The 122,767-nt window shown below is 46.6% G+C and overlaps 1 protein-coding gene across 5 annotated transcripts; it reads right to left on the bottom strand.

The window, feature by feature from the left end:
• Positions 1–10,847: 10,847 nt before the first annotated feature.
• On the bottom strand, positions 10,848–109,541 carry MBNL3 (muscleblind like splicing regulator 3). 5 transcript variants are annotated; one of them, XM_082770685.1, is made up of 9 exons: positions 109,422–109,541; positions 74,694–75,669; positions 46,647–46,811; positions 37,206–37,406; positions 35,421–35,657; positions 27,196–27,346; positions 22,521–22,615; positions 20,947–21,020; positions 10,848–18,816 (listed from the first exon to the last, which is right to left on the bottom strand). In XM_082770685.1, exons 2-8 carry the CDS (start codon positions 74,865–74,867, stop codon positions 20,964–20,966), a joined length of 1,080 nt encoding a protein of 359 aa, XP_082626811.1. In that variant the 5' UTR covers positions 74,868–75,669; positions 109,422–109,541; the 3' UTR covers positions 10,848–18,816; positions 20,947–20,963. The 5 variants fall into 5 exon arrangements, 4 of the variants coding, with proteins under 4 accessions (XP_082626811.1, XP_082626810.1, XP_082626813.1 ...); XM_082770684.1 differs by lacking the exon at positions 109,422–109,541 and adding an exon at positions 108,101–108,210; XR_014318396.1 differs by lacking the exons at positions 22,521–22,615; positions 109,422–109,541 and adding an exon at positions 108,101–108,211.
• Between the last annotated feature and the right edge of the window lie 13,226 nt (positions 109,542–122,767).

The raw sequence follows: 122,767 nt of genomic DNA, 5'->3' as shown, positions 1-122,767 counted from the left end.
AAAAAAGGCCGAGCGCAAAGTGCACACTATTGCTCATCATCCTTAAAGCAAGTAATTCCTTCATCAGTTCGCTGGGTTATCTCACTGGGCTGTATGCTACCATGCACTGGAGCCATGAAAATTGCTGGTGATGTAAAAGCTTTGAAACTCCAGATGGGAATAGCTGCTGTTCCTGTAAATGGCCAAGCCCTGCGTGAGCCACACGGCCACCTCCAGCCAGTGATGCCTTTCTGCTGCTCCCTCACTGGCACTGTCTCGCCACACCTGTGGAGGTGCAGCACTCCCTGGGTCAAAGACCTGATTTAATCTCTGCTGCTGTACTTTCCCCAGCTCCTGCCAAGGAGAAAAATGCAGAGCTCAGTTCTTGGGAGGGCTTGTGCTCCCTCAGCAAAACAAACCTCCCAAATGAGCATCTGGGCAGGATTTGATTCCTGCCCGAGCTGCTCTGCGCTGTTGATGGACTCAGCTGCTCTGTGCCATGCCCGCAGCCAGCAACAATAAAGCAGGCTCTTATTAAATTAACCTGCTAAGACACAGATCCTGCAGGGATGTTCGGGGAATGGACAGATGGCACAAGCAAGGGCCAGAAATAATTGCAATCCCCATCTCACGAACGTGAGAGACAGCTCCTGCACAGTGCTGTGTCCTGCAGCGAGGCAGGTATGGACGGAGGGCAGCATCCTGCCCTGCCCTGAAGTCCAGAGAGCAGCATCCCGGCCTCTGGAAGGAGGGAGAGGGTGTGGAGCCTTTTTCTCGCGGGGGTACTGCATCCTCCTCCTCACCAGACAAAGCGTGAACGCTGCCTGGCTGCTGCTGGAGCCTGTTGCAGGCGGTAATTACTGCCCAGCCGGCTGCTGTGACTCACCGCCGCTGCCCGAGCTCTGCACCAAGCTCTGCCAGCAGGCATACAGCAGGCGGCTGGGTGAAGGCAGCAGGGCAGACACCAGGATTTCACCTGTTACCCTCTAGCTGAGCACGTAATTTGCATGAATACACACAAAAACAGCTTAAGACCCTGTGTCATTTTTTTTTTCCACCTCTTTTCAGCGGTTTTGCTAATCCACTTGTGCCTTATGGTGGTCATGCAGTGCAGGGACTGGATCCTCAGGGCCAGAGGGCTGCTGGGGTGTTGGGTTTGATTTCATATAAGGCTTTTTCAAGGTGTTCCCTTTGTACCGATCACAGAACCACAAGGACGGTTTTCTATTCCAGCTCCTTTGGAGTACAGTGAGATATGTCTTGGGGGCTGGATGTATTCACCTGGCCGAGCCTCCTAATCCAGGGCCACTGCAGTCAGTATTACCTGCAGAGATACTTTCTTCTTTGCCAGCTTCTCCTGCCAACATAGAGATGACTCAGAGGCAAATTCTGAGGACTTTTCTCTGAAATTTCATATTTCTGCCATGCAGCTTTCAGCCATTATTTTAGTAGCACCTAAAGGCATGCTGGCAAGTAAAAAAAAAGTTATGGATTTTTTCCAAAGCAATTAGTGATTTGGGGAATGCACTGAATTATGGTTGATACAAGGAGGTGACCGTGATTTCAGGGCAGGAGAAGCATTGCTCTCTGTTCCCCAGGCATGGTACCAGACCACAAGCAATTTAGAAAAGCTTGGCCCAGGCACTGGTTATTGCTGACTTGAGGTTGAAGCTGGCTCCTGGGGGCAGCCACAGACACACCCCCACTCTTCCTGCTGCTGCCCTGGCCAGGTCTAGGGGAGCCCAAAGGACACCCCAGCCTGCTCCCAGCTCCCCAGCTCTGCAGGGCTGTCCCCAGCAATGGGCTTTATTGCTCTTTCTGGTTTTAAACACGTGCTCATCCTCAGCCCTGCGCCCAGCCACAGAGATCTGCTGTCTCTTTATAGCCCTTCATGGTCCACGCTGAAATAATCCACACCGCTCGCCTTCCTACATCCCACACACCATGCGATGCCCTCACAGGGATGGCCTCAAACTTTACCTTGGCAGGTTACCGATGTGTGTGACAGCCTCCCTCCATACAAATACACAAAAAGGTTTCCAGACAATGCTGTCCTGGAGTGAAGCTGAAAATGTCTCCATAAGGCTCAAAAGCCAGAAGGCAGCAGTGAACAAATAAACCAAACCTGTTGCTTTAAACCTGAACTGAAAGGAAAAGTGGGGGAAGCTTAACATACCATCAGGATGTATTTAGGATTTGTGGAAATAAAGCAATTTTAAACTAACACCAAACAGAAGAGTTCTTTTTAAATTCCATGGATTTCCATTTTTTTTAATCATATTCCTGCAGCACTTACAATTCAAATGCTAAAGAAATGTGCAAACTTGTGCATGAAATGGAATAAAAGACTCAAGCAGCTAACAATTAATTAAAGTGAAATGCTCTGCTTTATTCCCATTGAAGGGAGAGATAAAATGTAAAATTCAACCCAAATGGGGTTTTGTGAAAACACGTTAATATTATGTTGATCTTAATTGGCAAAACCATTTCTATATTCTTTATAATAAGTTACTTTTCACTTGACAGTTTCCTTGTAGCACGGTGACAAGTGCTTCTCCTAGATGCTGATTCCTCCATTAGGACTCCGTTAACACATGCTGGGTGCAAGGCTGTGCTCCTGTGCAGCGCACGCTGACCAAGGCTGTTAAGATCTCTGTGCAGCCCTGGGTGGGAGATGTGGCCAGGGCTGGCTCTAGGTCTGAGGAAAGCTGTGCACTGTGCCCCATCCCTGTGCACTCTCCTTCATGCCCATCACTTTTTTCCTGTGGCAGCTGAGGGTGCACACACACATCAAAGCCAGAGGAGAACTCGTGTGCATGTCCCCAGGTCATGGCGCTGCATGCAGCTGTTGCTGGAGGGAGGAGGCAGGTAACAGGCTGAGATGCTTCTGGAGAGGATCAACCTGAGGCCAGAGGAAAAGACTTCCCAGACAAGTGTATTGGCAGAGCTGTGAGTAGTGTCCAGACAGCCAGAGATTCTCCCCAGACTGCATTTGTGAAAGCTAACAAAGCTGTCTGCGAAGCGAGAACACAGCAATCTCATTAGGAGACACTTTATCAGCTTTCCTGGCAAGGGAGGACGATGGCGCCGAGCTGCGCCTCCTCCTTGCCAGAACCTGTCAGCTCCCCTGGAAACAGCACCTGGCTGCTTGGAGGAAATCCAGGTGACAGCGAGAAGCTCCATGGCACCCCCGAAAGCTACGGCCTGGAGAACACGTGGCATCCAGCACCAGGGGAGCTGGAGCAGCAGAGCTCAGAGCCCCACCACTCTGGGAGCCCGGCACAGGAGCAGAGGACTTGAAGCACTTGGATGGAGAAACTCCTCGAGGCCTCATTAGAGCATTCAGATTGGACAGGGTTGCAAAACGGTTTCTTTCTTGACTCGAAAAACAGAGATAATATTTGCCAGGCAGGAGCAGGAGCAGCAGGGGCCATCAACAGGCTCAACGGGGCTCTCCGTGCTGCTGAGGACTCACCAGGTGTCTGCAGTAGTTGCCCGCAGTCGTTAGTGTTTTGTTCTGCAGTTTATGAACTTGCTTGAGTTCATTTCGTGGGCAAAAGCTAGCAATCCAAACCCCAGCTGTCTCCCTGCCCTCAGCAGTGAGGGGCTGCTGGCTCTTCCAGTTTTGCAGAGCAGCACTTCGGCGTTTCAAAGAATTTCCTAATTCGCTCAGTCTGGAGAGGATCAAACCGCGGGCTGATGAAAGTGAGGGTGGCTCTGGCAGGGCCAGCACTCCCTCCCGGCCTCCAGCTGCCTCACCGGCCCTGCAGATGGACAAACAGACAGAGCCCTGCACAAAAAAAACCCTGCAGCCAGGGGCCCACGGGCACCTCAGTATCAGCAGCCTCTGGGTAAGCCCAGCTGCCCCAGCAGCAGGGGGAGGATGCTCTCACCTCTGCCTTGTACCACAGCAGACCCAGAGGCTGGTGTAAATATTAAAATTCTGTCCCTGTCCCTGCCTGGGCTGAGCCCTGCTCCCACCCCAGCCCACCTGCAATTCCTTTGTTCCAGTGGTGGAGGACAGGGGACGCATCTGCCAGCCTGGCTCAGTGTCCCAGGGAGTTGGGGGATGCGGATTTGGGATGCTGGGGGGCTCATCTGTGGTCTCACCCTCATCCATGGGCTGGCAGCTCTCCTTGATCTGGTGTCACTGCCTCATCCCCAGGGCTTTTCTCATCTCCTCATTCTCACTTTTCTAATATTTTCCCCAATAAGTAATCCCATGCCAAATTCTTCCTCATCCTCTTAAAATTCTGCAAGTCTCTTACTTCTTTTTTTTTTTTTTTTCCCCACTGTGAAGTGTTTCGAATCCGTCTGCATTTAGACTTCATACCTTACACCACCACTATGTTCTGATCATTTAAACATGAGCTCTTTGCATATTATGCCTGCTTGACACAAATTCTTGCATGTTCCCTAGAAAGAAAATTATCCTCCATTATCCAGTGCTTTACAATGAATAGGAACGGACATCACACCAAGAAGAGCCGCAGCAGCTCAGTTAAGGATTAGAGGTGGATAAAAGGCAATTAGCAGCCTTTTAAGTTCTGTTCCAGTATCTGCTGACGCCTTGTGGCCCGGCTTGTGCAGCCCAGATGAAACTGACAGTCTCTGGGATGGGGTGAAGGGAATTTGTCCCTGCATGCCCCATAGGTGGATGGAAAACAGAAGCTTCCTCCACCAGGCAGATGCCTGCCCTAGGTTAGTTCCACCCCCTTGGAGTTTGGGGAAGTTTGGGGAGGGAATATGTGCTGAGGCTGCTTTTGCTGCTGGGGCTGGCCCAGACACAGGTGCCAGAAGCATTGGATCTGTGAGGATCCATCTCACCTTGGATTTCCTGGCTTGGTGCTGCAGGGCTGGATGGGAAGCACACACTTGTGCCAAGCTCACCCAGGGGACATTGCTCAAACGACAGCCACAATTTGTCTCCTATCTTCTTTGTGAAAACCACAGCCGTGTGCATACCCAAAATGGGAGTCGGGAGGATTCTCCTGCTCCTGCCTGCACACCCCAGCCCCTTGCAGGCCGGAGGACACACACGGTCCCGTCCTTGCCCAGCTGTTCATCAGCAGCAGGCAAAGCTGTGGAGGTTCCAGGCACCTGCGGGAGGGGACACGAGGGTACCGCTGCATCCCCATGCTGCCATCCCAGCCCCAGGTCAGCACTACCAGAAACCTTACAGCAGGACTGGGCAGGAAAGATGCTCCCTCATTTTGTGTCCTGTGAAAGACACAGGTCAATAATGTCACAAACGGGACAATCCCTCCCTGATAGCCCCAGCACAAAGGCAGGGGAGGAGAGCAGCGGTGTGGGCTGGAGCATCCCTGCTCTCTGCTCCTGCCCTGCAGCCCTGTGCCAGGACCAGGCTGGCTGGCGGTGGGCGTCTGTGACTCATTATCCCTGCTCGCATCCTGATGACACATTTATTGCCAGCAGGACCGGCCTCCTGCCAGCCCAGCAGCCTCACGGGAGCGAGGCAGGGAAGAGGGCTGGCTCTGCCAGGGCCAGGCGTGGCTGATGAGGAGCCCTCCAGCACCGCCAGCACCCTCCCCTCCTGCAGCACCCGTCATGCCCCAGCCAGTGGGCTGGCAGTGCTGGGGCCATGGCAACAAATGCCTTTAAAATGTTCTTTATTAAGTGAGAAATCTGACTCCGCTTCCCGTGCCAAGTCCTAATACAGCGCAGACCTAAATACAGCACTAATGCAAAAGCTTAAAGGATTTCCCATAATTGAGCAAAGCTGGCAGAGGGGTGAGAGCCTGGGAGGGGGAACTGCAGCCCACCTCCCCACCCGGCATGGGCCATGCTCTGCCTGTCCCTGCTGGTCCAAATCCAGCCACAGCCCCACCCTCAGACTAGGAATTAAGAAGACTTCCAAGGCCTCATCCTGCCCAGTCCTAAACCTCAGGCTCCCACCGTCACCCTGCATCAGGGGCAGTGCCTGGCAGCTCTCTCTCTGGCTCCCTGAACTGAGGGGCCACATCTGCTCTAAAACTCTGGCTGGGCTCCCCAAGACCTGCCCCATGCCTGCCCTAGCACAGCATTTCACCCCCAGGGCTCCACAGAACCCAGCGGTGTCTCCAGGGCAGTGTCCCCACGGGGAGGGACAGCCCAGGGCATGGCGAGGTGGGTGCTGCCTCCTCTTGTTCTGCTCAGCAGCACTGCAGTGAGGGACACAGAGTAATGTGCCCAGGGCCAGCGAGGACAACTACTTTATGAGGGGTCACCCCTTGCAATTAGCTGCCCTGCTCTAGGCAGTGCTGGGCTCTTAAATTCCTCGCTCCAGGCTTTAGCATAAGCCAGACGACCCTGTTTGAACGATGCAATCAATTAAATACAGCAGCCTCTGTAGCTGCATGGAGTGGGAGTGCCCTTTGCAGCCGGGATGTGCTAACATAGCCTGGGCAGAGCTGGCCCATCCTGCCCCAAGGCTCCTGGGCATGAGCCCCAGGTCCCAAGTCTGTCATCCCTTCGCCCCTCCAAGTCCCCCAGACTGCCCCACTGAGAGCTGAAGGGAGCTGTGTCCCTTTGGCATTTGGCACAGAGGGCAGGGGATTGTTTCAGCCTGAGGTCACCAAATTCCCATTGCTGCTTCCCCTGCCCCAGTGGGGGACAAACACCGAGCCCAGCGTGGGGCTCACTGGGGCACGGTCTGGGCCTCTCGTGTCGTAACCTGCCTGACAGTTCAGCAGTGCCCTCGAGCGCTGGCGGTACGTCCCACATCTCCTCACACATCTCCTCACCACCACGTCCCTCGGGCAGGGTCACACTGCAGGGACAGAAGGACGGCGGCTGTTGTTCAGGCCTGGGTTTCTGCAGTGGAAGTCAAACAGTATTTTTCTTTGACAGGCATTTTCCAGAAGCCTCACAGAGTAGCTGTGAGTACTGTTACTGTGGCACACACACACGCATGCACCTCAAAACACCTCTCCACATCCCGGGCACCGTGGAGCTTCTGCCAGGAGCTGCTCACAAGCCAGGGCCCTTCCAGACAGCAGCCACACTGCAGGTGGGGGGGCAGAAATGGGGCTGTCAGCAGGGACACAGTGCATGCTGGAGAGCCCACACTGTCTGGAGCCGCTGCTTGTGCACAGAAGCTGCAGCAGAAACCACACCGAGATCAGCTGAATTATGGTGGCAGCCTGTTAAAGCAGAAGCTGCATCGATTATAAACACAGGCTTTGGGAACGTGATGGCCACAGAGGGGAAGAAGGCAGAAGCAGCTCCTTTGGGATGGTGCAGATAACATTTACAAGCAAATAATTTGCATGCACTGCGGAGGGAAGCAGAAATACCTCTGTGTGACCCAGGTGCAGCTCCAAAGAAATCCATGGTGCAGCATCACACCGCAGCCTCCTGCCTGGCTGTGTTGCTCCTTGCTGTGGCAGCTGCTGCACACATCCCATCGCCCTGGGCTGGATTTACACCTCCAGATCCAAGGCAAGGACAGCAGGAACAGGATAACACGCTGCTGCTGCACTGACTGGCAGAAACACCCTGAAAAAGGCAAAATGGGGAGGAAAGGGCAAAGGCATTTGCAGCAAAGGTCTTGTAGCCCAGCCAAACCAAACCCGGAGGAGTGTCTGCTCCTCCAAGCGCCTCTGCATGGCCTTTAAGCTGTGATTTTCCCCCTCCAGGCAGGTCCCTCTACCCACAGACACCACAAGACCTTTCTGGGCCCTTCACAGGTGTTGCTTTTTGGGTAGATGGGCTGCAGCTTGCTCTGAGCATGCTCCCTCCACCAGGAAGGGTTAACTGGCTGCTTTTGTTGGTGAAAATATTTTAAATCCACAACTCATAGGGGATTAGCCAAACATTTCTTTCTCCATCCTCCTTTTCCTTATAATAAATAGATCAAAGTGATCTATTTATCCAGTACTAAGTCCAGATTGGGTAAAAACTGTCTGGCTTTGGACCACAGAGGCCCATCTTAATAAGGAGCAAGCCTTGAAAAATAGATATCTTCCCTGGGTTTCCCACTGAAGTTTCAATAGCCAAAGAGCTAAATGGAGATTTTTATTAAACTTGGCTTTCCTGCACAAACATGCCCCAGCAGAGAGGAAGATAGATAGGCCAGGTGCTGCAATATTTCCAGATGACACTTGCCATAAATACAGCATCATGTACGGTGTGCTTGGGTTCTTTAATCCAACTTCATCTATAAAGCACTAGTCCTGGCTCAAGACAAGTAATTGCACCTGAGCAGTCAGGAGCACTTGGCTTGCTGGCAAAAAACACTGGCAGCTCTTCTTCTGGCCTCATTTTCCCTCACGCCCAACCTCAATCTCAGCATGGTCATACCTGAGCTGGCAGCGGTGGACAGGCTGCCTTGGGCTCGTGTCAGCTGAGAGGTGGATTCTGCCTTTCCTGAGCAGGCTTCAGCTTTGCAGCAGCGTTGCTCCATCCTGCGGGGCTGGGAGCCTGCCTGCAGCCCAGCGCTGCCCGCTGCCAGCCCAGTAAAACCCTTCCTGCTACTGCTGGTCAACAGATGAGCTTGGTACGAACTCAATTAAGAGCCATGGGTGCATCACCCTCTCTGATACACAGGGCCATAAAATTAAACCCATTAACATTTCTCAGCTCCAAAGCTTTGGGTTTCTCCAACTGACCCATGGCACAGTGTTTGCAGCAGTAAAAGTGAAGCAGAGGAAAGCAGGTAATGAAAACTGAGTAACCATTCGGGAATGGTCCCACACCATTAGTAGAACACCAAAGCATCCATTGCTTAGAAAAGTTTCAGTTTTCCCTGTTCTTTTTTGGTTTCAGAAACAATACAGACACTTAATTACGCCATCAGACTAGGCAGGAGTCATTTATAGAAAAAAAAAAAATCTAAGTGGCCTTGACACATAAATAGAGTCAATTAACCTGCAAGGAGAAGACAGGGAAACAGGCTGATGAAAAAGAAACAGTTATATAATTTTGTCCTAGACTTGGTCTGTCTTTTCTCAAAGTCAACAGCGTGTCCTACTAAAGCTGATGGGGAACAACAGTGCGTGCCTGGGAGCATTGCTCCTGCTTCTGCTCTGCACACCACCAGGCAGCTGTAGTAAACCAGGAGCCTGACATATTTATTTTAAAACTCCTATTTTTCCCTGGTATCAGATTCTTGAACACATTTAGGAACCAAGATCCTTACTATCCATGTGGCTTGCACCTTGGATGTGAAATGCAGAACAGTTCACCTGGTCTCCCACCCTGCTTTTCTGGGCTATGAGGCAGGACTCCAGGTCAGATGCTGGCTAGGCATGCACACATGTAGGCTGCCCAGGAGCTGCAAAGAACCTGCCTCGGATCTAGTTAAATCAACAAAGGAACCTGTAGCGAAAATGGCCAACAATGCCCATGCTGCAGTCCCTTTCCTCGTGTTGGCATTAAACACCTTCTGTTGCACAGGTCTTGACCTGCTTGTCATCTTGCATCACCTGTGTTGCAGCAGCCTGGGTGCCAAGGCCAAAATGCGACTCAAGACTTAAACAAAGATGAGAGCCTTCCACATCTTCAGGGGCTTCCAGGTGTCCTTTCCTGCTGCTGAGAGCCTTTCCTGCCAAAGCCATGCCGCAGGGCTTGGTGCCTCCAGCTGGACCCAACACGTGAGCGCGAAAGCAACTGGTACCACAGAAGAGCTCGCAGTGAACATCAGGAGCCCCTGCATGTCCCATCCCCTCCCTTGTGCCATCACAGACAACCCTGGCCGTTCCTTGGCCAAGGCAGATTCTGCATTGCGGTGTGGTTGAGGAAGAGGCACCTCCAATTTTTCCCATGCAGCTCCCTCTGATCGCTGTAGGAGGACGTGGCCCTGATGCTGTCATCAAGCTCACAGCGGGGACCCCAGGCACATCAGGATCAGCATCACAAGGAAAGATGATTTCTGCTTCACTTTCAGACCTGAATCCCCTGGGGCTCAGGAAAATGGAGGCTAATGCTTTTAGGGAGTAAGTGGTGACCTCAAGAGAGTTTAGGGGCAAAAGTCCCCTTACAGCAATGCTGCTGGCACACGGGTGGCAACCAAGGAGGGAAGACGCTGCTGAACGATGTTCTTATCTCTACATCTACTCAGTGCTACAGAAGGAACAAAACCTCTGTGTCTCAGCAAGAAGCACGTTTCCCATGAGGAAGATCAGACCAAGCGTCGCTGCAGTCGCCCCAGGTGCAGCGAGAGGCACATCAGCCCCGCTGGCTGCGTGCAGCCGGGGGTGCGGAGCTTGGCCAGGCAGCCCAGGGAAAGAGCCGGGCACTTGGAGGAGAATCTGGGAATCCAGGACTCTGCCAAAGGGAGATTACTGTTGTATTACTGCACTGGGACGTTCAAAACAGTATCTGACACAAATGCTGAAAGAGAAAAATTAATACACACATCACTGTGCTACAAAAGCTGCAGGCCTTTGAATTATATTCAATTTATTCTTCATGGTTATCTTCAAATGCACAGCTCTGATCTCCTCTCTAATCACATCATAGATAGGGTCAGAAAGGAAGCATGGAAAAATACAAAACAAACATAACACATCACATGTGTCTCAGAAGGTCTAAGGCACAAGAGAAACCAAAAGGCAGCATCTGGAAAGTTTTACTTTTATTTTTCTAAAATACAAATTTCTTTCTTGTGTTAGTAACTTTAATATGATAGGCCTAATGCATCCAATAAAGAGGAGGCACTGGCTACAGAATTCAAAATACTGAAAGTATTTTCTGGAAAGAAATTTATTCTGTTCTTCTACACTTTAGATATAACATTGAATCAAATTCATTAGTTATTATTTTTACATCAGAACCTTTAAAGATTGGGACTAATAAACTGGAACTTGAAAAGTTCTTAAAGTAAACTCCTATTAATGTGTAGATATGGATCCATAAAAAACATAACCAAGAATTTTATACACTTTATTAAAAGATCAAAAAATAAACAATAACAATATAGAAGTAACATACTAAAATGAGTAGCATTATGCACATTTCTAAAGCACGTACAAGCACTACAGCAATATAACGTGGCAAAAAGAAAAATAAATTCAAAGCGTACACCCTGTTGGTAGCAGTTGAGGGAATGAACTATTGTGTTATGGAACTGAAATATTGCATTAGCCTATGCCTGTCTGAATCTGATGATGTTTTAATTTCTTACAATTCCACAGGGCTAACTGTAATTGTTTGTATATATTCTAAACTATACCATTAAATTGATTCCTAATGTTTCCCTTACTTTGTTTTACCAGAAATGCCTATGAAAAGAAGAATGTGCTTCAAATATCTACTTTACACAGTACAGTATAAGTGTTTTTATATATTTAAATTAAAAAATCGACAATTTAGAACATTCTCTGTTTGATTTGATTGCCTAAAATACAATTCTCTATTAAAAAAAGAAGTGATCTGTTGTCAGGTGATATAATAAGGAGCATGGGGAGTTTAGTTTCATTTTCATGATTTAAAATATAAATATAATTGAAAGAAAGCTAATTGTAAAGAAAAAAAATCCCATAATCCAATCTAAGAATGGTCTTATCATCCCCTCATCTGCTAGGATACAAAAGCCATGGCAACAAAATCATTTGGCTTCCACCACTATCAAATAGCATCTGTGTACAGTAATAAAGAACTGGAACCTTGTAATTCGGTGTCAGGTAATTCTCTCTGTTGTGTGTTTGGAAAGAATAACTTCATTTTATTTAATAGTTGTGTTATTTTGCATGTTTAAATATCCCATTTGAGAGGCATATAGAGTTATTTTTGATGATAGAGATGTCAGTAAAGATCACTAGCAAAGATTTTAGCAGTGTTGTCATGATCATACTCATATCCCAAGGAAGTTTTACCAGCTACGATTCATTTCGCATAGTGCAAAATATGTTTCTCTCAATCTTAGAAATGAGTAAGAGCTTGATTATAAAATTGATTACAGCAAAGGGAAGCCTTAATAGCACAGTGACTAGAATTTGCTGATTATTTCATACTAAAATCTAGGTTATTGTAACGCCCACAAAGAGACATCTGATTTTTTTTTCCCACTGTTTTAAAGACACTGGGACCACATGATGCTCAGGTTCTGATTCATCAAACCACCTGTTTAAACAAACCACATGGTGAAATACAGTCTGGGTAGGGGACATTTTGTCAACGATGTCAAGAGAGCAATCTCTAAGACAGCCACCAGCAGCGGTGGCTGAAGAGCAGTTACCTGGCAGCAACACAACAGCCCCCAGCCCTGGGATGGGCAGGAAAGGCAGCCAGAGACACCGGGTGCCACCACCCACTGGCACTGTTCTGGGTGTTCAGCTCAGCAGGCTGAGCTGGGACCAGCCTTGTGGCAAAACCAGCAACCTTACCAAAGCAAATCTGAGGTTTGCATTTTGAAAATCAATCAAACAAACAAAACCCACAACTGTTTCCAACCAAAAACTAAGTGGGTCAGTACAGGCCCTCTAGCTTTTCCAAAAAACACTCAGTACTGCAGAGAGTTGCCAGTACAACCAATAGAGCTGGAGTGGGAAGGGAATCAAGAGAGCCCAGGGACCCAGGGCTGCTGGGAATTAGGAATCTGCTGGAGGGGAAGGATATTTTACACCATTCATCTTCTGTTTTCTCTGTTACGACTAACGTTTCATTAGGCAAAGCAACATGCTTAGCAGTAAACAAAAGGACAACCAGCTCCGCATATGAGAGCATCTCCTGGCTAGTAAGGGCACAGGTCTTTGCTTGGGATTCCTGACACTTGGCTGTGGGCTGCTTCGTGCTGTACAGAGGGCAGCCTGACAGCTCCAGAGAACCAGGGGCAGCCTTGTCTGGACAGGGAATGCACAGCCAGGTCCTTCTGGAAGTGCCAGTTCTCTCTGTTAAACTGTGACCGACTACAGGGAGATAAGAACCAGAGCCATGCAGCCCTCAGCCACCGGGCAGCCCCTTTCTACCCAGAAGATGCTTGAGGAGCACTGTGTTGCTGCTCAGCAGGCTGGGCGGGATGGTTGCACTCCCTTTTGATGGCAAGACAATAGGGCCTGTTAACCCCAGCCAGAAGAACCAAGCTGGCCACAGTGCCACGATTAGCATTCACTTCCCTGCCCAGCATCCATCTAACAGCTTCCTCATGGCAGGCAGCACTGTGCAGCACTGCTGTCTGACCAGGACCTTTGGCTCTCTCAGATGAACACTAAGGAAGGGGCACAGCAGGAGAAAACTATCCCAGGACAATACGAAACAGCTCCTCCACTGCTCACTGGTCACTTCAATTTGGTTAGCTTGCCCCAAAAGGTTTAGAAAAAGGAAAAAAATAAATCAGCAAAAACAAAACAACCAAAACAAACAACAAACCAGCATGTTGCACCAGTTCAAACTCCCTCTGGGATTTAAAACACTTGCTGCAATGACAGCCACCTATAAGAGATAAACACTTCCAGCTAGAAATAGGATTAGGTGCTAGGAAAAACGTGTGTATGCTGTCACTGACTTATCAGTCCTAATAGGATTCACCGAGAATACAAAGCATCAGAAACATGACCTAGGGTGTGTTTGAAAATGTAGGCTGATTAAAAAAATCTTTGCTAGTGACCTTACTAATTAATTAAGCACTGTTTCCCATTTCTCTGTGCTGCAGGTTGGAGCTGACCTGTTATCAGTCTGCTGTATAATAAGCTATGGCAAACTACAAAGCTTTTACAACAGCAAAGCAACATCATGCTTTCAGATAAGTTTTATAGCAAAAAACTCCTCCTTTTCAAAGCCTTAGTAATACCTATCTCTTTTACAAACTTTTCCTGTATTATTACAGACTTTTTATATTCAAAATAAGTTCCAAGGATTTCTTTCGTGGACTATGTACATAAGTGCAAAAAAGGTGTGTCTCACACATTCGTACACTAACTGAATCAGTTTAACTGCAGCATATTTGTATCTTCAACACTGTTACAGGGTCATTCCACAATATTTTTTCTTATGTACAGTTTTTGCTAATATAAATTAGTATTAAAATAGTTACACGTTTAATTATTTAGCCCTGATCGTAACATAATCATGTGAGTGTTCAATTTTAGGAAAACAAAACAAACCAAAATTGCAAGCAGAGCTACAGTACTGAAACGGATTAATTCTGAATTCCCACAATGCAGGTGAACGTGAAATGAAAGAAAGACCAGTCACTATGTCGTAAATACAGGCTGTCGTGTTTTCAAAGTTAAAATACTGTGGAATAACCCTTGCCACACAACAATTTCTACAAGCTATAAAACCTGACTCTAAATCCATGTGTTGTAAACTTCTTGACTGAAAAAGTGACATAAAGACACAAATTCAGCGTTCACATGGGACTTTGGGATTTTAAAAATATTCAATCATATCTTTATCTGACAGTATCGAACTGTACCTTTAACAAGCTCATACTGTTACACATCACTTTTAATTTACATGTGAAAATTTCACAAATAATGTATACAAAGGTAGCCATGTTGTAGTTTTGTTGCCATAGCAACAACAACTTAATATAATTAGTTAACAATGAATCTATCATTGTAGGAGTTACATACAAAGTTAATTTTGTTCTTAAACTGTAAACTATACAAACTAGTTATGGACTGTATTCTATACCTTACCATGCTTCAGTGTTGGTTTAGAATATAACTAAATGGGTTGAATACATGTAGTAAAAATTTTAAACTTTCTCTAACTCTCCTTCAAAATTAAATTCATTAGTTACTAAAGATATCAAAAAAGCAATAATGAAAACCTTAAAAACTAATGGTAAAGAAATGAAAATATATGACATGAATTAATGCGTTGTAGCCTAGTAACAATGTGTTGTAGCTATATTTACATTTGGATTAGGCTATCAACTATTTTTTTTTAATGTTATTACAGTCTTTAACATACAGTATATACTCTAAGGCCTTCAACAGGCACATGGTAAAATCAGGTCAATATCAAACTAAATCCATTCAACAGGAATGGGAAATTAGATTTTCCTCATAAATTTCACCTTTTTCAATTTTCATGTATGTGAAATGTACAAGGGATAAAAAAAAAAAGAGGACTCCAGTTTCTCAATCATTGTGTACTAGCATGTCCTAGAGCTACTCTACTGCGTTAGCAAGGAGTCTGCAAGGTGGAGAAGACATCTCATCAGACACACACGTCTCCTTATCCGACCCGATGCACCTTACAAGAGACACATACCCATCTCCATCGCTGCCTGTACGGTTTGCACAGCTCCAGCCGCTCGGGCGGGACTTTCGCCGTGGTCTGCAGCCGACTGCACGCTGGGAGGACCCCGCCGCAGGAATCTGGAGCTCCGCAGCCGCTGCTGGAGCCGTGGCAGGAGCACGGCGCTTGTGGTTTGCAGAGCGCGCGGCCAGCCCGCCCGCGCCACTGTTCATGAACACTCCGAGTGCAGTGCGAAATGACACGTATGGCAGAGAGGAAAAGTGCTTCAGAGTGTTCAGGAACGGGGCCGGCGCGGGCTGGCCAGGGAGGTAATGGTTTCTAGAACATCACGATGCAAAAATACAAAGTCAAAAATCATCAGCTAGAAACTTCCAACTAAAAAACACGGCTGATTGTGAAATCATGTTCCAAACTACTAAAAACACTGTATTTAACAAAAATAATCTTAATAGTTTTATGAATCCATTTTATTTTAAATCCCTCTTTTATTGTCTGCTTATGTTACAGTTTAGTAGTAGTACTTATTATTGAAACTACTAACAACCTTTTCGTGAAAATGATCAATCTCAGCTTTCATTTTCCCTCTGCATGACCCGTTTTATCCAAGTTTCAGCATTTCTTGCATATTGTTTGCATAAGGCTGAGAGAAATGGACAAAGAGAAATAACTTTGGATAAATAAAAAATATAGGTTCATGGAAAGTGGGAAGCTTATAAAAATGTCACTAAAATTATATTGATTTAAACAAACTTACATACATCTCTTGTCAAATAAAGGATGATATTCATGCTTTTATGACATTTGTTTAGAGTCACTAACTAGCTTGGTGACTTTGTAATAGTCTATTTAGGAAATTTATAGTCTGTCGACTGTTTTTTTTTTCTTTCTTGAACAAAGAAAATTAGAGCAAGTCATTGCACAACTAGTTTAAATAGTGCTACCTCAAAATGGCATTTTTTGCCGAGATTGTTTTGAATTTGGTGAAGTTTAGTGCTTCAAGCTTTTCTTTCCTTAAACTCATTTACAAATTAACTCTAAATTTGCCAGCAATATAAAAACTGTTGTGGCACCTAATATAACTACCCTGAACATCCCTCATTGGACCTCTTTAATAAAAAATAATCCTTAAACGTTTTTTTTTCAGTGCTTTAAATGTGACGTGAAAACAGCTGTATTCTAGGTTTACATTCTATGCACATCTATGCCAGATGTTTAAGTAGATAAATAAAATAGGAGGTTACATCAAAGTGTCAAGATATACAAAAATCCATTTAGCACTGAAAAAGTTCCAACCTCCTTTAACTCATAAAGCCATACAAGCTTGAATGCATCCTTTCTGGCTTAAGAAGATCAGCTCTGTTCTTTGTTGAGGCACTGGCACAGGTTGTGCAAAACCCATTTTGATACACAAATAATTTCAAACAGGAAGTACTCAAATCCACTTTTTCCACTAACAATGTTATGGTTTTGGGAAACAGAAACTCAGTGGTTAAAAGAACAGGTATGTGGTAGCCAATATAAATGAGAGTCACTAATTTCAGGCAACACCATCTTGCTTTTGAATGGTGATGACTGGGAAACATCTACAGACACAAGTGACTGTCAAAACACGAGGTTCATGATTAAGGGTTAGGGGTGTATGTTTTTTTCCCCTCTTTCAGGGTTTGGTTCAAAGCCTGCTGAAATGAATAGAAAGATCCCTTCTGGCTCAAGGCCTTTTTGAGCTGGACTCTTCAAAGATTCTTGCCATGAATAAATTGCCACAAGCAGCTGATCAGAGCCTCATCAGGGACAAACCTGTTGTGCTCCACACGGCCCTTTATCACTTGTGGTCCATGTAGGTACGTGTCTATCAATGTATCTGTGCCCCTACTGGAGGAGAGGGGGGCAAGGAAATTCTCTAACCAAGGCCAAGGAACTTGGAAAAGAAAATATAACCTGTTTGTCAGAGTTTGGCACTCTACAAGACCACGGTGAATCCAGGGAGGCAGGACACTAGGAACTTGTCTCTTGCTTGTATTTAATAATGACTGTCTTTCTCCTAGCACTTGATACGTTTATGGAGTTCGTGGATTTACAGGAGCAAATCCATTTCTTCCATAATGCCAGTGATACTACACAGCTATGACAGGGATGAATTTAGCTGCATTGTTGAACTAAAATGCATTCTGTGTAGCCAGATTGTTCAGCAAGGCAGCACGACACCAGGCTGTGCTGCCCAGCATGCTCAGCTGGAAGCTGTTTTATTCATGCGCTTGATGAGGAGGTATTGAAAACTAGCCCTTGGTTGTGACAAACGTTGGTCTTGATCAAGTTGAAGGTGCCAAAATACATCCACTGACCTGCAAGAACCCCATTAAAAAGAATGTTTATGCTTTGATTTTTTCTTCTGGTTTGTTACTGCTGTGTTTGCTTTAAAGGGCCAGAAATCTTGGGAAAAGTCACCGAATCATGAACAATGGTGATTAAAGAATTGGTGCATGCTGACAAAATTTCAAAGAGCCACAGAGGATTTCAGGTGGAAATGTTTCAGCATGCCTAGAGAAAACAAGCCCAGTCTTCATGGTATTACCCAGCTTGGGCTATGTCATGATTATGGGCCTGCTCCAGCTACATGTTTTATAGCTAACAGTTGGCATTTGTTTCTCTCCAATGCAAATGCATCTTTGCCCAACTGAAGCCATCTTACCTATCCACATGTTTCTTTTTCACTGCACCATGAAAACAGCAAGAAAGATTGTGCGCCGTTTGCAGCTGAGAATGCACTTCAACGTACAACAGAACTGCAGAAATTCCTTGATGCTTACCATAATCTGAGCAAATCTTTCTTATCCCCTTACTGAGATTGGGTTTTTGTGTTTTTCTTTTTTCTTCAGTTTCCAAAATGAGCTCACTGTATTTAAAGAAATACCCTGAACTGGACTAAAATGACAGCTGTCCTTTTATATTGTTTGTACTAAAAATTTGGAGACTCTGCTTGAAGGCAAATTTTCCATGATAAAAGGAGCATTTAACACAAGCAACTCTAGCTGACATTAACTGCAAAATCCAGAAAAGGGCAGAACATTCCTGCGTCGTGTTTTTCAAGCACATAATTCCTGTTTCCCACAATAACATTTTTAGTAAAAAACAAACAAAACCCCATAAAACCTACAGTATATGAAAACTTAAGACATAACAATAATGAAAAAATGGTATTGAGTATACTTGATAATGATGTACACTTTAAAACAAATCAATAGACTATGATGTAAACAAAACAGTAAGATAACACTTTAAAAACAAGACAAACATTTATCCATCGATAGTATACAGTAAACCAACAGTCCGCTGTGCAGATGCACTTATCAGGATGGTAGTCATAAAATGATTAAGTGTGTTAAAGTAATGTGTTATAAAAGTCTATTATAATTTTCTACTTGTATATCTCATATAACAGAGCGCTGTTTGTTAATTGTTTCTATAGTGCTTTTTTTTTCTTTTTTTTTCTTTTTTTCCTTTTTTTTTTTTTTGACATTCCCATTGATCAGTTTTTGGTTAACATGTAGGCTGCAACAGGCTTACTGTAGAGGTGGTAGAGAACGATAGAAGGGAAGAGGGAATATATACAGAAAGGCCATGCGCAGCTTCCCACCAAGAAGTCCTGGTGCTCCATAATTTTACGGTTCAGAATTTCAACATGGTCTGCTGCAGGAGAAAGAAAAAAAGAACAAAGAAAGAATGTGAAGCTAGCTATATATTTTCATCAATAAAGTCATTCTACTAAGATACATCTACACCCCCACTGCATTGCCCAACAGGTTGCTATTTGTATGTTGTGGAGAGACAATGTTTTATTCTCTCAATTTTGATGTAGGATGAAACTACTAATAACACACTTGGCATCCTCTTTAGTCTGCACTTAAGGCTTTCCATTTCCAGTGTGCTTCACACATGCTGAAAAAACAATTTATGAAATAGGGAGGTGGGAGAATAACAGCTCCATTTGTGAGACAAGAAGGCAGGTGGAGAGTGACTAATGAGAGGACCGGAGGAATCCCTGACCACTGTTGGCTCCTATGTCCTTTGAAGGCAGCCACATATATTCACATGAAAATCTAATCCTAGGGAGCCAAATATGAATCAGGCTCAGAGACAAAATATGAACATACACACCCTGTGCCCAGGTTACCCTCTTCTGTGAGCAAATCTTCTCTCCTTGGATATACTTGTGAAAATCCTCCCTGTAAAGAGCTAGGCTAGTCAGCCTGGCTACCAGGACCTTGTCAACCATGAAGAAAAAGAACAACATCTGCCAGAGCAGCAAGTATTTCTATAACAAAACTCCTACTCACAGCAGCTTTGGGAATTCACCCCTTGGCACTGAGAAATGTCAGTGAAGATCCTTATCTGGCAAAAAAAAAACTTGAGCACATGCACAACTTCACATGCTTGGGTGGCAGCATGAAACGACGTGTGCTTGGGAGATTTGCTGGCCTTTAGTTTACACATGGATATGGTAGGAAACAACACAGATATGGGATCAAAATACAAGGGCTCCTGACAGTGGGAGAAATAGCCCTTTTCTACCAGTCTATGAAGGGGGTTTACACCCTGCAGCTGTGAGGTGTTGAGAGGCCTAGAGCTTCTGGCAGACTGGTGGGTCATACACACGGTCATACACATCTGTCTGTCATTTAGGAGAGCAGTACATTGCATAATGCAGAACATTTTCAACTGACAGGGGTACCTCAGTGTTCACCCCTAGACTAACAGGGGTTGACGGCCACAGTTAGCTGGCCATTTATCCATACAACAGCTTATTTCGGTCACCAGAGGTAAGGGCCACCACCAACATGAGTAACTTCTGTCATTTGCTAAAGATATAATTAGAGAATTGCTTGCCAAATTAATTTCCAGCATTTAAGTACTTGCCTGTAAATGTGACCTATGGAAGAAATAGGTTGCCTATCTGTGCACGCTAAATGGCCTGCATTGGGAAAATCTGGTGATTTCCTGTTGAAGTGGCTGAACTACTCTTTTGCATCTTGGGGTGAAAAACACAGCAATGAACTAAAAGCCCCAAGGGATTTTCTCTTACGAACATTAGCTAATGTTTACAAATAAAAGCAATGGAAAAATGACTGCTGCTAAGGCCTTAAATCACTCAAAGTCAAAGAAAAGGACAAACAACTTTGTTATTCACATTCAGAGAAACCCAGCAGCCTAGGGAAGCCCAAGATTTCCATATAGTGTGAAAGATACTGCTTGTGGCATTCATCTTAAAAATGTACGAGGACCTCTAAAGCAAATTGTCATGGGCCAGGCCCCTACTGCAGTTAACAGTAGATCTGTGCCCATCCGGAGCCAGTCCTGCTGATGCACAGCAGCTGCTGATGACCCAGTCCTGCTTACCCCAGGAAAAGGAATATGCCACTAACAGCAAAACAGAAGTTTCCCCTTTTCAGCTGACTCATTACCAGAGCAGTCTTTACCATCCATAGCACAACCCCCTGAGGCACCTACAGGCAGCTGGGAGCTGTGCAGAGCAAGAGTAACGTGTAAACACAACTGCCAGGATCAGGGGGATGCAAGACAGGAGGCTATGAATACCATGAAACAGGTATTTTAGACACAACAAAACATGGCTTGTTGTAAACTACAAGGCTGGTCCATATCTGTGCTTCAGCTGCTGAATTTCTTGTCGACTTGGCAGAGAGCAAAGCCAGCGGGGTCCTGCAGGCTCAGTCCCTCTGCCCAAACCAGCCCCTTTTGGGGGATGCAGTGCCCTTGTACAAAGTACTCCACTGTAAAGAGAAATACCAAAAAGCAACTTACTGTTCTATCGGGAACTTCTACATCTGTGAAACAAACATGCTGCTACTCAGTTCATCTACTGATAACTGGGATATCTACAGCAAAACAAACAAAGAACACAACACATTAAAACATTGCCTTGAGAAAAGTCTCTTCATTCTGTCTTCAGTTTCACATTAGTAAGTACATCAGTGTCTTATAAAACATGATCCATTCCCAAGCTGTCTTTATTTTGCCACACATTAAGTACAACACAGTTGCATCACTATGGATGCCTCGTGGAGTGGAGGTAATTGTACTGGGATTTTAACTCCATGGACTACAAGTAAGACAAAATGCCCTGAAGCTAGCTGGCTGAAACATAAGGAGCGTAACTTTGTCCAGACTCATATAGCCACAGAGCAACACTGCACAGAAATCTCTGCTTTCTTCTCATGACTGATACAAGTATGAGTAAGACCTTCTCTGCCTGAAAATTACAACAAAGCACACAAAAAGAATAGCAATACCTACTGCAAGCAGTAAAAAACTGCTGAGGACTTATGCAGGCAAAACTTCTTCTGAAAGCTTTATGACCTTGCACTAGCAAAAGACTACAGGATACCCCCTGAGATAACGCTGGCGTTCAGCATGCCCAATAGCATCCTATTGAATAAAGTGATACCCCATTTTCTTTGCTACAGCTCTAAACCTGAGAGCAGGACAAAGAACTAAAAAAATGCTACAAGTGGTATTGGGGAGTGGTGGGGAAAGCACTTGAAATTTCTCTGGTCTAACTGGGAAAAGTTGTGGCACACCAAATTATCAGGAAGCATCACTAGGACAGATTGTGCATATACAGTTCAGGACTGGTGCGGAAGCAGCCATCACAACTCAGTATCTTCAGAGGAAAGTTTTGGAGAGAATTATGGCTTGGCAGACATGCATGAAGTCCTGTACACTTATGGCAGTGCTACAATGGCACGTACTGCACATCCAGAGTAATTTCTGTAGGGATGGGTGACATGTTACTGATGGAAATAAGCTTCAGACTTCATTGCCTCACTCCCATTTTTCATTTTTTTGGGGGGAGTGGGGAGATTGTTTTCAGAGCCCAATCTTGCACTGGGGCAGACCTCCTTGTGTTCCCACTTCCACTTTCCAGCCAGGAGAGGACATGCCAAAATACCACAGGGTAGGATGCTCGGGGTGGTATTTCTGCTTGAGACTGAAAGCAGAAGTGCTGCAGGTCTAGTGCGACAGCATCGTCGGGAGTTTTACAGCCTGTTTTTTTTTTCAGGACCCGGGGGTTTTGGAGAAGCCGGACACGCTGCCAGAGAAGCGCCCAGACCTCCGGGAGCCCACATACCCCTGAGGATCGCCCATCCCTACTCTCCGGCTGGGCTAGACACTGCAGCAGGACCAGCACCGGTGCCCCCTCACCGATCCCCAGACACACACACACGCACACACACACACGCACACGCTGCCTCTGCGCGCCCGAGCCTGCGCCGAGCCGAGCGGGACCCGGAGGCGCTCGGCACCGCGCAGGATCCGGCCCTCGCCCGGTCCTCGAGATCTGAACACGTGAAAGAAAGCCATTGAAAGGGCCAAACCTGATTGGCGGTAGCTGTTGCAGCGAAGGGGACGCTGGTGGCAGGAGTTGTTGCTGCAGACACAGTGGTGGGCGTAGCACCGTGCATCATGGGCACTTTCGGAAGGGAACCATGGAAGCGACATACGGGAGGGTGGAGCGTTTTTTTTTTTTTTTTTTATATGTAACCATGGCAACATGTGGTGGATTTGGGGGCGTGGCAGGAATCACAGCAACAAGCCATGTGACATCGTCATGAAGGACACATCGGGGCGCAGCATGCAATCACAGTGCAAAGCAAGACAGCGTTGGGAAAAAAAATAAACAAGAGAGAAGGGGAAAAGCCAATTACAATTATAATTAAGGAAAAAACCAAAACATTCTCAACACTTAGTACATTTATAAGCAGAACAATGATGTATTAGACTCCGAGGGCCAAATTTCCAAAGGGGGGGAGGGCGGGTGTGCTAGCAAAAGCCCACGTCAGCTCGCACCCGTGGGGAGTTAGACACAGCCAGTGCACGTTCCTTTGGGTGGGGACATTTTGGCAAGCGCACCCTCCCACCCGCCTTGGAAAGCTCATCCCCTTCCCTCCCCTCCCCGTCCCCGCCAGGAACCAGAGGTACATGATGCACTTTGCAGCGAGCCGCTGGCAGGGCCCATTTCACGGCTACGATCTCGCCGGGCCAGCAGCCGCAGAGCGGCTCTTCAACCGGGTTTTCTTGCCTCTCTCTAGCGGGGACGTTTCGGCACAGTACAGGGGTGAAGGCACTGCAGACGAGCGGCTAGCAGCCCGAGCTCTCTCCGCACAAATCCAGCGTGCTTCCTTTCCGCTCTAATTCTAGAGGATTTGGCAAAATTCCCTCCTTGCGAGGTAGGAGGGAATAGAAAGGGGAGGAGGCCGAGTGGGAGAAATTCACGAATGCATTCAAACGGTCACAACTCGCAGGAAGAGCATCTGAAAGGACAACGCAGCAGCAGGGAGCTCGGCAGCCTTTCGAAGCTGCACTTCCCATGGAGCGCGGAGCTGGAGGGGATGCTCTTGGGGTGCACAGAGCCACCCCCCAAACCCACGGGAGGATGGGGAGGATGCTGCCCTGGATCACTCCAACCTGCAGCCACTGATTTCTCCTCCTGGCCAGGAAAGAGCTGGGTGCAGAGCAGCAGATAGCAGTGAACTTTTTGGCACCAAAACCCTGGAGACACACCTGGCCTTCCACGGGGACACTTCAGAGGCTACTGTGGTCACCCAGGTATATCCACAGCCATAGCTTGTCTGTGTGTGCTCCCACCCAGCCCATCTCAGCACAGACATAGGATTCAGCAAAGTTCATCGGGACTGTGAGCTGGGGCCTGCAGGAGCGATGGTAGGGTTCAGCAGCGGGATAACCCTGTGCCCACAGGGCCTCCTGCCCCGCGGGATCACCCTCAGGTGGATAAAGCAGCCTGGAAGGATGGGGAGGTTCAAGAGCAGAGTGCTCAGCCATTGCTGCCAAAGCTGCTGGCTTTCAGGCTACCCCAAATGGTTCCCTGGAGGCCCTGCTCTATTCTCTTCCCAAAGCTCCTGCTCCCCTCTTTCTCACTCTGGCTGAAGCAGCTACGCTCCTGGATGGTTGCAGTCTTGCATAACCTTGACTGGAGGATGAAACCTCAGCTTTCACCCATCCTGCTGTACCCAGCAGCCGTAGAGAGAGGGGAGGGTCCCTCAAAGACCCACACAGGTTCCGAGCATATGCCGGATCCTGAGACTGTATGTTAGCAGCAGAGAGCATGTTCTCAGCCTCACTGCATCCCTGGTACCTCCTCACAGCAACTTGTACCTACACAGCTGACAATTTACTAAAGAGATGAATCTTCAGCTGGTCCACAGTTTAAGCTCTTCTTCACTCACTGTACAAGCAGCACCCTGCTCTGGTAAAGGGGCTGACCTTGGATACATTCCTTCTTAAAGCCTTTATTAAAACAGTCTCTTAAAATGTCCTCAGAAGGACGACCAAAAATCTGAATGCTAATACACCTGATACAAAAATAATAAACCAAGAGTAACCTCCCATTGATATTTCTTTTGTTGGATGACTTAAATGGGTTATAAAGACATTTAGGTTGACAGATTTTTGTCTCTGCAGCAGAACTAAATAGGGGTGGGAATGCATTGCCTTGGATTCTCATATTAGTCACACAAAACACTGCACTGCACAGAAATTAAAAGGGATACAACCATTTAAGCCTCAAAGAAGACAGCGGATAGACAGTCACACCACTCAGCCACCCAGGTTCTCACTGATGCATACTAATTTGCTGTCTCTTTCAGATTAGGAAAAGTTGAGAAGTTTGTGTAGAAAAACCTACCAACGCTTGCAGTGGGTGTCATGCACAGAACTGACCCTGCACACCATGCATTGAAGCGTGGAAAGATGAACAAAAGGGATATTTCATTAGTGAAGCTTCAGTGTTAGAAATCACTTTAACTAAAAAGCAGGTATTCTCTTTGCAGCATTCAATATTTAAGCACATGCAAAACAGATTCTGCATGTTGATACATAGATAGTTTAAACTCAGTTTTAAGAGAACATAGCAAACCAAATTAATTCTTGAATTCTTGGGTAGTAGAAAAAGTATTTCTTCTCCAACCCTGGTATTAGGTGATGTGATCTATCCGACAAATCAGGGCTGTTTGGTGGTTTTTGTTCTTTTGATATTAAGTGTGTTGATTTTTTTCTGATGATGTCAACAGACAAGTTTGCTTTATAGGAAAAACACACTCATGTTAAAACCAATTTTCTAAAAACAATTTACTCCTGAAAGCAAGGATTGGGATTCAAAGTCTCTAGTTTAAACTGAAAGAGGCAGTTGCTTTTAGATTTGAAACAGTTGCAGTTCTGACACCACCCTGAATATTCACTCTGACTGCCCCTGGCTCGATGGGAAACCATGATGCTGACCTCTCAATAACTGAAAAGGTGAAATTAACAAAAACAACCACTCACTTCCACTCCTAGCCATGTGAGTTGTTACATGCCACCTCTCTGCTTTGCTTTCAAGAGTGCTGCAAAGGCTTAGACCAGATTTTCAGCCTGATGCATCAGGAAGGGAAAATGTGGATGTGTAAATTCATCAGAGATTCACTCTGTGACTGGAAATTTACTCCTCTGACCAGTGTTAATATCGTCAGATGAGAGCAGATGCCAGTAAATAGACCTGTTACACATCTGCCTGTGTGTAATTCTGTTCCCATGAGACAGGGCACAACAGCACTACAAGAGTTCTGGGTAAAAGCTAATTTATAGTGCTTGCATCAGAAATGTAGGTCTTTATATCAGCTTTGAAGACTGCGACCTCAAGGGAGGGAAGCATGTAGCCAGCTCACAGATTTCACTTTCTAAAAAGTGTCTGTTTTCTGAGGTTGTATTTTAGTTGGAATCTGAAAAAGTTGTGGTAAGGTTGGTATAGCCAATCCACTCCAAGAGCACTTTGCAGAGCATAAGGCTCCGGCTTAGTCCCTCCATCCATCTCTTCATACAAGACCCAATTCCTCAGGACAAACATTCCGGCATCTACTGAATTCTGAATATTTCCAAGTACTCTCATAACATACAGGCCACATGAACCCAGTGTTTAGGTCTCAGCTCTCTGAATCCATGCTCACACCTGAAATGCAGTTTGGTGTCAATATTGGGATATCTCAAAACTTTTCCCCTGACCTCAGGGAATGGCAAGGCCAAGGTCCAGGGCCACTGCATGTTCACTGCATGGACAGCCCAGAGAAAGACTTTGTATGTTTTTGTAAATATAAAATTTGGCATATGAATACAGCATTAGACATTAAAAACTTCAGGCATTCATTTTCATATGATGCTCTGCAATGAAAATAATTATACTAAAAATGAGCTATCAACTCTGGAATATTTCCTTTTTCAGCCACTTTCAGTACTTACTAAGTACTAAGCAGGTTTTGGTTTTAATTTGGTTGCAGCGAAGAGGTTAATTGGCTAGTCAGCTATCACATCTGCCATGCCAATATTTCAGTTTCTATATGAATTACTGAACTGCATCTTTCAATTTTACTCTGAGACCTTAAAGGTACAATAAAAGCTGGGAGTTAAATTGCTTTTAAAAATCTTAGGTTATCATACTGGTCAAAAGACACGCAAGAGGAAAATATATGACTTTAAAGAGGATTATATAATTTGTATTTACTAAAGATGAGCCATTCCCTCCATAAACATCACAGCTGCTGGAATATGTAGGTCACTGAGACAGAAGGTTAGAAAGATACCTGCAGCTTGAAGTGAGTGGACAGCTCTACACAGAGGTCCACCAAACATTTTAACATGAGTCCATAATATAGCTACACAAGAGTCAAAGAATTAATTTGGGATTAACTAGTTGAACCATAAGGAGGAGAAACAGGAAGTGTGAATTCAGAAACATGCAGACATTTTTCTTAGTTTGCTTTAAAAAAAAAAAAAAAGAAAAAAAGAGAAGGCTAAGAAGGGATCTTTACAAGTGAAAAGCTCTAAATTATATTAGGTGAAGGAAAAAAGTCAAACATACATTAACTTTCCACTGATTTTTTAACATGAAACTTTATAAACTAATACTCTTTTGTGAAGGACTCTTATAAATCTGCTTATTAGCTCAATGTCTAGGCCATAAAAAGAAAGCAATGATGATGGGGAAAGCAAGGAAACTCTTACCTGTAGGGATGAACGTAGGCTGTTGCAACTGCATGTTGGCTAGAGCCTGTTGGTAGTGGAAAACGCTTGGGTTAAAGACTGTGGTGGCACCATTGTTTTTTTCAAGTGCTGGCCTCTTTGGTAAAGGTTGAAGTGCACCAGGCGGCAGGGCCTGTGGATAAGGGAGTCATTAAAGACAAGTGGAATATAAAAGAGACCCAAGAGCAGACAGAGCATGCAATAAATAATAGGGGGTCTCGGCTGCAAATCACCTGCAACTGTATCAACTTAGCAGACAGGAAATAGAAGAGCAGCTAAATCACAGTAAAAGTTGGAGGTGTAACCACAGCTTCACTAGGTGAGCAGTTAGTAAATGCACCAGGAGACAGGGGCAAAGTCCAGAATGAGGAAACACTAAGGAAGATTTTCAGCAGGACTGACTTGGAAAAAAAGCATGAGGGGGAAGAAGGGAAGAGGTGATCATCTGGACAGGATACCACAAAGCACAATTGCAGGCAACAAGCATTTAAAAAACATACCAGCTAAGAGAAACACAGTAGATGACTATTTAAAAACAAAAAGATTAGCGTAAGTAATAAGTGCCATGGAAAAATTAGGGATGCTTGCCTCTGCTTATTCCAATACCTGCCTACATGGATGTGTACATTTGTGGGAGTGTGCACTCTTGTATGCAGCTGACCCATGTGTTCAGGTGGTCAAGTGAAAGCTGTTGCCAATTACACATATAATGTCACATTCATAGTAAAATGCATTTCCACTTGTTATTAGTGAGGCTGAGCAACACAGCCAAGAATAGGCCTGATTCTCTGCTGCCTGCAACAGCTGCAAAGCTCACAAACAGTAGATTTGGACTTGCTCCCAATTTCTAGTAGCACAGTACTAGAAGAAGGCCTCCAACAGTTAAATACCGCTTGCTCATTATTAACAGTGGAAAAAGCCATTGACAAATCTGCTGTTCGAACAAGATTTGGGTGGGTCTTGCTATCAGGCAAATCCTTTCTTTTTGTTCTATCACACCACAGTGCTTCTTCCAGCCCGTCAAACCTGTTTCATGATCAGACTTGGTAAAAAGCATTAACCCAACTCAGGAACTTCTCTCAGTAAGGTACTCATCATTCAAAAAGCATGTCTCAACAGCGAAGTAGTATGTCAGGTTCTTAGGAGACAGAAATGTGTCTAATGATTTACAGCTTCTCATTGTACCCAAGCAAAAAACACAATTTTTTCCACATTGTGATAGAAAAGGGTCCTTTTTAATTATGCCCTGCAGTCCTTTTGCACATAACACTCCCATTGACGTCAATGAGATTTACGCACGTGGAAGTCATGCAGAATCAGGTCATTTCTGCCTAGTTGTGTTTTATATCATGTAGCAAAGCAATGGCTGAACCATAGGGTTATCACTCCTCTTTTTTTTTTTTTTTTTTTTTTTTTAAATAAATGACAGTGAAGGGTGGGTATTAGGGGAGGTTTAGCTAATGAAGAGCTAAGGCTACAAACACATAGTACTTGTAAGAAAGGACACAAGGAAAGAGAGGTTTTAAAATGTCATGAAGACTAACACACAACAAGGGAAGAGGTATTTTAAAATATCATGAAGTTCAACACGCAACAGAATATAACCAAAAGCTTGCAACAGTTTGTCACCATCTAGAAACAGGTTTCACTTTAAAGTTAATTTGCTATAGGAGACTGCTCATCTGAGAAACGTTAAGTAAGACACTTCCAGGCAAAACATTACTCCAACCTATTGCTATTCACGTGGTGGTTTGGGGTACCTTTAATATTAAAAAACTAAATAAGTAGAAGAAATTGCATTTGCAAAACTGCCCTCAGACATGCACACATCCTCTGCTAATGCTAGCAGACATCCAGTGCCAGCATTATGACTTAATGATATCTTTCTAGATTTCTTCTGGCTAGTATCAAGAGAGAGCAGTCAAACATGAGCAAACATTCTCAGACAGAAACCAAAGTCTCTTGCTTAAGATCTATATTTTAGGATGAGGTTTTCTATGTAAAGATCTAAGCGTTTCCATTTTTAGGGGAGCCCCCACTGATATCTACACTAAATCTGTCTTTATATACATCATGTCTATTTAATGATGGTTCCATGAATGTTCCTTCAGGCACAAAACAGATTTGCAGCTTGTAAGAGACTGTAGTAACTCCACTGACATCAGAGGTGCTTTACAGATTTACAGGAACTGAAGAACTTGCTGCTTAAATCTATATTCCTTACTGCGCCTGATTGCAAAGCATGCTTTTTCCAAAATCTGCCTGAGAAAAAAGAAATTACTAATTATAGCAAAGCAACTGTGCCAGGCACGTAATGGACTTTTGACTCCTTGCTTCTTGGCCAAAGGCTGTCACCACCCCAAAAAGTTCATTATCCCTACTGTCAGTGCCAAAAGCTTTGAGATCTCACTGTGCTGTCTCTTTACACATGGGACAATTCCTGAGCCCAGCACTGCAGTCAGAGGTGGCATATAAACACGAACAAGCCACAGGGATGTCAAGGCACAACAGTCTGCCCTACTGTCTCTCTAACATTGTGCTTCCACCTACCCAGCTTCATCCCCTTGGGGGCATGGGAGAGAATGCAGCTACAGCAATTCCATTTCTGTTGCCTGAACAGCACCTTTGGGAAATGCCTACACAGCAGCTGGGGTGAAGAAGCCCAAATAAACGTAACATTTCTACAGTCTCCTAAAGAAGGAAGCACACTGCAGTGGCTGCTGTGCAGCCCAGAGGCCAGCTCTGCCACTTGAGCACCCTGGGCACAAGAGTCGGAGCCCATCTTGGTCTGCTCCTGTTCTGACAGCCTTCTGGGTGTCCTGCTCCCACGCCAGCTCTTGGGGAAGCATCCGTACTGGAGCATGTCCTGCAGAACTCCTATTTTTGCCAACCTATCTAACTCTTGAGTTAATCACCACTGCAGCTACTGAGAGTGGGGCAAGTGGACAGTTTGCCCTGCTGTTTGGTACACAGTGCTGCTTGTCATTGCCCTCTGGACAAACTTCAGTCAAAACAGATGTAGCAGTAACCTTTGATAGCTGACAGTAACCTTTTCTGATTCTTATTGTCTCCACGTGCACACAGATATGCAACTTTTGTAACATGATCAGGCCATTTGCACTCATGAAGGGGTTAATTTTTTTTTTCTGTTCAGTATCTATTTGATAGCCCGAACTGATCCTAGTGAACAATTCCCACTACAAAAATGCCAGGCAGTCTCCCATGTTGGGGCTGGGAAAGCCACATTCCTGCTGGAATATGAGTATCTGAACAAAAAGATTTGTCACTTCTCTGCATGGCATAGAAATAAATCAGCCTGAATGACAGACAAAAATGCAATGCATGCCTAAGTCAAGATTTCCCACGTGCAGGTTAACAACTCTCTCTTGTTATTTTTTTGCAAGACAGGAACTGGATTAAATCTTTGCAACAAACAATTTAATTGCGCCTCAAAGTTCCCCTCAGATCCGTATCTCCTGGGAGCAGATCGCACTTTCACTCCTTTGCACTTAGCTTAGAGGGGTTGGCTCCGTATCTGACTTGCTGCTTCAGTCCAAGTCACAACAGATAGAATGATTTGAAAGAGGGCAGAGGTTGCACCCATTCCCTGGCAAGCAGGGGAACCAATCTGAGCAGTTTCCTCTGAAGATGATGTGTGTTCTTATCGGCACTGTAAATCATTCTCTGGTGCAGCCTTCACAAAGGGTTCAGAGGAGGTGACATATTCCAACATTATAGCTGAAAACGTTCAGATATTCCAAGGCAGGAAGACTATTAAAAGTCCCTTATCTGATCAGGTTTTGTTCAGCGGGGAAGGTCGGAAGGGTAGGGGAGTTACTGGGCTTTCCCATTCTCAGCCAGACTGTCTCCTAAGCGAGGTGGCTCTCAGCAAGGGCAGCGAGGCACTACGTAGGTCACTGCCTAAGCTGGCTTTGGGGCTGTGCCTGTGCCAGCAGTGAGCACTGAGAGGCTGTTGTGTCAGTCACAGTGTAATTCCAGCCTGCTGGCGGAAGCTGGCCCCTAACAAGATTTCCTCATGCTGCTGTCTAAAGCTGCAACAGGGAAGCCTGCTGACTATTAAAAAAAAATAAAAACACACACACAAAAACACACCACACACACACAAAAACCACCACAACCACCAACAAAAACAGCACAAGTCTTGCGAAGTTGCCAAAGGGGCTTTGCCTCTGGCCAAACTCAACACAACCTCTTTTCATTTAAATTTTCCCCAAACAGAGCTTAAAGAAACACGTTAACATTCCCATTCTGGGAAAAACAGCCTCCCTGCCTGAGCTAATATTCACTGGCATTGGAGGGAATATTCATCCCACTGAGACCCCTGGGAAGGCGACCTGCTGAACCTGGAGGTGAGGAACAACCAGACACAGGGAATGAGAAAGGTGGGGGAGCCCTTGCTCATACAAGGAGGGGAAGGGGAGCAGATCAGCTGTGCTTCCCAATGCTGGAAACGGCGAGCAACAGTGGCTCGAAGGTTTCAGGACTCCTCTGTGTCCACTCTTCCCTTTCCACCTACAGCTCTGGGACTAGATTTTTTTTAGGGTGTATTAAATCCCTCACATTGGGGTGACTTGAGAAGGAATTGTCTTCTACAGAGCCAGGACTGACAGCAGGCTGGGAGGATGACTTTTGCCTTACTGTGAGGATCACAAAGATGGGTAAATATATCTGGGGCTTAGAAAATAATCAAAATTAGCTTACATGAAGGCAATTTGCAAGCAGAAGGCTGCAAAGCAGATCCCATGCCTGAGGCAGAAGCAAACAGGCACCCAGAGCCAGGTGCTTTTGCTGATATAGGGGGAGGAACCAGAGCCAGAGCCAGCTGCAGTAGCCATGGCCTTCCCAGCTTACCCAACACACGATCAAAGTCCTGCCTTACACCTGCTTCAGCTCCCAGCTCAAATCTCTGTGATGCTGCTTAGCTCTCTCTGCTTCTCTCAACAGTGGAAACAGCCAGGATTGGAGAAGTCCTAAATTTGGTCTGTGCCCATCGAACAGAACACCCTGCCAAGGGCAGTACCAGCACGACACTGCCGGGCACGGACATGTTGTTGGGCATACCACAAAAAGCCTCTCTGCCTTCAGTGGCACGAACAGGATCTATCCTGCACCACCCAATCCTGTGGCATATCCAGCACAGTGCAGACCTAACGGAGTTAAATCCTCACCAAAACGCTGCGTTTCACAACTCTGCTGCTGTAGTTTGGAAAAAGTCGCTCAAAATCCTGAGCTGCCTGCCACCACAAAGGCCCCCAGGATTATTCTGTGCCTCCAAAACACATCTGGGCTTTAGAAGGAAAAGCTCACGTGGTTAATGGGTGGCGTGTGGGCGCAGGATCGGCATGTCTGAAAGGACACTAACATTTCTGACCCGGATGGGCAGTCTCCCCAGGCACTAACACAACAGACCAAGCGAGGAAGGCTTTCATGCAGATGGTTACGTGCAAAGCGAGAAGGTGAAAGGTCCAAGTACCAGGTCAAAGGTTGCCTCGAGCGGTCGCTTCAGTGATCTGACAGCTGGCTGAGTCTTAATTAGCAGGCAGCGAGCACATGATGGCAATGGGCCAGGGAGGGGGGTCAAGCACAGTAACAAAAACAGCAAGCAGAGGTGTGTCAAGAGAGCCATATTTTGGGGAGGTGAAGAGAAAAAAATAAAAATGAATGCATTATACAATATATTAAAAAGACGAGGCATGCACAACATGGGATGTCTGAGTAATTACCTGGCCCAGTGGCTAGTCAGCTATTTTGCCTCAGTAAATTTCAGAAATAAAGAAATAACATCATGGGCGTGTGCCCTAGAGCATTTTCACTGCAGCTGGCACAGCGGGTGAGGAGTGCTTGGGGATTAGCACCTGCACGTGGACTCGCACTGGGCTCCAGCCCTAATTCTGCAGCTACATGCGGAGGTCAGCAGGAGGGCTCATGGCAGGAAAAGGACCACTGGTAAAGAAGGAAGGTTCAAGCACAGCTTAAGTGTGATCCTGAACCAGGGAGTGAGCCTGACCCAATTCACCCGGCTGTGCTGCACAGTCCTGAGCCAAGTTGCAGAGAGTAGAGCTACTACTCGTGTGTGAAAAGTAACTGCAGGATTGTGTCCCTCAGAATGTCTTCTGAATTTATATTTGGAATCATTCCAAATCTATTTTAGAAGGCCTTATTACACCCATTTTTCTGGCACGTGATTTTTGATCCAAGAAGACTGGGCACCAGTCTTCGCTTTAATATAAAGTCTTATTCCTCAACAGGTACAGTAAGTGCATCAAAACTTAAAAAGTCAATGAATAATGTAAGCTGTTTTGGTGGCAAGGGTGATGCAACAAGCCATCAATAAATATTTTAAAGGTTCTAGTTAACAGCATACAAATAAGGTTAATTACATTTTTAAGAGAAGCCGGCAGCATGAATAAAACATGCATTGGCTTTAGTTAAATAGCAGTGTCCTAGATTATTAGTGAAAAAGTAAAGTGTCAATTGTAAAAAAACACAAGAGTTTAATTTCAGAAGGGTCTTTTTCAACAGACCTTGGCTGCTGTTTCAATAATAATAAAAACAATAAGAAATATAACAAATAAACTGTTCAGGATAGATAAATACTCCATTATAAATTGGTTCTTCAAATTACATTCCAGGTAATGTTGATGTTACCAGAAAAACATTTGTGAATCCTCCCCTTTTTTGTACTATGTTTCACCATGAATGATAAGCAACCTTCTTAACTGTCTTTAAAAAAGGTATTTAGAAAAATTTTAGTATCTTTACTTCTAAATCAAAAAGGAGGCAAGGACCTTTTTAATGTTGCTTATTCACGTAATCACAAAACTGATGAGACTGGAAAGGCCCAACCTACTGCTCAAAGCAATGTCAACTAAAGTACCTTGCTAAGGACTGTACCAGGCAGGTTTTGAGTATCTCCAAGGATGGAACAACCTGTTCTGGTGTTTGGCAACCCTCACAGTAAAGAATCTTTTTTCTTACATATGGAATTTCCTGTATTTCAATTTGTGCCCACTGCCTCTTGTCCTTTCGCTGAGCATTGCAGAGAAGAGTAAGCCTCTGTCTTCTTTACCCTCTCCCATCCCTCTCTCCAGCTGTTGTAGCCCTCTCAGCCTTTCCCAGTGTGTCAGATGCTCCAAGTTCTTCATCATCTGAACTACTCATCTACTCATCTGAGTGAATCCTTTGCTGGACTCACTCCAGTATGTCCATGTCTCTCTTGCACTGGGGAGCCCAGCACTGGCTACAGCCTTCCAGTTATGGCCTCACCAGGAATGAGAAGAGAAGGATCACCCCCCTTGATCTGCAGACATTATTCTTCCTAGTGCAGCCCAGGATGCTGTCGGCCCTTTTTGCCACGAGGGCACAAGAAAAAATCATAACAGCAATGTCATCCCCACTCTGGACAATTTCAACAGTATGACTAGATTTTTCTAATGCACTGTTGGAAGACAAGTTTCCAACTAGAATGAAGGTGTCATTAAAGGGAAGTAAACAGAATGGCAAACATTCACTCCACCTAGGAATTTGATCCACGCTGGTAAGTTTTCTTTGACTTTTTATAATTCTAGGTGTTAGAATCACAATTCAAGTTAAAATGCAGGTGGGACCATCCTTACCAGGCTCTAAGTATCAAACAGATCAGGAAGTGATCCTTGATTTGAGACTTGTCATTTCACTAAGCCTTGGCTAAAGTAATAGGCACAAGCCTCCTGTTTGCTAGGCTGGAACAATTGATACCTTGTCTGCTTTGAAGTAAGTGGAAATTTTGCTACTGACTTCAACAGGCCAAGATTCCCCTGCAAAGGATATATTATAATATGAATATTTTTTCCTTTCATTGTGTACTGAGGAAGCTAACCTGACACCTGCGTCTTAGCAGGAAGGTGTTTGCTCCGTGTACTGCTGAACTTGCTTTCAGGCCTGATGCACTTCACCTCATGATGTCTTGTCAGAAAATCACAGGGTTCAACACTGCATCCCTAACTGGTGAGATGGCACTGCCTCACTCAGTGCTTCATGCTACAGCAAGCACACACAAAGGATGGAAAGATGGGATTCACACTGCACATGCTCTCAGCTCTCTATTCAGCAATTTACAAAATACTCTTCTCTTCCGCAAATGACACATATAACACAAATGAAATCTCTCAGCAATAGAAATATAGCTTGATAAGAGCTCTACTTACCATTGCAGCTGCAGCTGTCTGGTTCACCTGGTGTTGAGCTGCCTTGATTTTGGCTTGCAGGTGTGCAGGGGGATGAAAGTACTTGCATTTCTCCCTAGAGCATCGACCTTTGATGTAATCCATGCAAACTGTAACAGTATTTTCATTTGTGTCTATCATTGCAATATCTATAGGGTGAGCATAACGGCAATCATTCTCACCACGTGTGCAATTTCCACGCTGAAACTCTCGACAAACCTTAAAAGAAAGTCACATTGTTGAGAAAGACATCATGCTACTCTTCATTTAGTATCTTCAACAAAGAATATCAGTTCTTTGGCTGAATTAAATTATGGGTATATTCTAAATCCATGCTCTTGGGTACCACTTAGACAGTCACAGGGACGACTGGTGCTACTCATAACTGGTTCACAAGATGAGGAAAACTCATTGTTACCAATGCCAATTACCAAATGTAAGTGAAGTACAGAATTTGTACAAAACGGAAAGTGACCTGAATCCTGAACCTGGAAAGTCAATGGTGTTTTGCCAAAACTTGAGGAGCTCAGTATTCCTCCCCAGCCTCTAAAGTTTTTTAAAAAAAGATTTTAATAACTCTGCCATTTGTGTCCCAGGTTAATTTTATACATATATACATATGTATATACATATATTCTTTTTATGGAGCATACTCATGGGTAGGACTTTTAATTCTAAATGTTGCAAACTGTGGTATTTGCAACAGGTTCTTATTCTTAAATACGAATAACCTCTTCCATGCATATAGTCTCACTACCCTCAATAATAAAACTCTGACCTTGGGGTTACATGACAGCGCATTTGATTCCACTGCAATGTGTTCATAAGGAGTTGCCAAAAGTGCTAGCCTTAAAAAGATTGTGCAGCTCCTCATAAGTTATGAGCACTGAAGCAGCAAAGGTAGAGAAAAAGGTTTCACAAAATGGATCTTCAAGGCTTCCTTGTATGAAGGTATGAAAGAACTAAGAAACACTGCTAAGGCCTACAGCCAGTGGCGTAAATCACATACCGGTATGCTATCAGACTGTGTGCAGGGAAAGGTGAGATGTCACGTGAGAAAGGAGGCAATCAGCAATGCAATACAAAGCACATAACACAAAACAATATGTTTTGAAATGACACCCTTTTCCACTACCTTCCTGTGTTATAATTTACACCTGCAGGAGCCTCTGCATTCAAGTCTTCAGCCCTTATTTCCTACAGAGCCTCTGCTCAGGGTCTGAAAGACATATACAACTCCTCCAACACTAAGTCCCAGCATGCCCAGCCAACTGTCAGGGCAAGCCTGCCGGGGAAATGTCTTTCCAATGCCCCGTACTCAGCAATCCCAACAGCATAATGCTTGATATTTTCTGTAAAAACTTAGTAAGCTTGTCTCAAGACAAGGGAAGTGTCTGTTACTTCCACCCTCTTGTTGTCATTCCAAAACATCTCCCACTCAACTCAGTTAAAGGGCAGACTATCTACTTGCCTATTTTTTTTTTGTAACCGTGGCAAATCACACACAGTAAACAACATTTCCATGCCTGCTCTAATGCCTACTGAAATCAGAAGAGTGAGTGCTCCCAGTTTTCCAGTAACTTCATAAGATTTTGGGATTGGTCTGCAAATAAGTCTGCCCAAGCGGAGGGCAGCAGCCCGGTTTTAGGAGAGGTCTAAGTTTAACTTTGCGCTGCACTGCATGAGGTCACGCTAGCAGAGTGAAACAGTTGGACCCACATGCCCTGTTCATTTCCTTTAGCAGTATTAAATCAGATGTCCAAATACCTCCAGTTTATCCGTACGCATCAGTTTCTGCCCAGCAGAGCCTCCTGGTACTGTAACAGTAGGATTTCCAGAAACCAGGACAGGAGTATTTGGTAAAAGCTCTGCAGGAACTAAGCCCATCCCAGGAGAGACATGACTCAAGTAGGGACTAAAAGCCATCGTGGGGCTTGTTGCAAGCGATGGAGTCACAGGAAACGTTGTCTGTGTATAGAAAAAGGAAAAACAAAATGTTAGTTAAAGAGCTCTCCCTTGGATTATCCAGACAAAGCCTTGAAGCACTTCAATCCCTTTAAACAATTCGATTAGCAACATCAAAATGCTGTGCTCTTCAATCTATTCATTTATCGCCATTTACTTGTGATCTATTCGTTTCTCCTGACTCACAAATTTGTGACTCATCCTGAACACAAGGCATCTTTATTTGTCAGATCAAAGCATATTGATGATCTTTATAGTCTAATGACACAATTAAGGATTTCATGCCAGCAATTAAGACAGGCCCAAATAAAACAGACTTCTCATTTCCAAATAAATATCTCAGCTTCTGTATGTCTACACCACAATGCTGTACAGGGACCTCAAGGTAAACTGAAGCTTCAGGACCTAGAAGCAGGTAACCCAGTTAGTTCGATGGTTGAATTTACTATAAACCTGCACTGAATTTCAGGTTACCATGGATAGTCTGGCTCAGGTAGACAAATTGGATCATTCAGAGTCATGAGGCATCTCTGCCCTGATACCCTTCAAGTATCAGGGCATCTCTGCCCTGATACCATTCTGCACATTGATAGGTTTCAGACTGACAACATCCTCCAGGCAAAAGCCATTTTACAGGAATATCCCGTGCCTACGCTCCATGGGAATGGCTACAAGAGGACACCAACATCATTAGCGACACAATATGCCAGACCTCAGAGATTTGCAAGAGCAGATGGGTAGCTGGCTTGGAAGCGACAAGGTCAGAGCATGCCAGGTGAGACGGCTCGTTCAGGTGGGCCAGTAGCAGGTTCAGGACCCCACCTGTGCTGCGAGAAGCGATGTTCCCATGAGGAGACAGAACATCAGGCCATAAAGACCTTGACTGTTCCTGAATCCTTAATTGCCCTAGGCAGGTCCTGCAAGAAGAGCAGAGGAGAGTGCAGCTGGCCAGAGACCAGATTCCCTTGCCTGAACTTCTCCAGCAATTCCAGTCTGTTAGAAGAATTTCCGTTCTCCTAGGTAGGCATGATCATACTAAAATTCAATACCTGCTTAGGAGTTTAAGTCTGTGAATAGCCCCTATAGTCAGGGAGTTTGCGAAACTTTCAAGCACCAGATCTGAGGTGTGTTTGGGAATGGAACCAATCCCAGTTGATGTAAAGTAACCCCCGACCACCCAGATGGCAAGAGCCTGCAAGGAAGCATTTCTACAAATGCCTGCAAGGAAGCATTTTCCACAAAGCCCAGGGGAAACAGCCCGTGACTTGCAACTGTTTTTATTTTTCCTTCTGTCACCTGTTCCACTGGAAACTCTGGCTTACAGTTAAAGCCTGATCACATTTGCTGGCATACACGACACTGTCCTCAGTAGCTAGAGCCTCTGCTTAGTGATAAACACAAGTGTGCTTACAAAATGGCCTTAGGCATAGCTTTGGCCACTCGCATCACCCCTTCCTTGCCTTTGCATTTGTATGTCCAGTCCTGTGGGTTTCTAAAAGAAAGTGTATGTGAACAGTTTGTTTCCTGAAAGCACACTCATCCCAGTACTTTGACATACTAGAAAACACATTGCTCGTTGTGGTCTGGAATAAATTAACCCACAGTAACACCAGCTAAGCTGACCTAACCTATCTTTTGCCTAATGATGCCCTCTTCTTAGGGTCAGAGTGATAGCAGCAGCCCCTGTGCTGATAGGAAAGGTCACCTCCAGCATACATCCCACTTTCTTCTCCACAATGCCAAGACACAGCCTCCTGAAATCAGTGGGCCTTGGTGTTTTAAATGTAGCGAACCAAATAATGTTCTAAGAGGGATTTCCAATGTTCCTTCTTTTGAGCCTGATCCAAGCCCTGCTTCAGCTGATGGGAGACCAACTATTAAACCCAGAGATCCTCCAGTCCACAGCCCTTTAATAAATCATTTTCTTCTCTCTTTCACTTCTCAGTGGCTCCCAGACATATTACACCTTTTGCTGCTAGAAAAGCTCTTTAAGGATCTTCAAACACTGTGACTCCCTGAACACTTTCGTGAGAAAGCAGTATCCATTGGGCTATTTTCTTTCCTATGAGCACTAGTAATTACAACGGCATTTGCTCTACTTCTGTCACAATGCACGTTGTTAATTCTATTTTAAGGCGCTTCTTCATCCTGGCCAGTCTGCACAGGATTATGCTAGGGCCTGACACACATTGTCAGCACTTATTTTAGGCATCCATAGTAGCTTGAACCTTGCAGTACGTGTGGCTTTCACAGACGTGGGCAAATCTACTCGATGTTTTTCCAGCACCTAATACAGCAGGAATCCCAGGTATCCTGAGAGAGCAGTGTGGATGGAGGGAGAGGCACTTCTCCCACTGCTCAAGGGGAAGATGCTGGGGCATTTGTGGAGCCAGGGAGCAAGGCTGGGGGCTTGCAATGCCTCACAGTGCATGAATTCACCAGAAATATGTAGCAGGATATTTGAAGTGTTCTCAAAGAGATTATATCTACCAGCTTCTCCACAAAAAACACAACAACTGGGAGGCAGGTCCTGCTCCCTGAAACACAGTCCCCATCTACGAAGCCGTACTCTCATGGGCATCTCCTTTCTTCACTGGGAGCAAGCAACACAAAACACGAGCTAACAGACCTGAACCTGATGTGAATCAAGTGAAAGAAACATCCATGAAGAGCAATTAAGGAGTGCTATTTATTCCTGGTTCTGGGGCCTACAGAGGGGTACACGAAGGATGAGGATGCTTTTTATTTTATTCCTGCTACCCGTTATTCACCTGTTTCTATGCCCTGCCTGGCATCTGCTCCAGCATTCCCAAGGTTTCATAGCTGTTTATTCTGCCTGCCTGAACCATGCACATGCTGCTGACTGAAAGCTACAGCTCTGCTCCGCACCCTGCCCAAGGGCAGGGGACTAAAACTCAGGAGCCATGCAGCCACTGCCACTGGGAGACCCACACATTCCCCTCCTGCCCTGATGCAGCTCCCCAGCCCTCCTCAGGCCACACCTGTCAGCAGATCTTCCCAGAAAATCCCATATTTAAATAAGAGCCTGAACCCAACCCAGGGCTTCTCCTTCTAGGAAACTCAGGAGACCAGAGGCAAAGCCTAGCTAGGGGAAGGATGTATTAAAATCAAGATGCACAGCTGGAGAACAAACAGACCTCACTCAATGCATTAAACCTAAAAACACAGGGTGTCTAAGTCTGATGCGTGATAAATGCACTGAAAACTGCTCCTTTGTAAGCTGGCATCAGAGAGCTCTGTATTTATTGTGGCTGATGAGGGGAAAAGATGGGCTGTGCTCACTGCCAGCCCCGGCTGCCTGTCTTGGATTGGGAAATCCAGTCTGGCTTATGCATCAGTACCAGTAATAAAGATGCTGCCAGCCAAATCTTTCTTCCCTTTACGTCTGTGCAGGTCCCCTGTGCCAGGCCTGTCCCGAGGGAATAGAAGCAAATTTCTTCCTTGCAGCCAGAACCCGACTGTAATTTCTACTCCAAACAGCAGTCTTCTCCTTAACATACCTCCCATTCATCTCTTGTGATTGCAGCTGGGCAAAAGACTTGCCTGACAGATCAATATTTTGACTGCACACTAGAAAAAAAATGTCTTATAATCAGTGGACAGGCACACATGCTGTGAGCCCCTGATAGAGGGCTGCTAAGGTAATTTCGGTGCAAAATCCAACAATACAACTCCAAATCACTGGTGAGGGAACAACACTAATGAAGCATCTCATGACAAAGCTTTTGAATAGCAGGCTGAAAGCACCGTCTCTGTGGGAATGGTGAAATGCTTCAGCTTGCCTTAAAGATTATAAAAAAAAAATCCAAACGACTGCCACTATAAATTGAGTCGAGCACCTGGAGCACCTGTGGCAGTACAGACTGCGACAAACACATGTGCAAGGGAAGAGCCTGGTGGGCTGGGTGAAGTCGCTGATGCTGGAGACACCACGGGACAGTCCCAACACCTCCTCGAGCTGCCAGGCATCAGCACGGCCATCAGCTCTGCCTACTCCCTGAGCAGTGTGAGGTCTGACACAGGTTGCTACAACACAGGCAACAGCCAGCTTGGATAGCATTAAGAAGGTTCAATGACAGACCTGCATAATAGGCTCCTTTTAATGACTGGGAGCAAAGATGATCACCTTCAGAGCTGCAGGACACCAGGGCATGCAGCCTGCAGGTCCCCATGCCGACTGAGGACAGAGGGATGCTGCTGGAAGCAGGCAGCCCGGCTGCAGTAGAATTAAGGATCAACTCTACCAGGTCATCTGAAGAAACTGAACTGGCTTTTCCCTGAAAACTTCATGTATGTCAGACTTAGGAGCCTGCTATCTGCACAAGTACCAGTGTGCTCTGGGGTAAAACAGCCTAATGGAAAACATCACCACTTTCCCTTGTTGTCCCCCTTAGAGCTCTCGCAAGTTCAGCAAATACAGGGACAGGTTTCCTTGCAGACTGCCTTTTATTAAGCTTAGCATATGCAAACACTACCAGTAACTCCTGAGCAGAGGGAAACAGGTTACAGTGTAGTAGCAGAGGGGCTCAAACCAGTAGCAGCTCACAAGACTCGTTTACTAAATATTAAAATGCTCGCAAGAAAGAAAAGAGCTGAAATGGGTGTTGAGAGACTATCTCGCAGAGGAACACCTGCCAAAGACTCAGGCTGCTCTGTCCACAGCAACCATTGTTTGACTGCCCAGCTCTGAGCTCTTCCCAGATCCAGAGCACAGGAGGTGTTTGGTTGAAGGCGTGAGCACAAAGGGACTGTCCAAGGGAGGAGTGTGTCACCAGAATGACATATGACCTGGAACAGCTGATTTTGTTAACAAACGAGAAGTTGCATTCAATTTGCCTAACAGAAATTGTGCTAAAGCTACAGCAGAAACACAGAGTGGGTGTGAAGAGGAAGGCAGTGGAGCGGTTGGTGTTTTGTTGAGCACAGCACAAGTGCTGCCTCAGGCGGGAAGTGTTGATTCTGAGTTACCTCAGCCCCTAAAAAGGGAAAGCCTGAAAATGAGAGACCCAGTAAAAATAAATAAATAAATAAATAAAAAGGCAGTTTTTATTACAGTCTGATGATAGAAATATAGAAGATAAGAATCTTGTACTGACAAGGCTGAAGACCCTGATATTGAAGACACAAGTGGTACTGTTCAGAAAAAGCGAAAACTTGTGTTCCCATGCAATGCAACTGCATGAGACTTGCTGCAAGACAATCGCTTCAGCATGAAGGCTGAGCATGCTGGAGTGAACCCAACTGGACAAAGTGTCCAGCTGCCTGTTACCACAGATGTTTCTTTCCCCAGTCAGACCACAAAGACACACTCATAGCTCAAAGACTGGGCTGCAGTTGCATAAAAGTCTGGTGTAAATGCCCCATGGCACCAACTGCTGGCAGATACCAGCTCCCAGGCAGGCAAAGGTATTTGTGCTTATCCATTTGTAGTATGCCTTTGACTACAGGTCCACAGGACCAGATTTTTGCTGCATGGAGCAAGCACGTTCCTAAAATATCACTTCTGATCTGCTACACTTTATCCATGTTACTGGCCAAGAAAGTTGGTCACCCTGTGCTTTATCCCCTCGATCAGTACCACAGGGCAGAGGCAGAGACCTGCTGCATCAGGAGAGGGACAGAGGGCTGGGTTAAAGCCTGGATCAGGTTGTCACTGAGGGTGCACATGACTGATTGATGTCACAGTTCAGTCTACAAAGAGCGTGACAGGAAGAAAAAATGTAGGGCTTGAAAGCAAAGAGTGCAGAGAGGGGAAACAACTTCCCAGGGCAGCAGTAGAAGCAGCTGCAAGGCAGCAGAGGCAGCTGTACCAACACTGCAGTGCTCTATTCAGCCATCTGTTCTGACAGCACTAACAGGACAGCACTTTGAAAGCCACAACCAGGCACCACTGGGTCAGTCACACAATCAGTGCTGAAGCACCTCCATGGCCAGCTCCAGAAGTCTGCCTCATACCGCTGCAAAGGGATGAAACAGAATGAAAAGGGTGTGGATCAGGCCCAGGGTGCATCACCTTTTCATGTCCTTACTTCTGCACACACGTCTCAAAGTAACTGAATCTGAGCATTGACTGAAATGGCTCTCTGTAACAATGCCAGAACCCAGCTCTATCCACCTCCAAGCTGACTTCTACTTGGTCTTCAACAGAGACATAGGCAAAACCATTCCAGAGAGCTTCCAACACCATTCAGCCAAAGCCAACAGTTAAGGTGAATTTGGACTTTTAAAAGTTGAAATTTTACTACTTGCTAACACAGGTGCCTTCCTACTTGCCACCTATGTGATCTCCCCAAGGTTCCTCTAAGAGGAGTATAACGTACAGAGTATAACGTACAGAGTAAACACTCTCCTCTGTGTCCTTGCCTGACTTGTTTTTAAGTGCTGCATGAAGCACTCTGTTTAAAACTGCATCATGGGCATCAAACATTCATGTGATTCTCAGCTTTGCATGGATGGTTAACAGCAACATCAGAGAGCAACCAGAGACTTCAGAGAAATAGGCTCACGCTAGCAACCATCAATTCACACCTAGTAGGCTTCTGTGAGCAGTGTGCAGCAGGCAACCCACCTGGGACACAGTTCTCCAAGCAGTGCCTTCATTAAACAGGCATCATGAGGGTCCTGACTGTTGGTTCAACAGGAAGATTAGCACTCGCTGGATATCAGCAGTGGTGCAAGAAGATCTGATGGTGAATGTTTAGATGCAAGCTCATACACAGACACATCCGATGCCATTTCAGGAACTGTGATGCAAAGCTGCTAAATTAAGTACTGTTTTTACATAGTAGCTTTTCTGGGGGAAAATGCACTTTAAAATGTCTAGGCATTCAGCTATTGTTTGGAGCTATTAAATATACAGCTTCAAATCTTGTCTCTGGCAAGCATCCCAATTAAGCAGGCATACTGTTGATCAGCTTTCTGATCACATGGGATTTGTTCTGCTGCTGCATCTGATATAATGCTTTTTGCTTTGAAGAATTTCATGTGTAGCCAGAAGGAGGCCCCACCCTTCTCATTTAGAGAGAGAGGAAAAAAAAAATCTCAAAGCCTGCTTCCACTGGCAGCATCTTTGGGAAATCAAAGGCAGGTGAAAGAGCAGTCTCTTGTTTGTCCTGAAACTGGTGTGGAACAAGTTGGGCAGCAGGAATTACAACAAGAGCTCGTTTACTCTGAGCAAAGTGTGGGAAAGCAGGAAATGAACAGTCGTCGCAGAACAAATTTTTATTTTTCTTCTTTGCCCATGTCTCCCTCATGGCACAATTTAGAAAGCAGGGACCTTTCTCATCAAATAAGGTTACCTCTGAAATGAGAGCACTAACTAGACAAAGCAACAGATTCAGTCTCAGAGGCAATTTAAAAGGCAGCAGAGAAATTGTGGTAGAAGTGAACTGGACCTGCAAGATTGCAAAGTGGGAAGATGGGAACTTTCCAAAGAGGAAATCCCAAAGATATTTTGAATAGCCAGCCAAAGAGCATCCACTGTGAATTCCCCACAGAGGAAAACCCCAAACAGGAAAGGTTTGCTTTCGATACAGGGCTAGGAAACCAGTGCTACCATTTTGTGGGAATTCAGGATTTCCTTCTCATGTACATGCACTTCGGTGAAAAGTGAACTCCATAAAAAGAGGTGCAAAAATCTGCAGCAGATTTGAGTTTAAGATCCAGAGAAACTAATGATTCTTCTTGTGGCCCATTTTCTTTTCTGCTTTACTTTTCCACCTTTGAAATTGGAAGAATTAACAGCATTTCCCTATATTACATAGCAGGGTGAAGATAAAGCTGCTAGCACATGCAGGATGATCATGGAATAGCCTTCACAAGAAAGAAGGAATGTGCCATGTTGCAGAAACGCCTCAGTCCAGAGGCAGAGTGAAGCACAGCATCATATCAAACTCCTATAGCAAACAGCACAACAGCCTCCAAGAAGGAAAAACACTCCCTCAATGTCTTATAAAGATAAACCAGTGATACCCAAACTTGTCAGAAGTGGGTGATGGATGCTGAGTCTGAAGCCCCATCTGTGCAGAGAAGCCAGGCACTGTAGATGGGACACCACGAGGCCAAGTGCAGGCTGATTTACAGACTCATATGTCTTCAGGCTAGAAGAGTTTGTCTTGGGGATCTAGTCAGACCTCCTGGGTGGCACAGCCCTAGGAGCCTCACCCAGCAACTGCACATCAAGTGCACACTGCCCCAGGAAAGACATTCAGCCATGACTTTAAATGGAAAATTCCTAATTAGGCTCACAGTTAAAAATGTGCAGCTTATTTATGTCAGCACTGAAGAGCTTCTTCAAGACCTTTGACATTTTCTTAAAGATAAACACAGTGACAGACTCAAACTCACCAGATGATTGTTGCCTCTTCCCAGATACACCAGCCAGCAGGCACAAGCCATCCTCTCCCTGGCATTAACAGGGTTATCCAGCCTGAAAACCTGCTTTAACTGATAGTCCACAGCAGGGACAGCTAACGAAGGCTTCATCAAACCACCTGCTCTGTAAACACCTACCTCCCACAGGCTTCCCTCCCTACCTGAAGAGAAGTAAAACTTTCCTGCTGTAGGTATAAAGCAGCATTACTGTGAAAAACCATGACAGGTCTGTGACATGACCACAGTTCTCTGCTGGGGCAGCTGCAATGAAATTCACCTCACTCCCAGACATAAATACCTTACAGTCTGGGTGGGATTCACCTTCCATGTTTTTAGCCCTTGAGTGCAATGTACCTGGTTCAAGGGACTCAGCTGGCTTCTTGCCACAGAAAAGAAGAATTCCAGCATCCTCACCCCTGTGCAGATCAGATATCCAAAACATGACCCACTGGAATCAAGACACTCAATTTCTGCGATGTACATGAATTAACTGGTCAAAAATCCAGCTAGCGCTAAAATGCTTCCAGTTGATGCACAGGTACTTAGTTATCAGAGGAAAGGAGAGCCACACCTTGCAAGAATATGCAGAGGCAGCATCACAGAGCCCTGTGCTTACAGTATGTGACAACAGAGACTGGATGAGACCAACCCAAAGGCCAGGCTTGCTGTAGCTCTTCAGTCCTGCACTTGGATGCCCTCAGGCAGTACTCAACACCCACCCAGATGCTGCCTGAGTCAGAGCAGAAGGAAGATCTGCCTATTTGAGCTCAGGCATAGGGCTGAGGCCTCCAGAAGTAAACAGGCAACAAATCTGGACCAACGTGAACCCAATCCACTGCTGTAACTTACAATTGGCTGTAGCTGCGCGCCCGGTAGCATGAACTGCATTTGCTGAGCAAACATGGCTGCGGCTGTCTTTTGCTGGATCAGGTTGTTGCGTCCATTTATTTCGAGTTGCGTTTTTAAGTGTGGGGGAGGGTGGAGATATTTGCAGTTCTCTCGGGTACACCGGCCCTGGAAAACATAATGAAACAGCATCTCAGTGCATGTAACACTCATGGCAGCCAGAGAAATTTAATTAAGGATTGTTTGGGTTACTGTAACAACACAATCATCCAGGCAGAGGCATTTTGGTACCTACTGTGCTACTTTTGTGATTTTCCTGTAGCAATGCAATACTTAGGTGAAGAAAAGAGCAACATGACTTCTGCTGCTGTAACACTTACTGAACACTGTCAAGCTAAATCCAAAAATGAAGATTCCTGACATTAACACGATTGTTGTAAAAAATAAAAATAAAACACAAACACCAACACCATTATTCTGAGAAGCTAGCAACAACAGTTATAGAAGCAGTATCAAAATTCCCCATTTTCTTGTGATTCTTGTTTTTCCCCTCCCTTCCAACACCAGGCCACTTAATTGGCCCTGACAACCAGACAGCAAGAAACAAAACTGTCTCTACCGCTTCCCCAGCTGCTTTGGGTAAAACAACAGACAACTTCTCCCTAAAAAGTACCTCTGGTCTTCAGCACACATGTAGTCTGAGATTCTGGAGACTAGTGGTAACAGGAGTAATAATTAAAACAATTTCCCCTTTGTGCTTTCATTCATTAAAAGCCACAGTACTTTGTGTCACTGATTACTTTCCCCCCCTAAATAAATAAAAGTACAAGTGAAACCTGTGGCTCCCAAAACAGCAGAGTATCACTAATGATACAAATAACCTGAAATAAACTGAAAGAATCACTTTCAAAAACCATCTGTAAACAGTTCCTTGCTTTAATAGTGTTTGCAAGTAGTCATATGAATCTTCAAATAAACATTTTTTTAATAAAATAACAAATAATAAATGCCAATAGTCTACTAACCACACAAAACTAGTGACAAATTTTAACATTAAGAATAAATAATTATTCTTAGTTTTTTTTTTTTCCTTTCTCTATGTTTTTCCTCCTCAAAAGAGGCATACAGAATAATACAGACATTTTGCACAACTTATGCACAAGTTTTATAAATAACTTTTATGCAAAAATGTTTGTGTGTTTTTGGGTTTTGTGCCTTTTTTTTTTTTTTTTTTTTGGAGGGGGGGGAGGGGGGCAGTAATTCTTGTGGCTATTCAGAGCCTAATAGAACAGGGCCTGACCTGAGGGACGCAGAGCTGTTACATGACAGATAACTAATAATTGCTGCTGCAGACAGCAAAGGAATAGGAGCATCCATTACCCAGCCTGTCCCAGGCATTCTCTCCAAGGGCTGGACACTGAGTTCTCAGCCTCAATATAATTAAGTGTGCTTTCAAAAAAAAAACAAAAGGGCAAATGAGGTGATCTCCTGTCCCTGCCTGTTGGCAGGATCACACACAGCATAACCATAACCCCATAACCAGATCCACATGTGTACCCTGCTATACACCACCAGACACAGGGCTCAGGCTTGTGGAAACCTCCCTGTGATGTCCCTTGCCTGAACTGAGGATGCTCCCCCCCGGGGATTTTTAAGGCCTGTCTCTGCCAGTAGAAAAGTACAGGTGGAATCACTGCACAAAGCCAGTGCTCTGACACCCTGGAGAGGATGTGTTTATGGGTTTTAACCCTCTCAGCACACCAGGAGAAGCAGGCTGCTGGAGCTGCAAGCTCTAGGTGTGCTTTCTGCTGCCCCTTTCCTGGTAGGGACATGGACTTCACGGAGAAGAGGGCTGCAGAGTTGGTCTGCAGCGTGGAAGGGGCTGTACAATGCAGTGTCAGACTGGAGACAGACTCCTCTTATCTGCTTTGAGGGGACCAAGCAGTTAAACACAACTCCCGGCTCACCACTCCTATTTAGAGGCAAATAATTAAATGCAAGAAGTGATGGGCTAAACCTGCTGGGACAGGAAAAAAACACTCGCAAATTTCTTGCTCTGCAAAGGCAGGCTTCTGAGTGTGCCTTGCTCCTAGAGGAGGTGCTAAGTGTCTCCTGACAACCAAACCAAAAAAGAGGAGGCTTTATAATGCTATTGTTTTGGCTTCTCTGCAATCCAACAGCACCAGATCCCTAGCAGTGAGTTAATTGCTCACAGGCCCTGAGTACATGAATCTTCATCGCCAGACACTTTCTTACATCTGCTTGAAGTGAGGGTAAAAAGGCACCACGCAGCTTGGTGCCCAGATAAGTCAGCACTACTAAAAGGTAAATAACTGCATTAAACCAGGAGGAGGAGACTCGTTTGGAATTAGGGTGGCCTGGGTTGTCCTTCCTGCTTCCCAGACTGATCCTGCTCACCTTGCCTGCAGACAGGAGGAACAGCAAAAGCAACCACGTTGCTTCAAGGTGACGTTAGACACCATCTTGAATCTATTTTTCCAAACCAAGCTGTTTCTGTGATCTGTTTACGGTCTTCCCCTCCCTAACCCATGTGCATTGAAGAGCTCACAAAGAAGGTGGCATCTGTCCAGCTCCATAGGATCAGGTCCCTCCGCAGCCCTTCCCATCACCTGGAACCAGAGCCCAGTTTTCAGGCTCAGAGCACGCCTGCAGCATCCCACCTCCACAGCTACTGCAGGGATGCAGACCCACTCAGAGCCGCATGCTGTCAACGGCCAGGCAGCTGCTCTATTCTAAGCTACAGCCTTCAAGGGCTTACATATTAATCCTACAAATTCTTCCTGGTTGAAACTTGGCATAAGTAGCTCATGTTGGGAAAACACTAAATTTCTACCAAATTTGGAATAAATCTGGGAAGTTGCTTCCTCACTGCAGGAATGGAGAAGATAAAACAGCTTCCATTTTTATAAATAATACTTACAGGACCTACTTCAGCTGGAAAAGGACTTTGCTATTCTAACTGAAACTTTGCATGTCACAAAGCTTCACACCAAGCAGGGGCGCCTGCTTCTTTTTTTTTTTTTTTTTTCCCCTTCAAAACAGAGTTTATTTGATTTGGGGGGTTCTGAAAATAAAATGTTTCTGTTATCAGAAAAACAACATACAGCATGAGGTCTTGTCTGCAGACAGAGCTGTGAGCAGAAATCAGTGCCCAAAAGGAGGGCTACTGGTTTCAGTGAGGATTTGTGATACATATTTGCAAGGAATTAAGAGCTGCAGAGATGCTACTGCAGAGCAGAGGCTGTAAAGTGCAAGCACTGCTGTCGTTCAGGCCTTCTATGGCTCCAGGAAGGCTAAATGAATCACCATGGCATGCAAATTCAAAATCGCACCTTCAACCTAGCTCCCACTTGTCATCATTTTAGTCCCAAGCATCATTAACTGCTGCATTTCACCATGACTGCTTAAAAGCCACAATTGAGAAGAGTTTCACTCTCCAACTCTGCTGTCGAGTCTTCATCTGACGATGAATGTTAGGAACTGATGGTATGACAGAGAGACAAAACATTTCTGTTCTTGGCAACCCCAGTTCAGACATCCAGCTATGAAAAAAAAACTTTCAAAATTGCTCTAAAGCAATGGGCACTACTGAACATCCATACTGGTAGGGCTAATCTCTTCTTCTACACTTCTATCATGAAGTCTACAGTTCTCAGTGCTTCTCAGCAACACAAAAGCTTTTCAAGACTGATTTGAGCTCTACGAAAGCAGCCAGAAGGAAGAAGGAACTGACATTATTCACTTCTCAGTACCAGCTGAAACACAGCAGGGAAAACAACAGGGAACAGGTAGCAAATCTGCTGTGTGGATAGTGAGATGGGGACAAATAAGGACAACTCCATTTTATACCTGGGTTCGCCTAGGAAAATGGGAAGAGAAAATATAACAGGAGTCAGGCTCCTAAGCTTCAGATGAATATTTTTACCTCTAAAAGGCACCAATTGTTTTGATGCAGTGAGCAGCTGCGGCTCCAGCGTATCAACGTTCAGCACAAGGGCACAAGATGGTCTCAGAGCCCTACACAGTAGCACAGAGCATCACACAGGAAAGCACCTGAACTGGATGGCTGTGTGCATTTGGAAAGGCACGGTGAGAGACTGACCCACGCCACTGAGCAGCATGCTGAGCCTGCTGTAACCACTGCATCCATTGCGCTAGAATTGGTGGAGTTTGTTTTGGTGCTGTTATTTCAGCACGAGTACCGATTCCAGGCAACACACATTCCCACCCTTTCCCAGGGTGGCACACAAGCCTCCAGCCAGGGAATCACCACCCAGCAACAGACTCTGCTGCTGGCCTTGGAAACGTGCTAAATATAGCCATATTTTCTGGCTCCTCACAAAATGGAAGGAGTATGAAGGACCATATTCATCAGCTTCTTTGCCAACTAGAGCCAGGAGGGAAAAGCATATGGACTGCAATTCCCCAGGCTTAAAAAATGGATATTAAAAATAAATCATTAAAGCATTTTATGAGAGTATCTTCTCCCCCTTCTTCCCACATACTCCCCCACCCTTACAGTAGGCTGCTGGCATGTGACTGACTCTGTGTTGCCAACTGAAGTCACGCTGTGATGGTGCATACTGTAAATGGCTGGCATCTGACACGAGCTAACGCGACAGCAGCTTGCAGTGTAGGTAACAAAGCCAGCTGTTTTGAGTGTAGCACTGATGGCAACACACTTAAATCCAGTCAGAATACCTGTATTACACCTGCCTCATTGGAGTCTGCTGGGCTGCATCTGGTCATCTGCATCCTAGCTGGGTGAGCCAACCCCAAGCATGCTGCACAAATTCTCCCCTTACAGGCTGCTGAAGTGAGCCAAACCATGCTACAAAAACAAAACCTTCAGTATAAACCAAAGGCTGTGCTCACATTTGCACCACACTGCTAGGAAGTTTGTTACACACTTTAATTCAGGATGCCAGTGAGAGGTTCCAGAGCAGACGCATTTCTGGTTTTAATGACTGTGCTGTACGTCCTGTCAATCACCAGCAGTTCTCATGTGAAAATCTTTAAGCTAATGTTGCTTTTTCACACACTAGAGGCTGCAGTGGTCTTGGGCCCTGACTGTGCTGTCTTCTCCACAGACACTGGTGACACGTGCAATGACTGACAGGAAAAGGAATGAAAAGAGACCAGGCAGGAAAGGATTTCCATGTTTTGCACAAAACCAGGCACCAAAACACAGCTTGTCTACATAACTCTTCCTTGCATGAAACAGCAGATTTTCCCCCCCTCAGAGGAACTCTGTGGGGAGGCACAGTCATAGATGCGTTGGCCCTGCTTACTCAGTGCCTCTTGCTCCAGCTCTGCGGCATGAAGCGCTCTGCTTTCACCCACTCAACACATGCAGAGGCCTTCTCCTAGCTGGGGGGATCCTCGCTCCTGCCAGAGCCCAGCACAGCATTCACGTGCTGGATGTGCACCACATCCTTGGCCACCGTGTTTTTTGTAACTGCATCTGGAGGGCAGACACAGACCAGGCAGCAGACGTAGCCACAACGCATGAATTAGCGTGTGATGGGGGGAGCCAGCAACAGGGGAGCTCTGGACTTCGTCTCCTATGCCCATGCTATGAGCATGTGAGGAGCTGCATGTGCTGCCCTAGGTCTAACCCTATTGCTATCTGCTCTTGAAGATGACAGAGACACTGGCAGGCAGACTTGGCACCTGGTCCAAGCTCCAAGTCTTTTGGTAACCCTGTAAGGACTCACAGCTTCAAAGTTGCCTTCCCAGGAATGCAAATGTTCAGGGAGTTGGGAACACTGTCCACCCACTCCCCTAACTCAAGTGTTTCATGTTCCCTACAGTTTGTCCCTAAGCAGTTTGTTCCACGGATGAACAACTAGCATGCCTACTGCACCGTGTGGCTCGTGTTGCTGTCTCCGATGCTGTGCCACATTCCTCTTCCCACACAAGTACAGGGTTGTGCTGGAGGAAGAAGGCTGTCCATCTCCCCGCTGGAGCAAAATGCCTAGCAAACATCAAATAGCATGGAAATGGCAACTGGAAAACAAAGGAAGCTGGGGCAGACAAGTCAGCCTGATCATTAGCAAGTGCTATGTCTCACGGATTGGTGTTCATGCAGCCAAGCTGTCACTTGCTGCAGTTCAAAGACTAGTTCTCTACATACCTTATCTGCAATTCCTTTCTACGGACTAATGAAATGTTGAAGTTATGCTGCTGACTGAGTCAGTGGGAAGTACAATCTTGTAGCCTCCCTTGAACATTGACCAAAGCACTGTACATCAGAAAGCTTCTCCTTAATTGCAATGCTTTTTTCCTTGTAGTGTTAGAGCAGCTGACTTTCAGAAAGAGGTTTTAGAATATGATTATGTACAAAGCCCTGCTCCTCACAAATGTGTTCTCATTGTTCTCAGTGGCTGTTGGCCCACTTACAAGGATTTTAACAAGCAGGTCTAGAAGGACCTGGATAAGTGAGAGACCATCCTTAGGCCAACACAGATCAACTCCACCTATTCTCCCCACTTTTAGTATTTCCCAGGCAAGGAACTCCAACACATCACTCTCCCTGCAGCTACAAAGCTACTCCTGATTCCCAAATGCAGTTTTGCACCTCCTGTAACTGAAGTCCCAAACTCCTTGTTTCACCCCAGAGGGCCAGAACAGCAATTATTCCTTTCCTGTTTGAGAAAGTGCCATACTTAAAGACTGCAGCCACATCTATCTCCATCCTCAAACCTCTCTTCTCTAGACTATGCAAACCACACTCTTTCAACTCTGAACGTGGTCTCTAAACCTTTCATTAGGAGCAGCTTTCTCCAGTCACCCTGCACCCCTGCTGATGTGTGTGCATTCACAGGGTACAGAGCTCCAGAAAACCCCTTACCATTGCTGTGGAGATTGGACTTTTTTTTTCCCCCTACCTGCCCTGCAGATGATGCTGCTGTTTATACATCCTAATATGACATTTTCTTTGCTTGTAGCAGCATAACATTTTTGGTTGACTCTCAAAAAGCCTCCATCAAGCAGCAGATTATTTACTTCTCATTTCATACTGCTTTTATTGAACTTATACCTTTTTTCTAGATGATTTTTCCAACTTGTCAAGATTATCTGCAACTCTAGACCTGGTTCTCTGAAGTGCCTGTAGTTCCTCCCAGCTCAGAACACCCTACAACTTTAACAACACAATCTCTATTCCATCATTCAAATCATCAGAAGAAAAAAAAAATCAAATAAACTGAACAGTCTTGCCAAACACATTCTTCTAGGCTGCTACTGAACTCTTAGCAGTCTTCCAAACAGTTACAGGTTGTCACACAGAATTTTCTCCTATGCTTTATTCCCTGTCTTACCTGGAAACTAATTTGTGCCATATCACAAAGACTCCCAAATCAAATGCCAGTGCTCCATCTCCATGTCTCTAAAATAACCCGTCCCAAAGGATTTCAAATTCTACTGCTTCCTCCACTCCTCTCTCGCCATCCTTGTAAGGATGCTAAAGAGCTAGTGGTCTGCACCCGTCCTGGGACAGGACTATTTGCAATCAAGCATGCATTTGTACATAATGTTTCATACAAAGGAACTGTTGGTCTGAAGTTACTTGCAACGGTCTAATAAAAAACTACAGCAAATCTGTGGGTTGTTTTTTTTTGGTTGTCTTTTTTTTTTTTTTTCTTCAGGTGCTGGTTTAACCTGACATTTTTCAAATGCAGGTGTAAGACCCACTTACTTCTCAGTAGCCCACAGACTACTGTTAAGATGTAGATCCCTGCTGAGAACAGTTCATAGCTGAAAAAGTATAACGTTATCTTCTAGTGAGAATTACCAGATGGCTGATCAGCCTTGAACAGAGGGGGAGCAACACACATTTCCTACTGTTCAGAAGTATCAAAGTATATGCATAAAAATGCTAGTTACGGCTGATCTGGTAACTTCCAGTCACAGATAATACAGCTCTTGTGAAATGCATGGTCTAGCTAAGAACGAGTACAGTTCATGAATATGTGATTTGCTGGAGATACATTTCAAACGACCCATAAAAATCACAAAACCACAGCTTTGCAATGTCTGTAGGATGAGCTTTGCCTCACTTCTTTGAACTTCTCACCTTCTGTATCCAAAGAGCCACCTCCCTGAGCCTGAGCAGACAGATGAGAAGAAAAGTGCTGAAAATACCCCAAATGCTCTTTCGTCCTAAGTCAGCTCCCCCTGCAGTAGCTAGACAAACCTCTTCAGATTTTGTTGGGAGCAAACAGAGCAAAGCCAAATGCTTTTCAAGTTCCTACTATCATATAGCTCAGAAGAGTGCTACAAACAAGAAAAATGATTCCACGCATCACCATGTAATTCACTTAATTGGCCTCACGTCAGGGACAGAAGCAATCCCCCCCTCTCAGGGCTGGTGCCAAGGCGTCTAACCACGCTGCAGCTTCTGCTCCGATGAAATGATGCTCTCTGCTGCAGCAGCAGCTTGTCAGTTCAGACGCAGGCTGCTCAAACAAAGAAGGTCAGGTCTTTTGTCAGGGAACAGAGGGCAAGTCAGAAGTACCTTTCACCCTCCCCCCAATCTTATTTCCTGGCAGAAAGAGACACGCTGCCATTTCCTACATACTGTTTGAAGAGGTGCTTCCTACAGAGGAGTAAAAACTCTCAAGTTGCCTCAGACATCCATAAACTTCAGGGGAAAAACAGCCTCTGTCACAAGCTCCCAGCGCTACCAAGGCTTGTCACTGAAATAGCAAAGGAATTTCCATTGGCTTCAATGAGCACCAGGTCAAGCCCTCTCTGAGCAAGCCTAGATGTGATTTTGACTGAAGCGAGTGAACTCTGATGTTTTGCATGATTTCAAATGAAAGCAGGTGACATCTGGCAGCTCCAAAGAGTTCGCGTCTTTTTGAACTGAAAGCTCAAACCAAAGCCCAGTGGTATGTGCAAGCACAGGGCAGCTAGCAAGCTCTCAGAGTGAACCAAGGAGTCACATCGTGCTCACCCCAGGGAAGAGATGCTGGTACATTCTCCAGTCCTGCTCTACCTTGTTCTCTCCCTACAGCTGTGGGCAGAGCTCTGGGAGGCCAACCAGGAGGTAAGCAAGGATTTGGGCTTCAAAAAAATTCTGTTCCTCTGCAGCCTTTAAAAAGGCAGATGGGGCAAATATAGTCACTTCAGTCCAGTGAGGCTTTTTACATCCAGTAAATTAGAAAAATGCAGAAGGAATGGGAAGCTGAGACAAAAACCCCTGGCTCCAGCACATTGGCACCATTCATCAGTCTCCCTGTCTGACCCTTGTGACTGCTTTGCTAGAATATTTTTGCTTTGCAGGGAGGTGGAAGGAAGGCCAGGAGGAAGCAAAACGTCAGCATCATTTTTGCAAGTACATTTGAGTCCAGACAAAAGCCATCAACAGCCTGCTGAGGGGGACTGCTCATCTAACAGTGCTGGAGACCTGTACCTCCATCTCTCTGTCATTCAGGCCTTTGCCCATGAAAGCCCAAACCAAAGGTGAAGAGACCATGTTCCTGCACACCCCTGCCTTGGGGGAAGATACTGTGCTGGAGCCCTTGGGTTGAAGACAGAGGAGCAGGGTATTCAGAAGCTGAGACAAGGTACTAACCAACAGCTGCACTGATTACCCAGGAAGGAGTTTTCATCTAAACAAACTCATTATTTCCCCCTTCGTGGCTTTTTCAGGCCACACAGCATCCCAGGCAAGCTCAGGGGACCTGATACCGCGACCGCTTCTCCATCCCAAGACGGGGAAGCAAGTTGCCCTTCCAACCTGCCACAAACCCAAGCTGATGGGCCTTTGGTCGTGCACCTGTCCTACAGCTTGACAGGCCCTCATCAGCAGGCTTTGTGTGACAAACAGCAGCACTTCGCTCATACAGGGGACATGCTTCCCATCATGGGACAGGAACAGTTCAGCTACTAAACAATTTCACCAGTACTTTTGAAGCTAAGCACAACTTTTTTTTTTTGGTGAGTGAAATAGTGTTGAAGTAGACATCAGAAGCAAAATGCTGGAAACAGATGCACAGTGTGGACAAACACTATTGCAGACACTGGTCCTTTCAAATGGAATGTACAAAGCTATAAAGCACTTGGGCCAGGGGTTTCTCAACATCAGAGGCTTTCTGCTGGGATACAAACATGCTTATCTAGGACTCTCTTAAAAAGTCTGCAGCCTAAAAACGTTTGTGAAGCCAATTTTGTCACATAGCTCATAACAGAACACAAGAGAAAAACAAAGCCAACACTGCAACATTTCTACATCAGCGTACCCTTTTTGGTATCACCTTAACCAGTGACAACCATAACTGCTACCAACTCTGCAGGCAAATCCTGCTCCACACAGACAGGATGGCTTGTTAGCATGGAGCTCGTGTATTTAAACAAGTACCATCACCCTGGCAATTTTTTAAAAATTTTAATTAGAAACAAGGGTGACATGTTTCTGTTGTTTTCTGGTGGACTCCAAGTAGCCACAGGCACCAGCTTAGTCTCCCCACTCCTCATTCACCTGGCAATTAGGAAAGCCGAGAGCTGCTGTGAGTGAAATTTACTTTTGCACATTGCTGAATACAGCAATGTTCTGCTGAATTTCCCCAGGACAGCACAAAGAGGTCATGGCTGTCCTGCTTTCATGTAGGATTTTCATTCCAAGCTGTTTGTTATACTTGAAGTTCTTACAAACTCAGAACAGTTATTTTGTTGGGGAAAAGCCCTGTAGCTCCTTCATTATATTTTTACAACTTGACAACTCTTTCCAGCTCTGTTCTCCTGCCAAGCTCTCTTCATTCAGGCCAATGGCATGCTCTGCTATGCTCAATGAAAAACGTGTATTGATTTTACGTTTTTTGTTTTGTGGAACATTTTTGCTTGCTCCAAGCAATGGACAGTGTTTACCAAGTCCAAGACATATATATTGAAAGAGTACAGCACTGTCAAAGCATATTTTTTTATGAACTGCAGAGCCAAAGAGCAGGAAAACATATTTATGTGAGAGATTACTACTTGTGTTGAACAGCAATCTCATTTCACAAAAGAGGAAAAAAGTGGTGGTTTTTTGTTTTTTTTTTAAACACTTATCCAGCAATACATTTTGATCAAGTTATGTTTTGTTCACAATCCGTTAACAGCACATACTTGAAACGAGGTTAAAACAGAACGGAAGTGTCATCAAGTTTGGAGTTCTGAACTTATCATTTGATCATATCTAATGTCTTCAAAGTATTCTGCTATGCTCCCAGGTTCAGGAATGTTAAAAGCATAGTGAAATATTTCTTTAATACAGTATCAAATACAAGTTTTCTCCAAGTGCAACAAGCTTTTATAGACATCCCTAGCCTTAGAACTGTTCAAGCAACGGATCAATAACAATTATGAAAGAATGCATTTAGTGCCCTGTAAAGAGAGCAAGCTTAAAAGCTTGTTTAGCCCTAGGATCACTGCATGTATTTAGAGTAGGACATAAAGCAGGTGACATCCTCCAGTGTTAATATTCCTAGGGGTGAATGTTTCTGTGTGGAGGTATTCTTAAGTAAAGAAATTGATTCTACCTGGAAGATAGAAACACTGGCATTTCATTGATTTTTTTCTGTAATAATTAAAAAAAAAAAAAACTATGCCAGTCTCAAAATATTGCACAAATACAGTATTAAAATCAACAATAACAAAAAAAAAACACAAAAAAAATTCTTTAATATGTTTTACACCTTTTGTCAGTGTTGCTCCAGATTGCTATTACACCAGGCCAGCTTTTGACAATACGAGGTGTAGTTTGTCTTGCTCCTTAAACCACTTTTTCATTGCAAATCCCATAATCCAATTCTACAACTTTCACTGGCTGATTGAATCTGTCAAGGTCATATGGAAAGTTGATGCTTCTGACCTTCCTCTACCTACAGTCTGTTGAATATTACAATTGAAGCAGGCAAACCACACGTAGACAGACCCAAGCAAAGTACATTAAAGCCCAGGAGAATAAACGTTAAAGCACTGTGTTCATGAATACAAATATCAGACGTGTGACCACCTCTGGCTGCCTCACTCCTTGAGTTTACACAAGGGAAAAGACAAACAAGGAAGCACAGACTGTTAACTAAGAGGCCAAACCCCAAACCCTCTCTCCTGTCCTATGGAGGGCAAAGTGATGCTCAGAAAGCCTCATTCTCCCTGTGCTTTGGAGATAATTAAAAACAAAACAAAAAACACAGAAAATGAACCTGCAAATAAAAACTTCTCCCCCCCAATTTTTAGAACTTGGCAGGAAATAATATCTTACCATCTGAGAATTAGCCCAATTTTTGTTCGTGTTGTTGCTTCACTCTGAAAGCAACAGCTTAATGGGCATAAACAGATTCCTGTTTTTCAAAAAATAATGAAAAAGTTTAAAAAAAAAAATTATTTCCATCTGGGCTGACAATTCACAGGGAGAATCCTCAGTCTGGAAAAATAACTTGGCAGGATGTTTTTCAGCCTCAGCTACGAAGGGGCTGCCATGGAGTAACACAGCTGCACCGTTGTGCCAGCAGCTCTCTGGGCAGGGAAAGATGCTGGCTGGGCTCTCCTAGCTCCAGCTATCAGAGGGGGGCACACCACAGAAGTGCCAACCCCAGCTTTCCACCCTTCTGCTGGTGACACCAACAGACGTCCGAACAGCACAGGGTGGCCCCTCTGTCCATAACCTTAATCCACTGAAGAAGGTGACTACAGGCAGACAGAGCAGAGGATGACGTCCTCAGCTGCCACCATAGGATCTGCTCCCAAATATTCACTTAGCATTCACCTCATAGCTGATGAGCTCAGGTTTGCTGGCAGCTATGCTCCCGAGCGTCAGCTACAGCTGGAGACCATCCACTACCTCCTACAGGCCTTTGAGACTGGTGCAAAGAAAGCACCTTCAAGAGAGCTCCTCCAGCCTGCTAAGCGCAATGGGAAAGATCGCACACCTTAAACAGGTCTGAGCTTCCAAGGGGGGCATCCAGGCCAAGTGCCATTGAATCACAGGCCTCCTCTATCTAGGAGGCAGCAAGGCTTGAAAAGAAATGAAGTGAGGAAAAACATAATAATAAAGGAAAAGAAAAATAAAACCTGCCTTGCCCCAGGCAAATATTTCACCTTGGTTAGCTTTTGGAGATTGATTTGTGTTCTTTATACTTTATTACAGCCAGTAACGTATGCACATTTAAGTCACAGAGGATTTTTCATTTAAGAAAATTCCTTCAGATGTGTTCTTTAAGAAATGTCTAGCACTAGAAAGCAGATATGTCACCAATCTTAGCCACAATCTCAAGTGAAAGGAAGGTAAAGGCAGTGTAAATATTTGTTAAGAGTCCAGGGCACAGCCCACAGCAGCAGTGGAGCACATGGGCTGCAGCAACAACAGGAGGAGTCTTTTACAGACAGTAATTTGTCCGCAGACATTAAGATAATGCAATACCATCTCTGTGGGCAAAGAGAATTTGGTCAATAACACACTGCAAACTATGGGACAGCTTTAACTGCACGTCATGTGTGCCCGTCACAAGTACCACACAGGCAGCTAGTCTGAAGGGACAGCACGCCTAATTCTGTGCCAGCATCTAAAAACCTGTTAATTTATGATAGATTTATTAGAGCAGCCTCAGCCACAGAAAAAACTTCTAATGATCTGTCCTCATTACAAAGCTCCTTGTGGAACCTTGTTCCTCCCAGTCTGTCATCCAGAGTCTCCTGGGGGTCTGTGCAAATTCAGGCTCCCTACCCTGCTGAGCCAAAGCAGATCCACAGCCTTGCTCCTAACTGAGCACAGTCAAATAATAAACCCTTCCCAGGACAGAAGCCAAATGGAGGCTGCAATGCTGACCTACAGACCCGGAAATCAGAGCAGCTATGGCAATATACTGCCCAAAGACCCCCAAAATCTAGTAACGTCTGTTTTCTCCAAACAATGCCAGAAATGGGGATTAACTCATAAGGCATTTTATAGAAAACAATTTCAGACGCTGAAAGGTTAATTTCATGTAGCTGCTGATTAGATCTGTTCCCTCTCATGTAACAAGAGCTGTAGGACAGGACGCTGAAAAGGTTGTACAGCCTTATTCTGGGGATGTATCCACTTTCTCCTGCAGGATGCAACTTCTGCCCTGCCAGAAATCCTGACCTAAATTCTCTTCTGAGTGGCACTAGTACAAGCCCAGAATAACACTGCTCAGTAACAGAACAGTAAAGAGGGGAACGTGACATGTGTGTGTGTCTGTCTGTCCGTCTCAGCAGACCAACAGAAATGGAACTGACCAGAGATTTCATTTCATTCCCTTTGTTTTTTGGAGTTTGTTTTTAGTAACTGCCAGATTCAGGTATTTGGGTTCAACAGCATAAAAGCTAAGGGAGGTGGAAGGAATTAAAGCACATCCATGTGCACCCACTTGTTTATTCAGGCTTCAGTCAAAAAAAGCAAACTGATCAAATTACCTTTTTTTTTCTTTTTTCTGTCCTTTCCATATTACCACTCTAATTTCCAAACTCTGAGCTGCTTATCCTCGTCCCAGTCACCCATACAATACAGCCTGCCTGCCATTCAGCCTTTTGCAGACACAAAGGAATGCAAAGATTCGCTTTCTAATAGAAAACAGCCTTTAAAAGCTATCTTGACAATATGACTTCCTTACATAAGCTGGCAGACACCCGACCTCATGTATTCTGCTGCTGCCACCGACAAGAGAGACCTTCAGACACAGCACAATCCTCTCTTAAAAGGACAGCAAGAAAAAGACCTTTCACTGCCCTGATCACGTAGAGCCAGGATGAGAGTCAGCTGTGATGCAAACATTAATTTGTGTTTAAGCAAGACAGGCCCATAGCGTATGGGGTGAGGAAAGATTTTTCTGCAAGGCAGCGTGACCTTTCCTGAGGACATCTGCAGCCTCGCTGGCCACGTGAGAGGAGTAGCTGCTGCAAAGAAGCTCCAGTGTCATTAGCGAGTCTGGAATGCAGCACAACCGGTGCCTACGTCAGTGAACACCCGGCTGGAAAAAACGCTCTCACTCGTTTAAACTGATAGATGGACTTATGATAGAGCCTGGGCAGAAATCCCATGCAAACTTTTCTGTAAGTACCTCTGATACAAAGGAGGAGTATTTAAAGAATAGCACTAAAACTTTTTATCTTGCTGGGCTATTCCTGACAGGGTTACACTCAGAGGACGCTTTAAGTCGATTTGTGCCAACTCTAAGAAAACAAGACACCAAAAATCATTTACATTGGTGTTTTTATCCTAGCTAACGTTAGCTCCGTTCTGTGTAAATGCTTCTAAAGATTTTACATTACCTTGGGCTCTCCAAAAAACCCACACAGAAAAACACAAAAACAACAGCAATCAAAATCCTTTTAATCCACTCTGCGCTACATCACACAAGGCCACAACAGGGGATTTTTGTCTGTAGGAATACAAACACTCATCGATGAGACAGCTCTGGGTCCTGCTCTGAATACTACCCAAACATAGAACAAGACGGTCTTTGCCTGAAGAGTTTTCACAGTCTCAATACACAAGACTTGGTGGAAAAAACAACACTATTGCTGGGAGCAGCCTCAGTCACACCACAGATCTGCCACATGAAGAGCCCCCTTCTCTGCCATGTCTCTCTGCGCTGTAGGAAGCTACAATATAGAACTGCTTGCTACCATTCTTTATGAATCATCTCCAAATTACTGATCCTCCATAACCATGAGGCTGTGTGACAGCAAGGGGGGAAAGCATCCAGTTACGATTCTGCTGAGACTCGCAGGAGGACTGACTCCATTGCATTTCACATCCAGGCAATTGAATTCAGCCTGCAAGTTGTGCGCACAGGCTCTGCAGGAGACCACTTCTGCGCTCCCTCCTCAAAGACTTGCTAACTCAGGCAGACAATTCACTTGGAAGCGAGCCTCCAGATGAGCCTCTCCTCGCTGCAGCTGCAGAGCTGCAGCCACGTGGCCCTGGGTGCTGAGCTCCTACCTCCCAGCAGCAGACAGGGTGCTCTCCCCACCTCCGCATCGCCAGCTGAAAGCAACCCCATCCATTTGCCTCTCAGCCCCCAAGGCACTTTTTTTTTTCCTAAAGGCTCCAAACCGTGGCTCACAAACCATTTGAGTGGGCTCCGGTGACAGAAGTGTGACACAGAGCTGGTGGGGAGGCAGTGCTGGATAATCCACCCCCTGCTACAGCACGGTGGGCAGCCAGCCCGTGCCACTCAGGCTGGCGTGCCTGTGCCCAGCCTTCCCACCCCATGTGCCAGCCCCAGGAGCTCCCAGGAGCTATTTCCCCCCTGCCTGCAGCAGCCCCCACCGCCTTCCCCTGCCATCCACCTCTCCCGGCCCCATGAACGTTTCAGACATCTCTGGCCTACTTTCATCAAGCTGACAGCTCCCCAGCTCTGAGCACCTCTGAGTCACTCAGCCTGCTCGCCTTGTTCCAGCTCCTACACCTCAGAATGCAACGGGGGCTTTACAGGCAACACGATTGACACAGCCGAAGTCTGCAGGGAGGTAACCGTGATGATTACTGCTTATCTGCAAGTGTACCAGATGCACTGAACTAAAAAGTGACCACAGAAGCAACAGGAGGAGGGAGAGGCTGAGGAGACTGCCCTGGTTGCCTCGTTCAGTCCCCACTGACACCACCATCTAATAACAGGGGTGCAGAGGGCAGCAGAGCTGCAGGAGGGCTCAGGGACAAATAAACCCAGAGGGGAGGAGGATACAGAGCAGAAAGGAGGAGAAAGTGGGCATTGGAATAAGGCTGCAAGTCTTGTGACATGGGAGTGAGATTTGGGAGGACTCCTGCAAAAAGCGCCAGATGCATTTTTAACACCTGCCACTCCAGAGTTTGGGAAGAAGCAACACTGCATCAGAAGACAAGCCTGTGCCTCAGAAATCCAGTTTTATGCAACAAGATTCCCTCACAGGGAGTAAAGCACTTTACTTCCTACAGTTGACCTCAAACCTCTGGGAGTCACCTCTGCCATATCTGCGTGACTTTCCAAGCCCTCCTTGAAGGTTCATCTCCATTTCCTGCTTTCACTTCCCTACTGTCTGGGCTACTCAAGCATTTTTACATAGGCTGAAATGCCTCCCCCAGCAAGGCTCTTGCTTCCTCCTGCCAAGCTCAGAGCCCAGCCAGCACTCCATACCCGCAGTGCCACAAAAAGGGACCCCCAGGAGCAGAGCCCCAGTACCACACGTGGCACGGTGCTGCACAAACGGAGCATGCACGATCAGGCTGAACTTAATGGTCAGAAAGCAAGCTCAACTCACGCTCTGATCCTGCGGTAACTACCAGCAATGGGAGGACACGCCGGTCAGCAGGATCAGCCGGTGCAGTTGAGATTACACGCTGAGGTTTTGTTTTCAAACTTTGCTCAGTTGTGGCAGGGGCTCTTTAAGGACCTAATCTCCATGTGATTGTTCCCAGCGCCAGCCGTGCCCCTGCGGATAATAAGGATTTAGGAACCCCCGTCACATAGAGGCTGCGCTCTCAGGCAGGCTAACTGCAACTCTCCTGTGGCTGCACTGCCCTGGCCGAATCCTGACCCCAGCAAAAGCAGACGGGTACTTCACGTGCTCTCCCTGCAGCCCCTCGATGCAGTGGGGCCATGCAGGCAGGGCAGAGCTGTTTTCTCTCCATAAGCACACAGATTTGACCACAGCAGCTACCTGCTCATTCAAAGCAGAAGCAAGGAGACAAATAGAGTTAAAGCATCACCATCTGGGCTAAGGGCTTAAACCCTCATCAGAGCCTGGTGTATGTACTGCTGGACAGGGAGAAGGGCACCACTACCACAACCCAGCTGATCCCCAAACTCCTGTCTGTCATGGTTTACTTTGACACCTAGTTTAGAAGAGACCAGCTAGAAGCAAACGCTGTGTTAATGTAGTGCCCAGGTAAGCCTGCCTCAAGTTGATCCGTTTAAAAGACACTGCTTCACTGAGGAGCTGGGAGGATGAGAGCTGCCTTTTCCCTCAAACCTTCCTGCCTAGCAGTGATGCACACCAGCCCTCTCCAGCCATCGCAGTGGCAGCTAAGCCTTGCTAACCCCAAATGGGGATTCAACTCTCCAGCTGGGCTCAAAGAAGGTTCAGGAGGCTCAAGTCGTAATGTTTCTAAACCTGAGCTACTTTTCCCTTCTCTCTGCTATGAGATGATCCAATTCCCCCATGCACTGAGGAGCAGCACTCGCTGACATGGAGAGGCTGTGCCTAGAAAAGGAAAACTTGATCCATGCAGACCCACCCAGAGGGAGTGCTGGGGACAGAGGCATGACAAAACTCAGTGCACACCACTAACCAGTTAGCAGGGAACCAGGCAATGCCTCTGATATACTAATTCTCTAGGACCAGCTAGCTAAACTGATCCTGGGCTCCCATTCTTGGGACTGTTACTGTAAGCAGAATGTGTCTCCACTTTTTAAGGGCGCTTTCTTTGCGAGCTCACCTCAGCCAAGGGTCACAGCAAGCAGTGTCCCCACAGCAGTTGTGCAGGGCTGGGCAGCGGGTGTTTCTGTCTCCTCTGCAGCCACATTAAAGCATGCAGAAGTGGCCTGTTTCGTGTATTCACATTCTACTCCCGCAAGAGAAAAACTTGTCCCCTAGAGCACAGGCTGCCACCTTGCAAACAAGGTCAGACACCGACCTCCTCCCCCACTGTCAATGACCTTATTAGCACTGATCATGGTTCTAATAATATCCCACGTTGTAAGCGGGCCATCTGCTATAACATTTCGCTACAAACTTTGGGAATTGCAAGTGTGCTCGGTTTGAGTACGCTCATTTCTCAGCAGGCCCATTTTCTCCTTCAGGAGTATGTACCTTCCCCACGGTTTTAACTACGTGCTACAGAAAGGCACTTCTGGATCCCAGCTTTCCAGCTTGGAGCTCAAGCATAACACAGGAAACAGCACAGAGCCACACCAAGGTGCTGGCTTCAGACAGAAGTGAAAATAAACCTAGAGGTTAAAATCCAGCAGTCCAGAATCACAGCCACCAACTCTTCTGATGGTGGGGACAGAGTAACCAAGTCACTGAAAGCCAACACCAAGGCCAGACACTGAGCAGATGTTCAGAGAGTCAGATGTCAGAAGTGCCAAGGCTCCCATGAGCACAGATCACCACTCCTTTTGTGCCATGTACTTTATGTCGCATGGACAGTAAAAATATTTTACCACCTTAACACGTTAGATAGAGTTAAGCAGAATGTTTCCCCTTCTGTTCCAGGAGAGAGGGCTTTCAGTAACAGGCAGTCTTGTTTGCAGAACTAACCACATTTGATAGCTATTCATTTAGACAGAGTCAGGTTTTGAAATGCTTACTCAGTCACGACATCTAAGACACCCAGGGTCTCGTTACTACAGTAGCTCAACTCCACTCAGTCTAAGGCATTTTCTTTGTACTGCTTCTGAGAGGTCAAGAAGTGCAATTAGGCATGGAGACTGGCATTGCAACACTTTTAAGGCAGGCTGCATCACCGCAAGACTTCGAAGGCTGTTTTTCCAAATCCTTGTTTTTTCCTTTAATCAAAAGGCCATCGTTTGACACAGTAGGAGAGACTAAATGGGACAAGTGGTCACTGCATGGTTCTCTGCAGTTTTAAGAATAACATTAATAAGCCATAAAGAAAACTGTGCTTGTATGGGGGCAACATTCACCCAAGTGCCTCAAATTCATTTATTTTAATACCAGCTTAACAATATTTATAGGGGCAGGTTTTCAAAGAGCTCAGCTCCTCACTTGGAAATCTAACCACTTATTTAAATGTTCTGTGGGAGATGTCAGACTATGGGCTCTCCAGAAAACCTGGCACATCTTGTTTGTATTTGTTTGAAAGCTTCCAAACATCTCAATTACATAAATGCACATTACTGCACCCTCTTTCAGATGAGTGAACCAAGCAGCAGAATGCAATTGTCAGCAAAGGGATTACATCAAACTGATGCTACACTACTGAAGAAATCCACCAACTCCATGTGCTCGTTCAGTGCCATTCTCCTTGAAGGAATCTTCCACCCTCTTCCCTGCAGCCAGCTTCATCAGGCTAATGCAATCAAGAGAAATAGCTGGGTAGATTTGCTGACGAAGCAGCAAGGCGGGACACCATGCCCAAGCATGGCTCCACATTTACAAGGATCCCATTTGCCCCAACCCCCACTAGGGTAGGGACTTGCAGGTTTGGGACATCTATGTGAATCCCAGCATCAGCTATTGTTACAGATCAGGGCTAGACGAAGGAAGGCTTGAACTTCCTTCCCCATGTGGATCCAGCGATGCTGCAGGTTACATTACAGTGGACACCGAGATGCCAGAGCTCACTTTAGGCACAACCAACCCCTCTGCACTCCCTTGGCCAGCTCCTGGCTCTGACTCACAGACACACAAGGGTAAATGTAAAAGCTGCTAGAACTTGCCAGCTAGGTTTTAGAGCCCCATCTCACTCCTTTCAGTGCAGAGACAACCCCTGGGGCTTGCCAAGCATGGCATTGCATTTGCACTGGGTCACAGGCACTGAGCTTGTGCTTGCACATCCGAGCAGAGCTGGCAGGACTGTGAGCATGTGTGAAGAAAGCTCTCCTGAACTGGAAAACCAAAGGTAAGAGAGGAAACTACAGGCAGTTCTTCCCCTTGGATAAGGGCTGATAAGGGCTTTCCCTCTCTCAAAACCTGATTCAACAGCTCACTTCAGCACAAGGAGTTCTTCGCTTTCCACAGTAATTCTAAACTGCTTAAAGTCAGACTTAAGTATTTCACATAACTGGAACGTCAGTCTGGAGGGCTTTGCCCTTAAAAAAGGGAAGTAAGACTCAGGAGCAGGAGATGGCATGCCATGGCCCATGCAACACTGCAATATGCCCATAAAAGGTTTCAAAATGTATGTGCTTAAGCGGACGCCGTAACTCAGAAGGGTTTAGAGTCACATCCCAAAAGAATTTCTCTCCTGCTTTTTTAGGCAACTGTGAGCAGCAGTCAGCACTTTACCATCATCTTCCCAACCAGAAAACCAAGGTTACTCTTGGCTGATATTAATAATGTAAATGCTGCTGGCTTTATCCTTTTGGGATAGTGGTTTGCTCACGCCACGGGGACAAGATCGGGACATTTTGAACTGCAGACAGCAGCAGAGGCCCTGCATTGCCAGGGCTGGCTGATGAGGAGAGGAGAGGTTGGCAGGAAAATCCTGCTGTTGAATTTGCTTGGCCTGTCTCCCCTAAGAGGCTGGCCTCCAAAGTGTGGTCTCGGAACAAGTTTGTGGCCACAGCTCTGCTATCCAACGCGTTCTAGGGAAAATGCAAACACATCTGAGAAACTCTCCCAAGGAAAAGTTAGAAAAAAAAAATAAAATCACATACCTAAAAGAAAACTACAGAGGTCTTGTGTGGCTCCTTGCACCAAGACCACCTCAGGGGCCCAGCCCTCAAGTGCAAGTCTGCACTCGCACCTCTGCCAGACTCTCTGACCCTGACCCAAGGACACCACACGTGAGAGCAGCACCACAAATTCAGGCAACTGTACACTGCCATACACAGATCTGCTCAGCATCTCCCTGACGAGTTAAATCCCAGCATAACACCAAGCTTGCCAAGTACCCACTACAAAGCACATGAATTCCTGGGAAAGCAAGCACCCAAAATCTACCCTCCACAGGTATAAGAGTCTGAGGCCATTCAGGCCAATTTGGTATACCAGGACCAACTCTTTCAGGAAGAAGTCACCCAAACCTTATCAGTTAAGAAAGCATGAATCTCCAGGAATCCCCAAGAAGCCTTCTACACTGGGATGGGGTCTCACTTCTCAGTTTCCATCAGAGCTACTTGATGCTCCCAATATTTCCTCGGCTCTCCTAGCAATGAGCTAAGAAGGGAGCACTGCTCCAGCGTAGCACCAAAACTAGACTACGCACAAGAAAATCTATGGACATCTTGTCTTTGTCATGTTATCCTTGAACAACACCAGGTTTTTACAAGCCACATATCCTTGGAAACATAAAGGCCAAGATAAAGCATTCCCTGCTGAGGCTGCTCAGCTGCAGAAAGACCCAGTGGAGATAAGGATAGGGCTAACCCCTTCTCCCTCTACAGTATGCCTCAAAATCACCTGCTTGCTATAAAGCACAGAAAAGAGATTCCTGCCAAAGGCTCTGCCTTACATCTTTGCAAATAGCTGCAATGAATAATACCTTCCTGCCCCTTGCTGTCTGTTACTGTTCTGCAGAGTCAGCAGGTAACACAGGTCTGTTTCCAGTTGCTTTAAGTTCCCCATCCAGCACCTTAACAAAAAGCTGAGACCAAGGGGATTTCATCTCAGATGTTCAACCTATGACAGAGCAGCAAGAGGACAGCTCAAGACAGCATCCTTTTAAACACCAAAGCCAGATTCACCAGCACACACCTGTCAGGTTCTGCTGTAAAAACCAAAGTGGTACTTCACACAGAAGTGACTATTTTGAGAGAAATACATTCACAACAGTTCCTATAAATAAAAACTTAGTCTAAATACATTTCTCCCTTTTCCAGATATTTGATTCACTAGAAAAAAAATAAACTTAAAGCGTGCCATAAGACTTGCAATCATCCAGACGAGACACTGACTGTCAATAGTGTGCTGCTGCAAATATGTCTTATCATCAAAAGCTGCCACTATGCAGGTAAGTGACCTAACTGATGGGAAGGAAAGGTTTCTCACACAGGTAACTTGGCTTAAAGTTCTTCACCTGACTTATTTGCACCTTCATTATGTTGAGCTCAGATATAGTCAGGGTCTCTCCAAAAATATCTCTATGGCTTTGTTTTCTTTCTTCCTCTGGAAGAGTGCAACCATATGCTAAGTTTAGTGGGTGTTTTCAGTTGTTTGCCAGTTTGTAGTTTATTTAAGTTGAAAAGATTTGACTGCAAATCAGTAACAATCAGAAATAGTTCTGATGAAGTCGGCAAAAAACAAGTACCAATCAGCATGAAACCTGTAAGGAACAACCTCAGGTACTCCAGTGTCAGGCCTAAACACAGTCAGCTTTTCAGGTTGCTGTGGGACTTTGAATACGATTACCAGATAGTGACCTCTTTTAGAGAACAGAGGATTTAAATAAAACTACATTACTGATTTTATGCATGTTCACAGATAACTTCTCTTTAGAACTTCATTGAAACACCCAGTAGCTTTATGAGTATTTTTAAATCTGATCTCCTAAAGTCAAAATTCATAACCCTAAAATTTTCACCACACAGTCTTTTGTCTTTTGAAGTGCTCTTCAAAACTTTAATTTGCATATGGAAACACCTATTTATAAAGCAAATTCAAACAAAATTAAAAAAAAAAAGAAAAACAACACAAAGTTAGGCTTGTATTTTTTTAAACCATGAGGTCACGATACAGATACCCAAACTATGAGCAATATAAATTAAAGCTTCTTTGAACACCTGGCGTGTATTACCCACATATTCTTTAAATACCTCCTCACTGTCTACTAATGCTCTCTGTATCAGCTTACTGCTTATCAATTTGTGTTTCAAGTGAACTTTTTTTTTTTCTTTTTCTTCCTGACATCCTTAGAAACTGAAGAATACAACTAACAATTTGCTGGCCAGTGAATTAAGAATCAGACAGACTCATACCGCGGCTGCCTGATCCCATCTGAATAGGAAGGTTAATGACTCTATGAGCATTCGCAGACAGCCCACCACAGTGCCACGACAAGCCTTTGTAGGAATTGCCATGAGCCAGCAAACCATGTCCTGACCCTTATAAAAAACACCAGCTATGCATGGGCCAGGGCATACTGAGCCTGGGAGAAAAGCTGATGAATGAACACAAAGGGCATCTCAGTTTACAGCGATGACAGTACAGTCTTCTCCTTTGCTCAAATGTTATTTTCTACTTTATAGCTTCTTAAACAAACGTTCCTTAGTGAAACATAACGGACTTCACACCACCCCACCAACTAGCAGCTGGGTGGTGAGGTGGCGGCAAGGTCTTCCCTCTGGAAAAGGATGAGCTGATGGCATTGTTCTGAAATGAGCCTGCTGTTGTCTGTACTGACATCCCTGCACGTGAAGGGCACCTCACGAAGACCACATCTTTCTCCTTCAGTGACACTGTTAAGTGATGTCTGAGTGTCCTCGTGAGACCTGCCCAGGGGGTACTGCAGGGCTTTGGCCACTGCCCACCTGCCTCTGTGGTCCCTTCTGGAACAGGGCTGGCATGGCTGCAGCTGGACTGGGTACCCCTGAGCTGCCCCTCACCAAGCAGGGCAGGCTTGTCCTTCCATTCAGGCAAATTAATAACACTGTTCCTAAAGACTAATGAGGGGGGGGAAGCATGAGTAGAGAGTGAGAGATCTCTTGGCATCTCATTCAAATCTGTGAACAGCTTTCTCACAGGAACTATTTTTAAATTTCGTATCAATCTGCTTGAGAAAGGTTCCTTCTGTTGCCTACAAATGTGCAAACTCCCCCTTCGAAGAACCACAGTTCCAGGACAAGATCCAGCCCTGCACTTACAACCTAATCAAGACCCAAATATTTCGTGACCAAAGCTTTTCACAACTACACATCACTCCTACGGAGTGTATGCTGGTGAATCCCACCGCAGCATCGATGAAGCCCCTGCATTACCTCACCAAGAGTCCTTTTTTTTTTTTTTTTTTTACGTGCTTACAGGTAGCACACCCTCACATGTGAGCCAACAGACACCAAAGCATTCTGACTACTTCTGGAAGCACTGCTGCTCTTACCACTGTGACAGAAGCAGAACTGCTGTGCGAGGCTGGGGAAGGAAAAAATAAAAAAGGTGCAGCAAGCGCATAGATGCTGTGCGTGACCTGACCAGTGAGGTGAAACCATTGTATGCTGGGTTATCAGAAGTTCCTGTATGAACGCATTGTTCAGGCTTAAGAGGTCTGTGAGAAAAAACAAGCAACAGCACTACACAATGGATGCAGATAAGCAACCTCTGAACAAAGCCCTGGGCGACTGCAAGACAACGGGAAAACTTATTAGCAGCAAGCATCTTATATCCTGTCTCCAATAAAGCAACACAGATGTTCGGCTAATGCAGGGCGTGAAAAGATGAAAAGAGCACTAAGCAGTCATAAAGCCCTCTGCCGGAGAGGAGAGGGTTGGTGTTTAACAGCTGTCAGAGGGGAAGAGCAATTGAGCACACAAAGATGTGCACAGGACGGGCAGGGAAAACCTCCCTGTAACAGGTCTGAGAATGCAACAGCATTAACAGGGGGACCTCAGTACAACGCTAGGCCAAGCCTAGGGTGGGCTGGAGGACTGAAAACCTCCTCCCCAGCAAGCAGCAGCATGGTGAAAGACAAAGATGAACTTTCACACATCGCAGCCACTGACAGAGAATAGTTATGCACCCAGACAGCAGAGGTGGTTACAGCTCTGGATGTGTGCGTAACGCTGCCCTTGCCACCGGTAAGGGAGGCCACTGTTATGACCACAAGCCCCTCGATACCATTGCAAACAGGGCTGGAGCTGGGCTCGCAAGGCCCAAGAACAGAAAGGCTATTGTTCGGGTGGTTAGTCACCAGGGCGGTTATCTCCACTGGGAAATGTGCGGTGTGCGCTCACACATCCACCTACCCACCCTTGTTAGCCTGCCACGACGGCTGGGAAAGCAGGGTTGGGAGCTGCACCCTTCAGGGGATGGCAGAACCAGGCTCTGCCCAACAGGAGCACCTGGACCCACGGGGTTACACAGAGGAGCTGTGGGGCTGGGGAAGGAAGGGCTGTGGCTCACTCCTTGGGTGAGGAGAGGGGTGCAGAACTAGCCCCCCCCAACCCCTGGCCACGTGCTGAACTGTCTGCTCTCTGCCAGCTGTAATTCCTGGGAGGCAGAGCTGCTGGCCCTCTGCAGGGCTATCGGAAGCCTGAAAAATCTGGAAAACCTGTTCCCATGAAAATTCAGGCCACATAACTAGCACATATTGGGCATCTGCTACTGTGTCAGGAGAAAACTGCAATGAGAACATTATTAACAGCCAGTTAGAGAGGAAACAAGCTGAGCTGTAGAGACATACCAAGACCATACCAATAGAGCCAACACTTTTTTTTTTTTTTTTTTTTTTTCTTTTTCCCCTTTTTCAACATGGTGTTCCCCATCACATTCCTCAGTGCTGATGCAGGAGAAGTGCATGCTCTTGCCAGCAGCAGGGATTTGAACCTGTGCTGTGAATACATGTCCTGCACATCCCACGGCCTGAGCTGTGCAGAGGAAGAGGAAGGCCCAGCACAGAGAGCCTGGGCACGTTACAAACACTGTGCTGCAACCAGGGCACGCGGGGAATCGTCATGCACTGGGCACTGCTGTCAGAGTAGCTCAGTGCCAAGAGGGGTGGCTGCGCAGTGGATGCCCCCCTCAGAAAGCTGCAAGCATTGGGCAGGTGCTGCAAAAGACATGGTAATCTTACATGGCATTACAGCACTCCTTTCAGTTCACAAATGAATGCTATAAAACGTAAACATATTAATCTCTTCATTCAAAATATCTGCACTGCCACTGGCTACAATTCAAGAAGTTTCAAGGGCATAAAGAACATTACTTCCCCCCCCCTCTGATAAAGAATATTTCTGTCTCTTACTGTCAGCAGGCCAGCAATGTAAATGAACATTTGAAAGTCACTGTACAACTAAGTCATTGTATACGCTCAGATTAAAAAGAGCAAAACCAAATGCAAATAGGAAGCTTGAACTTCTTGGTAAAAGGGAACAGAAGTGAAAATATGAAGAAGCCACAAACAGTAATAAAATGGGTAAGCCCATGTTAGACCAGATCCAGTCCTGGTCTGAACCTGCACATACATAATTCCACCAGTTCTGTTAGTCATTGTGCTCATAAAAATAAACCCAAAGCTTTTCAAGCAACAGTTGAAGTTCAAGTGAAAACTTTTCAGCTTATAAAATTTACCAGATTCCTTTTAGATATTCAAACAGGTTAATTACTCAAATCAAAACATTAAACACAATGTCAAGAGTTCTCGAAAGCAATCACTTATCCATGACATCTCAAGGTTTTTATCATCCTAGTTAAAACACCTTTGAGGGGCCCCACTTTCAGGAGAGAGGGAAAAAAAAAAAAAGTTCCTTTCCAGAGACCTCCAGTGAAGTGACCCAGAGATGCTCACGTCCCCTGTCAACCCACCCTAACTCAGAATCTGAGTATTTCAGAAGTTTTGAAAGTTACCCCTGGAACTCTGACAGCGACAAGCAACCAAGAACCATTTACTCCCTGCAAAATTGACTTTACAAAGATGATCACTAGCAAAAAGGTTCAGCTCTAACTTAGACAATACTAGCGGAACAATTGTGTTTTTATATCCCTTGCAGAATGCATTTTCCCAACAACCATTTTTTCCCTGTGAACACCACTCTCCAAATATTTAGCCTGTTCCTCATCTACAGGACAGTGGTAGAGTGCAACTGCAACTCCGTCTCCAGGAAATACACATAAAGCTGATTCATTATCTTAAAATGCTGCTTTTATTTCTGCTCATTAAAAGCACATTTCAGATCCCTGCACTGAATACATAGCCAATGTGCTCTGGACACAAATTAAAGCACTGGGTTTCAGTTCTCTACTTTTCTCATTTCAGTTGCATTTGCTGCCCACATGAATTCTCCATTTTAGTGAGAGCTGTATCAGACCTGAGGTAGAAATCAGAAAATGCTCTGGATAAAATCCTCTTTTTCTTTCTCTCTCCCCCTGTGATCTCTGACACTTCATGCAATTGCACCTGATGTCAGACTCAATCAAAACAGAACTGCTGCAGAGTCTCCCCCCCATCACTTATTTCTACTATCACTATGATTTCTAAACAAAAAGCTGTCTGAAACTTTCAATTTTTGAATGAGACTGAACAAAGGAAAAGCAGACTCCTGCCTAACCTAGATTTTGGGAGTTACATCCCACACCAACAGCAACCTCTCCGCAGAAACGGAACAAAAACCAGTTATTCTGTATATCTCATACCCCAGCACGCCGAGTGATTCAGAAGAGAAGGAAAGCAAGTGAGCTTAGGTAATGCATGTGTTAGACAGTCCTCACCTTTAGGGAGTCAAAGCAGGCAATAACTCGACCATTTTCCACATGGCAACTCCGTGACGGGTGGGCGAACTTGCACTCTGCATCAGACCGAGAACAAGTACCTCTCTGAAACTCTCGACACACTTCTAATGTCAGCCATTTTGTATCACGAACCAGGGAAACGTTTACAGCCATATTAAAAACAAAAATTAAAATGCAAGCAATCACACCCTTCTTTAGGGCAATATTTACTGCTGATCTTTTTTTTCTTTTTTTTTTAAAAAAAGGGTAAAAAAGTGAATTCAAGTTAAATGTGAAGAAATAACTAACTTGTTGCTTTGGTAGAACTCCTATTCATCAGCACTTAGGTTTTCATTTAAGTCAAATCGTGTTTGTTTAAACAAGAATTAAACATAAAGCCAATCATAAAATAGAAATCTTATCAGAATAACTGAAAATCAAATTAGAGGCCAGCTCCTAAAAGTGCAATTGTAGAAGTTAAAATATAAGTGTTATATTTTGTGCCACTGCCTAAGTTACTTGAAAATAACTGGCAGACTTTCAAAAGAATTCTGTGCTCTCCAGTTAATGGTTTCAATTATTCTTGCAAAAAGCATATGCTGCTGGCAGCACTTCAGTTTGTGGAATGGTCTCGGTCCTTAGGGGGAAAACTTTTTTTTTTTCCTTCTTTTTCTTGCTTCTAAAAATTACGGTTCACGAGCATCAAAACAAGCAGAAGGATGTTAGATTTTTTTTTTTCCTTTTTTAAAATATTTGCTACATACTCGGGGAAGAAAAATGGCTGAGCAAACTGTGTGTAAATGGGGAGCAAAAAAAAAAAAAAAAAAAAAAGGAAGAGGATGGATGAGTTGCCGTCAGGGTATGAACTGCAAGCAACGCCAAATTAAAAAGAAAGGGGGGCAAAGGGGGAAGAGAGAGGCAGCCCTAGACAGAAATCCAAGCAGCGGTGGCTTCAGGAAAGGCACTTTTCAGCAACCTGCAGGAAAAAGAGAAATAGAATCAGCTACAACAAGACAATCGCCCCCTTTCCGAACTCGAGCTGTGAGCAGCAGCCGTACTCGCTGGAGAGGGGCTCCCCAGACACTGACAGTGCGGCACAGTGCAGTCAGCCATTGTAGATAAAAAGGGCATTTCCCACATGAAGCTGCGCATGGTAGGAGGAAGCAACCAATTGGATTTACTGTTGCAGCAGAAGGGCTGGGCAGCCACCCAATAAAAGAGAATGTTTCACATCGATCTCTTCTGGCAGACGTTCATTTTTGTGCCCACTGCACAGAAAATGCCTCGCTCTGACGCCGCCGGCCTCCGGCACTACCGGGGACGCAGCTCGGCGTCGGGCATTGGGCACCGCCGGCTGCTGCCAGCCCCGCTGTGCCACCACCCGCACACCCACGCACCCACCCTGAGACCCCACTGGGCACCCCACACCCCGACACCCGTGGCTGCGACCCCACAACTGCCTGCGAGCCTCCGCCAGCAGGCAGCCGGCCGGGAGCGGCACCAGCGGGCAGCCCTTCCAGACAAAGGAGGGGTATTTCGCTGTTGGGTCTTTCTTGATATGTGTATTTTTTCCATTAATCTTCCCCCCTCCTTCCCCCTTCTGTAGGAAGCGTGCTGGCAGGAAGAGCAGCCGGTGGCTCTCTTGTATACAAAGCAGAAGGAGCTGCCACAGCTCAGCCCTCCAACTGCTCTAAGGTGTTGTGCTTAACCCGTTGCTGGCTGCAGCAGCGGTCTGGGATGTCACCTGAGCACAAACTACCGATTCACAAATTTGGAACCTGCAAAAACACATAGCAAACCTGACGGGGAAACCTGAGCCACACGCAAGGGGAAAATATTAACTCGTTGTTCACAGCCGTGCTTTTCTGTGAGACTAAAGACAACTCTAATTACTCCAGTCCCAGCAACTTGCAAGCAATTCCCAGAACATCTCTGTTCAGGGTGTCCTTGCCATCCATTAAAATGTTAAGCCATCCTTAGAGTTTTCCATTCTCATATTTCATGTACCGACGCCATCTGATAGGAGTGGGCTGTTTCTGAGTCCCCCAAATCCAGCCCTTTATCATTCTAACGTGCTGCCGTTCCCTCTTGCAGACACTTAATGGGTGCAGCATGTTGCTCGTGTGACTGCTATTAAGACTTCAAACTTCTGCACAAGAGCCTTCAACTACAAGAAAAGGAAGCTTAAATTCCTCTTATTATTGGTGTGTTATTGCAATTACGCTGATTGGTAACTGAAACCTACTGGAGCTGGAACAGTCAAACAATGCTACCAAGGAAGGAGTGTGGGAAGATGCTGTCATCAGCTGCAGGGGGTGGGGCAGGGAGGCTGTTTGATTCATGGATTGAATTATTTCACATTAAAAACAACATTTGCTAAACCTACATTACAAGTATTTTCTAGGCTAATTGAAGCCAAGTTCATAACAGAAACTGCCCAGATTTCTGCGTTCAGGATGGCACCTTCAGCACAAAGATTCAGCGAACCCATGCTTCTGGAAAGACCTCTGCATTTTTGCACATCAGGTGGGGAACAGACTGCAAAGATCAGATTTGCTAGGCATGTTTTAAACTTCAAAGCAAAAGAAAAAAAAAAAAACATATCTAGCCACGCTCATGTCTTCTGGGTTTCGTAAGAAACAGAGATGCTCTCAATCAATTCTGATTTTGCGAGTGGGGCAAATCTATACATGAATCCCACTTGCTGATTTCTGGGCTCCCAGTTCAAATGAGCTCAGTACGCAGGAAAAGCTGCGCAGAAACCTTTCTGCAGAGAGCTAGGGACAGGCTGGGTGCAGCTCTTCAAAACGAGCTAGAACAGGTCAAATATGGGTGGGGATTAGAAGGAATGCTCTCAGGAGCTGTTCTGAGCAGACTGAAATCTTGTGGATGAGCTGCCTATTCTGCACCTTCACACTCCTGGGGAAGCGAGGGTCTGAACTTCACACAGCCACAGCCAGGTGTACAGGCAGCAGAGCAACTGCCACTTCCCAGCCCTTTCACCTTGAGAAATCCCTAAGACCACAACAAAGGAAACGTTCATCTTGCTGTCGCCTGCCCATGTAGCTCAGGAACACACGTGTGCACCCACGGGCTTCACAGGCACTCGCATGCAGTAAGCTGTTCTGAGAATCCTCCCGACGAAGAGAAGCACGTTAATGGAAGGTAAGTCACGTGAATCCCAGGAAACGCTGAGCTACAGAGACCAAAACACTCAGATACACGTGACACGACTGATGTTTTCTCTTAAAACCATTATGAAAAAAAAAAAAAACTATGAAGAAACATTTGTTGATGTTCTACTGATAGAAACAGAAAGGGGACCCCTGCCCCACGCCCTGCAGAAGAGCACAGTGGTGTGCTCAACAGGCCAGAGCAGGACACAAGGAATACTCGGTGCCACAGAAACCACCCACCTCTCTGCAGGCGGGCAGGCTACCATCTCAGACCCTAGCACAAAGGCTCCTGTACTGGGGGAGCTAAATAAATTATGTTAATACCAGGGCATCGGTTTTGCTGCCTGCTTGACAAAGGGCAAAGCACAGGCGAGGCGCACGCTGCCCCAGCTCGCTCGCTTGTTATGGGCTCAGGAGAGCGCACACGCTTCACTCCGAGCACACCGACAGGCTGATGGGAAAGGAGAGAGCTGAAGCCTGTACTTAAGTGCTTTGCTGAATTGGGGCCTAAATAAATGAATCTGGTCCCCAGGTTTATTGAGGCCGGGAGAGGAGCAAGCGCAGACAGAAGTCATCGTGTTCAGGCTTATGTGACTGCAGCCCAGAGGAGTACGAGCTAAGATTTTCTGCAAGTCAACAAATACAGTTCTGTCAATGTTTGGATTATTGCAAATTCCCTCTCCATGTGGCCACAGGGAAAGCCTAAAACGTGTGCTTTCTAGGCTGACATCACACAGAGGCTTCGTAACACTGCAGTGAGACTCCGTGCAGACTGCCAGAAGATAAAAACATCTGACAGAAACCCACCCCTGATGCTCTAAAGTTTCACTTCTCTGCGTTTCAACTCCTGGCAGCAAACAATTGCAACCATTCTCACCACGATACATCTTTACAACTCCGCATTACCCTGTTTTTGGAATTGGCATTTTAGTCACTTTGTTCTCCCACTTACTTCAAACAGGAGGAATAAAAGCATCCATGCCAAAACCAACATAACAAGGTTACAAAGTAGCTCCACAAAACACTGGTTTCGTTAGCTTGCAGGAAATACAACAAAGGGTAGGTGCTGCCTTTTGAACCCTTCCCAGCGCTGCTGCTCAGCAAGCCAGATTTGTCTGGCAGGGCTCAGCTCCTTCACTACCAGATGGACTGATCTAGTTGCAACTGCAGCAGCAGCAAAACTGAAAAAAAAAAAAAAAAAAAAAAAAAGCAGCAAAAGAGAGAAAGTCCAGTGTCTTTTTTATCCCTTTAAGGAAAAAATAACCCTAAAGCCCCTGCTCCAGGGCCTCTTGCTGGGCCAGGCACTAATTGCCTGAAATGAAGCAGGACAGGGGCTTGCTCCAGACATCAGACCCAGTCCTGCAGCTACCGAAGGGACCAGGACAAGGGCAGTGTCATGAGCGAAGGTCACGGCAGAGCTTGCCTGTGGCAGGACCGAGATGCCCTCGCTGCTTGAGGTAACGTGAGGACAAGTGTATTCACTGAACCGTTGAATTCCTCCTGCTTTCCATGAAACCGATCCCCTTCCACTGCCACCCCCCATGGATGTCAGCTCATGAGCATGCTTCCTGACAGCCAAGTTCGGAGATGGTAATTTATGTGACAGGGTGGATTCAAGCAGCTTCCATGTATAAATGATGCTATTTAAGGAGCTGGGTCGGTCATGTCCCCCCCCTTTTTTCTGTGTGTTTTTTTTGTTTGTTTGTTTGTTTTGTTTGTTTTTCTCCTTCAGAAATACAAAAATGACTCAGTAAAAGCAGCAAGGTGGGGTTGCATGTTAATGGTTCCTCAACAATTTCCAGGTCATGACTGCTCAGCTGAGAAGCAGAAGTGCTTTCATCCAAGCTGACAGTCCCGGTGAGGGAGAACGGCAGCTATCTCCCTTCAGCTGAAGGGAGCCAGGGCAGACAGTGAGGGGGCACTGGAGCTTTCTCAAAGCCAAGCTCCAGCGATGCTCTTTCTTTGCTGCAGCCAGCACTCTCCATGCTCCTTTCCTCAACATGAGCCTCCAGCACTTCCCGGAGGAATGAAGGACACGTTCCCATGAGTCTGAGCTCGGCTCTGTACTGCCAGACAGCAGCACACTTTATGCAGTTTTGCAAGTTGTTGGTCTGAGCTTTCAGTGACAAGCCAGCCTGGATGGGTAAATACCTTGTTTCACTGCAGCAATAAACTCTGCTCTTCAGCCAGCAAAACTTTTTTTTTTTTTTTTCCTATGGCTTTTTCCTCAAAGAACGAAATTCATCTGACAGCACAAATGACAGCATCACTCTTCATTCCTTGCACCTATAGATGGTTCTGTAACCTCGGCGTTTCACTGCGCTCTGATGGGTGCAGAAAAGCTTAGTGCACCCACTCCTCCCTCCTTGGATAAGCCGGGATGGTGAAACCCCTCCTTCACAGACTGAAGTGACACAATTTCAGTGACAAAAAATATCTTCCAAATAAACGCTGTGTTCCTGGAAATACTGCGTGGCAAAGAGAAACAGGAACAATAAAAATAGCACATTGAACTATTTTGTTCTGAAAGAGAAACAAAGGCCTTCAGAACACTGCTACCATCCACCAGCATTTTTTGCATACCCACAGAAAACCAAGCCTGAGCATCTTCCCCAGTTCTTTCTTTCTCCTCCACTTTCCCAGCAGTAATAAAGAAGGACATGGGAAGCTGCATCTTGATCTTCAGAGGAACCAAGAAGGCACAGCCAAAGACAAGATTTTGCTGGGGAGTGCTGCACTGGTACATTTATTGGCAGTCATGCGTGACAAAAGGTAAGCCACATTTGTAGGGAGCTTTCATAGTCAGTGAGGGGAAAAAGAAAAAATCACGTATCTTCATTCAGGACCTACCAAGCCAGGAATACGATGATATTAGTTCAGTTCTCTGACATCAGAGAAATTCAGTTTGAGCCTCACAAGAGCCCATGGCAAGTGAGGCACTGTCATGACTAGATCACAGAGCAGCTCTGCTTCTCTTGGGAGTGGTTCACAAGTGGAACTGGCAAGGTTGTACCACAGAAATAACCCCCGTAAGATCAAGGATCACAGATCCTCCACTACGCAAGTCCAGATTAGCAGGGCTCTTACCCTACATCACATAAAAATCAGCAGCATTCAAGTTGCTGTAGACTCAAATTCCTGTGCCAGTGCCAGCAGCGTGTAGGCAGTGGGCCGGGTGCCACCCCCGGGCCCGCACACTCCATGTGCTAGGAACAGAGGGATCTGTGCAAGCGGCCGGCTTCCCGACAGCTCTGCTCCTTGCCTCTGCACCTAACGGGCTGCAGGATACAGCCTGAAGAAAGTCCGTGTATCTGCTGCCACCTGCAAGAGGTATTTTTTTACTTTCAAATAAGAAAATACTCTATTTATCACTCTGGCTCTTATACTTTAAAGCAAACACTTTAGGAGCTCAGTAGACACTTTGAATATTTCCTTTGTGAACAGTCTGTACCTGGACACTTTCTCCCTCAGGGAACAGTTTACTTAATTTAAGGTAGACCTTCATAGCTAGTAAAAAAGACAAAAAAAGACATTTTTCCTTCTACGAGTTAATCAGAAAGAGCAGATTCTCTACTGTGGCCACGCATGGAAAGTTTCTGTTCAAGGCCTAATTGCAGATGTAGGGGGCCATGAATCACCAAGGATCACACTGTGTGCCCAAGAGTCAGCTTCAGCCCTCATTGCTGTCTGTTCAGAAAAGGACAGACAAACCCAGAAACCACACACTCAAATAAAACACCCCCAACGCTGCTGCAACACAAAAGCCTCACTGACAGGATACAAACCAAGGACAGAAGTGGCTGTGCACAAAAGCCGGATGCTTGGGCATGTAAATACCACACTCAAAGAGCCACTAACGACTCAGCCCTGTTGCCCCACACTCACTCATGTCTATGGCTTGGAGTAACTTTACGAAGTGTGGGTTCCCAAGTCATGACCTCTGTGGAAAGAGCAGCATGAGGAAAATCCTTCCGCTCCTCAGCAGCTGCAGTTGCACATACTGCATCCCATGTCTTGGAAAGCTTGCCAAGAAGCACCTTGCTAAAGGATTTATGGCACCCCAGAAGACAGACGTGATGCTCTGCAGGGACAACAGTGCTTTGTGCTGGTGTCCTCCGGAAAATGGATCATCCATCACTCGCCTCTGGATGCTACACGCTGCTCATAATGGCTCTGGCATGACCTAGGCACTTCTCTTACTGGGAGAAGGAAAAAAAAAATCCCACGAGATAAAATAAAGCACTGTGAGGGAGGGAAGTGCTTCAGTGCAGAGAAAAAATATAAATAAACTTTGGGAACTTTATCCTCCATTACACACATGCAATTCTTCACATTTAAAACCTGCAGCAAACAATCACAGGAAAAATAATTGCCAGATCTAATGAAACATTTGGGAAAAAATTGTTTCTGAAATCTATCATTCTTCCCTGTGGAGCTCCTACTCCCTCAGCCACCTGAAATCCTCATACTCTGTTTTTCTTCATCACCAACCTCCACCACCTCCTGTCCAGTTCAAGTTCAAAGAACACCTCTCCCCTTTGCACCTGCAGGACTAGCTCTTCTCCTAAATGCTTCCACGGGCAAAAGGCTTACAGCTACTTGCCACTATCTGCTGGGAAATTCTAAGACAAAAAGGTATTACAAACGTATTACGGTTTAAGGATCCATTTTATTTGTTTACCTCTGAACAAAGCGAGAGAAGCTACTATACTGGACCCACACGTGTGCCTAGCAGAACAAATGTCTTTCCATAGGGTGTTTCAGGACAGTGTGTGGTACAGTGGTTCAAAGGAAACTTCTCCCTGCTTTGCTGAACAGATTTATTGTTAGAATTAACAACCCCACCGCCACAGTCATCTCTGTTCTTTCGGGCTTTTGATTTCCTCCTATCAGCTTATTTGGGACCAGTTGGAGGACAGGACTGTGGTGCTTTCTGCTATGAGTGATGGAGACCGCCTGCACCCCGAGGTGAGGTATGGGTGTTCCCGAGGGATGCTCTGCTGAGCATGCAGTGAAGCAGGAGCATTGCTCAAGCATCGTTCCAGCACATGGGAGGCAGCTTCCCGGGACCAGGGAGTATGTTAGAGCAAGGTGGTTAACCCAAAAGCAGCATTTCCTCTGTCGCACAGAAACAGCTGTGATGCTGCTGTGAACTGGTGCTAAAATCCCCTTCGCTGCCAGCACTGCTAGGAAGGGGTTAGGACCACAATTACACCATCTGCAAACACAAAAAAAGAAAGGGGAAAAAAAAAGTTGGCAGGGATCTCTGGAGGTCAGCTAATCCACACCCCAGCTCAAAGCACAGCCAGCTTCAGAGGTAGATGCTTCCATCTCCAAGCACAAAGAGAGATGTCTCACACAAAGAGAGCTCAATTGAGTCAAACAGATTTACAGAGGAGACAGGAAAGGCCAAGGCTCATTAAGGCTTGTTCCCCACCACGTAATCATAAGAAATAGGATCAAGCAGATGTATCCCACAATCTATCTGATTATCCTGCTCAGTGCTCAAGAAACCCCCAAGGTCCTTGCCAATCAGCTAAGTGTCCGCGCGTGTTTGGGCAGGCCGACAGGGACATGGCTGAGGGGAAGGAATAGGAATCCCTTCACTGAATTGCCCTTTGTGGGATTCTGCTGGCACAACAGTGACCTACGAGCCTTTCCTAAGCTTTGAGCGTGGCCGTAGCCCTTGAGCCAGACAATATATGCCACCAAACAGCAGAAGTACTGAAATCTGAGGCCTGTTCGGTCATTCACAGCGCTGCACAGAAGGCCTTGAGCTTCAGGAAGGTAGCAGCCTTACTGCATGGGGCAGGCTCAGCAGGTCTGGTGCTCCATGGGTGCCTCTGCCCACGTGCACGTCCTTGCACCTCAAACATCCTCACTGCTCCCCTCTAATCTAGGGGATGGCCTGCTGAGCGCCAGCACTGTGCTCCCCAGCACAGCCACCAAATCTCCGCCCCAGCCTCAGAAGACGGCCACGGGGAACAACAACTTGCACACCTGCAACACCGAGGGTCCTGCAGGAGTGAGATGAGGCCTCCTCACAAGAAAGAGCTGAGGAAAAACGCTGCAGGGTCAGCACAGTTATGGCTATGACCAGCCCACTCTGGACTTGCCAATTATGCAAAGCCTGGTGCTCCAGGAGATGGATTTTCTCCAAGAAGCAAGCCATCACCTCCAGGGGAGTAACAGGGAGGCATTTCCCTTTCAGGTCTCACGCCACATCTCCTCAAAGTAAATGTGCTCTTACACGCACACACCCCCGTCGGTTCACACAGTAACACGTTAGTTCTGCCCTACCTGGTGAAAACAGGTCTGCAGAGGGAGGATACAGCCACTTGTGCAGTGGTTTGAATTCTCGCAGCTGGAGGAATTCGCGGAAAACAAAAATAGTTTTTCTTTTAACATTCTTTGTACTGAGCGCTTGGATAAGCCATAAGTAACCTGGCAGTGAACCAGTTTGGTACAAACACAGAGCACCAGAACACAATGCAGTCATCACAAAGCCATTGCTCTGGGCCAGACAGTAATTTTCCCCTTCGCACAGGGCAGGCCTCCAAAGTCTTTATGCTACTACATTCAAGTCCATCTGAATTACATGATGTGTTATAAAATGAGGAGTCATGCGCAATAACGAACGTACCTGTCACTTCTGAGCTACACAGAAGGGCACAGAGCATACAAAGGTACTGAAGAACCATTTGTGAAACAATTCAGGACTCAGGAAAAGGAAAGCCTTGAATTATTCCTCAGCTCAAACCTGTAGCAGCATCTTCAGGTAGCAAATCAAATAAGCAATGACAGAAGGAAATGGAAAGAGAGGTAACAAGAGCATCCAAGATAATTAGGATAATTTCTTTCAGGATTAAAAAAAAAAAAAAACACAACTGATAGGAAACCAGGAAAAGCAAACAGCTCAGAGCTTACTTTCCACTTCCATGTGCTAGTGAAAATCCAGAGCAGCCTCATCCCAAGCCCCAGAGGCATTATTTTCACACCTGCTGTTGCCACAGGATAGGTGCTCTAGCCTGCAAGTGCCAGACTCTGGAGACAGAGCCTCAAACCCCACCTCAGCCATGGGTGCCAGAAGTGACACGGGACAAGTTGCTCAACCTCTCTGCAAATGGAGGCTGTTACTTCCTTATCCCCTCCACGACGTTTGGCCCGTGAAACCCAGGAACAGCAACTGGGCATTAAGAAATGCCTACGGTAAAGGCTGTATAAGCACTAGATGAAGGGATCGCTCGGACCCCATGGCCATTACAGCGTGAAACAGGATATAGAAAGGGAGGAGGGGAAGCATGCACACACACCTGCCCCATTAATCCAGCAGGCTGCAACAGGATGAAAGGCATGTCCAACAGCTCCAGTCTTGCTTGCACAGCAATAAACACCCTGCTGGCATGGCAGGGAAGCACTGCTGCAGTACACGTGGGGGAAGAGCCAAGCAGAGAGGCATGTGGAAGGTTTAGGTGCCAGTTTTGGAAGTGTACTTCTGGCATCCAGTGCCACCTGCTTGGCTTGGGCCCAGGGGCTGCCCGCCTGGTGTTCTTGTGGGACAGGGAATGGCTGGGGAGCTGCACAGAGAGGAGCCAACAGAGCTAAGCCCTGAAAAAAGGCAAGGAGAAGCCAAAGTCACCCTTGAGGCACTTTCCAAGCTGTTTAGAATTAGCGTGTTGGCCTCTCTTGCCTTCCACACACCCCAAAATCTATTATTCATTGCTCTTCATCTCACTGCCAGGTAGATGAATCAACTTTCCAGTGACTGAACATCCTCCGTTGTCTCTAAGATGCCTGAGTCACGGACTTCAGCTGAAGTCCTCAGATCTTCAATTATCTCACCTTCCTGTATCCACACCGTGATGGCCTCCAACTTCTCCCCCATGGAAATCTTGGTGACCTGAATTACTTCCAAGTTCCCACGTAACACCTGTGGCATTCTTTTCTTCCAGAAAACATCTGACTTAATATGAAACCACTGAATCAGAACCAGAAGGTGGGCTCCAGCTAGCCAGGGTCCATGTCCAGATGAGTGGTGTCTTCTACCTGCCCTGTCCTTCCTGCCAGCACCCTGCAGCCCCCAGCTACTTTGGGTCAGCAGCAAGGTAGACACACAGGCACCCCCCCCTGCTTTGTTTGGTGCCTGCCAGCTGACTTTAAAAGCAGCAGATGAAAACTAAATGGGGATATTTTCCCCCAGACCCTGAGCACACACTCAGAACCTCCATCAGTGCTTTTATTTCCTTCCCCTAAGAGAAGGAGCTTGGGTGATGGCAGAGGGAAGAGGGGATAGATGGCAAGAGGAGTCTTTGTTTTAATTGGCTGCTGTTAAGAACATTAGAAGGATGTTTGAAGGAGAATGATTGCGGGCAGAGTGCAGAGGAGGTAATCAAAGGTGTCCGACAAACTGAATTTATGATGTGGCTTAGCAATCCATCACCTGGCTATCATTCCTACGTACATGCACACACATAAGCCTCAAAAACATATTTAGCTTGGGGGTCTGGAGAAACAAAAGCCTCTTTTCTTGCAACCCCAGGTAGCAGCCACTTTGCTCCTTTTAACATTACAGAAGCTTTTTTATTTCAAACTGGGGAGGCAAATCAGATCTAAAGGATAAAAATTGTTTTAAATTCTTCTAAGTGTGAAGATAACTTTGTTTACAAAAGGCATACAAGGGAACATATGCATACAGCACAAACTCAGCTGTGGAAATTTGGCTCCCTGCAATTCCCTGTGATATAGATGCATTTTTTCCAGAGGAAGTCTAATGGTCTTGTTTGTTTTCACCACTAATGGAGGAGTTCAATGAAATTTTCTATTGGGAAAGTCTAATGAGGTCACAACAACAGAACAGAGTAACTAGGAAGGAATGTCCTTGCATTTTATTTTTAGAATAAGGATAAAGGTGGGGCTTTGCAAGAGACAGGGGATGGGCCTGCTTTAGCGCACATGGCCAGGCTGGAACGCTTGGTCCTGTGAGACTGGGGGGGGGTGTTGAGTTTGTTTGTTTTTGCAACAGCAAAGCTCTTCCTGAAATCTGCAGCAAGAGAGCAGGAGAGTCCAACATGGAGAAGAGCAGTGTGATGCCCAGATGCTTGGGTAGGAACAGCCACAGGGATCGATTGCAGCTGAGCAGCTCTTAGCCACATGAGCAGAGAACGCTCTCCCCTCCTGGACTCGTTTCCTTTTGCTTTGCTGCAAAGATGAGTACCTTCAGTAGCTCCAGTGAACCTGAGATCTCTACTTCTGCACATTAAGGGGAATCCAGGTTACAGCAGGACGAGCATTGTAGAGAAAAGCAAGGAAAGCACGACATGGCAGAGCAGGGGGGCACAGCTCACCAACACGCTGCAAACAGAGCATCCTGCACCACGGCAGGGAACGGAATTTGGTCTATTGTTAAGCGTTGAGGCTGGGTGTCAAAATGCAGCGAGACAGCCTCAGGGAGAGACAGCCAGAATGAGACCGAAAATGAAAAGGAAGAAACAAAACTCAATAAAAGAACCAAGGTGGAGCGGGAAGTGGCTTGACTGGGATAAACAGGTAAGGAGGAAAAAGGGTGCATCCAAGAGCAAGCAGGCCACGGTCTGTTTCCTGGCACTGGCTAATCTGATTGGCATGGAGATACAAGAAACAGAGGCTTAAATAGCTCATGGGAGCAGATCTTCAGCAGGGGAGGGCCGTCATCACTCAGCAATTAACTCCGTCACAGGCTCTGCCCCACGGAGCACGGAGTTATTCAGCGAGGCTCTGCCCCTAAACCAAAAGCAGGGACCTGACCCTGCCGAGCACAACCAATGCAGAACAAAGGAGAACAAGATTAAGCGCCTTTGTAAGGGTTAACAGACAATAGAGAACAAGCTGTTCCATGTGTTCAGGTCAGGAAAAACAGGACTGGGGCTTGACACAGGCACAGCGCACGCATTGCTGCTGCCCTGCCAGGATCACCAGAGCCCAAGCGCAGGAGCACTCTGAGGGTCCTCACCTTCACGTGAGCACAGCCAGGGCTAGCCCAGGGGGTTGTCTGGTAGGGGTATGGTTTGGGGAGAATCAGGGCTTTCAGGAACAGACTCCAAGCAACCAGAGGCCGGCATCTGTGCTCTGCTCCTTGTCATTCTCTCTAGGGAAGGAATAAAGGGTGGCAAAGCGTGCGGGATGAAGGGCAAAGCACCCCCTCAGCCCTCCTGTGCTGCCTAGAGCTGCTGGTCTCCTACTCATACTGAAGAAAGATGTAGGTGGAAGAACCCAGCAGACTGGAACCAGAATCACAGAAACAACCCGGGGAAGGCAAGACGCTGCTCTTTGATGGGCAGTCACGGGAGGCTGCACTTGCCTCCCAGCACACAAGTCCTCCAACATGATGCTTCTGAGCAGTATGTTGTCTGCAAGTCTCTTCTGCTCCTGTCTGCAAGCAGGTGCAGGCAGAGAGGGAACATCCCCCTGAGCAGCACACTGTGCTCAGCTGAATCTGGGGAGCCTCTCCAGCATTACAGATTACAAAGGTGAGGTTGAGGGCAGGACAGGTATAGGAGCAGCAGCGTTGTATGTACAGCACAGGGCACAGCAACGGGTCAGACTGTCAGAAAAACTCCCCAGGTTCACACCTTCCTGCCCCAACAAGGAGCACAGCACCTCGCCAGCCTCCCACAGAGCAGGTTGCTCTTTTCCTTGTACCAGAACCTTTGCCCCCAAACTCCAATCCTCACTGCGGCAGTGCCAGCACAGGACAGTGCAGCTCAGAGCACCCCTGAGGAAGGGGGCAGATAGGGGTGGAGGACTGGCCCTCCTTCCCCCTGGAGCCCAGCAGCCACCCAAAAGTTATGAGGCAGCCACATGTGATCTCCCAGCGTGACACTCACCCAGCCACCCACTATTTTTAACTCGGAGGATTTCCTGAGCCTGCTGTGGTTGGCCTGCTCGGTATTCCCCAACCAGCTCCCCACTGAGTGCTTGTCCGGTCTCCCCATCACTTGTGCAAGCTTTGTGCATCGCTGGCCTCTCTCAGCAAGGATCTCAACAGCTCCTCTGTGAAGGAGGATGATGAAGCTCCTCTGGAGCCTTCGCCCACAGTCACGCTTTGATCTCCCTGCCCCCTGCACTTTTATGATATGCTGCAGGCTGAGCACCAGTCTCTTCTCAGAGAGATCTCTTTTTAGGGACTCCCAGTTAAAGTTTATGTACGGCAGTCTGTAAAGCTTGCTTTTGTCTTAGATAAAGAGGAGTGTCAGGGTGACACAGAGCAATCTTGAGATGAAATGTCATAATTTCCAACCATTTGGGGACGCTCACTGCAGCAAGTCTCATTTGCAATGTCAGATCTGGGAGCAAACTTGCAATTAAAAAAAAAATATTAAGAGTGACCTTGAAAACAAGGGCTACAATATAACTAACCCACCTTCAGGATTTGTTAATAAAGAAGCTCTTCTGTGGGCTACAGCACAAGGGCACTTTTTCCAAAGATCTGCCTCTGCCCAGTTATGCCAGTGGAAATTTTAGGGACCTTTACACAAAGGCACCAGGAGAGCATTGCCCTGCAGACACCTCCCTGCCCACTCTTCACCCTCCACTCTTCAAGGAGCAGGGTAAGCTCCAGCCTTGCCAAGTCCACGGGTAAGGCAGGGCTTGCAATTAAGCAATAATGATCCCAATCACAAGGCATTTCCAAGGGACTGATGACCGGCTGGGTGGGGTTACATTACAATCCATTAACCTAATCAGCATTTAAACCTCAAGAACTACACAGCACAGGCTGCCACCAGGATTATAAAACAAAGTGAGAACCTACTCTTGAAACATGCGTCTTTCAAGGCTTTGGAGAGCCTTACAGCTACGTCTTCACAGATAATCACATCACAGGTACAGGACAAGGTTAGGAAATAAATGCCCAGGGCTAATGAGCAAGTTCATTCATCTTATCCAGCACAGTAGTGTTTCCCCCCTCCACCTCATGGTAATGTTACCTTGACAGGTACAGAGCCCAGAGCAAATTCTACGTCTGTCCTATGTTCTGAATTATCCCTTTAGGGATTAGAGCAAAGATACATATTTGGGGAATGGGTACTGTGGTGCTTCCTATAGACTCCCACGTGGCTTGCGGCATCAGAAAATTAAGCTGACTGGAAGAGCAAAGCCTGACGCTGCCCCACAAAGCAGGACTTGTTTGGTACCATTACTCACAGGCCAGTTAAACTATGAAGTTGCTACTCCACACCCTTTTCTACATATTTACAGATTGTAGGGCGAGGGAAAAAAAAAAATACACAAATTTCAAAGACACATCCTGGAAATCCTATGTGCCCTCGGACACTCCATACATCCCACTGGATGTAGAGCCGAGCCTAACTTCACCTCTCCTTAATTGCTACTCTACGAGCTCCCAAAGCATTGATCTTTGATCCCATTGAGCATTGATCCCAAAGCCTTTGCTCTTATTGACTAGCTGGGATATCACTGAAACATGGTGGTGGTTGATAAGTAATATTTTTTTCCCCCTTTCTCCTGGGGAGGTTTTTGCATGGGATACTTGCTGCTGGGGTGGGCTTTGACACGCTGCCCTCACTTCTCTGAGGGCTGGCCAGCCAACACGAGGACCTCAGGCATAGACGTGCATGCACATGGATGGATCAAGTACAAGGGACCTACCAGGACAAAGCCAGCCTGATGTTGAGCACTGCAGCCAGGAGTTTGCAGCTTTCTCATCACTCTCCTCTTTTTGTGATTTTAGTTGCTAGTTCCGTGCATTCCCCACTCTCTGCACAATTTCTGCCCAGTCAGGGGCTCTGCTTGCAGACAGGAGGGCTCTTTTTGTCTGGATCTTTGTTCTGTCAGCATCCTCTAAATATCATTCCCTTAACACCTGATTTAATATTGCAACCCCTTTAATTATACACAATGGAGATTTTATTGGGAATCTGATTATTGTTTGAAAGTCTGAGCATTTCATCCCAGCCTCAGAATTGATCTATTGACTGCTTTCAAATCTCCCATTTTAATTTAACATTTAACACTTTATACCCACATTAATTACACTCCCCATGATCAATATTAACAAACACCATCTCTGACCCTCTCCCAGTATCCCTCCAAAAAAGCCCTGGGAGACCTTGCCCCGACAAAACTCGCAAGAGGGATTCTGGAACGTGGGCATTTATGGCACTCATCTCTTCAGTGGGTGAGGGCGAGAAAGAAAAGCCCATGGTACCGAGTAAGTAGTGAGAACCTGCACTAGCAGATAGCTGCAGAGCTGGGCGAAACACTGACTTGATTTCAGCAGGGGAAGCAACTGCCAGCCCACGCGGAGCCGGGCAGGCACAGACCCCACACCGGCGGCAGCACAGGGACTGGCCAGGCCCCAGGACATGCCGAGCGGAGGCTCCGGCCAGCTCAGGGTCCATCTGTCCCACCCCCGTCTCAACTGGAGAGGGACCAGGCTCTGATGTGGGGAGCCACCATTTATAGGCTCTGTAGTAACTCCTGCCCACTCGGAAGAGCAGGTGAGCTGTACTTGGCTGGGTTCAGAGCTGCACGCAGGAACTGGAGCACGGGAGATGCTGACAGCGAAGTTGGGGAAAACAAAGCTTTGCCAGCTCAGAATCTCCCGGCATGTAACGTGCACTGTGCCAGCCTGCAGGTCGAGGTCCCTCTGCTTGCCTCACCACAGCACAACGTGGAGTGCAAGGCACTCTGAGATGCTGTGCCGTCCTGCCCCACAGCTCTGCCCCTGGGGATCCAGGAACACAAGCTTTCTGCAGGGGTTTACCAGGGGGCTGGACAGTCCAAGTTCAGACCCAGCTCCAGAGAAGCAGATGCCTAGGTTTGTGAGTAAAAGAAAACAAAAAACAAACCAACAAAAAAACAAAACACGCATTTTCACAGAGCAATAATGCCACCCTCCTCCACACTAGTGTTTTCCTATCAATCTTCCTTGTTACTACTTCCTGTGCCTGCAACAGAGCAGAGCTCTTGTTAGAAGACACAAACTGCGTGGACTAATTAAGGAAGACACCCACCATGCTGCCTTTATATCCAGCCACTGCCAGGCCTCCAAGAGAAGGTGGCTGCTACAAGGCACTGGAAAAGTTCAGCTCAGGCAGGACAGTACCAGATTTCTTCTCCAGATCACAGAAAAAAAAAATAACTCAACGAGTTTGCGAAGAGTCAGGTGCTCCTTTTACCCTGTCCATGATGCATTTGTGTTTCTACGTTGCAAATGGAGGTGGAGTAAGAAGATCACATCCCCAGTGCTGCAGGAAACAATATTTGTCCGTGAATAATTTCTCCAGCATATTAAGCACAAGTCATTCTTATGCAAAGGCTGCCCTGTACAGCTGCCAAGGTCAGTAAGACCTTGCTTTATTTGCTGCATAAGGGCTGGCTGTGCAAGTTTTACCTTGTACATATATTTCCATGCCTTCTCGTCTTAGATTTCCCTGCTGCTAGTGCCTATGCATCTTGCTGTCTGTTCAGTAGGTCATGCTACCATCTCTGGCTGCTGCTAATGACTACCCAATATCCAATCCTCCAGTACAGTCAAAATTCCAGCAAGCCATTTTGTACGGTATGTTTAATTCAAAGACACCAAGGACAATATTGAATAACAATTTTCAAGGAAAACATGCTCCACAGCTTTTGCTAACAACATCAGTATGCTTCTATTTTCAGGGGGTCTTGACCCGTTATCCAGTCACACAGCCATCACTGTTCACATTCTAGTATCTACATACAGACGATTTTTTGTGCAGGGGTTGCATTCAACCAAGAGGCACTGCCTGCAAACACAAGCTCTGGATTACAATACCAGTGAGTGTACATTTCTGTAAGCAGCCAAGTATGTGCACTTACTGTGCAGCTTGAATCTGAATATTCAGAGTGGCAAGGCACTGGCACAGGCTGCCCAGAGAAGCTGTGGATGCTCCATCCTCAGATGTGTTCAAGGTTGGACGAGGTCCTGGGCAACCTGATCTAGCAGGTGGCATCCCAGCCCATGGCAGGGGGGTCAGAACTGAGTGGACTTTAAGGTCCCTTCCAAGCCAAGCCATCCTATGATGATTCTACAAAAAAGATGCCAGGGTCTGAAAATAAGGCCCTACACTTTTTAAAGTGCAGGCACTATTATTTTTTTTTCCTGGAAAATTACCAGCAGCTATACCCAGACTAAGGACCCTTCCCCCTGCCCCAGTTTACTAAATGCTGTAACACTGCAGGGGCAACAGACAAACTTTCATATTTACACAACAAAGAAAAATAATATTTTGAGCTTGTATACCCTTGTGGTATTATGAAGGACTCGAACATCAAGAAACTTTAATCCAAGCTTTAGTCCCTTTGCAGAAGAGAGATAAGTGCCCTGCCTGAGGTCAGTGGTTGGGTAGGAAAACTTCCCGAAAAAGACAGGCTGTTGGGAAGCATGCTGCCCTGCCCCATCCTCTCTATGGGCTAGACCCGTAAAAATGGGGAGATGGCAAGCAAAAGTGTCCCCTACATCCCTGACCTTCCAGGAAAAGTGCAGCACAGCACCTAGTGACAGCACTTCTTCACTCTGCTGGCTTATTGCAGGTTGCACCTCACCACACCTGATCTCCCACGGCAGCATTCAGTGTGGAGCTCTTGCTTATCAGCATCTGATGCAAACAGGTTTCCAGTCCAAGAGGAGATCTGGTCCAGTAAGAACAGGAAGCCAGGGCTCAGGATGAGTGTTCACACATCCTTCCTCCAGCCCAGAAACCACGCGCTGTATACTCACACCAAGTGCTATGTGCTCCTCAGGGCAGAAACCCTCTCCCCTTTTATTCTGCAGCAGACTGATCTTGGTACGAACCCACAGCCACCGCCGTAACACAAATCATCACTCAAGCTTAACACACACACACACACACACTGGTGCCAGAAGTTTCTCAAACGGAGATCAGCAGCATTATAATGAGGCTGTACAGAGGGGTTAAGAAGCACTGCTGAAAAGGGATGCAAACATATGGACTTTAGGCTCTGAGCAAGCACACTGCCATACGTGCAGCTCAAAAGGTTAGCATCGCTTACGAGCAAGAACTGTCTGGCTGAATGTACTGCCTTTGTTAAACTGAGAACAGCTACATGATAGAGTGGACTAATTAACTGCATTTTACTTTTGGGGACCCAGGCTTAAATCCTGGCTCTTGTCACAGCTGAAAATGAATTTAGGGACTACAATGAGAGCTGAGATCATTTATTTTCCACAAAATCATCAAACAATTGCCACTCTCCTGACAGAGAGGCCCAGAACTCTATGCAAGGGTATTAGTGCTTGTGCTGTGATTTCCCCAAGTATAAAAGTTATTAACGGACCGATGTGAACAGTTACCACAACGATCAGTGCCATTCAGCTGGACTGAGCACCTGAATGTGAAGAGCATTGCCACGTAACATTGGGGGCACTTCATGGTACAGTGCTGTGCAGATGGCAAATCCTATAGAAAGTATCATTTGGCAGGATTTTAAATTAAATTTTCATACCAATTCATATACCCCTTAAATTTAGAGGGGCAAAACACAGCCCTGGTGTAACTCTAGCTACTTCACTGGAAAACCACCAGGTCTGATCTAATTTCCCCACTTCCTCCCAGCCGAAGGCCACTCGGAGTTGGTAGGGAAGTCAGTACTTTCCCCATCAAGTAATTCTCTATTTTTATCTTGCTAAGAAAGGTTTTCATTTAGAAACTTTAGAGACTCCCGCTTCAGGGAGAAACCAAGAACCCTTTTCCTCTCAGATTCTTACTACATGAATTTTCATCTAATCAAATAAGCCATTTTTCCATGATGATTTCTTTCAGTGGAAGAGTCAGAACAGTGGACCAGTCCCTGAATACTTCCAATCAAATAAACATGAATACCTGGGGAGCTGCAGTCAGACTGTACCAGTGTCCCCAGGGAGAAAATCCAAGCCCTTCCATGGAGCCAGGCTACAGGCCAGCCCAGGCAGCTCAGACACAGCCACTCGAGTTGGGAAGCTGATGGCAGCTGGACACCTCTTTCACAAGGCTGGCAGCAGACTGCAGACCTCCCTGAACACACTCCAAGCCTGCTTGAGCCCCAGTTCCCTCCTGGCTCACTGTCCCCTCCTAGGAAAGCACTGAAAAGACCAACTGATTGCATTCTTGACTGTGGTGGCAGCACCAAGCTCCTTCATTGAGTTTGCAGTATGTCATTTCACCTCTCCATGCTTCAGTTCACCTATCCCAAATGATGGCGATCCTCTGCGTTAAACCCTTTGGAACGCAGCACGTTCAAAATATAAGTTCAGTAGCAGCTAGTGATAGCGAACCTCAGTTTGGAAACAAGATGATGCCCTATTAAAGCACAAGGGTTATTGCTTCAGAAGTGCTATCGCCTTCTTTCCTCCTCTGAGCAAAGAAACAGTCTCCAGCACCCTCAGCAGCCAGCACAACTGAGGGTGGGCAGGAAGATTCAACAGAGGTCAAAAGGAACACAGAAATGTTTTCTGAAGCAGCCTCTGGCACATAATGCTCAGCAATACAGCACTTTTCATCTGCACCCAGCAAAAGGCCCAGACATTTAACCCTTTAGCAGAACAAAGCAAGGGGTGGGTGCTGTCTTTGCCATGGGGTTTTAGAGCAAGCCAAAGGCTTGCAAGGAAGGCTTTCCTTGAACAGGAGAAGGAAAACGCTCAAGTCAGACTTCTATCCACAGAGTCACAGACTTGGAGGAAATGGATGAATCAGAAAACATTTGTGAACCAAGGAAGAAGGGAACAGCAGCCACAGCACTCCGGAGGCTCACAGAGAAACCAGGCGACCAGGAGCTCTCAGACAGGGCAAGAGTCCCAAGGCCAAGCCAAATTCTGCAAGTATGGGCTCCACATCTCCCCCCGCCGTTATCTTCAAATCCTCTTTACGCTGCGGAGCTATTCTCCACCCTCCTTTGCTTTTAATCAGGCCTGACCTACAGATGTCAGCCTCATTTCGGCTAAGTAAACACAACTGCCACATCTAGGATGCTGTTACAGGAAAAACCTTACTTACGCTTTTGGCTGGATTCCAGAGCCTACTTCTTGGTCTAGACCTGACCTCGTTCCTTTTCTGCAAGCCTAATCCTTTACCTTAAGGGCACAGCGAACACACAGGGACTCCAACACGGGCCTGCCTATGCTCAGTCTCCCCTTCAGCCTGCAGAGCCATGAGACTCTTTTGATCACACTGCACAAATGCTAATGTTTATTGACAAAAGGCTCCCTTAGAACCTCACGTTGCTTAAAAGCACACACGCATTCAAGAGAGAGAAAGCAAATGGGAAACACTGGCTTTACCTTCTGCAAGGTAAATCCCCATCCTAGCACTTGCACGACAGGACATGAACCTTCAATTAACAGTCCCAGAAGTTATCTCAAATGCAGCCCTGGCTGCACACAGAAGGATCTGCTACATCCAGCTTCACCTAAAGGTTTTCATCCTTCAGCAAAGAGACATCAGTACAGTGCATTCATTTAGCACAAAGGACTTCAGACAGCTACCATGTCACCCTGTAACAGTACCTCACCAAGCCCAGCCCAGCTACTTGCTGCAATAGTACTTAAAAATTAAGAGCTAGCTCGTGGCTCTTACACCATCTCACATTCAGCATGTTCCTTTCTGTCCCCACACCATGCAGCCAACACGCAGGAGTTGCAGGCCAGGCCAGAGGCAGATGGACAATAGCTTGTCCTGTCTTGCCCAGACACATCATATAAGCAGGGTATTTGCCTCGGATCCTGTGGGGAACAATGGGAACACGGGCACGGTCCTGGCTGCACAGCACAAAGTCATGCTCCAACCCCAGAACACAGAGGCTCCTGCTGACACCCCTGACACTCCTCTCTGCCATGTTGCCATCCACCCAAACACCTTTCTTCTGGTTCAAGCCCCAGCCCTGCCTCTCCTTCCTACCCCTCTCCTCTATCTATTCCTTCACACAAGCTCCCCATCTTCACTCTCAGAGCTAAATATCCCCCCCGCAAAATCCTGACTCTCACCAACCTCATCTCCCTACTTGTTCAGTTTGCCATCAAATGTCTTGTGCCTTGGAAGCCTTCACCTGCAAAAAGAGACCTGCAAAATTTCCATTACCACAAAACCTTGACAGCCTGCGTGGCTCTGAGTGCCCAGCCTTCTGGGACCCCCATGCCTGTGCCTGGACACCCAGCCCTTGGGCACTGGCTCCCAGGAGCCTTCTGCCTTCTTATCCCACACCGAGCCTGGTCTGGGTTTGTGCTTCGGCCACCTCATGACCAGAAAACCTCGGCCCCAGTAGCATATCAACAACAGCAGTGGAAATGTCAACCTGTGAATGAGATATTAGCAACTAATCTGTTATCACCTTATTTGAGAAGGCAGCTAGCTAAGAAAAAAAAAAAAAAAAAAAAAAAAAAAACCAGCAACAAACTCACACCAACCTTCATGCAACACCAAAGGTGTTTTTCATCGTTCTCAAAGACATTTGCACGGTGTTTTCTACAAAAGTTTGTGGGAGGATGATCAAAACCCCAAGTACTTGTGTCTGACCTGATACTGAGCTAATATTTGGTGCATGGGAGCACAGCCTTGCACTAGGTGCACAGGAGCTGTAAACAAAACCCCACTGAGGCTAGGAGGAGCCTCCCGATCAAATTCTGAGCTCTACAACATTCCTCAAACGTGTGCTGCAAGAAAGCCTCCACACAGACTCACCTTTCATATCATGGGAGTAGGTGGGGGAGGGAGAGAAAAATAGATTAAAAACAAGATGCAGGCCAGATCCTCAGAAAACAAGAATCAGAGATGCTCTCCTAGTTTACACAACAACAGATTCGAGCCAAATGTGCTTTTTAAGTCCTTTCACAAAATATTTTGCCCTGCCTTTATGTCTGCAATGACTGCAAGCTAGGTAGTGTTTTTTTTCAGAGAAATTATTTATTCAGCTTTAGTGACTAACCTGAATTTTCAGATCGTTTCAAAAGAAAAACCGGAGCATTTCTTCACAAAAGGCAAGCAGCATTAGGTTTTTCTCTCACTTGTTTTACTTTTCTCCTCTACCTCTCAGCTGAAACTATGCTTCAAGGCCAAGTATCTCTACCTTTCATCTAATAAATAAACAAACTATATATTTCTCAACAAAAATGCTCTTCCCTATGCCTCTATGCCAGAAAATGGGATTGTTTTTTCAGCTCATCACTGAAGCCAAAGACTCTTTTACCAGTTTACCTAAAGTGGAATAAAATCCTTTTCTTTTTTAATTGAATTTTCAGTTTAGCCATCTACTTGAAAAAAAAAACAGCTAGTCTTACACTTCTGGCTGCAGTCTTACAACCTGGAATTAGCTGAACACAAAGTTCAAAGTGTGGGATTACCACCGGCTTGGCATTAGTGAAGCACCCTATGAAAAACATCCACAGAAAGCAGAGACAGTCAAAAGCAAATTACAGGGTCAGTGAAAGTGGCCACACTATTGTATGAACCACGCTAATGTTCCTTCCCAGGCTAAAGAACAAAAACCAGCAGCACAAAGCTCAAATTAAATAAAATTAAGGCTCTAATCTGAGTCCATCCTATTAAGGCACAGCTCCAAAAGGCACAGACTCACCCCAGAGGCATTTCTGGCACCCGGGTGAGGCTCTCCCACTACGGGAAGCTCCGGTGGCACATACCCACCTTCACCAAGGCTCCTGTGGAGCACTCACCACAGGGGAAGCAATGCCCACACAGCAGGTCTGGTTTAAGGCAAGGAGACAACTTCATTTCATCACGAATAAGCTCTAATTCTGGAAGGCTGAGAACAGATGTGCATTTTCTCGTATGGAGATGCCCTCTACTCAACCCAGCCTAAGACCTTCACTTACATGAGGCTGTGATTAGGGGATTCAGGTCATGAGCAAGCAGATCTCACACTTTAATTCTCTCACTTGCCTGAATCTCCAAGATGAGCAACATCACGTTACTGCAGAAATCTAAGCAAACTTGCATGCACAGGGACGACTGCCAGTCTCTCCCTCAGAAAAGGGAGACACATGAAGACAAGCATGATAACCTCCCACCCAAAGGTATTACATGTTGCTGCTCTGCTCTCCCAGCACTAAAAGCTCAATCTTTGCAAACAAAAATCTTAAAGCTAATCTCACCTCTTTGTCACCACAATCTACCTAGCATTACTGCATCAAGTACATCAGTAGCATTGCATTTATATTTCTCTTTCAGTACATCTCCCAGGAAGGTGTACATCAGCAAATAGAGCAGATTGTATCCCCTCTTGCTCTCCAAACTCAGCAAGCCTCCTCCCAAGATCACCCTGCTGAGAACCACTTTGGATACGTACAGGTTTAAGATGATACTAAAAGCAGCCACATACCTGAGACCCAGTCGCAGCCCCAGATCCATCCTCCTGTAAGCATCATGCAGAATCAGGCCCTTGCTAAGTGATCTGGGACTGCAGGAGCACATTCCTAGCTGCACTGCTACTTTTTTTTTTTTTTTTGTGGCAGCTCTCACTACCTGCAGATACTGTCCAAAAACACAGAAGAGTAATTTGTGCTCTTGGGAGCTCATAGTCTAAAGGCAGAGGTCAGGAGAAACTCTGTTCTTATTAACACAGTTCTGGGGAAGCAGCAGGGTGGGGATAGTCAAGACTGTGTGCTTCTCACCAGCATATTACAGCTAATAACAAAGATTACTGACATCAAATGAATTGAAATGCATTCTTCTACGATTCAGAATATTAGTGTGTGTGTTTGTGTTTTTTTTTTAAACCTTCCTCCCAGTCTTGCTCTTACCTGTAGTCAGCTTTGCTTTCTGCCTATCACTAAAACGCTATATTTGGACTACAATCACTGCAATGGACCTCTCCACCTCAGCAGTTTTGCTGTACTAGAAGTTTTAAAAAAAATATTTGTAGTGTTAGTTCAACAAGCATCCTATATTTCCTCCCCCCCCCTTTTTTTTTTATTTTGGTAATTGCTACATAACTCTGTAAATAAGTTCTGCAGTTCTAACGGCTTCCTTTCCTCTTTCTTTCTGAACTTTTCTTTCCTTTCTTTCTGAACTCGGGTGGCTTCAATGAACATTCACATTCAACCTGAGGACACTGCTCTGTGCTACCCCTCTAAATGAAAGGCTTCCCACATGTGCTTACATCTCTGTTTCACTGTAGGAAAGGCAACTCCGTGGCAGCCACACTGCCAGTCCCTGCCTGCCAGCCCCAAAGCAGGAACACTCAGTGGGGCCAGTCTCAGTGATTCAGCCCCCACATTTGCTCACCTGGTCCCCACAGTGGCAACACATTTCCAAGCCTATAGTGCAGGGACCTGCGTGCAGTTATTTTCTGTGGTGAATTCCAGTAGCCCACGAGCAGTCCAACTCAACTGTCCAGTCCTTTTGTTTCAAAAAGGGAGTTACCACTGGTAAAAGGCACCTGCCTTTGCTCACAGGCTCGTGCAACAGCTGTATTAAGCACTGCCCTTAATAATTGGTATGTAACTACAACAGTTAGCAATTTACTGAATTAAAGAAAAAAAAAACACAGCACTTTGCAAAAGGCTGTCACTGAGCAGCTCGGCCCCACCTGTGCAGACGCTCTCCTGCAGGCCTGGGCAGCCTCCAGCTCTGATTTCACCACCACTTCCAGCTGACCCAAGCACAGGCTGCCATCAGCCTGGGCAGTTCTGCCCTCCCACAGGGCCCAGGGCTCATTTCTGCCCTCTCTCCTGGCCAGGACAAACATTTATGAGACCAAGCACAAGGCAGAGGAATGAGGACAGCAACAGAGGAAATAGTCTGTACCTTTCAGTGCCAAAACCCCTGTGAAGGGCAGCAGACAGCAGGTTCCATTCTGTGTGGAGCCCACAGGTACTCAAGCAGCCACAGGTTCTACCTTGGCAGTGCTTCTGTCAAGCAGCTTCCACAATTCCCCCACATACACAAGTTCCACAGAAGTTTGATTCTCTCTTTACCTGCACCTGGAAGTCATCTATATCAGAGACACAAGAGGAATTGGGTGTAGACTCTATGATAAGGATAAATCCCATAGCATTTTGCAACCAAATACTCTGTTGTCAGATATTGCATCCCCCAGGTTGGCTGAGCAGGTGGAGATGCTCAAAGACCTGGGGGAGAAACTGCTTCTAATGTAAGCTGGTATGCAAAATAGTGTAGTCACCCTCCTAAGGGAATCTGAGACAGACTCCACAGCTGTGCTAAATTTACAAATCTGCTATCACGATAGGGATAAGATGGTGGCACCATACAGTAAACAAGTAAATCTATTGTCAGATACACCAGAAACTTCCCTGTATGTTATTAATTGATCTCAGGGTCTTTTTCAGAAATATAACCTTCCACCTAATGTAGGACACAAAATGAGTTTGACTTTCAGCAGCAGCATTCCAACCTTGATATCCAAGCGTCAGCTATCAAACGTGTCATATTATGACACAGCCACCAGAGCTGGAAAGTCCCCAGCTGGTCAGCTTCATTTACATGGCCTGCAGCGTTGCTTCCTCCAGCCCCACATGAAAGGTGCTGCTGCATCAGCCGGAGCACATCAGGGCCCATGGGAGCTGTTAGCACGGCCATGCACAAGGAAGGGCACAGGGCTCTTGCACAAAGCACTTTACTCAGCAATTAGCCACGCCGAATTTGCAGGTGGAGGGCTTGGTCTGGGGAACAAACCCAGGTCAAGCGAGGACCTAGGACTGAGGTGTTCAGTTCCAGACACCAGAATCAAATGCAGCAACTACAAGGCAGGGGGGCAGCGGCATAACCCAGGAAGCCTGTCCGAGGGCACGAAGGCACCTGAATGCCCTGGGTTCCTCAGTGGGTATGGTGCGAGCATCTGCATGCTTTGGAGGCAAGAGGACAGACAGTTACCTCTTACTGCTACCATGTAACCCTGCTAACAGCCCCATGCTACTGTTTCTTTTCTGTTCAAAAATAACTTTAGATACACTTTGTTAAAGATGCAACAGAAGCTGCTTATTTTCATTTGTTTGTGTGCAGAAGGATGCCCCTTCCCTTCCCTTCTCCACCAGTTTTGTGCTCGGAGGCCCGTGGTAGCGCCCCGCACCCCGCGGGGTGATCCTCGACCCAGCGCTCTGGAGCGCAATGCCCAGCAGCAGAACCACAGCACGTGCCACACTCGTGCTCTCAGGGGTCCTCAGGGCTTGTCTTTTGGGGACAGGGGGAAAAGTTTCCCCACCGGGGAGCCACGCACACGTAGCAGCTCAGCACCCCAGCCTCTGTCACCCCAAGAATGAGATCTGCCTGCCCTTCGCGAGGCACACGCACCCCACTAAGCACCTCAGCCCCGCAAAGGCTTTCCAAAACGCAGCAAGAAAAAAAAAAAAAAAAAAAAAAAAAAGCTTTCTGTTTTCCCAGAAAGCAGGTCCATGCAATAAGAGAGGTACTAATAAAGATTTCACCATCCAAATTAAAAGTCAGGGCAGCAATAAAGAGCCTCCGAAATATAAGAAACACGTTGTGCCCGGTGTGAAATTTATTGCTGCCTTGCAGAACGAAGCCAAACATCGTAATATGGAAAAACACCGCTACTTTTGACCCAAACAGATTGGGAACAGGAAGTAAAAACAAATTACCCAGCTGCGGCCTCCCCGAGTCATGAGCAGCAGCAGCGAACCCAGCGTTTCCTCTCAATGCCTGTCATAACCCAGCACTGCCCGCGTCTGCGCGCTGTTTTCCTGGGGCCTGGTCTTAATCCCACCTGAACCACTCTACCAGTTTGTTCTACAGCTCTCACAGAGAAGATCGGGCCTTTATCGAACAGCATTTGGGGGTGTGAACCTCACAGGGCCAGCGCCTGGTTCCAGGCATCGAGGGGCTCCTGCTGTTCCTCAGCTCTGTCTCAATTTTCGGCAGCGAAACTCCTGACTCAGTACAGGCATTTATCAGGAGTCAACTTCAGTTTTACTGCATTGTCACCAGCAAACCCCAAGAAATTAAGTCAGGCCTCAAATGGCTTAAAGGATAATTGCATTTCTTTTAAACAATAGTTCTGTTACTTTTTTTTTTTTTTTTTTGAGCTTATGTATATTACATCCTAATTATGTTTTCAAGTTTTTCACTGCAGGTACAAGAATAACCCAGAAAGACATACAGATGAGCTAATTTTAAAATCATAACTTGAGTCAAGGAGCTGAAGCTTTAAAGAAATGCCAGATATACCAAGGGATCATCAAGAAAAAAAAAAGAAAAAAAAATGACAAATGAAAACATACAAAACTGATTGTCCAGCACCTCTTTTATTAAAAATGGTAACTAAATGCCAGAGACATTGACTTGAAGACTGTAGCAGAAGAAATGTTGAATAGCACTCATGCAATGCAATAAAAAAGCCATTTAGACATACATTATATACTAAACTGCAGCTCAGTCTAGTATTTTGATTAAAATTCAGCTTTCCGAAAAAATCTGCTTGATAAAAGCAATGTTTACACACTGTATATACAATGTTTATATATTGTTTTTATCAAGCAGATTTTTACTACAAGATTTTAGAAGACTACACGACAGGTCTAGAATACTTCATAAAGTAGAATAAGAATATTGTTTTGTATTTGCTTGTTTTTTATTTTTAAATAATCACAACCGGCCAAATTACGGTCATTAATACTACACTGGCTTTGCAGCAGATTTATGCCAGTGTAAGTGAAAACAGAATTTCACCCTATAACACTTCTGGGAAATACAGGCATCTGCAGAAATGAAGAAAAAAGGCACGTAAATGTGCACAAACACATTTTGTCCATTACAATCCACAAGTTTGACGTGGATGTGCATTTTGTGCCTTTGTTTTGCAATAAAGTACCCTGAGCATGCACGCAAAAACGATCTCCCCCACACAGCAATTTCCAGTCCTACCTCATATTCTTTTAAATCTGTCACTTTCGTGTTCCTAAATGCTGCTTCGGCAGAGGGGTTGCATTGTGAGGAAGGAAACTCTCGCCGCACTCCTGTTATCACGCTGCATGAAATTCTCACTGTACCCAAGAAACCTCCCAGCAAAATCCAAGTTTATCACGCCAAGGAAAGAACAATAAGTGGGAGTCCGAAAAGGCAGTCAGAACTGCCGCCAAAATCCAAGCTCTTTCTCAAAAAAGGCCCTCCCTTAGGAAGCCTGCCAGTCAAACCCGATCACGAGGCTGTTTTCAGAGAGTGAATAGAGTTCTTATTGACACAGCTTATGTCTGCAGCATGCAGCCCTCTGCAAGGCTTTCAAGAACAGATCGGATTACACAGACACATTCTCTCTGATTTTATGCATTCAGAAGCCCTCAGACATAAAATACTGAGCTCTGAAGGCCACTGGTTTTCTGGCTTGCTATCACCATACGTGCTTTTACAAACGGCACATGAGCAGATCCTGGCACCCTGACTTGGGCTCCCGAGGACCTCACCCTTACTGAGCAGGGCCATGTAATTTGGAGGCCAAGCCACAGATTTGCTCCAAGTGAGTAATACAAGACGACTCATCCCAGCGGTGGGTACTTAGCATCAGGACGGGAGAAAGGAAAAAAATAAATATCTGCTGACACCACTTAAAATGGGGGAAGATAACATCGCTCCGGGTAGACAATCCTTCCTGGAAGATGGCATGGAAAAAAGGGAGGATACACACCTTTTAAGAGAGCACACACTACCACAGCTTAGCAGGCAAAAGGCACGCAGCTGCAGAAATGTCACAAGCACAGATTCAGGCAAACAATCTACCCAGGAGCAGCAATTTGCATGCCTACATGAGCCTAGAGAAAGCAAACTAAAAGGAACAGTTTATACCATTTCTACATTTCGTGGACACAATGAGGAAGTCTGTTCCAGGAGAAGACACACGTACAAAGTCTGGAGTACCCGTGATGCTGCATTAAAGGTGAGCAGAGAATTCCAAAATGGTTTGGTATTATAAAGGCTCCGGCTCAAAGACCGCACTTCAGCAAAGAGAGATGCGTCTGTGCTTAGAGCATATGCCAAAGTGGGACCTGAGCAGTGCCCTAGAGAAGGACACACGCTGCCCAGAGGTCTGAAATACTGATTGAAAAGACAGTTGGAAAATAATCTAACAAGCAAAGCAGTGCATTACGTGAGTAAAACAGTTCCCTGTCACCTAAAAGGGAACAGTTCCTGCACTAACTCACCCACACAGAACTGAAACTTCTCACTGAAATATTATATGTGGCAAACACAGCAAATCAAGCAAGTTTGAGCTTCAGAGCTTTTAAGGGATTTTAAGAGCAAATACAAACTGTTCAGTAAAGAAAGACATCCTCTCCCTTCCAGGCCATGATCATCCTCCAGCCAAACGTTTCTATCATGTCTCAAAAGATTTTTCTCACATTTTGTGCTTTGGGTCCAGCCAGGAGGCCAGACCTGAGTAACCCAGATGTGCAACGCTGTGTCTGAGATGGCAGATCTTTGGCTGGACATTTGGACTTGGTTTTCAGAGCACAGTGAAAGTGCCACAGCTCCTATAACTACATCTGGAAGGTGAGACCTACGCAAACTCTGCTTTTCAGCACACAGCCTCCCTCTGAATGAGCAGCATCGTGTTTCTAGTACTCGGTTTCCACACGTGACTTCGAGTACACTCATGGTCAGAAAAGCCTGCTCCTATAAAGGCTGCAGATTCTTTCCCAACATGTCTGAGTCACACAATGGTTTGCTCCACTGCCAAAGCCAAGCTCTTACCACTGGTATGGCAAGGGTGTCCTGCTGCAGGCATCAGTAACCAAATTCTGACTGCAGATTCATAATCATCACCTGTACCCGCATTATCCACACCAAAAAAAAAAAAAAAAAATCTTAATTTGCTTTCAGGCTCCTGACTAAGCTGCAGTCACCGGTGCCTAGGAAAGCCGTGGTTTGACTTGTTCATGAAGAAAGAGCCTTTTGCAAGACACCAGCCATGCAGTTTTGCCATCACTTTAACTTTTATGCTAAGGCACAAGTCAGTGCCACTAACAAAAGCGGCAGTCTGGCCTCATCCTGTCCCGCTTGTACACCCCAGGTCCTTGTGCCAGCACAACTGTTTGTGTGGCCACGAGGAAAAACAAACCAGGGAAGCAGTGACTGTTACTGTTAGAGAGCGTCAGTTTCTTTGTTGTTACTCAGAAAGATTATTTTTAATCAGTAAGGATGGTAAAGGCAGGAGAGCAAACAGCTGGAAGCAGAACCACTTTTTCCACTGCAGCACCAGCTTCAAAACTAATTTCCAAACTATACTGCAAGAGGTACAAAAGCCAGAGCCCCCCAGTTTGGGGTCACAAGTTTAAGTCCCACTTCGGTGTTCCCTTAAACACACAGAACAAAACTTCTAGACCTGTAAAATGTAAGAAACACACTTAAGCCTCTTGCCAGACATTCTTCATCAAAGAAGGAGGCAGAGCAGGCCACTGTTGCTTATGAAGCAGAATTGTGCATGAAAACCATTAGAAAATCATCTATGTGGATGCCAAACTGGAGCATCAACACCCCAGCAACCCTGCTTTTCAGTAACCTCCCCATGGCAGCTAAGGGAAGAGGCCAGTCACCAGATGCACTTCCTCATCCTCCTTGGAGAGCCCTCACTCCCCCTTAGCGGGGAAGAGGATGTAGCACCCCAGCTCCTCCCGACTTGGCCAGACATTGCGGGAGGCTGAGCATCACAGCACCAAGGGGTTGGTTTCCTCCCTAACCATCACAGCTGCTCTGGATCCCAGTGGGTCTATCATAAACCTCCTGGAAGATAGTACCAAACCCATTATATATATAGATGCATCCAGACTGAACAGGCACGTGTGTAAAACACAGCTGCTCTGGGAAGACTGGCTGCGTCTGAGAACAGACTGCACCTTCTCTTGCTGTAGGTGCATCCCATAATACCTAGAAGCTTCTGCACAGCCCATTGTCTTTCAAATAGAAACACTCAAATGCCAAAATAGCTCTCAAACTTTTCTGGGCCATCGCTACTTGGAAATGACTTAATTTAAATATGTACCATGTCTATACGCTCACACACACACACCGAGGGAAATTAGCATTTGCAGGAGGGCTGGTGCCCACACATGGGAGCTCTGCACTCACACTTGGTTCGTGCCCGGGAGCTGCACAGCCCCGCAGCAAGGCAGGCCCTGTCCGACAGCCCCCCGAGCTCCCACCCGCTGGCAGGGAGCGCTGGAAAGCCCACGGCCCCGCAGGCTCCAGACCAGACCTCTTGGTAACACAAATCTTTTCGGGGTATAGAGTGGTGGGGGCAGGGAAGTTTTAAGACCAAATTACAGAGCCCTTTAAATCCCCCTCAGTTGTGCGAACCGCACAAAGCCGAACCCACGAGCCCTTTCCTTCGGGAGTTTATTTCTTCTCCCTAGGGCTGAGACGTGAAATTCAGGCCCTCGTTTGTAAGTAAAGCTCCAAGGAGCAGGACTGTGCCACATAAGGTATTTCTCCAACCTGGAGAGCAGCACCGCTGCAGCCTCTGCGCGCTACCTTAAAAGCAAAATACCCGCAAGGAGGACCCATAGGGGGAAAACATCTCTGCAACCCCACTGAAGCTGCTTATGGAAACTTTAACTGCATTACTTCTGCTACTGCATAATCCCAGCAGAACTTGCTTAATTCAGACTGCTCCAACTCAGACACTCGATAGTTTCAACATGGTATATAGACTATTACCTCGCTCTAATTACAGGATCACATTACATGTCCAACAACCACTGCAATTTAGTCTTGCTTGATACACCCCAGCTCAAAATTGCTCATCCCACCTCTCACTTCCATACTTTCTGGCATCCTTTGAATAAAGGCAGAAGCACCAAGCAGCACTTTAGTAATTGACACGCACACGCCCCAAGCCCCCCAAAGTCATTATTTCTTCGCAGTAACGAAGCTGACGACTTTCACCAGCGCAGAATAAACAAGCACCCAGTTTTAGGCAAATAGCACGGACACGGCACCGCTCAAACGCTTATCTATACAAACACATCCCCGGATTACCGCTCACAACCATCGCTGCACAGTACCACCGATTCACACGCTGCTCCCAAAACGTGGTACACACGGAGTCTCGATACACCCGGAGCCTCTGCAGCAGGATCAGGCCCTCGGAGTTTCACTACCTCCAAGGCAGCGCCGCACGTTTCGCCTTTCAGCCCAAACCTGCACCCACTGCTCTTGCTGCCGCGGGAGGGGACGGTTTCGCTCCCTGCAACCGCCCGGCCGAGCCCGAACCGAACGCTCACAGGTCTCTTACTTTCTTCTCGCCTCGCCATCACCTCATGCTCCACGGGGGAATATTTTGCTCCCCGAGCAGACGAGCTGTCCGGCCATCGCTCCACAATGATTCAGCAAGGGGGTGGCTCCCGGTCGGAAGGCACACCTACCACGAACTGTCATACCACGGGGCTGGGTGAAAATGGGAGAAGTTGCTCTCTCTATCATGGCTGCACTTTCCGAAATGCGTAGAGACCTGGCCTGGCAGGGTCGAGGGGGGCAGGGGCGGGAGGGGTGTGGGGGGGGAGAAAATCTATGCAGACACATGGAGATAACTCACGGAAATATCTAGAGCCTTTTAACCACGGCACAAGCAAATGACGAGGAAAACAATAATAATAACGATAAAAAAAAGCCAGACACTTTCAGAGCCAGCATCAACTTCGCCAGGCTGTGTTCTTTGTTTCTAGGCAGACTCCAGTGCAGTGGCAAGAATGAACAAATGCGCATGCCTTAATAAGAGTCCAAAAAAAAAAAAAAAAAAAAGAAAAAAAAAAAAAAGAAATTCCCCCTCCAAAGCCCCCGCTCGTTTCTGCAGCAGGAGGGGAGCCCAGCAAATACTTTGTGCCGCTTTTTCGGGACTAAAACTCCGCTCCAGCCTCGGGCCGAGGAGGCATTTCGCTACGCCGCGAGCGCGGACAAACCGCCTGGCACGCTTTGGGCAGCCACGACGACTGCAGAACCCAGTCCGTGAGTTTGCTGGCCGGGCCGTTTTGGTGTTATTTCTGTATTTTTTTGGATTTTTTTAATAAAAGCACGCACCCGAACGGCAGCAAGGCGACCTTTCGTGGGGGGTGAGGTGGGGGGGGGGGGGCAGCGCCGAGTCGCGGCTCAGACAAAGACCCGGAGCGCCCCAACCCCCCCGAACCGAGCCCGCACCCCCGGCCCCGCCGCTCCCCCCCCCCCCCCGGCGCCGCCTCCGCGCCCCCCTCCCCGTTCCGCGGGGGGCTCCCGAGCACCGCTGCGGGGCCTTACCTCGGGGGGGGGGGGGGGGAAGCGGCGGCGCTAAGCGGGCAGGCAGCGGGCAGGCAGCGGGCGGCCGCTCCGTGCCACGCTGGGTGGCGGCGGCGCGGGGCGAGCCACGGGGGCCGGTTTAGCACGGGGGCCGGCTGCGCGCCGCCATTTTAACGCCTCCCTCCCTCCCTCCCCGCCCGCCCTCCTTCCCTCCCTCCCCGCGGCGGAGCGGCCACGCGCGGCGTGGAAATGTCACTCAGCGGCGCCCCCTCCCCGCGCTCCCCTCCCTCCTCCATCACCACCACCACCACTACCACCACCACCGCCACTACCACCACCGCGGTTACATTGACGCAGCGGCTCCCGGTCGCCGTTGCCCGCCGCGGCGGAGCTAGCAGGGCAGCAGCAGCAGCAGCTGCAGCAGCAGCAGCCGCCGTCGTCGTCGTCGTCGTCGCGGCCCCTCCGCCGCCGGGCGCACATGGTACGCTCCGGGGCCGCGCCGCGCCGCGCCCCGCCGGCCGTGCGCGCCGCCGCGCCGCCTGGCTGCTGCCATGGCAACCCGACGGCCGCCCCGGCCCCGCGCGGCCCCGCGCACCGGGGCAGCGCAGCCCCTCGGGTGTCCCCCCCCCATCCCGGTCGCCTCCCTCCCCGTCCCGGGGAGCCGTCCCCTCTGTCCCCGCAGACCCCGAAGCCGCGGGCTGTGTCACCCCGCTGCGCCCCCGCTGTCCCCCAAGCCGCCGTCGCGAGGGGGAAGGGGCGCAGCGTGAGGGAGAGGAGGGGGCAAAGCGTGCGGGCGCCCTGCATGCGCTGCGTGCTGCAGACCTGCGGCTCGGGTCCGGGTGGACGTCTTCAGGATGCTTCAAGGCAGACCTGTCTTTAAGATAGCGCTGTCTGATTGCAAGCAATTTCTGACTTTAGCGTCTAATTCCCACGAATACTTACGTTTTAATTATGCGTTTGGTCAGGGCGAGCTGGAAACAACCAGCAACCAATGGATCACATAAGAAAACTGAGTCAATCACCTATTTTTAATTTTTTCTTTTTTTTCTTTTTTTTTTCTTTTTTTTTCTTTTTTTCATTTTATTTTATTTTATTTTATTTTATTTTATTTTATTTTATTTTGTTTTATTTTATTTTATTTTATTTTATTTTATTTTATTTTATTTTATTTTATTAAATCAGCATTTTACGGGGTTCAGCAACATATACAACGTTTTGTCCAGCTCAACCAGGAGCTGAAAGAGGCAGACGAGGATCGCTTATCGCATGCGGAACGGCCCTCCCTGAAAACAGCACCGCTGGAAATGGCTGTAAAAAAAACACCGGCGTTGGCGGTCCGAGCAGCACACCGGGAGCCCTGCTTTCTGCACCCTGTTCTCACGACGACTTCCTCTGCGGCCAGGAGCAGATCACTTCTCTTAGTTACCACCATGCCAACTCATAGTTGAAATCAATTAGTTAATGTTTGCAAAGTCAGTTGAAGATGAAAAAGCATTACATACTGCTAATAAAACCGTAATGATCCCACTGTTAAACATTAAACACACAGTGATGTGTAAAAAAAAAAAAATTGCATTTATGCCTCTTGCTGCAAGGACAAAGGATTAGGTCCTAAAAAAGGAAGGACGATCTCAGGTTTGCATCACAGGACTGTGCCTCTGGGGTCTGGCTTCTGTTTATGTCTGCTGCCAGTTATCTGGGCAGCTGCGGGCAAATTGATGGAGCCAGCTTTTTCTGAAGCAGCCGGTGAGGTGACCCACCTGAGAGAAAATGGCAGGTTAATCCATAGCTAGCCCAAAATCACCAGCTGCTTTTGGAAAAAGCCCATCCTGAGCATTTTTGTGCTTCAGTTTCCCTGCCTGACAAATGGGGTGAAAATTGCCATGGCCTGCTCAGCCCAGAGCAGGGCCATTCCCAAGTCCAGGATGCAGGGACAACCCCGTGGGCAGCCAGTGCCATCCCCTCCTGGCCCCACTCACACAGCAACTGCTCCGACCTCTGTGCCCAGAGGAGCACGGTAGCACCAGCAGCTACACTTTTATTCACCTCAACACCATCCAAGCGGTAGTAAAACAAATCCCTGCCAGATTTTTGCCAGCAAGAGACTACAGTGGGGAGCAAGCCCTGGCAGCACGGTCATTAAAAGCAGGGAGGGCTGAGCTGCTCACGGGACACATCACCCAGCAGTGTGAGGAATAAAAGCGGGCACGCAGGACTTTCTAGGAGATTTTTCTTGGCAATGAGTCTTGCCTTAGATGTAAAACCAGTAGCTGTGCTGCTGGTAGGGCTCCAGCTTGCAGTCTGTAGAGCAACGCATGTCTGATGTTCTGACCTACAGGCAAGAAGGAGGTGAGGAAAACCAGGAAAACCAAGCTTGCCTGTACCTTTGGGCCTGCACAGGGCCACATGCACATTGATGAGGCACCGGTGTTTCTGGCTGGGCAGAAGGATGGGTGGGGATTTGCACAACAGGAGCTCCAGGCAGTTTTAGATTTGGCGTAGGGATCTCGGAGAGGGGAACTCCTCCCCAAAAAGAGCAGTCCTTTGACAAGGTATCCCTCATTTCCTTAATTGAACTGCCCTTTTGCAAGGAGCATCCCTGAGCTGCACCATCCCATTGCATCTTCCTCCCGAAATCTGATGCTACCCTGCTCTGATGGTGATCGGTTGTTGATTGCAGAAAAGCTGAATCATGAAACAGAGGTTATAAACAAGGTTATTTTTAACAAAGCAAATGAAGCTGGCATGCAGAAGTTGGAGCAAGGGACTGCCAGCTAGGGCTCGCAGGTCCCAGTCCTGCCCCAATACTCCCCATATCCTGAAGCAAATTACAGTCCCTCTAACCTTTAATTTACCTGCTTATAACAGGAACAAAGCAGCAGACTCCAGTTGTGCTTTCTTTGTACAACAAAGCTCCTGGTGTGACAGTGCAGCGGTGCTGGGAGCCATGCAACGCCAGGGGCTGGCTTTTGCTATCGCCCAGCACCTTGCAGAGCAATTTCCAGAAATGCAAAACAATCACACAGTCACATGGTGTTTCAACAATGTTCATAGACGTTTTGAATGCAGAGAGAGACTGCTCAGTCTGATTCCCCCCTCCCATATTTCACAGGCTCTTCTGTTTCATTTCCCACATGGAGCCCAGTGATTTGTGCTTCATTTTCCTCCCTGAAAACTCAAAATATACGAGTTTTGTAGCCCAGAGTCTCATGTTACATCCTTCAGGCACCCGAGTGCTGTAGGGTGTTTGTTGTAGATACCAAGCCCAGGGGGAGGGAAGGCTGGTACACCTGCAGCTGACTGCGAGATTTCCTGATGATACCACGTCTTATCGCTCTCTCAAGAACTTACATTCTTCACAGAAAAACATATTTCATTTTCACTGGGAAAGATGTATCAACTCAGGAAAGTGGGGGGATGTGGCCGGGACTGTGTTCAGCCCTCCACGCACTGCCCAAAGAATGTGAACAGCCCCACGTACAGGTTTTTGGGAACCTTCTGTACTCCAATGCACGCCCTGGTTAACAAGCACTTCGGGTGTCTCTCCACCTTTATGTAGATAACTAGTAAGGTTAAAGAACTCTAGCACTTTTGAAAATATTTTGTAAATAAATAAATAAATATTTTTTAAAAATAAATAAATATATATGTATATGTTTATATCTATATACATTATATATCTATGTATACGTAGGAACACATAAGTTTATGAAAACTTTAGGTTTGAAACTTTTCTGCCACACTTTATTGCAACCCTGCTGCGGCTCCTTGTTTCTGGAGGGTCTCACCTTTCTCTCTCAAATTTTCTTCCAGCTAAATATTGATTGCCACAAAGAAAAACAAAACCAAGGCAGTGGTGGATTAGATCCTGAGTGAGCTCTGTTCCTGTCGTCCATTCCCTGGTGCAAAACCCTGGCTCACCTTCACCTCCCTGCTGTGCAAGCAGACATTAAGCCCCCTCCGCATGCCGGGGACACACGCCTGCACCTTGGCACAGGTCGGTGACGCCCATGCCGGGCACCTCCGGTGTGGCTGTGAGAGGTGGAACAGGACCAACCTTGCAAGCCAGTTCCCTCTTGCAGGTGCCTGCAAGGACATGTGGCTGCATGCCAGTGGATGGAATAACCATCGCCCCGCGCTAGTTATGGGGCAGGGATGCTGCAAGGCGGCTTTAATGAGTGCTTGAGACGCCTCTGTGATCTGTAGATGAAAGGTGATTTACAGCTGCAAATTATTGTTCTTCTTCATGTGAAGTCTATTATTTTCTGGTGTCCCTCATTTTGACTCACGCTGGAGCCCGTATTTGGAGCGGAGCAGGCTGAGAGGCAGGCTTCTCTCTGTGGGTGGCTGTGTAGTTGCTTTACATCCCAGCTTCTTGCATGCCTTAGAAATGTGTGAGCTGCTCCGAGCATCCGTTTGAGGCAGCCTGGCAGTGCCCATTCTTGGGTAACTTGGTCTGGGATTTGCACAAAACTGCAGCACTCCAGCAGGTTGCTTTGCTGGTGGTTGTGGAGAGCCTGTACTGGAGACTGGATATGCAACTGGGTTGTGTATCCTGGGGACAAGCAGGGGACCATCTGGGGGTACCTTAAATCCTACTGCAGGGAGGAGAGAAAGGAATATAATGGGCCTCCGTGCTTCTGGCTGCCCCAGGGAAGGGGAGGGGAGCAGAGAGGACCAGACAGCACCCACCCAGTCTACAGCTTCTCATTTGTGTCCCAAAACCTCCTGGGCAGCAATTACAGAGCAGGAGAGGTTCGTGTCTTTGGCATAAGTCTGGAGGGAAGGGACATCAATATGCTTTTGTGAGGGAGCAGGTAGATTTGTTGTCTTTCCTATTAAACTCACTCTGCACCACAGCACACTCATCCCATCAGGCTCGGGACAGTAAGAGTCCTTTTGCTCTTTACAACTAAATAAAACAGTAGAAAATACCACGTGGAGCAAGGTGGTTGTAAGATGGAGGAAGAAACATCTCTGCTAGCCCACACTGCACAGGGCTGCCCACCATACATGTGCAGGAGGGCAGGACCGGTGGCTGCAGAGGGATGTACCTGTCCCACAGGAGAAAAAAACATCTGCAAACACTGTGACCTGGAGCAAATCCAGCACGGAGCACGAGTTCACGCTGCTGCACTTGCTGTGCAGCCCTCCAGCTGTGAGGTAAATGACTGCTCACAGAGGCCAGCACGAGGAAATCAGAGATTTTCTCAATCAGAAGAGACCTTTCAGCCCCTTTCAATCCTGCCTCCTGTCCAGACCAATTTTCCCTTTCTTTCCCAGGGTCCATCTAAACAGCATCAGGTTTTAAACCCCTCTAAGCGATGAGTTTCCCAGGTAGCCTGATGTACCAGTGAACGAGGACTGAAAGGAGCCTCCAGTCCCACCACAGCCCCTTCTCTACCGCCAGCAGCACCGACTCCACCAAACCTTCCCCAGCAGCTGTTTGCCTGAACAGTTAGCTGGTCCAGGGCTGTCATTACCCTCACCATTGACACAACAGTCACGCTCTAATTTCAACATTGGCTCGCTCCCAGCAAATCCATTTGGGTCCCATTTGGGGAGTGCCGCGAGCCTGTGCCCACAGCACAGCTGCCACCGGCAGCGGCTGCGCAGAAGGGCACCCGCAACATCACCCGTGCGGGCGGCTGGGCTCCCCGAAATGCAGGCTGCTGCTGGCTCCCGCTGGTCCCTAACATCCCCTTGGGGACCAGCCATGGCAACAGCCCTGCCTGCCTCCTGCAGAAGCACTGCCAGCATGCACGCGACTGCCCGCAGCTTTGCAGCAGGAGCAAATCTGTGTGCTGAGCAGAAACAAGGCTGTAGAGCTGTGCCCCGGTGACAAGAGATATATGCACAGAAGGAGAGTGTATTTCAAAAGCATTTGGGCCTCTAGTGCCAGGACCGAGAGGGATAATTAACACTGCAGTCATTCTCTGGGCCAGCCTCACCTTTACACCACTTGCACACCCAGGACTCCTCTGCATCCCCTGCTGAGGCGCCTGGTGCTTCGGGACGATGCTGCAACCTCTCCCCTGACACCATTCTCATGGCAGAGGGAATCCTCTGAGGTGCTAGAGAGCTACAACCAATTCTTGTTCTTGCTGTTAAAGTCTGCAAGACTAACAACAGTGCGAGTCAAACACTGCTATGGGAAGCATCTGGGAGGAAATTCATTGCAGCTCCCGTCACTACCGTGATAAGCCCTAAGGAAAACAGGGAAAGAAAGTGTGTGTAGAAGATCCACCCTTACATCACCATAAAGTCCTGCTCGGTCTCCTTCCCTATCCCCTGGTCTTTAACATGCTCTTGTGTTGCATTTTCTTGCTGGAAAATGTTCTTCAGGAAAGGTTTTGTCCAGGGCAGAGAGGCTGCATGTCCACCATTACCCTGCCCAGCACTCATAGGTGATGAAATCCATCTTTCTTGTGAGAGGGTCCTGCACCGAATTCCTGTATCACTCTGTGACAATACTGACCGAGAGTAATTGCAAAACTCTTTAAAACCTAATTCCACTGAGACAGGTGCTGTTTTAAGTGGTCACTGCTGAATATTCCTGGTCATACAAGTGGTAAGGCCAGTTTTCTGAGCAGCTCAGAAAGTGACATTTTACTTAAAAGCTCTGCACATCAGGATCAGTTTGACATCTCATTAAGATACATATTGTTAAAGTATTAGAAATATTTTATTTTTAGCAGCTGCATTTTGGCAATTAACAGTTTTTAATAACCACAAATGATGTCAAAGTGCCACACCCTGAACCGAAAATCGCTTCTGGCAGGTAGGGCCAGACTTCTGAGCTTCCTCCTCCTTTTAAACAACTGCTGCAGCAAAGAGACACTAAAAGGTGGAAAAAACACACAATCTTGCATTGTGGTGACATTGACAGATGTGGTGGTGCGGGCTGTACATGACGTTGTGATTTTTTATTAATAACTCTGCACTGCAGAGCTCAGGAAAAGAAGAAATGCCTGAGTGCGTGGGGAGGACAGCTTTATTCTTTGGACTTGCAAGAGAAGGAACATAACGGTGAAGGCAGAAACACTGGAGGGGAACGAGGGCTCACAGGAGAGGCAATGGGTGTCTGGGAGCACCAGGCACACGCTGCAGACAGGACTCCAAGCATCACATATTTCAGCTTTCATACAGGCCGCCTTGAACCTTCCCTCCTCTCCTACCCAGCCCTGGAGGAGCTGCTCTGCAGGGAGGGCATGGGCTGTGAAAGCAGCCGAGCGAGAGTGCCAGCACGTGAGGAACATGCTGTCCCGAGTCACGTCGCCACGCTGCCGAGGGGAAGGAAACCAGGCTCTGAAGGGAGGGAGGCAGGAGGGGCAGGAGCTTCCGGGGGCGGCTGCTCTGCTCTGCTCCTTGTTGTCTGAAGGACGAGTGAAAGTTTTTGCTCTTTGGATAATTACTACAGACTTGTGGGTTTTGCTTTCACATGCCCTCTTTTTTTTTTTTTTTCTTTTTTCTTTTTTTTTTTTCTTTTTTTTTTTTAAAAAAACTTTCTTTCTTTAATTAACTGTGAACCCCATCATGGCTGTGAAACATGGATCTGCAGAGCCGAAGCTCGTATAAACGCAGTGATTTACGAGCCTCTGGAAGTGAACTGGCATTTCTAAAGAACCCCACCCAGGCCTGGCAAATACCAAGGGAGCGAGATGACTCACTGCCTGCTGGCACTCTCTGCTCTCCCCCCATGGCCACAGTCTGCAGCCAGTTTGGGTGCACACAAGACAGTTGTGGTGACTGAATCCCTGCTCCCCAAGTGACGCTAATTTCCAGCTGAGAAGCACCTGCTGTGACCTCCTGGTCCCAGGGGAGGTTTGGATGGGAACAGCAGCAGTGTTGCAAGGCTGGATTGAGCTGTAATCACCAGAGCTATGTGCTGAATGAACCAGCATGTTGACACAGCCTCTGCCTCCAGCAAGGACTAATAACCTGCCTTGAATTCACAAGCGCTCAAGTCACCAGAAGGCAGAGGAGAGCCCTGGAGAGCAGCCTACCTGGCAAGCTGTGGCAGAAGCCCCTTTGCTTTGCTATGCCATGAGAGCAGATGAGAGGATAGATGAGCTCGAGAAAGCTCTTAAAAAATCCTCTGTTTACTGCAGGAGGATCAGCTGAAGAAGCAATTGCCCTCTAAGCACCTGATACAGAGGAGAAGAAATCAGTTCAGCCATTTGCAGGTGTGATCTTGGCTTAAAAAAAAAATAAAAAAATAAGACAAAGGCATTACCACTTTGTTAAAATGGCCCCTGCCTACTCAGCTGTCTGCTCCCTCGCATTAATGCCATCATATCTGACAACTGCAAAAAAAAAAAGTCCCTCTTGATTGCTGTTTTCCCATCAAGCCACATCGAGCTGGTCCTGAACCTGGCTCAGGGGGCATCTCTGGGCTCCCCAGGGACCATCCGTGGGCACACCCTGTCCCAAAGGCTGGCTCTGCCACCAGCCCGGCCATGTGCAGCCCCCTTCCCATGCACCCGCAGAGTGGTGCTGGCCGCGGGTGCACCTCGGGGGGTTTGCCTACCAGAGCATGTGCTGAGTGCCGACGGTGCCCGGATTCCTGAAAGTGAACCAGCTGGGCTGGTTTTTCCCTGCCTTTTTTTTTTTTTTTTCAATAGCTACCCATCCAATATCTGCTGTAATAAAAAAGGCAAATCAGAAAACAATGTGGTCTGTTTGTGTGTTGTAAACTGGGAGAACAGCTGCTACTCCTAGGCTGAACAGGAAACGTTGGTATGAGAGCCATAAAAAGCAGAGTTTCTACTTTTAGTTGCTGTGTCTTCCTGTAAAAAGCAGCTTCTGCCAGCCCTGCTGCCTTTTTTTCTAACTAAATTCACTGTAGTAGTGGGGAACAAAACACAGGAAACAACTCTGGCTCTCAGCACTGAGTTGGGGCTTGGGAGAGCCTGAATTACATCCAAGGAGGAGAAAAATTATTTCCCAGTGGTGTCCAGTGTGCAGGGAATCTCTAACAAACACCAGCCCTGGTGTGCCCCTCCAAACCACAGCATGGCCTCTGAACACAACTGGCTCTGTCTGCCCTGGAAACCTCTCCCTGCAGCTCAGGGCACTGGGAGGCACTGTGGTTGGTGTGCATATCCATTCCTGTTGGAATAAAGTCTCCATCTCTGACTTAAATAAACTTCCCTGGCTCTCTGATGGACTCAAGATGTAGCTGATGCTGAGGGGAAATCTTTTTCCAAACGGGTCTCTGTTTCTTCCTCCAGCATCACCTGTCCAAGCACAAGCACATGTCAGGCTTCCTCAGAAGCTAAAGGCTGCTCTAAATGTGATCCTGAGCCAGGCTGGTCAGTCCAGCCTGTGTAGTCCCCTCCGTATCAAAATACAGAGATGCTTTGTTTAAGTATTAGTCAGCTATTATTATTTTCTTTTTCTGATTAACAAAAGGTGTGCAAATGCCTGTGGGAGAACAGGAGAGGTGGGGAGGATTGCAAAATGCCACACATTCCAGCAGGGCCACTGCTCACACCATCAGGGCTCCGGATTTTTGGCCTCAAAAGGTAGCCTCGTGCTTACCCAGCTAGGTGAGCCCTGCATGAGCTGCTGTGTCTCCACGCAGCTGAAAAGCTGGAAACCCTTCCCCACTATTTAACTAATAAAACGCTGGGTGTCAGCTTTGCTCTTACAGACTGTTGCTAGAGCTCCTTATCCCCAGTGACATGTCTTCTGGGGGGTCGCATTGTCAGACCTGGAGCCCCTCTGAAAATTAACACAGCTGGGGGCACAAAAAAAAAAAAAAAAAAGAAAAAAAGCATGGAGGTAAGTGGAAATAAATAAATTGGAGATGTCTACTCTTTTCTGAAAATAATTGTGTTTGACGGGAGAAAACTTTTGTCCTATTTTTTGTTTTATCAGTGGAACAGCACTTGACAAGACCACTGCTCGGCTTTTCTTTTCCTGTCGTGCAGAGGGAAATATTTCTGCCTTAACAGAAGTGATGCTTCCTTACAGACAAAAAAGCAGCCCTTAACAGAGCTGCAGTACAGACAGCTCATCAAAGCTGCAACAAAGCTGCCGTTGTACTGTAACACAGCTAAGCAAACAGCCTGCTAACGTTATCATTCAGGCCTCACATATTCGGCACTGCAATGACCATTAATAACAGAATGGGCTAAATTCTCATACCTCTGCACAGATTTCAGCCTTGCTCTAGTAGTAGACCCACTCTTTTCCCACAAAGCCATTGGTGAAAGCAGTCGTTACAGAAATAGGGCCCTAGGAGCAGCCATATGACATGGCACAGAGCACTGAGGGTTTAACCTCCCCAAGGCTCCATCAGTGCATTGAGATTTTATCACCACTTCCTTGCATTTGCCCTGTGAGTAGGGAAAGGAGACTGCATTTCTGCCATCATACCATGGCTTTTACACACGAGCACCATCCAGCCAAGGAAACTCAGGGCCTGGGAGGTGGTTGGAAGGATGAAACTATCAGTCCCAGCATCTTAACATCAGACTCAAACATTTTAATAGGGTTCCGGGTGCCTTCAGATTGTCTTGCAGAGGGTGGTATGGTGTATCAAAGCATTTCCCGTGTGCATACAGCACGCTGGTGTGGAGCAGGAGCACAGCTAACCACAAAAAGGAGCGGGGAGCTTGGGCACGCTCAAAATGCAACATTTTGATGCTGAGGAAACAAAAGGCTTTTTCCCAGCTAAAACTTTGACAAACATCAGCAGAGTCAAATGGCACGCTTTGCTTCCAACAAAAGTGCTCCTGCAGCAGCCCCAGACAGCCACACTGGGGTGAAAAACTGCTGAAAGACCCCCAATTTTCCAAGGGAAGAGCGTGGGAATGGCTGGGGAGCAGGGCAGCACTCGCAGCAGCCCGGACATTGGTTTTTCCGTGGCTCCCTCTAGCGTGTACAGCCCGGAACGTGGTGAGACTCTTGCATCGAACTGATGGACTGGATGCAATCTGAAATAGATTTAAAACAACGTATACTTTCAGAGAAAATGTTTGCTCCGGTAGAAACTCTACCATTTCGCACTGCAAAACAGCTACTGGGTCAGCACGGCTGACTGGCTGCATTTTGCATGCTCACAGAGTCTGATTTCCCATGGTTTTGAACCAAAAATTTAAAGGTCAGAAAGACTCTTCTGTAATAGCAGCTCTGGCCTATTTTTCACCTACCATTTTTTCATTTATTCATATCTTCCTCGGGGACTAATCTACCTATTAGAATAATAAGGTTATTTTCTGAGTCTAATCTAAGAAAATAAATTAAAAAGTCTAAACCTTCCATTAGATCTCAGAGAGACAGCATTTCTCGGTCAAGGAGAGCCGAGACACTCAGGGATATACGTCCAGCAAATAACATTTATTAATTATGCATATTCATACACACAGCCATGGACGGCAGGCAGCCTCCACAAGCAGGCTCATAGAAGGGTGCCTGCAAACTAATGTGTTAAGTAAATAGCTCTTCTATTGCTCTAAGTAGTCACGTAGTAAAGGAGCTCCCATTTCCAAGTATCCGTGGAGCAAAATAATAGAAAAGCTATTAAAATCCAGAGAAAGATAGATTGCATTATATTGCCTAAATTAAAGCCTAAATTGGTATGAATGTAAACACTAAGGTTCCTACTTTCCTCCAGTTCTGAATACCAAGCAGATCTTGGACAGCACATACAATATATCCCTTCAATAAATGTGTCTGTGCGTCCCCCCCTAATTTTTTTTAATCTTTGCATTTATTATGAGGTCAAAGGCATGACTATACTGGAAAGAGGAGATCCACTATAGCTTCAGGTAAATAATGTGCAAGGAACAGCTCACCCTCTGCACTCCATGCCAGCAATTGGCTGGAGGACCCCATGTCCTGTGCTCTGCACATCCCAGCCCAGCCTGCTTCCCCAGGGACCAGATGGGGCAGGGGAGCAGATTTCATCCCCCGAGGGCAGTGAGCGAGCTGGGATATGATGAGATGTCTGCATGTCTCTGCTGCTTGGCATGTGAGGGGAGAATCTCAACACCTATATTTAATGTCATGATATCAAACCCACTGGGATTTGATCCAGAAATGCATCCAGAAGCATTTTGTTCTGGAAAAAACACCTTGTCCATCACCCCTCTCAAAGGCAGGACTGCCACGAGTCCTCTGTGGCGAGGACTGCTCTGTCCTGCTTCCAGCTTCCTCCTCCCACCCAGAGGGAGCCACTCAGCACCTTACTGCGGGCATCCGAGCTGAGAAAGAGCCACCCCACTGGTATGATCCATGTCTCCAGCCGCCGCGTATTTGAGGGTTTCATAGCTGGCTGCCAACTGATGAGCGAGGCCCCCACTGAGCAAATCAAAATCTTGCAGAAAAGGAAAAAGGAAAAAAAAAAAAAAAAAGCTTGCAACCAAATCCTTTTGTTGAGCAAATCCGAGGTACATCCTGCTTAATTAGCAGTCCTGAGAATTAATCAATTAATCAGAGACATTTCCCAGGCTTTGAGCTCTGGAGCAGCATGCAAGCACAGGGGATGGCCAAGCCCCTGTGTGAGGTCTGCGAGGAAGATGAGCATCCCAGGGTGAGAGATGGTGATGAAAGGCAGCCAGGGCTAGCTGCCCTCTGGGTGGCCATGCCAAAGGGAGCGTGAAACACACTGTTACTGGGGCAATGGGAGCCACAGGAGGTGCAGAGCATCTGCCTACCTAATTTTAAAGAATTGGGTATTTCTTTTTCTGTAGGGCTGTGATGGAGAAGATTCAACTGCAATCTCCTACCCTGGCTAGGAACTGCTGGTAGCCAAGCACCTACAGGGATTGTTCAGGGAGAAAACCCTTGCTTTTCTCCCCAGGACAGTGAGAGCCATTGCCCCAGGGCTGACTCCCAGGGAGAGACAATAACACAGGGTGATGGATGCAGAAATATCTCATCTCATTAGAAAGCCAGCTTGAATGGAAAAGGCCCGGTGCAAGGAGAATCCACCCCATTAGCCACAAGCAACGTACTGGGGTAACTGGTGGGTGCCTGGACCCTTTGAGGGGCAGCCTCAAAGGGGCTGATCACCCCACTGAGCCCTCCCTGACAACACTGAAGCAAGTCCCAGAGCATGACATGGCACGACATCATGTGAACTGGCTCACCATGGCATCACACAGCCCACAAAGCCCTCCAGAGAGATGGGAAAGGTGCTAACGCTGCTCCTTCTCAGCTGCCTGCAGGAATCGGCAGTGCTGGGGATGCAAATAGCAGTGCCAGCATGTCCTCCACCCACTGCTGCAGGGTGAAAGCTCATTTTAACAGCTGACCCTAAAGAAAAGGAGATTCACCTTGCTGCCCCCCTCCCGCCTTTCAGACGCCAAGGAGAGGTTCTGCACCCACATTTTCAGGGAATGGAATCACCATCATTCAGCTGGTGCCAGCTGAAGGGTATTTCTTTAAAGGGAACTGAATGCACTGACCTATGCACATTCAGAATGTGCATAAATATCCAGACTTTTTTTAAGAGCCTGTGACAAACCTTCTGGGTGGATGAGACGATTAGGTTGTTTCCACTGGCCTCTTGCACGTCGTGGGCTCCTGCTATGGTTCATCCAGTTGCACTAACACTGAGTCCAACAACTCTGTCTGGCAGAAGCAGCTCTTGCAGAAAGGCAGCCAAGCTTCATCTGGAGACAATAAGAAAGTGAGAAGCCCCCAGCTCTCCTCGGTGGCTTTGATCCAGTAGTTAATCACC

Source organism: Aythya marila, assembly GCF_965140915.1.
Source record: "Aythya marila genome assembly, chromosome: 13".
Taxonomy (NCBI): domain Eukaryota; kingdom Metazoa; phylum Chordata; class Aves; order Anseriformes; family Anatidae; genus Aythya; species Aythya marila.
Note: the sequence above shows the minus strand (reverse complement) of the source record. Positions and strands in the feature narration are given on the sequence as shown.

Bases quoted from the DNA above. Each gene is read 5' to 3' on its own strand.
- MBNL3 (XM_082770685.1), bottom strand. From the start codon at position 74,867: ATGGCTGTAAACGTTTCCCTGGTTCGTGATACAAAATGGCTGACATTA. The intron at 22,616-27,195 runs GTAAGAGTTTCC...CCCTTCCGAAAG, and splicing joins GCCTACGTTCATCCCTACAG to TGCCCATGATGCACGGTGCT. The intron at 21,021-22,520 runs GTTTGGCCCTTT...GTTTTGCTGTAG, and splicing joins CAACAGCTACCGCCAATCAG to ATATCCCAGTTATCAGTAGA.